Source organism: Sorex araneus, chromosome 3 (genome assembly GCF_027595985.1).
Source record: "Sorex araneus isolate mSorAra2 chromosome 3, mSorAra2.pri, whole genome shotgun sequence".
Lineage (NCBI taxonomy): Eukaryota > Metazoa > Chordata > Mammalia > Eulipotyphla > Soricidae > Sorex > Sorex araneus.
In genome coordinates this window covers 165,637,922-165,759,546 of record NC_073304.1, presented here as the reverse complement: position 1 = coordinate 165,759,546, position 121,625 = coordinate 165,637,922, and the positions used below count along the sequence as shown (strand labels likewise).

The window sequence follows — 121,625 nt, the reverse complement described above, 5'->3', positions numbered from 1 at the left end:
GGAAGGGAAGGGAAGGAAGGAAAGGAAAGGAAAGGAAAGGAAAGGAAAGGAAAGGAAAGGAAAGGAAAGGAAAGGAAAGGAAAGGAAAGGAAAGGAAAGGAAAGGAGGCATTGTTGCCCTTCATTTGTGCTCAGGGGTCAGTCCCTGCAGTACTGAGGAGACCATGTGTGCTTCTGGGATCTAACCTGAACTTCCTGTGTGCAAAGCATGTGCTTAGGCCTTCTTCCTTTATAAAGAGGATTCCTGTGTTTCCCTCCATCTTCGGTTACCCATTGTTCTGAAATTCCCTCTGATCCCACCTCCCAACTCTAAGTCAAATTCAGAAGTGTGAATTGAGTCATGGATCCTGGTTTTTGTGGCCCCTCTTAAGCAGAGTCTGACACACACTAGACACTCAGAAATAAATCCCGGGGCCCTGGCATGTGGCTCCATGGTAGAGCACCTGCGTGGCACTCATGAGACCATGAGTTTGATCCTTGACACTGCCCCATGTTGCCGAGTGAAAAACAGTCATGGTACTCCTGAGTGTGATCCCCAGTGCCACAAAAGTCTCAGCCCCCACATACACCAGATGCCACAAGAAGTGTCACCTAGTGTCACATCACAATCAAGTATGTGCAAGCACCACCAGCATTTGGGTCCAACATGATGACAGTTATAGTTATTAAACTGATTGTCACACAGGGCTGGGCGGGGGGGGGGCAGTGTTAGAAATGGTTAAAACAAGGCAACAAGCTAAGCAGAGACAGAGATGACGATGGCAGTGGTGATGTCATGATGATGTGTCTGAGGCCCAGCCAAGGAGTAATGGCATGTGTGAGCAATCAAAGGTAATGAAGGTGGGCAAGATTAGACCTCAGGGCAAGGCAGAGTGGGGGGCAGAAATGTGAACTGGCATTGCCAGTTCTAAGCAAAGCCCTAATATGATAACTGTTAACAGTACCAGGCCTGAGCTGCCCACTAGCCAACCAAAATCTAGAATGCTGGGCCTGGGCCAGCCAGTGTTCCCACGAACACTCCTGACAGCTCTCCAGCCTTCGGAGTCCTGCGCTTCCCCCTCTTGGGCACAAGTGTCCTGGTAGCTCCTAGCAGAGACGAGAGATGGAATCACAGGATTTTGAGCAGGTGCACACTAGTAGGAACCAGAGCTGCCGGCTCCCTCTGCCTCTCCAGGGAGGTCCCGTCCTTCTCCCCTGCACCCACCAAGCAGAAGGCGAACAACACAGAAGTCACGAGGCAGCAGGAGGAAAAGCAGACCTGGAAAGCCAAGGCCCAGACACCTGCAAAAGGAAGGAAACTTTCTGAGGGCAAACAAGGGGTGCACGGGAGGTCACCCAGCCATCCCCAGCCCACCTCCCCAGTCCCCTGGGCTGCAAGACAGTTCCAGAAAAGACACGGGTTCTGCACAAGGACACGGGGTCGGAAGGAAACAGAAAATACCTTCCCATGTTGACAAAACACAGAGAGAAGCAACAAAGTGTGGTGACAAGGGGTGTAAGGGGCACCCTTCTCGGCCCAGCTCCATGTCACATGAAGGAAAAGGCCAAGAGGACATCATGAGTGCAGGACCTGGCAGGATGCCAGGGCAAGACTACCACCCCTTGCCCCCCCACACACACAATGTTGCCACCCCAGTTTCTGGGGGCTCAGTCAGCCCTCCCCTTCTCCTCAGGGCATGAGGAGCACAGGGGCTCCCTCCCCGCCTTCCTCTGCTCCATGGCGTCTTTTCCTTCTCCAGCAGAGACGCTCGCACACCTGCTCCCTACCTGGCGCCTGCCATGTGCCCAGATAAGGGCCTCAGGGAAGCCAAGTTTCACAAGGAGGAGAATTGTGCCACCCTCCTCTCCCACCTCCCTGGGGCGGCTCAGCCCAGCTCCACCCCAGCGCATCTGCCCTGAACGGAAAGGCTGGAGCCCGGAGCCAAGCGGAAGCTGAAGACGATTTGGGGAAGGTGGGGGGAAGGGGGAAGCCTGACTCATGCCCCATTGCTCAGGAGGAGGAGGAGGAGGAGGAGGAGGAGGAGGAAGAGAAGCCTAGGAATCTGGGAATTCCTTCTGGAGCAGGTGTGGGTAGCTCCCAGGGAACACCCCAATCCAATGTCCCCAACAATAATAATAATAACCAGGAAAATGGGTATTTATTGAGGGCTGTCTCCATGGCCAGGCATTGTGCTTCAAGTTTATTATCCCATTAAGGGCTCCTGGAAACTAGGTGGTGTCTGGGGATCACAGCCTGGGGCCACAGCACAAGCCTCACCTGGGCAAGGCCAAGTTCAGGCCCGGGCACTACAGGACTCCAGGTGTGGACCTGATGGTCCATCTCACCAGACCAGTGTTGCTAGGAGTGGCTCCTACTGGGACCAAAAAAAAAAAATCCTCCAGGGCCGGAACGATAGTACAGCAGACAGGAGGTAGGGTGTGGGCCTTGCACACGGCTGACCCAGGTTCAATCCCTGGCAGCCCACATGGTCCCCTGAACACTGCCAGGAGTAATACCTGAGTGCAGAGCCAGGAGTAACCCCTGAGCATCACTGGGTGTGACCTAGAAAGCAATAAATAAATAAATCTTCCCACTCTGCATGAGGAGTAGAGCAGTAAAGAGGCCTGTGCTCAAACTTCAGAAATCCTATTTTTTACCTGGCTACAGGAGGGACTGTGTGACTTTTCCCCTGTGACCCCTGTTCAGGTCTGCAGGCCTCCTGCCTTGCCGCTGGTGCACCAGCTTCCTGAGGTCAGCAAAGGTTTCCAACAGTTTTTGGAAAGTGATATGGAGGCATAAAGGCCAGCTGAGCTCTAGCCACTGTGTACATATGTGGGGGGGGGGGTAAAAGGTGGGGGGGTCAGCAAATGCTCCCTGACATCTGGAACCGAATACTCTCTGTTCTGGCCATTGCAGAGGGCCCTGTACCACCCTGACCTTGACCCGCTGGATGCCAGCAACCTCCATCAGTGGTGAGGATCAAAATTCCTCCAAATGTCTCCGGAGAGGCCAAATCGCCGCCAGTTGGGAAGCATTGCTCAAGAGTAAGCAAATGAAAGTGGCACTTATTCCCTAGGTGTAAAACACCAAGACAGCTTATTTCAACCTACCATAAAACAGTGTCTTATTACTCATAGTTAATAAATGTGAGAGTTCAGGAGAATTACTTATAAAGTAAAAGCCCCAGAGCACCAATTTCAGAAGATCAAGATAATGTTCCTGCTATGCCTGAACCAAATCACTTTCATCCATGGAATCCTTCATACTGGGATGGCAGAGGCAGGCCGGCCGGAACGCAGAGGCTAAAAGGAGAAACCCGGGCTCAAACTCCAGCTTATAGCCCTAATGCATTAAAGCATTACAAGGAGACAGACTGGGTATGAACCTTGTAAATATCAGTACCTTTACTTACTAGCTTTTTGTAAAACAAACTAATATCCTGGGTCGAATGATAGCACAGCAGGTAGAGCATTTGCCTTGCATGCAGCCAACCTGGGTTCATTCTTCCATCCCTCTTGGAGAGCCTGGCAAGCTACTGAGAGTATCCCACCCGCACAGCAGAGCCTGGCAAGCTCCCTGTGGCATATTCTATATGCCAAAAACAGTAACAACAAGTCTCACAATGGAGACATTACTGGTGCCCACTCAAGCAAATCATTGAGCAACGGGATGACAGTGACAGTGACCTAACATCACTGGGTCTCTCAAAAACTGATAGGAGTTTCTAGCTCATGGGTCATGGTGAGAATTAAATATAATAGCTACAAATCAATCATCTCCTAAGTTTTGGCTCAAGAGAGCTTAAAAACAGTTATTTCCTCCTCTGTCCCTACTAATCTCCAGTCCCTAAGGAAGATCCTATCTGTCTGATATGTGCTTTTTATTTTTCCTCCTATATCAACTTGAAGAATAGCTTTCAACCTGGCTGCACCGTCAGACTTTCCAAAATTCCAATAACTAGTCTCCATCCTCACTCCCACCATCATGCAGATAGACTCCATCAGAACCTCTGCTCTTGGGGTACATTCTCAGGATTGGAACTTCTGGGTTCAGGGGAAGCTCACTTTCTATGGTTTTTAGGAGTGTCCCTCTTGTTTTCCAAAAACATTGGACCCATCAACATTCCCACCAGCATGGGTGAGGGTCTCTTTCTCCCCACATCCATGCCAACACTGGTCTAATTTAATTTCTTAAGTCAGAGGTTTTCAATTTTGAGGAAGCAGTGCTGCAAATAATTCTTGAGTTAACATCCTACAAACGATGATGGACACAACTGCATCTGGACAAACGCCTGTAAGCAGAGCCTCTTTGTTCCCAGGAGGGAGCTTTTTAGGAAAGATGAGACGCTATGGTGTACAGTAAGGAAATTTAAATGTGACTATATAGTACCAGACAGTAGTTTACAGCTAGTGACAGGCAGCAGTGGAATCTTAAAAAAAAATTACATGAAGTTCGCAGCTGGTGAGATGTCTGGAAAGACTTGAATGCATGGCTGGTGCACACAGAGATCTAAGTGTACCAGGACCATTGGGAAGTGCCCACACACACAAAAAAATAAATCAAGAAGAAAAAGAAATTCAGTGAAGGGCCAGGGACATGGTTCAGTGCTGGGTCTTGCAAACTTGAGGCCACAAGTTTGATCTCTGGCATCAGCCTACATGCCTGGTGTAGATTCTGGTGGCACTTAACCCCGACTTCTCTTCTGGTTTAATTTCACCTCCTCACCCACCACCTACTGTCTGAACAGATCCTAAATGCCCTAGTGCTTTTATTTTTCACCTAAAATTAGGATGTTTATTTTCAATTTTGAAGAGATTGTGAAACTCTAACGCTGGAACAAGACGCTTAAAAGAGTCGACCTCCCACTTAGAAAGAAACGGTTCCCTGGAAGCTCTTCCTGAGACAGCATTTTCGACTCCTCCTGAAAAGTTACTCATCCCTGCCTCTTGCCAGAGTAACATAAGGTATTACTGGAAGGTTCCAGACTTTGGGTTTCAGGAACCTAGTCAGAAAACAGATCCTTCATTATTTTATTCAGAATATTTTTTTTAAATTAAAGAGAGAAGTATCCATTGTCCAAAATCTACAATGACTATAATTTCACAGATATGATATTTTAACCATAAAGCATCAATAGACCCTAATGTCAGAATAAAAGGCAAATATTCCAAATGATTTTTGTTCCTTTATTTTTTTTAATAGTTTCATTTTCCTCTTATTTCTCTCACTCAACAAAGACAGGCAAACTATTGATCAGATTGTCACCAGCCTGGAGTTTAATGACAATCTGGGAAGTCAGACTGTCCCCAAAGGCTCCTGGCCTTTAGCACCGCACTCAACGCCCCCAACCCATATCCATTGGCCACTGCAAGCTCCTGAGGTGACGCAGGTAAGAGCCCAACCCAGCTGGGCTCTGGTCATGCAGTTTAAGAATAAATAAAGTCACAGATGTGATCAATACAGTCTTCGACAGTTGGTAGCATGCTCAAGGTCCTTAGTTCACCCTCTGGCACTGACTGGCCCCCTCCAGCACGAGCAGGTGTAACCCCGAGTGCCATCAGGCCTGAGCTGCACTGCATTGCCAGGTCCACGCATAAAACCATCAGGCTGACAGTGCTGGGCCAAGGACTGCAGAGAGTGATCCCATATCTCCTGAGCAGTACCAAGGAGGAGCAGATATGTACACATACACATACACATACAGATGTACACATAAACCCACATACACCAAGTATTGAGCAGAGAGAGAACCATTGACCACTATAATAGTAAATGTCTCTGCAGGCTCTGTAAAGTGTGTGGAGACTTGCAATATTGATACTGAAAGGTTATCAAGAATATCCATTTTGGCCTTTCCACTGCTGCACGAGCATGATCCCAGAGGCCACCTGAACTACTTTGGACACCAGCAGCTCACAGAAATGCCTCCAGACTGTGAACTGAGCCACTGCCCCATGCGGTGCCAGCGGGGAAGGGTTTCTCTCTCTCAGATTTTCCATCTTATGAGCTCCACAAAATGGAAGTAAAAGCTTGCAATGATGCAATTTCAGGCAGAATTTTCCCTGGACTTTATACAGAAATCCAAAACTGTGCGGCGCCGCACAACCTCATATCTCTTAATTGTCAGCAATGTGAAACGGTTCCTTTTTAGCAGGTCTGACTTTGGGGGAAAACTCCAAACAATAATACTGAGTTTTTTGTTGAAATATTGAAGGTAATCAAAGTAAAGTGAAAACTATCAGCTACACAGGTGGGGAGTGGGGGATGGGGGGAGGTATACAGGGGTTCCTGGTGGTGGAAAATGTGCACTGGTGATGGGATGGGTGTTGAGCATTGTATAATGGAGACTTATGTAACTTTCCACATGGTGATTCAATTAAAAAAAATAAAGAATATCCATTTTAACTTTTAACCCTCAATCTTGTCCAGTGTGATCATGCCCAGATATTATTGTCAGAGCTGTCTCTTCTCTGTCTTACCTACCCTCAGCCCCACACACACTTGTGATTAGTTCCAATCATTGACCACTCCTCCTAACCCTTGTTTTCCCTGGCTATGGATATTAGTCTTCTAATATATATATATATATATATATATATATATACACACACACATATATATATACCACAATGAATTCAGTCATTCTATATCTGTCCCTTTCCTTCTGACTCATTTCACTCAGCTTGATACTCTCCATGTCCATCCATTTATAGGAAAATTTTGTGACTTCATTTTTCCTGACAGCTGCATAGTATTCCATTGTGTTGATGTGTCATAGCTTCTTTATCTATTTGTCTGTTCTTGGGCACTCAGGTTGTTTCCAGATTCTGGCTATGGTGAATAGTGCTGCAATGAACATAAAAGTGCAGAAAGAGAGAGAGAGAGAGAGAGAGAGAGAGAGAGAAGAAAAGCACCTGCCATAGAGGCAGGCAGGGGGTGGGGGTGTGATGGGAGAGAACCTGGGGACACTGGTCTTGGGAAATGTACACTGGAGGAGGGATAGGTATTGGAATAATGTATGAAAAAAAATCCAATCATGAACAGCTTTGTAATGGTCTATCTCAGAGTGATTCAATAAAAAAGTTTTTAAAAACTATTGTTAGTCTATTGAGACTAACAATAGTATGACACCTCTCTATGGAAGTGTGACGCCTCAGGGAAGGAGAAGTATGTTCTACCTCTTCTGAAAAGCTGAGCACTCGATTGGCCCCTGAAGCAAATGGATCTATAGTAAGGGATCCTCAAAAGTAAAGCCAAAGATACAACCCCTGAGTCGAATCTTACTGAAGAAACACTGGCTGCAGCCTGAGGGGGGAGGGCAAGGCACACAGCTGCTCCCGAGCCTTCACGGGCAGTGAGGAAACGCCACTTTCTGGCCAGGAACAACGACGGGCAGGTGACTGACTTCTCTCTTTTCAACTCCGATCACATTCCAGTTTGGAATGAATGAGGAAACTCATTCAGCTCAGATAAGCCACAGGCAGTCGGGAGGGAACATGAGAGGCAGGATTGGGACTGAGGCTCTCTGAGCCCCAAGCCTGTGCGTGGCTCCCGGTTCTCACGGTTGCCAGGGCAGCCCCTGACACCTCTGACACACACATACAGGAGATCTGATCAGAAGCTCCAGGGAGGGGCACGAGTAACTTTTTGTCCATCCAGTCAGGCTCTTAACCTGCATGTGGTAGACCAGTGTTTGATCCCGTCATTCCATAAGGTCCCCCGAGCACCATCAGGAGTGATACCTGGGCACAGAGTCAGGAATCACCCCTGAGAATTGCTGGGTGTGTCCCCCAAATGCAAACAAACAAATCAGCAAAAAAACATTCCAGGGAACTGCAGAGGAGGAACTTTCCCTGCACTCCCCGGCAGGCGCTGCCTTCCCAGCTTGGGCACCACGGTGGCTACAAGTGGCATTGCTCCAGAGGCTAGTGCTCCAGCAAAAGGCCTGCAAGACAGGCTCTCTCTACCCTCCGTGCCAGGATGGGACCCAGGATCTCACACGCGCAAGGCAAGTGCCCCTGCGCTGAGCTACATCCCTGGCGTCCAGTGGTCCCTTCTGAAGCATTTCAGAGACTTTCTTTAGACTTGGAGCTTGAGAAGAGCAACTGCTCTCTCCTCCCTGACAGCTGGCCTTGCCAGGGAAACCAATGACATCATGAAGTGTCACCAGCCCGCCACAGCACAGACAGCCTTCACACATCCGCTCTAGCAGCCTGGCAAGTTTGGGCTGACCAGTCGTCAAGGAAACCAGCATTTCCGGTCCCGATCATTCGTCAGATAATCCCTCTGAGCAGTATTTAGTCATATCGGCTGCTTCATCCCTCACACGCTTAAGGCGTGGCCCCCAGATTAGGCACCGATTGAGTGGGAGCCGACACCCACCAGGACACTTGGGTCTCACATACTTCGGACCCACGGAATCGCAGACTGTGCCAGCAAGATGCTTCAGCTGACCTGAACCACATTCTGTCTCAAAAGCTCTATCCTAAAATCCTTTCTGGAGTTTTCTACATGAGTTTTAGGGAATCAGAACTCAAACTTCTAGAGAAGGGAATGGAAGAATAAAGGGAAATGCTGATGTGCACACTTTAACAAAAGCTCCTTTTCTGGGGCCAGAGAGATGGAGCAATGAGAATACAGCAGCAAGGTGCTTACCTTGCTCACAGCAGACCCAGGTTCGATCCCAGGCACCACATATTGCGCCACCCCCCCACCCCCGCCCCGAGCACCACCAGGAGTGTTCCCTGAGCAGAGAACCAGGAGCTGGCCCTGAGTGTGTGTGGCCCAAAAAAGCAAAACCAAACCAAACCAAAACAAAAAAACATGACCTCATTTTCTTGTGGTTTTCTGTCTCCAAGAAAGATCAAGTCTTTTCTCCCTCATCAAAGTACAACTTTATTTTGTCAACAACTCTCCTTGTAGCCAAGAGTCAGCTCTCTCCTCCCTAGCAGCAGTGTGGAGCATTTCACAGAAGCCTCTGGAGGCAGAGCTCAAGATCAATTCTGCTTCAATCAGAGTATTCCCCTCCAGGCTGCTCCCCATCTCCCCAGTCTTCTCTGCCCTCAATCCACTGAGAGATGTAGATTACTGTCTCCATACCAACAGCAAGACCCTATGTTTTATTTTCTCCTGATCTGCCTTAAATGTGGTATAAATTTAGAAAACGAAAGCGAACGAACAGAACAAAGGAAGGAAGCTCACAAATATTATATACTTACTATGTGTCATGATCCAGATTATGTGTGGATATTTTGCTCATAATTGTACAGAACAGGTGAGGGTGAATTTGGAATTAAATCAGTTGGGCTGCAGCCATAGCACAGCGGGTAGGGCATTTGCCTTGCACGCAGCCAACCCGGGTTCGATTCCTCCGTCCCTCTCAGAGAGACGGGCAAGCTACCTATAGGAGTATACCGAACGCATGGCAGAGCCTGGCAAACTACCTGTGGTGTATTCAATATGCAAAAACAGTAACAGCACGGCTCACAATGAAGACATTACTGGTGCCCGCTCGAGCAAATCGATGAACAATGGGACAACAGGGCTACTTATCCATTCATAAGTTAATGGGGGGATTAACTCTGGAAACGCTTCCTGGCTGATATCAATAATTTTGTTATAAATATTCATGTACACATTTTGTATGGACATGTCTTGAATTCTCTTAAATATATACTTCTGGGTGGAGCTGCTGGGTCCTGGAATAGTAATTTAAATTATCTGAAGATATCCTAAACCACTTTCCAAAAGCAGTTGCATCATTTTACATTCTGAACATTTACATTCTGAACAGCGAGGCATAAAGATTCCAACTTCTCTATATCCTTGCCAATACTTGTTGCCATGTGAATTTGATTATAGCTATGCTGGTGGCTGTGAGAAGGTATCTCTTTATAGTTTTGATTTACATTTTTGTAACAACTAATGATTTTGAGCATCTCTTCCCATACTTATTGGTGATTTATATATCTTTATTGGAGAAAGTTTCCCAATTCTTTGACATTTGAAAACTAGAATCTCTTTTCACTATTGAGTTGTAAATATTCTTGTGCATTCTGGACATAAGGACCTTGAAGAGATATTATATATGAATATTATTTCTCCAATTATTTGGGTAATTCTTTCAGTTTCCTGATAGCATCCTTTGAAAAAAGAGAAGCTTTTAGCTTTTATAAAGTTCAACATTTTTTTTTTTTGCTTTTTGGGTCACACCCAGCAATGCTCAGGGGTTACTCCTGGCTCTGCACTCAGGAATTACTCCTGGCAGTGCTTGGGGGACCATATGGGATGCCGGGGATCGAACCCGGGTCGGCCGCATGCAAGGCAAACGCCCTACCCGCTGTGCTATCGCTCCGGCCCCTCAACATTTTTTTTAAGCATTACATCTACTAAATTTAATTTGAGATAATAAGGGATTTATATTTTTTTCTATGTTTTATAGCTCTCTCAAGTTTAGGTGCTGGATTCGACTCACCTTAATATTTTTGTTGTTGTTAATTGTGGGGTTCGCACCCACCAGTGCTCTATGCCATGTAGTGCCAGAGATCAAATCCAGGACCTCACACATGCAAGGCATGTACTTTATCATCTTCCCTTACCTAATTCTTACACAGAGTGAGGTAAGAATCCAATTTCATTTTTTCCAGATGGATAGTCAGTTTTCTCAGCTCCATTTTTTTTTAAAAAAAAAAAGGTTGATCTTGGGGACTGATCAGTGGTAAGGTGTTTGCCTTACACACAGTAAGGGTTCAACCCCCAGAACTTGATATAGTCCCCTGAGCACCACCAGGAATGATTTCTGAGTGCCGAGCCAGGGGTAAGGCCTGAGCACTGCCAGGTGTGGACCCCAAAATAATAAAAAGAGAACAAAAAATTTGATCTTTTCCCCCATCAAACTGTCTTGGCATCCTTGTTAGAAATTCACTGTCACTGTCATTCTGTTGCTCATCAGTTTTGTTCGAGCAGGCACCAATAACATCTCCATTGTTGTTACTTGTTATTGTTTCTGGCATATAGAATATGCCACAGGTGCCATGCGGGCGAGATACTCTCGGTAGCTTGCCAGGCTCTCCAAGAGGGGTGGAGGAATCGAACCCGGGTTGGCTGCATGCAAGGCAAATGCCCTACCCTCTGTGCTATGGCTCCAGCCCCAATAGGCTATAAATTTTAGTTCTAGCTCAAATATTGATAATGCTTGAAAAAGTAAAACAAAACACACACAAAACAATTAAAACAGACACCAGTCATAATTTATATAATGAAGTGATGAAACTTCCAAATTTCTGGCATAAGGATCCAGCTAGATAAGAGTCTAAGCCCATATCAATAGATTATTCCATGAAAACAAAATAAAAATAAACTCCTTCCAAGAGTTCTGAAGAAAAGAATGAAACTAGAAATTAAAATTTGCTAACTGCAGTTAAGAAATAAAAGGTAACATCACTGTATCACTGTATCACTGTCATCCCATTTGCTCGAGAAGGCACCAGTAATGTCTCCCTTGTGAGACCTATTGTTACTGTTTTTGGCATATCCAATACTCCACAGGTAGCTTGCCAGGCTCTGCTATGCGGGTGGGATACTCTCGGTACCTTGCCAGGCTCTCCAAGAGGGACAGAGGAATCGAACCCAGGTCAGCCGCACACAAGGCAAACGCCCTACCCACTTTGCAATCGCTACCGCTATCACTCCAGCCCCAAAAGGTAACATAGCAAACCTAATCATAAATTATTCTTTGGCTCTTCGACATGTAGATTTTTTTTGAAAAGGTAAACATTTCATATGAAGTTTATCCAGTATGCTGATTCTTATGAATCATTTTTAATTATTTTATAGTCATGTTAGAAATTAGTTGACCATAAGTGCATGGATTTATTTCTGGACTCTTAATTCTATTCCACTAATCTACTATTTCTACCAATGTCGAACTGTCTTCATTACTGTAGTAATTTTTCAGTAGTTTTGAAACTGGTACATATGGGGCCCTCTGAACTGTTCTGCCCTGTTGTTTTAAGGTCACTTAGGATATTTGGAGTCCCTTAGAGTTTTCAGTGTATAAATCTGTATCACTATCACTATCATCCCATTGTTCATTGATTTGCTCCAGCGGGCACCAGTAACATCTCCATTGTGAGACTTGTTGTTACTGTTTTTGGCATATCAAATACTCCACGAGTAGCTTGCCAGGCTCTGCCGTGCAGGAAGGATACTATCGGTAGCTTACTGGACTCTCTGAGAGGGATGGAGGAATTGAATTCAGGTCGGCCTCCTGCAAGGCAAACATCCTACCCACTGTGCGACTGCTCCAGTCCTTTTATTTAATCACAATCACAATCACAATATCCCATTAATCACCGATTTCTCGGGTGGGCTCAGTAACATCTCATTTCGTCCTTTCCCTGAGATCTTAGGAGTCTATTTTGACTTGGCCCTCCTAACGGTGTTGCACTGGGGGCTCTTCAGGGTCAGGGGAATGAGATCCAGCTTGTTACTGGATTTTGCATATGAATACACCATGGGGAGCTTGCAAGCCTGTCCCATGGGGGCAGGAAACTCTCAGAGGATTGCCAGTTTCTTCTAGAGGGAGAAGTAGGCCAAAAATATTGTGTGGCCGCTTGTGGCCGCGAGCTTCTGAGAGCTTGCTTTTAAGTCTCTGGATGTTGACTGTTGATGGGATTACACACACCTGGGCTCCTCTGCCGGTACCTTCATGCGTGAGGCCTGTCCGAACGTGTAGAGAGGAGCCTCAGGCATGGCTGCAGCTAGGTTCTGGTGGTCTTCGGCCGCCGGGAGCTCTGCTTGGGGTGGGGAGGGAAGCTGGAGCCCATCCCCTCTGAGGGTTCCTTTTATTTAATATCTCCAAAAAAATTTTTTTTTCAGTGCCAGGGATTAAACCCTATGCAGTTATTTTAAGTGTACTGACACTTTCTTCTACCAGTTAATATCTGTTGTTGAGGGGCTGGAGTGATAATGCAGCAGGTAAGGCACCTGCCATGTGTGCAGTCAACCTGGGCTCTATCCCTGACATCCCATGTAGTTCCCTAAGCATTGCCAGGAGTGATTCCTGAGCGCGGGGCCAGGAGTAATCCCTGAATATCTCCAGGTGTGGCACAAAAACAACAAGAACAACAAAACTTGTTGACTGCGTGAATTTTTTATTTTTAATCACTATACTTTCAACAGCAGAACTTTTATTTGGTTCTTTTTATCACTTCTTTTTGTTAATATTGTTTGTTTAATAAGATTATTATCTAGAAAAATTTTAAGTGCTTCTAACATTTTTTGTTCGCTTTTGGGCCACACAAGAGAGGCACAGGGTTACTCCTGGCTCTGGGAACCATATTAAATGCCAGGGATCGAACCCGGGTCAGTTGTGTGCAAGGCAAATTCCTTACCCACTGTACTATCACTCTGTCCCCTCTTCTAGCATATTTATAATGCTTGAGTTAATAGCTTTGTCTAGCAAGTTCAACATCTGGCCCTCTTTGACTTTTCATTGACTAAGTGCTTTCTTCTATACTTAGATCATACTTTTGTTTCATTGCATATCTTATAAATTTTCTGAAAACTGAACATTTGAAATATGTGTGTATCAGGGCTGGAGCGATAGCACAGTGGGTAGAGCATTTGCCTTGCACGCGGCCAAACCAGGTTCGATTCCTAGCATCCCATATGGTCCCCTGAGCACCTCCACGGGTAATTTCTGAGTGCATGAGCCAGGAGTAACCCTGGTGCATCGCCAGGCATGACCCAAAGAGGAAAAAAATGAAATATGTATGTATGTGTTTAATATTGCCATTCTAGACAATAGATTCTCTTCCTTCCCAGACTTCGTTGAAATTTCTATTACTACAGTTTGTTGTTGTTGCTGTTTGTTTTGTGGGTTTTAAAAATTAATTTTGTAAAGTTATAATCTCTATCAGGAGTGGCCATTGAATTTTCAGCTAGCATACTGGTCAGCAAATGAGTTGACAGAAATTCCCTTAAATGCTTTGGACCAGTCAGCAAATCTCCCAACCTTTTCCAAGTTCCTCAGCATGTAGGTTTTTTTTCTTTTAATTTTAATAAGTCACCGTGAGATACAGTTACAGAGTTATAAACTTACATGATTACATTTTGGTCAGACAATGTTCGAGTACCCATCCCTCCCCCCCCCCGTGCCCATTCTCCATCACCAATGTTTCCAGTATCCCTCCCGCCAGCCCCACCCCTTCCCCTCTACCCCACTTCTGTGGCAGGTATATTCCCTCGTACTCTCTCCTTCTGGGAGTTATGATTTGCAATACAGGTACTAAGCGTCCATAATATTTGGTCCATCGTCTACTTTCAACATGCATCTACCATCCTGAGGAAGCACTCCAACCATCATTTCCTCAGGATGTGGCTTGGGGGCACGTTTTGACTGGTCAGGAAGAAAGCTTGCGATTCTACCGTAACCCTCATTCCCTGCTTGTACAATACCTCAAGATCTGCCAGATACTAGAGATCAGGACTTTCTCAGCCTTTGCCATAATGTGCATGATACCCTCCTCCATGCACACGGCCCTTGGGTTTCTCCAGAAATGGTTTCTCCTTCCCTTCTTCCTCTGCTGCTATTGCAATGACCAGGGACCAGGGGATCACGATACAGTGTGACTGGAGCTGAGCATCACACATTTTAGTCGAGGTGCTGGGGCACACTGGGTTGCTGCTGCCAGAATCACACACTTTGTTGTGCTGTGGCTTGCACCTGGCATGAGGGGTGGTGCCAGCGATGGGACTTGTGGCCTCATGCCTGCAAGGCAGGTGCTCTTCTGCAGAGCTTTCCCAGAGCCCCAATTTTCCTGGGAACTTGTCAAAATCCCCAATCACTCATTCCCCCATTTTGTCTTTATCATTCCCATCTTGTGAGTCTCAACTGCAGTCACCACCTTAGACAGCATCAATATTAAACCACTTCTCCTGGTGTTTTCAACAAACATCCTAGCAATAATGCTGTTTGCACAGAGAGGTTTATGAGGTAGGTCAAATAAAGCAACTCCAAGAATGCAGCATTACCGGCAATTTCCAGACAGGTCACATAGTGGCAATTCTTTGGTGATGGGGTTCTTTGGGGAGGCTTTCTTTCACTCTGGGTTGTGAGTTTGCTGATTTTTCACAGGGATATTCCCTGGTTTTTGAAACAATCACAGCACAGGTGTGGGGTGGCTGTGGGGTATAGAGCTAGCTAAAATGTTACCATGTTCACTGACATTTGATCATCTTTCTTGAGCAAATGTTCCTCTGATTACTGAAAGTTAATTTCTAGAGTTCTAAAACAGTTCATTTTGACCTGTTCATTTCCTTAGTGTTCTACTTTGATGGAGTGGATTTTTCCAGGTACTTGCTCTACCGTTTTCTAAGGACTTCTCTTGAAGAGGCATTTATTAATATGACCTGATTTAAGTCTATAATTTATTGTAGAATTGCTATCTGTTGAGTCACATGAAATAGTTATTCTTTTATTCTTCAGTGAATTCATTATAAATTCAGAGAACATGAAAAAAAAGTTTGGGGGTCACAGTACTACAGGGTTACTCCAGTTTTGTGTTCAGGGATCACTCCTAGCAGTGCTCTGGGGACCACATGTGATGGCGAAGACAGAATTGGGATGACCACATGCAAAGCAAGCACCTTAATATCTTAGGCGCCCCATCTCTCCAGCCCAAGAAAAAGGAAAAAGAAAAAAAATTTAAGGTTATGGGGGCCGGAGCGATAGCACAATGGGTAGGGCGTTTGCCTTGCATGCGGCCAACCCGGGTTCGATCCCCGGCATCCCATATGGTCCCCCAAGCACTGCCAGGAGCAATTCCTGAGTGCAAAGCCAGGAGTAACCCCTGAGCATTGCTGGGTGTGACCCAAAAAGCAAAAAAAAAAAATAAAATAAGGTTAGTATTCTCTTTTTTTCACTGAGAAGTCTCTGTAACAAGGAACAAGGTGGGCAAAACTGTTTGTTGATTGAGTGGTTCTCAAAGAAATAGACATAAATCCAGAAGCACAGTCTATTTCCTTGCCAGCACAAAATAAACTGAGACAAGATACATGTTTGATTAAGGTGAGATAAATAAATGTATATATTTAATTAATTAAATTTTTTCTGAACTGTGTGCTTCTTGTACAAGTGCAAATTCTTTGTGGACTGGGAATCTGATTTCTCAACTCTCCATTTCACTTAGCTTATTTGAACCTTCTCTCAATAGCTTTCTTCACTAGCTGGTACTAAGCTGAAATGAGAACAAAACCAAAATGGGGATCAGTATATTCCCCTTCTTGAGCAAAACTGGAATTGATAATCACAGTGACAGGTACAAGGGACGTTTGTTCCTGCTTATATCTTCAGTCAAACTGCAGAAACCAGTTCATTTGGGGAGGGGTGAGATTTGCATAAATGACCTCACCCAGAAGCGCCAGCCCCCACAGCATATAAACAGGCCATCTGCCAGTCTCACCCAGTTCCAGCCCCAGCTCTTTGCTGACATTGCCCAGACATGGCAGCCCTCTCTTCTACACTGCTACCACCGGGGCTGGTCCTCTGCCTGGGGCTGCTGTTCTCCACCTGCATGGCGGACTACAGTGACAACTGCTCCGTCTTCAAAGAGATCCTCTCCTCGCCTGGCCCAACTTTCCAGGTCGATCACAATATCTATGAGAGCAACGAAACCTACAAAGGTAAGCAGAAGCCACTTCCCCTTTTGCCTTCCATCATCTAAGGGGAAGCAACCAGAATTTCCAGCACATCCTCCATCCCTGCTCTCAATTCCAGGATAGGTGTGTGTCAAGCAAGTGGGAAGTGGAGGGCAGAAAGAGGAAGACTAAGGATGTGGGGGAGTTGGGTAGAACTTTCTGCCTGTTCCCTGTGCAAGCCCAAGCCACACAAATCGCCTTGTCCCAGCATCCAGGCAAACCGAGCTCCTGCCAGAGCTTGCCCACAACAGGTTCTGGAACTCACACAAAATGGGCAGGTTTTTCACTTCAAGGGATCATTACAGTGCTGCCGTTTGTTGTCCTTTTTGCATCCAATCGATAAAACAAAATGCCACTGTGGGTGGTAGAATCCCGAGGCACCGTCTGCATTGAGTCTATAAGACGAAATCTGGGGAGCCAGATGGAGGAAGGACCGTGACCCTCCTGTGTGCTGTTGGGAGCCGGGGGAAGTTCAATGGCTCACTCGGTTTCACGGGCACTGCCTGGGAGAATGGACACTTGGGTCTTGGTCTCTTTATACTTGATACAAAACATTCTCTCAGAGGTGCCTTGTGATGTTTTCTAAAGTTCCCTCTGGGGATCTGCCAATCCAGCAAGTCAAGGCAAGGGCTTTTTAATTATTTTCCTAACAACAACACCTCAAGTGGTGATTCACGCAGATGAATGCTTTCAACCCTCCTAGAGTCTCGCAGGTAGGTACCACTGTCATTCCGCTTTGTAGATAACAGCCAGAGTGATGGGAGGGTCACAGGGTTGACTTGCTCATGTCCCAGAGTCACCTAAGGGGTGACTCCGAATCTTCAAGCCACTAAGACTCCACCCTTCACCACTCTTACTACAAGAGTTGAGAGACGGGCAGACAGACAGACGGATATGAGCTGCACGTATTGCTGACTCCTGTGCTAAAGGTGAATGCACTTACTGTTTCCATTTTACTGTCGAGAAACGAGGCATGGGGAAGTTCAAGTTTAATCCAAGACCACTAGGGAGGTGACATGGCTAAGAGCTGAACAGAGTAACAGCCCGCATTGATCTAGTTTTGCGCTGCCAGGCTGGGAGACGTGCTACCCGGCTCGGTCAGAAGTCCAGCCACACTTTGCAGAGACTCTAAGATGATGCCATTGTAGGACAGGACAGCAGGATAGGCTGCCCTCACGCAGTCCTCTCGGCTTGTCTTACTTGACCCTCTCCTCTCATTGCACCGTGGTGGGAACAGCCATTAAATCAATGCCTCCCATCTGACAGGGTTCCAAGTGGTGAGGAGGGCATATGTGTGACCTTGTATAGGCTGGCAGGAGGTGGGGAGAAGGGTGATCTTCTGGAGTGATCACAGACCTCTGACTCCCTGTAACGACTCGGGAGGGGCAGGATTTGGCTGTTGCAGTGGAAGAGAGGTGAAGCTGTATTGGGGTGCTGGGGTGTGAGTTGGGAACCTTCGAACAACAGAATGACAGGGAGCATCTGAACTCGGTCCCTAAGATGACTAGATGGGGAGCATGCTGCTCGACAGGGGATCATGGCCATGGCCGAGGGGTTAGGAGGAGCGGACAGAGGAGAGGAAGAAGGGCCTCAGGTGCCCACACAGCTCCTGATTGCCTCTCAGGACAGAAATGTGCAGAGGCTCTGTGACGAGCTGGCAGGAATGAGGCTGCTGACAGCAAAGATCCTTCGCCCACTGGCGGGTGTCAGGTGCTGAACGTGGGTTGCACAAGACTGGACTCCCTGGCTGGCGTCACCCAAGGACTCTTAGAACTAACTTGGGACTTTGGGACAGACAGTAAATGGCCACACAAACCAGTAGCTTCTTGCCTTTGACATTTTTTTTTAAAAAGTTTGAGGGCTTGTGTGAACATTGGGCAAATTTATGTAAATGACTTGACAGATTCCAAGATGCAACTGTTGTTTGGGCCTAACTCCTCCGACTCTCCGTGTCTGTCTTGGTCTCAGTGAGAAGAAACCATAACATAGTCGCCTGATATCCAGGCTATGCTCAATGAGCTTCTGCCTTCATGATTTTTGGGGGGAGGGAAGGAGTGTTGGGGGTACTCTGGGGCTATTCTTGGCTCTGTGCACACGAGTAAGCCCTGGCCAGTGCTTGGAGGACCATATGCGGTGCTGGGGGTTCGCACCAGGATCCCTATACCATCTCTCTGCTCCTCTGCTTCCATTTTTTTTTAACTTCTGTGGGCAAGAAGATGTAGCCAGTTTGCTTTTTTTTTTTCCCGAAATAGTGGCACATTACAACATTGGAAGTACCATTTTTTAATCAGTGAGTAGTTACTTCATGCCTGTCAGGGGTCCAGCACTGAAGCACTGAGCTGGTCAAAAACTGAAAGAGATAAAAACCACACAGTAGAGTACAAGCTGGAAAATAACTGAATACACACACACACACACACACACACACACACACAGGTGAGGCTCCAGAACCCAGGGGAAACGCAACTCCCCTTGAGAGGAAAGGCATGTAGCAGAGGGAGGCCAGATTCTCAGGTCACCCAATCCGTGCTCTGCGTGCATTCAGTGAGAGAACACAGGCTGAGACACACAGACATAAATGCCTCAGGGCTCTAGAAAGGCCACTGTGGAGGTTGGACAGTGGCGTGTGTCAGCAATAGTATTGCATGTGGAATTCTGACCTAGGACAGCCTGGAGGGAGGGGAAGATGGGGAAAGCAGAAGAAAGGACAGAGGCAGGAGCTTGCACACAGGGGAGCAGACAGTCCTGATGACACCACCTCTCATCACCCACCACTATCCACAGAATCGACACGCCTGTAACTAGGACAAACGCCAGGTTCTTGCTGAGCAGGTCAGGGTACGTGGGCTCTGGCTGAGCCCACCATAATTATCAGAAATAAACAAGACAGAAATATTTTGTGTTAGGAATAATAACAACCAGTCATCTGCTCAACACCCACCATGTCTAAGTGTTTACATTCTTCTCCCTCCTCTCCTCCCAAAGATCTCCCAAGGTACCCTGATCTCCATGCACTGGGGTAATGTTGTGCTCCCAGGTTCTAGAACCAGCGCCTGGTACACAGTGGGAGTTTCATCAGTATTTGCAGAGTAAACGGTGAGCTATAAGGAAGCTTAGTTTCAGGGGAAACATGGCTAGAACTCAGATCCTATTACTTGATCTAATTTTGATACTGTCTGATATTACTGTACTGAGGTTAGTTTTTATTTTTTTTACTTTGTGGACGGACCATCTGTGAAGGAATTTTGGGTGGCTGAGCAGGTCCTGGGTGATGACATCTTAGCACTGAGTAAGGAATAAATCATTCCAAAGGCACTTTTGAGGAGCTTAGCCACTTTTGAGGCTAAGCTGGAATATTTTTCTGAAACTCTCCCCAATATACTCAGAAGACTGAAACCCACATGTATGGGGGGGGGAGTGGGGGAGTGTACTGAGGCTAAGTCAGAGGGGAAATTTTTTTATCCAAAAAACAGAAAACTTTAAGGGATGATTTCAACACCTGGATTAAGGTCCGTGAACTTGGAGGCTCCCTTACCTCTTCCTCAGTGGCAGAGACCAAAGGCATCAGTTTTTCCACGACTAGGGAAATCGCTTGCTTTGCTTTGACAATAAAATTCCCTTACTTCATAAAACACTTCCCAGGGGTTCACTTGACCCTCTCACATGGGTCAGACCTTTTCCCCATACATCCCTCCACCCTGAGATTTGCCTATCCCCCTCATCGAACAGACAGGAACCAGGCTCTAGAGGTTAAGAGCCAGCAGATTCTCATCTCTGATCGGGTCTAGCTTTTACTGTAGGATGTTGGAAACATATGCATACCTCTTTCTGACCCGCTTGACTGAGTATGATGCACTCCAGATCCATCCATGTAGCAGAAAATTGCAAGATTGTTGTGTTTTCTTAGAGCTAAGTAGTATTCCATTGTGTGCGTGCACCATAGTTTCTTTCTCTAGTCATCTGTTCTTGGACGCTTGATTTGTTTCCAGACTTGACTATTGTGAATAGTGTGGCAATGAATATAGGGGTACAGATATCTTTCCACCTAAAAAAAGGTTTTAAACTCTTAAAAGTATTAAATCCGATAGTTTAACCTGGAAAGAAAAGAACATTTAAAACAAAAAATAAATCAAGAAAATAAAAGTTGAAGATACAATTGCAGTGAATTATTCGTACCTGGGGTCACGAATGACCTACTTCAACTGAGAGAGACTCATCATGAGTCTCCCCAGGCACTGCATGGTCTTCCTGAGCCCATACAGTTCCTAAACTACCCAAAACTTAAAATCCAAAGAGAAAATTTTAAAAAATTAACCATAGCCTATAGTTTGATGTTTTCCGCTCCAGACTTAACTTCTCTTACAAAAACAGGTCCAAAATGATATGTACATACTATTTGTATCTTTTTACTTATTTATTTATTTTTGCACATTTAATCTTTATTTAATGACCCTCGTCCCTCGGTCTTACTGTGAAGATGGCTGATTATTTCCTTATTCCTTCCTCCTAGTAACTCTTCCTGTGAATAAAAATACCAGCTTTGTAGTCCTAAAAGCACTGGACAAGAATAACCACCCAGTGGGCAGCTGGCAAAATGCAGACAAGCTTTGCAGAGACAGTGCTCTGTATGAAGTAAACACCACAAACGAGGTATCCTTCTGGGCCTACTGGATTTCGCCTATGTACCGGAACGTAACTACCGTCAAGCTACAGTAAGAACCTATCTATGATTTGCTTTGGGCTTTCACATTTTTGTATTTGGTTTTCATTGTTCTTTACTTGGGAGGCCTCAAAATACAATCCAGACATGGTGTACAGAATTCTGTTGCTATATTAAGGAATATAGCTTTATGTCTCACCATTCTTTGTCCTGGGGTACAAGGACAAGGATATCAGTATCCTTTTACTGATAGAATTGCATATAAAGACACACACACATAGTATGCACAATATAAGAAACTGGTTTCAAGAAAACCAGAGTGGGGTAAGAGAGAGAGTAAAGGGGTTAAGGCACTTGCTTTACATGTGGCTGAGACCATTTTGATCCCAGACACCCCCTGGCCCCCTGAGCATTGCCAGATGCAACCCTGGAGACCTCAGAGCACCACCAGGTTAGGCCAAGTGATCCAAGTCCTATAAACAATACAAGCAAGTGGGAACTTACAGTCAGAGCGGGACGGAGGGTATCAATGTGTGAGTGGATAGAAAATAACTAAACAAAAATATCATGGGGATGGGGAGATGACTAAGCTGACAAATATATTGTAGAGGATGGTGGGGAATGAGGAACTCAGAATAAGGGCCATCAGATAGCAACAGTGGACATTTCTCACTAAACTTACTAAGCAGGATTCTTGCTAAAACTGGATTTTACAAGGAAGTATAAAGGTCTGGCCACTAGGACACACACTATGAACAACGACCAAGTCTCTGGGGACAGGGTGGCATGAGGCTGGCCGGCATCCTGTCCTCTCCTGCTATGCCCGGGACCGAAGCAGATCTAGCTGGCACTGGAGGAGACAGTATCAGAGCCGAATCCAAAGAAAGGAGCTACGGTCTAGCCTCACAATGACAGCGGACTCTCAGGAGCCAGCCAGAGCAAATCAGGGCAACCATGGTGCCTCATCTTACCTCATTAAAGCTTCCCCACGCCAGCCATAATAGACAAGAACAGTGACAATCTGCCAGAGAAAACACTCGTCCCAGCTGACAGTGTACTGTGTGATCTTAGACCTCCACCTAATTCACATCCTACTGTGGTGCTCTGGCTGTTGTGCTCATTTGTACATATACACAAAGTCTCGCAGTGGAGTGGTGAGGGGGAAGGGTAACACACCACATAGAGGACAGAGAAAGCAGCAACTAAGAGAGATCCCTTCCAGGGGACTCGGTGCTGAGGCTGGGAGGCAATGCTTTCCCAGAAATCACTCAGCTTCAGCATTGCTGACTTCTGAAAGAGCCCCCTAATGGGCAAATTAAGTCAGAAGGAGAGGGACAGATCTAGAATGATGGCTCTCCTATGTGGGATACAGAGAAACATCATTAGAGAACAACAAATGGTCAAAGGAAAAAGGACCTAGAACTGGTCTACAGAACCGACCTTAGATGGGGTGGGAAGGTTCACATTGTGGAAAGTGTTGGAGCACTGTATGCATGAAATCTTGTCATTGACAGTATTGTAAATCACAGTGCATAAAATATTTTTTTTGGTTTTTTGGGTCACACCCAGCTCTGCTCTCAGGAATTACTTCTGGCAGTGCTCAGGGAACCATATGGGATGCCGGGAGTCAAACCTGGGTCTGCTGCTTGCAAGACAAATGCCCTCCCCACTATACTATCACTCTGACCCCAACAGTGCCTAAAATTTAAAGTCAAAATGAAAAAAAGCACCCCCTAAACTCCCAGGTGCAGTTAGAGCTCCAGTATCCACCCTCAGGACCTCTACTTCATCAGAGCTGGTCTCACACCTGTGCTCTATTGCTCAGCTGGTCAGTCGCTTCTTCCTTTAACACCTGTCCCTCCTTCAGATGAAGCACAGCCCTAATGACACTGCACAATTTCTGACCAAAGGTAAATAGAACCATAGCTGCCTCTCTGAGGAGAGTGTGAATGCAACAAGGATCAGGACTGCACTGTTGCTCACCAGGGTCCTCCTGCCCCATGCCAAGAGTGACCAGCAAGTCATGCCCTCTCGTTAACTGCTTAATGTCTAAATGAGAGTCTGACCCAATGGATCCAAGGACAGAAGAATATGTCAAGCTATAAAGGTCACTGAATGCCAGTTTTCGGGTGTGTTGACATCAGCTCCTGACATCAGCTAAAGGAGCCAACTGGGTAGGAGGGAAAGAGGTTCCTAGCAAGGCAATGCAACAGAGTGGAAGGTTCTCCACCTGAGTACATGACCAAAGGGAGAAACAAGTTCATCGAGATTCCTGCTGCATCTTTGGGTCGCTGTGACCCACACAGGACTTGGAAAAGGCTGGAAGCACAGACCATTCCTATGGAGTTAGTGACAGCAATTGGATGGGGGTGGGGACAGACATGATATAGTCCTCACCAAAACTGTAATATTTCAGTCGAGAGAGATAGCACAGGGGTTAAGATGTTTGCCTTGCACGCAGCTGTCTATAGTTCAGTCTCCAGCACCCTACCTGGTCTGTAGGCACAACCAGGAGGAATCCTTGAGCATCTGAGCATGGAGCCAGGGGAAAGCCCTGAACATTGCTGGGTGTGGCCCAAAAGGGGGGAAATAAAAGAGTAGACCAGCATTGAATAATGTGCTAATTGTAAGAGAGTGAGAAGGAAGGAATTGAAGTTGGAAGCTTTGGGAAGGCAGAAACATGTGCTGAGCTGATGTCCTCCCCATTCACTACACTTTTTTTCTTCTTCTTCTTTTTGGGTCACACCCAGCAATGCTCAGGGGTTACTCGTGGCTCTGCACTCAGGAATTACTCCTAGAGGTGCATAGGGGGCCATATGGGATGCCGGGGATTGAACCCAGGTCAGCTGTGTGCAAGGCAAATGCCCTACCCGCTGTCCTATCACACCAGCCTACCATTCACTTCTCTTGCCTTGATTTGCCCTCTACAGAGTCTTCGTCGTCAACTTAAACAGGGCAGCTACCGTTTCTTCCCTGGAACTAAAAGAAGGTAAGTTTCTCTGCTAACTATGTGTGTATCTGCCAGTGAGCTCAACCAGCCTGGGAAATTTTACTGTGGGCGCCCTAGAAAACATGTGGTCTTCAAAGCCTATCTGATTATATCACGTGTCTCCCGAGACACCGGGCAATTTTCGGGACCAGAAGTTCTCATGTCACCTGCTTCGAAGGGAGCAATATCTACTCAACACCATGTACATACCCGAGAGAGGGGAGTGACTCCTTCCTCATTTGCACTAAGAATTCCCACTCACACAAGGCCTAGGAGGGTGGAGCAGAGTTAGAGCAAAGGTTTGGGGGCGGGAAAAGATTTCCACAAGGGGCCGAGAGCACAGATGTGTGGACACTTGCCTCTTCCTCCGTGTGGCCTTTGTCCACCATCATGACCAGAAGCAATGTCTACTGACCCCTTACCGGGTCTCATCACCCACCCCACCCTGGGATTCCTCTTTCGCCCCTCTCTTTTCTGTAGCTTCCCTTCTTGGGTGCTAAGACAAAGTCAAGAAACTGAGGTTCAGAAGGAACAGGAAACGGGTCTAAACCCTTGGCGGCATTTCTAGAGCCCTTCTTTCCACTTTTTTTTGTTTTGTTTTTGTGTCACACCCGGCCATGCACAGGGTTACTCCTGGCTCTGCACTCAGGAGTTACTCCTGGCGATGCTCAGGGAACCATATGGGATGCTGGGATTTGAACCCAGGTTGGCCGCATGCAAGGCAAATGCCCTACCCACTGTGCTATCACTCCATCCCCCTCTTTCCACTTTTCTTAAGCAGCTATAAAGATACAATTTTTAATGACTTTTTAAAAAATACAACTAATCGAGAATAAGAAATATTAATCCTTCTCAGTGCGCAGAGAACCAGTCCTCTTGGGGAGCCCCAAACATGGGTGGTATGTGCTATACACTGCAGATGTGACCTGACCCGAGGGGTAAAGTCATTCTGCCTGACCAGTCTGTACATGACAGCGCTGCTTGTGTCATGGCTCCCCCGACAGGAAAAAAAGAGGCTATTTACTTCCTTGAGACACTTTTGTGATGAACAATCATAGAAAGTCTAAGAAAGAAAATAAAATATTCATAGTCAGGGCTCCTTAGCTTCATGCTAATAAAATTTGGTTAAAAAAGAAAAAGAAAGTAGGGCTGGAGAAACAGGACAGAGAGAAGGGTTCTTGTCTTGCAAGCGACTGACCCAGGTTCAATCCCTGGGTGTGGCCCCCCCAAAAAAGGAAGGAAGGAAGGAAGGAAGGAAGGAAGGAAGGAAGGAAGGAAGGAAGGAAGGAAGGAAGGAAGGAAGGAAGGAAGGAGGGAAGGAGGGAGGGACGGAGGGAGGGAGGGAGGGAGGGAGAGAGGAAGGAAGGGAGGGAGGGAGGGAGGGAGGAAGGAAGGAAGGAAGGAAGGAAGGAAGGAAGGAAGGAAGGAAGGAAGGAAGGAAGGAAGGAAGGAAGGAAGGAAGGAAGGAAGGAGGAAGGGAGAGAGGGAGGAAGGAAGGAGTGGGCCAGGGATATGGCTTAATAAGGAGAGTATTTACCATGCACGTGTGAGGCTCTGGGTTCAATCCCCATACCTCAAAACAAACAAAAAAGATAAAGTTGTTGTGTTCCGACTTTCTGATGAATGAGATGCAGGGCAAGTTACCCTGGAGAAGTGCTAACCGGTAAGACAATATCACAGAACTGGAAGGCACCCAAGGCAGGCTGAAGAATGCAGGGGCCCAAGTCATTGGGCATTTCCCTACTAACTTTCCCTTATTACCTCCTTTGTGATCCATGCAGACCCATAAAGGTTTCACTGCCAAGGTCTAGTTTTAGCAGAAGAACAGAAAGAGGAGGGGAGGGGAGATGGGAAAGAGAGAGAAAGAGAATGGAACGGGAGAAAAGACGACACGCAACCACCCAAACAAAATACGGCCCATCTGGACCATACTCGCCCTGCTTGATCTAACACAATATTAATAACATGAGGGCAGCTACCCAACTAATAACAAACTCTATTTGTATAGAAAAAAAATCAGTACAAATTCCTTCCCCCATAGGACTTTGTAGACCTTAAGAGCAGAGTGGAGGGGAAGGAGTGATAGGACAGCAGGGAGGGCATCTGCCTGGCAAGCAGCTGACCCAGGTCCGATCACCGGCATCCTATTTTGTCCCCTGAGCACCGCCAGGAGTGATTCCTGAGTGCAGAGCCAGGAGTAGCCCCTGAGCATGGCCAGGTGTGACCCAAAAAGCAAAAGAGAGAGAGAGAGAGAGAGAGAGTGGGCTGGAGTGATAGCACAACAGGTAGGGTGTTTGCCTTGCATGCGGCCGACCCGGGTTCGATTCCCAGCATCTTATATGGTCCCCTGAGCTATTGCCAGGAGTAATTCCTGAGCACAGAGCCAGGAGTAACCCCTGTGCATCACCGGGTGTGACCCAAAAAGAAAGAGAGAGAGAGAGAGAGAGAGAAAGTAGAGGGTATTTCTTCATGTTTGTTCCTTTACACTGTGTTACCTTCCAACCATCCCCCACTCCCCAGGTTTCCTCATGTATAACACCCAGCCCTTGGGAAATACCGACTGAGTTCTGCTCATTAACCTCAGCTCCCTACCAGACGAGGCCCCTGTCTTGATTGCCCACCCACAACCCACCAGAGGTTCTGATGTCACTGTTTTTTTCCCCAGAAACCAATTCAACAGTCTCGCCCTCCACGACCTCTACAACCAGGCCACCCAACACCCAGGCATCAAGCAGGTCACCCAACACCCCGGCCCCCACATCCGCCACAGTCCGAGTCCTATCCACAACCCTGTCCACCACCACCACCAGCTCGGCCAGCAGAGCCTTCCTCGGACCCATCACTGATGCCATGCAGATCCTCCTCCTCTTCCTGACCAGCAAACTCCTCTTCTAGAAGGAAGCTCGGGGAACAACGGCTCCTGGCCCCCAGGGTCCTCCCACACTCAGTTTCAAGCCAGCGCTCTGCACTGTGTGAAAATGACTTTGTATTCCAATGTACAATCCTTCAGCCACTGCTTCCAAATGCCTGGACACCCCAGGGTCACTCTAAGAAGGACAACAGCCAATCACTAGTGGACTTGGGGCACATGTTGGTTCAACTGGATCTCTCTAAGGACACAAATTAGGCCTTTTGTAATTATTAAACCTGGTCTGGGCGTAACCTGGAACTCTGACTCGGTTTAACAGGTTGATGGCTGATTCCCAGCCAATCTAAACTTTTGTTGATTGCCAAATGATTCCTTTGGCGCCCCTGAGTCTCTGTGGGAAGAAGCTTTCCTCACCACCCCCTCCCCCTCAGATGATCTCAGACCTCTGACCAAACCCACTCAGGCACAGAGCTTCTCTGAATCTGGTGACTCAAAAAGGAAGGCGAAAGAAGTCACCGCGCTGAGCCTGCCGGCCACGCCAGTAGCAAGAACCCAGGCCTGCGCCATACCTGAGCGGCAATAAAGGAAAAGGTTATGGCATAAAGGCACCATTCTCGATTTGAGTGATTGCTTTAACTTATCATGCTTATAATGGTATCTATTTTATTCACTCCCATCATTTTATTCATATTAAAAATTAATAGAATGATAAGAGTGTGTTTCCGTTTTCAAGGGCAGAGCTAAGGGGAACATTTTCTCCCAACTTAATTTTCCTCAAGTGCAGGCTGGTTGTGCTTCCACTGGTGCTACCTTCCAGCATGAGAAACGGGCAAAGCAAGGGGCCAAGGAAACCCCACAGAGGTCAGCGGGCTGAGGAGGTATCACAGGGGTCAAGGACACATGATCTGCATGCACAGGAGCCTGGTTTAAGGTTGGGACCTCAGAGTTTCCCAGTCTTTCTGGGTATAGTGGAGACCCCCCCAAGCTGGCCCCAGGATTGGGGAGCTGCAGCAAACTTGCATCCTTGGGTTCAAGCATTACCCTATCTGCACTCTTGGGTGGCCCCCACTCACTCTGAGTACAGATTAGGAGGCCCCTCACTGCAGCCTCAATACGACATAAAAGCAGAAGAAAGTGGGGTTTCCAGCAATAAGGCTAGATCACTGTCACTGTCATCCCGTTGCTCATCGATTTGCTTGAACAGGCACCAGTAACATCTCCATCGTGAGACTTGTTACTGTTTTTGGCATATGAAATGCGCCACGGGTAGCTTGCCAGGCTCTGCCATGCGGGCGAGATACTCTCAGTAGCTTGCAGGGCTCTCTAAGAGGGGCAAAGGAATCGAACCCAGGTCAGCTATGTGCAAGGCAAAAGCCCTACCTGCTGTGCTATCACTCCAGTTCATTTATATTATGTATTATATATTATGTGTATATGTATATATAAGCACACAAGGCTCAACCTCTAACAACATAAGGTTATATAAGCAGAGTATTTGACCAATTAAGGCAACATTTTGTGTCTGTCTGGTCTTCCTCAGGGATGATTTTCTGTTAATTTCTATTTTCCTCGCGAATAGACCACACTTCCCTTTATTTTCTTATCCTTTTTGTGTTGAGACTAATTCTGAATGTGAAAATGTGGATAATCCTGCAAATCAGATCTCCATTCTCCACGGGTCTGCTGCTGTTGCTTGCTGAAGGCTGTAGTCACCCATTAATGTAGTGACTTTTCCCAACTATGTTCACAAAGCATCACTGTTGTGAATGGGCACTAGTCACCTGTCTCCAAGCATAGCGGTCAGTCAGTAACCTGACAGATTTTTTTGTTTAGAGGCCCCACCCATCGATGCTCAGGGTTTACTCCTAGCTAGCACCGCACTCAGGGATCTCTCCTGGCGGTGCCCAGGGAACCATATGGGATACCAGGGATTGAATCCAGGTCAGCTGTGTGCAAGGCAAGTGCCCTGCCCACTGTACTATCTCTCTAGCCCCCGGATTTTTTGAATACCAGTCTTTTGGTATATTTGAATATTTTCTACAGTCTTTTTTCCCAAATTAAGTATTCCCCTAATAATCTAAGAACTTAGATTATTCCCCTAATAATCTAAGAACTTTATTAGATTCTAGACTTCTAGCAAAGCAGACTCTTGGCCAGTCTGTTCAGCTATATGGTTTCTTCATTGGAGGAGCCATTCTAGAGACTTCATCATTCTAGCACTATAGCACTGTCATCCCGTTGCTCATCGATTTGCACAAGCAGGCACCAGTAATGTCTTCATTGTGAGACTGGTTGTTACTGTTTTTGGCATATCGAATACACCACGGGTAGTTTGCCAGGCTCTGGAATCTGCCAAATGATGTCACCCCACTGCCTCTGTTAGTATCTCCCAGGAGCTGTGTTGAGCCCTCTACCAGCCTTTTCTCATTTAATCCTCACAGGAGGACATTCAGGCAAAGGAGAATTTTCCCAGTCACTCAGAATTAGAGACAATGAGTTCTGAATCGAGATTTGTAACACCTCAGCATTTGCCTCTTAACAGGGTCACCCTGAGAGTTCCATAAGTGATCACTGCAACACGTGGGGCTCATCTGACCTGGGAAGGGCCCCTGAGTCCCCTGTTGCTCAGCCAGTGAGTGTGGTTCCAGGAGCCTCCCCTCGTCCCTGCCTTTCTGCAGTGGGCCCAGGGCTACAGTCCAGGAATGAGTTTTGCATTTATTTTTCACAGCCTAACCTGGTCCCCATTTCAGCTTCCATGTGGATGATGGTGTGAGCAGAGTCCTGGCAAAGACAGGCTCCGAAACTGGAAAAAACATTTAAGCTCAAACCTGGGCATCTGAACTCTGGCCAGAAATCCACTCTGAAGGAGAAATGAACGTGTTGTTTTTCTTTACCTTCTTCTGCCTCCGTGTTTTGGAGGGTTGGGGGTTGGTCCACTCCTAGGCCTCAGGTTTGAGTTCTCTGCCACACCCAGGGCTCCTTCTGCCGTATCTGACAGCTGCTGCCAAGGGTCTGGGCTAATACTGCTGAACAGTACGAAGCACAACCCAGGTGCAGGAACTGTCACATGCTCAACCTGGGGCAGTGTCCGTGGGCTCCGGAAGAAGGAATGGAAGCAGTACTGGTGCCAGGTACCGGCCTTCTTGGATCATTCCTTCTGTGGCTCCAGTAGGTGGCCAGCAGGGTGGGGAGTAGAACTGAAGCCAAGGGCCAATGAAGCAAGTTCGTTCAGTGTCACCACACTGGCTAATGTGGCTGGGGAGAAAGCTCAGTGGTACAGTACCTGGTAAGAGTGAGGTTCTGAGTTTGATTCCCAGCATCCTACACGCGCCCCCCAAAAAAATACATACACACACATCATGCATACGTAAGGATGACTAATCCTGGACTGTATAATTGATCTCCACTGAGAATGTTATATGCCAGAAGTTAAAAACAAATACAGACAAATGTGAGGAAGCCTGAGGGCGCACCTTAGGCCAGAGAGGCCCAAGGAAGAGGTGGGCTGATGGCCACTGCCACACTCAATCCCTCAGCCTTGGGAAACAAAAGCACTTTTTGTGTTTTCTGTTTGGCAGCTGTGCATATTGTGAACTTGGTGCTTTCTGACTCTTTGCTGGAATAACTGTCGACCACTATGTTACTTTTTTAAGTAAATATAGCACTGTAGCACTGTCGTCCTATTGTTCATTGATTTGCTCAAGCGGGCACCATCGTGAGACTTGTTGTTACTGTTTCTGGCATATCCAATACACCACGGGGAGCTTGCCAGGCTCTGCAGTGCGGGCAAGATACTCTCGGTAGCTTGCAGGGCTCTCCGAGAGAGCGGAGGAATCGAACCCGGGTCAGCCGTGTGCAAGGTAAATGCCCTACCCGCTGTGCTATCGCTCCGGCCCTAAGTAAACATAAAAACAGTAATAATTAAGAAAATTACTGCTCATTAATCAGAGGTTAATGGTTTGGGTTACTGGTTTCAAATATCAATTCGTGCTCTGCATGTAGGAGGCCTGGGTTCAGTCCCTGGCACCACATGGTTCCCTGAGAACCACCAGGATCATCACCCTTCTCCCCTGCCACAGAGTCAGGAACAGCCCCTGAAAATCACCAGGATGGCCAAAAAACAAAACAGTCATGTATATCAATTCTGAAGTCAAGCTGCTTGGGTTCAAGCCCCTTGTTAGCGGTGGGATGTTTCCTGATTTCTATGTGCCTATTGTGAACTTGGTGCTTCAGTTTCTTCCTCTATAAAACAGAACCAAAAATAACACCTACCTGTCCAACAATCTAATTTTCAGTTGTCTCTCTTGAAGATGGCTGACAGAGAACCAGTCCACAACCAAGAGTGGTACCTGGAAAATCCCCTAGTCTCTCCTATCAGTACCTTCTATCTCAGCCACCATGCTGCACTGTAGCATCCCTTTGCTCGAGCGGGCACCAGTAACATCTCCATTGTCAAACTTGTTGTTACTGTTTTTGGCATATCCAATACACCACAAGTAGCTTGCCAGGCTCTATCATGCGGGCAGGATACTCTCGGTAGCTTGCCGGGCTCTCAGAGAGATGGAGGAATTGAACCCGGGTTGGCCGCGTGCAAGGCAAACACCCTACCCGCTGTGCTATTGCCCCTGCCACCATACTACGCAACCCAAAATGTTACTGTGTCTTTTCCTCACCCTCTTTCCCAATGCAACTCTTCATTGTGTAAATAACTTAAACCCTTTGCCCATTATAATGAATAGGGCTCCTTTAATGTGACTCGGCCATGAAACTGGGACATACAGGAATACTCCTCCTGGCTTTTATGTACATTAATCCCATGTAAATAGGATGTAGTGAAATATAGATACCTGATATGAGAAAGTAATTTTACATATGCAAAAAAACTACTTATTTATATGTAATATATGCATATACACATCATCTATACATAAATTTAGATGCAGAGGCTTAAGTCCAACAAACTCAAAACCTTTTTTGGTTAAAATAGTAAAAAATGTCAAAGAGCTTGAAAATTTTTTTGCAATAGTTACTTGGTATTTGTCATTGTTTTGAAATCAAACAGAACTAGGTTCAAATCCCAGTTCTTCCACTTAGGAGTGACTTTAAACAAAATCTGACTCTCCTTAAACTCTGTCTTCTTAAAGTATGGAGCTAGTTCCTATCTCTGAAAGTGCCAGTGGCTGACTAGAGTTAAGGGATAAATTGTGACTGGCATTGTGTTAACTCATAACAAGCAAAAGGAAGCTGAAAATATGCAATTTGCTAATTAAAGACACTGATACAATTTCAGACAATGGTGGGTGACTATCTTATCTCTTTTTTCAATATATACACTGTTTTCTCCTTCGGGAATGGAGCCCTGACTTTTCCCCAAATACCTTAATGATTACTGAAGGTTATTATGACAACAAATCAGGGCCTTGTTTGCTGAAAAACACAGACTGTCTCAGTGTTGCCACGGGAATATTCAGTCCACAAGAAACCATGTTCTCAGGGGCCAAGCAGATGGAATGATAAAGAAAAGCATTCTCTGCACCGTTAGGGGCGGCTCTTGCTTCCAGGCGCAAACCTTTCCTCCAGGTACTGGTACAATAACTACCCACTGACTTTAACAGTGTATCCTAGGCCTCAGTGAGTCCAGGTAAGTTAGTCTTAGTAAGGCTGCTAACGAAAAATCGCATGTGTGACCCTAAGGACAGCAATCTACTGCGACTTTTGACTAGCTCATCTTAAAGCAATAAGGGCAAATAAAAACGATTCTACCCCTGAATGGACACGGAAAGTTAATGGAAGGTTAAGTCAAACAGATAAATGAGGTAGGGGAATACTTAGGGGATTTTATTGCATATCAGTGGTGGGGGATGGGCCATGCATGAAATAGGCCATGCTCCAGTCTTCATGCAACTGACATGCATGTGGTAGGGGAAGACAATCCCCTGGGAAAAAGGAATAAATCAATAAAGACAAACTGTGAATAGAAAACAAAGGGTGGCCAAGGAAAACATCAGCAAGAGAATTTAGGTTAGATCTAAAGAAGGATAAGATTTTATAAAAGGGACCAGGGCAGGGCGGCAGGGCAGCATTGCAGGCAGACCAGGAGAAAGTGCTAAAAGGCAGGAATGTAACTGGTGTGCTCTGGAACTGGAGAAAAGGCCAGTGCAGAGAGCGGAGTGAAAAGCTTGAGGGCAGGTAAGCAGGCAGTGGCCAGATCTTACAGGGTTGACAGGCCAGTATTGTGTTTCTGAAGCTAGAGGAGGCCGTCAAGGATAACATGGGAGGCGGGGGCGCTGGCGTACGGAAGGAAGAAGAGTGACAGGAGTATACAAGAAAAAAACCAGAGAGGACAAGGAAACCCGTTAAGAGGCTGTATCAGTTACCTACTGGTGACACTTTGGACTGGGCAGCAGCATGAGAAATGTAGATACCAAAAATCAGTATGTATTTTAAAGGTAGAACCAACAAAACTTCGAGAGACTAGAAGTGGTAGAGAAAAAAGGAGGCTAGGAATCAAGGACAACTCCCAGATTCCTAGCTTGGAAAAAAAAAACACACAAACAAATAGGTTTTATAAAGAGGGCAAGGGCAGGAAGCAGGGTGATGGCATTTTCAGGGAAGACTGGTGAAAGTATACATGATGAAGGAGAAATCAGAAACTCAGTCTTGGATATGTTAAGTTTGAGATACCCATGATACACCCGCTCACCCACCCATGGTTTTATGGGCAAACAAAACTTACACAGATGTCAAACTAACCCTTCGACTTCTTTAGAATGTCTCCAGGCACAATGCTCATATTTATTAAGCTATTTGGGTAAAACAGAAAAAAAAATAACTTTTAAAAGCTTTGTTTACTAGTTCTTATCATATTAAAATGAGTATTGGGGAAGGGGGCACGGAAATAATACAGGAGGTAAGGCACGCGCCCTGCATGCAGCTCCACTGGCCACAAACCTGGTTCGGTTCCCTGGCACCACCTCCTGAGCACAGAGCCAGGAAGAGCTCCTGAATATCACTGGGCATGGCCATGAGACCCTCCAATAAAACAAAATAGAATGAGTACTTGTGATAAGCAATAAACAGGTTGGGTAAGGGTGACTTAAGGTTCAAGTGCTGCAGACTTGTTTCATGGGCATCTTTAAGAACACAAGCTGTTATCCAATGCCAGGAAAACAGTCTAAGAGGACCAGTCAATGGTGGGTCAATGGTGTGGGAGATGGAGGGTGGTTTAGAGGAGGGTCCATTATGACAATACTAGTTGGAAATGATCACTCTGGACAAGAACTGAGTATGGAAAGCAGGTAAAGGGATATAGATGATAACATTTCAGCATCTGTTATCACAAGCCATAATGCCTAAATATGATTTGGAGGGAGGGAAGGAGGGAGGAAGGGAGAAAGAGAGAGAGAGAGATGCCTGCCATAGAGGCAAGCTGGGGTGAGGGGTGGTTTGAAGGAGTGGAACTGGGGACACTGGTGCTGGAAAATTACACTGGTGAAGAGATGGGTATTGGAACGCTGTATGACTGAAATGCAATCATGAACAATTTTGTAATGCTCTATCTCACAGTGATTTAAAAAAATTTAAAGTTAAAAAGTTTAAAAATAAAAAATACAAACCTTGGGTCAGAGAGATATACATGGGTTTTAGACACTTGCCTTGCATGCAGCCAACTCTGATTCGATTCCCAGCACCCCATAAGGTCCCCAGAATGCCAGGAGTGATTCCTGAGCATGGAGTCAGTCCCTGAGCACCACCAGTTGTTTCTCTGACAACAGGGAACAAAAGAAGTGTTCTAGTGATTAATATTTCTCTATTTTTTTTTGGGGGGGGGAGTCACATCTGCAATGCTCAGGAGTTACTCCTGGCTCTGCACTCAGGAATCACTCCTGGTGGTGCTCAGGAACCATATGGAATGCCAGGGATTAAGCCTGAAGGGCCACGTGCAAGGCAAATGCCCTACCCGTTGGACTACACTCCGGCTCCTGATCAGTATTTCTCTTGAGGGTGACAGACACCAGTGGGAGAGGATGGATGAGTTCTGAAGAACCAAGTCAGCCCAGCGGCTCCAGGAAAGCGTAATGGCTGCTTCGGAAATCCTCCAGCAAAAAAACTACCTCCGGCTCCTTTTCTTTGGTGGGGCTAGCAGATCCTCTCTGCAGCTATGTGGAGACACTCCTTACCTGGGCCACTTTCCAAAAATGTCTTGCCACTGAATCTTGCTATAATGTTCAACTGTGTGAAACGTACAAGGATTTTTCTATGTGAGCGAGGCCAGGGATATCTCAAATATAACAGAAGCAAAATGAGCACAATTTATAAGACAACTCCGTGGGTGGAAAGGGCACATAAAAGATGGTTACAAAAATAAATCAGACACTTAGTCACAGATGTAGTCTATTGGTGGCCATATGTACACAATATTACTCTGGCCATCTTTATGGTCAGTTGGCATAAAATTTGAAGCGTCAATTTTATACTCACAATGATTGAGGCAACACAAATGATAGCTGAGGCTCTGAACACAGGTCACGGAGATACGTTCAATATAATTTCCCTTACCTTCTCACCTTACAATTGGTTTAAATATCAAGGATCATATTTCAAGGGCCTTTATATTTACCCAAAAATACTGTGTCCACTCGAAACCACCATTACTACTCTGACATTTCATGCTTGCAAAATTAAATGTACTTTACTCTCACGGGGTCAAAAGGGGCAGCAAAGACACTCCCTGTCTCCCTTCCCGGCTTCATCCCCTGCTATTCCCTCTCCATGACATGCTTACACAACACAATAAATGTGGAAGGTCTCTCCCCTCAAGGGTGGGATGGATCTAGTGCCTTGCTTTTAAGGAAGAAAGTACAGCAAAGGGACCAGCGGCAGGGCTGTGACTCCGCCTGCTGGTACGTGGGACCCCTCCCCATCTCTCCCACTCGTTTTTTCTTTCTGGCTCTCTCCCTCGCCCTCTTGCTTGCTTGCTCTGATCAAACAGGCTGCCATGTTGTGAGATGCCCTCTAAAGAGAACCACAGGGCACGAAAGGAGGGTGGAACTGAGGGACTGATACCTGCCACAGCCTGTGTGAGCAGGAAGCTGAGTCCACGTCCTCCAGCCCAGAGATGACCGCTGAGGCGACACGGGTGACTGCATCAGAGTGCCCAGCTCCCCCTCACCTGACTCCCAGCATATATAAATTGTCCAATAATAAATGTACCTGGTTTTATGCCACTATGGTTTGGGATAATTTGTCCTATGGCAATAGAACTAACACCACACTCACCCTTCATGGTGGTGAGAAGGATAAAAGGATGCAATGTGAAAATACTTAACAAAATGCCTGGCACCACAGCGTGTCGATTCCATGCCCTCACATTCTATGGTCCACTACTGAGCACCAAGGGTTCAGTACCACACGTCGAGAACTCTACAAGAATTTTGCAAATTGGTTTCCTGGCTTCCCTATATACCCACGAGTTAAAGACAGGGGCTGGAGACACTACAGTAGATAAAGCACTTGCCTCACACCTGGCTGTCCTGGGTTCAATCTCAGTATTCCATATGGTCTCCTGAGTCCCGTGAGAAGCGATCCCTGAGCACAAAGCCATGAGTAAGCCCTGACCACTGGACAAGTGTGGCCCAAACCCACTCAACGCCCAACAATAGATAGACAAATGAAACACCAATGACGTCCTACAAAGTCCTAAACGGTACAACTTGAGACTAATATTCGAGGCCCTCTACTCTGGCCTCATTCTGCATTTCCAACCCACCTTCCCATTGCATTCTTACACCTCATCACCTCTTGATTAAGCTCAGTCTATTTATTCACCATCCCAAGTAGACTCTGTTCATTCCCACCTCAGTACCGTCACTAATGGAATGTTTCCTGCTTAGTAGTTATTCCCTCTTTTCTCCTAATTCCAAACCAGTAACCTCCCCCTCCCCGTCACCATAAATGCCAATAAGGCAGGACCGGCTTCTTCCATGAAAGTTTTCCAAAACCCCACCCCTCCCCGCCCCCATATTAATCTTTTTCCTTCTCTGAATGATTGCTTATTAAAACTTGGTATTTAAAATAATTGAGATTTCAAGCAAAAGCAACTTCGAAAAGGAGGAGTCCCAGTACTAAGGGTGAAGGCACTGGTGTCTGAGAGGAAAGAGACACAACTGAAGAGGAACCTCAGTATGAGTCGAATTCAAATGTGGAAACTCACATATCATTTAACTCTAGAAAGTCTTCCCAAATATCCATTATGTACAAAGCACCATAAATATTTGATTTTCTATCAAAACGCCACTCATTGAACTATTAAAGAAATTAACGTGGGCCATAAAGAAAGATAGCTCAAAGAGCTGAGCTCGTGCTTTGCAGGCAGGCTGTCTTGCTCCAGCCCCCAGCACCAATTACTGAAAATTAGACAACCAAATCATCTGAGGTAATTCATTATAAACTGACATACAAAGGCAAATAGAAATATTACTTTACGGACGGGAGAGATAGTACAGCAAGTTAAGGTGCTTGACTTGTACACAGCCAACAGGTTGACAGTTTTAACAGGGTTTAACATCTATGGTTATTCTTCAGTCTTCTAAGTCAAAATTGTTCGGGTAGCCGTAAGATCTTAAAACATAGGCAAACACATATGAGTTCACTGATACTCCATGACTGTTCAACATATTGTTCCTCAAGGGCAATTCTCATGGCTCAAATGCAACTTGCAAAATTGCAATCAACAGTGCATATTCAAGTAACATCTCTTTTTTGGGGAATGATGGGTGTTTGAAGCCACACCCAGTGATGCTCAGGGGTTACTCCTGGCTCTGTACTGGCAGTTCTTGGGGTACCATATAGGGTGCTGGGGAATTGAACCTAGGTTGGCTGTGTACAAGTCAAGCACCTTAACTTGCTGTAGTATCTCTCCCATCCGTAAAGTATTATTTCTATTTGCCTTTGTATGTCAGTTTATAATGCATTACCTCAAATGATTTGGTTGTCTAATTTTCAGTAATTTTCATAAATTTGTACCTTTAGCATTCCTGAGAATTAAGGGAGCTCAATAATTAAAAGATAAATGTGTATTTTTCCAGATTTTGTAGTCACCTGCATTTTATTTTTCATAAGATTCACCTACCGTAAAGTCCTAGAGACATTTTTGCCATTTATATCACTCCAAGGGAAAAAAAAAATGAACACTGAAAATAGTAATGGGAAAACCAACAACAACAAAAAAACAGACTTCTTTTACTTCCAAATAATTCCATACCAAATCATTCCGATGAAAATAAAGTGATTTTAATCAATAGACAAAAGGTTCTCTAAATGTTACTCAGGATACATTGCAAATGAGGTTTTAAAAAGACTGGTCTTACATTGATTTCAATAAATTGGGCTCTCCAGAACTCAGTGTGGAGGTGCAGCAGTTAAGGAATTACTTCTTAATAGTTCAAGGGAATAAAAATCTCTCTTAAATTTTGAAAAGAAATTAAGTCTTTTTACGATTATCAACTCCAAGAAGCTACTCTCCTTTATAGACAACAACGTTATTGTCAGTTTCATAGACTTTTACTTTATAAAGAACTCCCACAGGAAGAAATTTCTGGAGGCTTTCCCAGATATATACAGCTACATTTTCTGTCGTGCTGCAAAAAGAAAGGAAAGAAGATAAAAAGGTAAATAACCAACAAAATTTCATGTATAATATTTACAGATACAGAAATTCAAATTTGAAAAGATCTCAAATTGAAACTTTAGAAACCATATGAGTAATCAGAGAAAACATTCAAATCAATCTTCCTTCTTACTATCTATATAAGCAAAAGAACCCCTCACCTTACGATATTCGCAAAGTATGGCACATCTAGATCCAGATTCTTATGATCCAGGGGCTTCATAATTGCCTCCTATAAAAAAAAAAGAAGAAACGAAACAGCAATTCCAGCTTCAAGTCACATTCTGAAGTGTTCCACCTTTATCTCTAAACATGGTCTTACCATTTCCTTTTTGTTTAGCAACTAACCCAGTATTTGGTGTTATATTTGTATCTTACAAAGCAATCTCAGGAAGTTTTAAATATAAGGCCCCAATCTCTACAATGACTGGTTATCCACATCACTGGATGCAAAACAAAGAATTCACACTAGAGCTTTCTTACAACAAGCCGCAGTAATTCAGACTTCAGTTTAAAGCTTAATTCTACCTCCAAAGTTACTAGAAATCTTTCTTCCTAACAATTTTGCCTTCAGCAAATGCCACAGTATCATTAGGACAAAGATTCGGTAAGTACTACATTTTAGAAAACAGATAAAACTAAAATTGTGAAGCAGTTATAAATTTCCACTGGGGAGAAATTTGCAAATAAATATAAATATATAGAAATTGTTTCTTCTTTTTTGTGAGAGAAGGGCTCTCCAGCATTACTGAGGAGCATGGGGACCATTCCCAGTAATACATAGCCCAGCTGAAAGGTTCTGGTACTCTGGCCTCACAGTGGCACTAGGGCCACACCTGAAGGTGTTAGGTGGGGGGCATCTGATGCCAGGGAGTGAATGCAGGGTCCTGGACAGGCAGAGCATGTACTCCTGCCCTCTGAGCTATCTCTTAAGCCATTATGACTTCTTCATGCTTTTCACATTAACTTAATGCATTTCCTTGTCATTGGTAAAACTGTACTTTCCTTATTTGACTTTTATCTAAGCATTTGTGAAAAATCTAATCTTTCATAGAGTATGAAGATTACTCTATGAAAGAAGAGAACGCTAAGAAAAAAAAAAAGAAGAGAACGCTAACAAAAAAAAAAAACAACAGCAAAACCTTTAACAAAACTGGAATCTACAAAAGTCCTAAATTTCCTTTAAAATAGATCATACAGGACCAGAGAGAGAGTACAGCATGCAGGGTGCTTGCCTTGTACACAGCCGACTGGGGTTCAATTCCTGGAACCCCGTATGGTCTCCCAAGCCCACAAGAGGGATCCCTGAGCTAGGAAGAAGCCCTGATCACTGATAGGTATGGAAAAATAATTAGAAGTGACATATAAAATAGATCATATAAGGGTTTGTTTCACATGAAAATTAAAAAAAAAAAAAACACCTTGTTTTATATTCAATCTACTTTAAGTTCTAACCAGGAGAGCCTGGCAAGCTCCCCATGGTGTATTCATATGCCAAATACAGTAACAATGATGGGTCTCATTCTCCTGACCCTGAGAGAGCCTCTAATGCGGCACTGTTGGGAAGGATGACTAAAGAGAGGCGGCTAAAATCTCAGGGTTAGGATGAATGGAGACGTTACTGGGCCTGCTTGAGCAAATCGACAATCAACAGGATGATAGTGATAGGTCCTAACATTTCCAGCGAGGACTCTGATGGAAATCCTTCTGCCCTGCCACAATTACCTTCACGAACCACCTTTATTGATAGGAGTGTGTGGCATCCTTCGGGTACTGTTGTGGAAAGATGCAGAGAATGCCAGCTTGAGACGTCTCAGGATTTTTTCAAATAATTTTAGATTTTACATCGTGTGGATCCATGTACAAAAACTAATTATAAAAAACCATCTTTGAACTTTCCCTTTATACTCTGAAGCACAATATTACTTGTTCAATCATTCATTCTCTAATTTATTTGCTCTGCTGAGATTTACAGAGTACTTCTTCCTAGAAAAAAGTAGCATGGCTATGTTTTTTTTACTCCGCTCTATATTCCTGGTCCTTAGCTCAAAGGCTGACCCAAGGGAAAACAACTTCTTGGGTATAGATAGATAAGCAACTGAAGTCATGACTATTATCAATAACAGCACTTTCATAAAACAAATTCAGATTTTAGATTTTTAAAGAAAGCATGGAGTAAAGCTAAAGAACTGAATCAATGTAAAATAATGGCATAATAAAAACTAAACTGGGTGGAAGGAAATCTACGAACAACTTTGTAAAGGACTAATGAGATGACCTTGGCACTCAGGCTTAACTGTTCATATCACTCAATCTATGAAATAAAGAAGTTGCTATACCCACTTACTCTCTAATTTTTTTTACAATATAAGAATTATATGATACAATCAGTAAATTAAATACATTATTTTGTTATTCCTAGAATTAAATGCCTCTGTAAGTTTATAATAAGGATGGAGTGGATAATACTGGTCTGCAAGGAAAATTCAAAGGTAAAGAAAGCCATCAAGAAGAAAGTTGTTTTTAATCATTTGAGGAGGGGAGAGGCAGGGATCAAACAAAGGGTCTTATACATTCAAGGCAAGCTCTCTTACACTGAGATACCTCTGTAGGCTCTGAATCCTGTGTTTTAAACAGAGAGTAGAAGGGCCAGGGAGATTGTACAGGAGTTAAAGCACATGCCATTTGGCTTTTTGGGTCACACCTGGCAATGCTCAGGGGTTACTCCTGGCTCTGCACTCAAAGATTATTCCTGGTGGTGCTTGGGGTACCAGATGGGATGCCGAGGATCGATCAGCTGCATGCAAGGCAAACGCCCTACCCACTTTACTATGGCTCTGGTCCCAAAAGCAAATTTCTTAGCTTAGGTTAGGACCTGAGTTTCATCCCCAGCACAGCATGACCAAACACTACCAGAGTGGCCCATGTAATCTGCAGCGATCCCTGGCACTACAGGGGCCAACCAGCACCACTGAGAGGAACCCTGGGCCTCTAATGTACTTCTTGGATGTAATCATCCCCATCCACCATAACCTCCACCCATCCTGGCCCCCTCCCCACCAAAAAAGAAAGAGTAGAATGCGTTAAAAGGAAGAAATCAGGATATGCCAGATCCAAGACGTAAATGCTACATTTATACATTTACCACCATCACTGTAACACAACTGTAACTAATTATCCCTGTAAGGTTTTGTAAGTCATCCAAACCTTTAAAAAAAAAGCTCAACTGGGGGCCGGAGCGATAGCACAGGGGGTAGGGCGTTTGCCTTGCACGCGGCCGACCCGGGTTCGATCCCCGGCATCCCATATGGTCCCCCAAGCACTGCCAGGAGTAATTCCTGAGTGCAGAGCCAGGAGTAACCCCTGAGCATCGCTGGGTGTGACCCAAAAAGCAAAAAAAAATAAAATAAAAATAAAAATAAAAAAAAAATAAAAACATCTGTGTAAAAAAAAAAAAAAAAAAAAGCTCAACTGATAGTACCTCCAACTATTCTCAAACTCCCACATCCAATTCCACTCAGGAGGTCACAGAACCCCTAGAGACTTGATTGTGGAAGTAAAAATTGGGCCATCAATTATTACACAGAGGATAGCACAGCACATAATAAGCATCCACATGCCATTACCTCCATATACTCTTTGAGAGAAGTCAAATTTATAACCATTCCTGTAACAGGATCAATCTAAAGAATAAAAAAAAAAAGAAAATTACTATCATATGCTCTTTATACTTAGCCTCAGGCAAATTATTACAGGTTACAAAGCGTGCATAAATCCTAATATTTATCTTCATTCCCCGAAACAATCATCAGTCTCTGATGGAAGCACCAAGTGAACCAGGCATTCTTTTCAGCGCACCGCTCTCCCACCTGGCCACAAATAGGAGATTAAAGATGACACTTTGGATGAGAAAAGGACTAGATTGGCAGCAGCTCACCAGACACAAATGCCAAAGGTGAAGCAATACAGATTTGGATGGGATTTTTCAACACAGAATTTATCACATTGGCTAAAGCAATCGGCACAAATCTCACAGATATTTTCTGGACGTACCTCTCCGTATACTGTTACCATAACTACAGAAAAGAAAACAAAAACACCGAAAAACAGCATGACTTTCAACAAATTAACATTCACATACAAGTTAGCAACACAGATCATTAAATCTCTGCTCCACAAAGCTAAGCTGATATTTCCCCCCGCCCCAAATATCAGTTATTTTGGGCAAGCTCTTATTTATCAACCAAAGCAAGACTCAACTGGGGCAGAGGAGGTTAGTGGGAGGTGCTTAGCCAAGACCAAAATAGGTATAAATTCTGATTATGATGTTGATGTACTGCATAGGAATCTGCCCTGGGTAGCAATGAGGTGCTGCTTTATTTTTGCTTGTGAAAGTAGAAAATATAATGGAGGGATCCAACTACACACAATCCGCTGCTCCTGAGCACTATGTTTCTTTGTTTTGGTGGGATTTCTTGTTTGGTTGGTTTTTAGGCCATACCCAGTAGTGCTCAGGGCTCACTCCTGGCCCTGTAATCAGAGATCACTCCTGGTGGGCGTGGAGGACTATAGGAGATGCCAGGGATTGAACTCAGGTCAGCTGCGTGCAAGGCAAATGCCCTATCTGCTGTATATCACCCTGACACCAAGAATAGAATTTTCCTTTTATGCAAGACTGCTAAAAGGACTTAGAACTCTTCTCTCTTTACTTACATATACGTAATCAGTAATGCCTTTGAAGTTATTAATTGCTTACATTTGAAAAATCTTAACATAGTATTTTATAAATAATCTTTTTCAGCTCTATATATCATTAGATACAACGTGGTAAATGAATAAACTGAGGAAAGATATCATATATGAAGAGGCAGTAACTAAACTAGAAATTCTGATATTCTGATACTTTATCTGGTCATTTTACTGCACCACACCAAATGCTATATTACTCTATGGCTTATGTAGCTTTTTTTGAGGCATCGACTATAGCTCTTATCCTTGCATACATTACTAACTTGGAACACTGCTAGACAAATTTTAGATTCAACCTATTTTCCTGCCGTACAACATATTCCAAGTCAATATTTCTTATAATTTTAACACTGACACCAGTGATATCTAATCAAAAAGAAATATTGTGTAAAATAACGACTGGATATGTTAAAGCCAAGGAAAAATTATTTACTTCATTGTTTTGGACTATCCATAACACAGCAACGAAGGCAATAGATCTTTTCATTTTAGATTTATAATTAACCTCTTATCCAAGACTCAATGCATACACACCACTCCCTAAGTTTTCTTACTAAGACTATCCATTTTCATCAACTCTTCTCTCACCTTTGTAATTGTGACCATGGCCATTTGGATTGTTGCATTTCCCAAACAGTTTCAGATTTTCTTCATTACTTAGATATTTGCTAACAGGGGGAGAAAAAAAGAGGCAACATGTTATTACATTGAGTCATCTTCTCTACTCCATACATTTGTTATTTGTTCTGATCTTTGAAAAAGCGCCATTTTTTAGTTTTGTTAACCAAATGGCAATCCATAAATTAATGAGATGTTATTAGTTTTATGCAGAAAGAGTATGCTGCTTAACTATACACCACTGTACCACACAAATAAACATTATAAACATTAAGTTCAACACTCCCAGGGCACAGCAAGTTTGCAACCCAATGATCTGCTCCCAGTCCATTCCCAGACTCATTTTCTGAATACCTACTACACATTAGGCCCAAGCTGAGTGAAACAAGGAAATATATTAACAACAAAGAAATGTTTTCTGGGGCCTGAGAGATAGTACAGCGGGTAGGGCACTTGCCTTGAACAAGACCAAGCCAGGTTCAATCCCCAGCACCCCATATGGTCAACCCTGAGTTTCCCTGGGTATGGCATAAACAAAAAGCAAAAAAGAAAAAAATGTTTTCTTCAAGTGCCTAAATTCTGATTCCTTCTGAAAAATTACAAGACCTCATAAGTCTCCCCTTTTGCTTTATTCTTTTAATTTGTTGTTTTTGTTGTACATCCTTGGACATCTCAGACAGACTCAAGGGACCCTGGGGCCAGAAGCCAGGACCTTGGACATGCGGGGTCTGTGGCTTAAGCTGTATTCAACAATTCTGCTTTATTAGGCCTCCACTACTACCTACGATATGTCACCAATCTACTAAAGAATATTCAAAATAAATTTTCAATTATAATACTAAGCTGTTGCTCCAGAGAGAACAATTTCCTGAATGGATTTTTATACTGACACTTGATTGGCTTTGCTTTTTCAATGAGGCAATACCAACCTTCCCTTATTTGAGCTTCCAATTATACAATCTCCTCCTGAGAACTTTGTTTTCCCCATTTTTTCTTGCTCACACATGTCTTACATTTGGAGTACTGCACTTCAAGTTTTTGCGAAAAATTATCCGTACATTTTCTCCACAAAATAGAAAACTGGGCCAGAACAATAGCTTACAGCTGGTAGGGTGTTTGCCTTGCACACAGCTGACCTGGGTTAAATCTCTATTATCCTTTACGGTTCCTGGAGCCCTCGAGGTATGATTCCTGAGCACCATCAGGTGTGGGGGAAAGATTTTTTGAGATTATGTAAACTCCAGATAGACAGTTGAGGGAATATGTTGATTACAGCCTTCCTGTTAACTAGCACTGACACCTGATAAGCACTCCACCAGTCCAGCAGCGGATGGACGCATGGATCTTGTTAGGTGGGAAGTATTATTCTCATTTTACAATCAAGGAGGGAGGTGATCAGTGGAAATATGATTAATGAATAACAGAATTTTAAATATCAATGTTTCCGAGTGTTGGAATATGGTATGATTGAAATTCAGTCACGAACAACTTTGTAACTGTGTATCTCAAGGAGATTCAATTTTTACAAAATAAAGTGTTGGGCTGGAGCGATTGTTGGGCTGACAGCGGGTAGGGCATTTGCCTTGCACGCTGCCGGATCGGGTTTGATTCCCAGCATCCCATATGGTCCCCCGAGCACTGGCATTACTGAGTGCAAAGCCAGGAGTAAACCCTTGTGCATCGCCGGCAAAAGCAAAATAAATAAATGTTTCAAGTTAACTAAGCAATCTAAGTGCTGGATTCAAATCCCAATTGTGTTATTTCCTCTCAGAGCTGCTTTGATAGAGGTAGCGTCTGGGTTGATGTTATCCACAGTACAGTAGGGAGAAATCTTGCCTTTGGGATAGCTGTACTAGTTTTGAGAAAGGGATGCAACTGGTGTTAAGTACAATGTACAAATAACCTAAGTCACAGGTTAGAAAGCTTTTGTGTACGGGCTGTCTTTTACGCAGAAGTCGCCACGCCTTTGTAATCACACCTATTCTGTGTATAAACAAAACCATCATTATATTTTTGTCAAAAACGCTAACGCTTGTTTTACAAATGTTAAACATCTCAAAGGGCAAGAACAACTATCAGGGAAATGCAGTGTACTCGTTGGGAGCCCAAACAACCCAAGATAGGGGACCAATGGACGACTCCCAGCTTCATCATAAGCTCACTGAGCCACTTTACAACGGGCAGAAACCACACCCACGCGCTGAGTTTACACCAGGTCAACCCCGCCCGCTAAGACCGAGGTCCGAATCTGGGCCGGTACCGCCCCCGGAAACCCAGGAAAACCCGGCCCTCATCAATTCAGCTACCCCACACCTGCTGGAGTGGCAGCCCGGAGGAACCCTTTCCCGCTGTCTCTGGTGGGCGCTGCGCGGGTCCAGCGAGGCCAGCGTGCAGCAGGCTGGTCACTGCGCCAATCCCGGGAGCCTCACACGACCCTGCGGGAGGGGCTAGACCTGGAGACCCCAGGGCCCAGAGCTAGACAGATTCCAGGGCTGACAGCGGAGCTGGGGGCACCAGGGGGCTGGGCAGGGCGGGACACTTCGGTGGCGGGCATGGCGTGGGGACGCTGACGTTGAAGAGGTGGGAGCCTGGATCCCTAAAACGTACAGTCCTGGCAACCCGCGTTCTTTCAGTAAGGGGTGGGGGTTGTGGGGAATAAGTGGCTTCAGGCTATGGAGCCCCCGAGGGGCGCCTCTTGGGCCACTCCCGGGCCTCTTCTGGTCTCCACCTCCGTGCCCGAGCCCTAGCGCCCTCCCCCGCCCCGCGGCCACTCCTCCCGCTCCTCTGCCGCGGGGACTACCCCCACCTGTGGAGCCGGTGAGTCGCGCTGAAGGAGACGAGGCGGGACACTCGTGCCCAGCGGCGACTACCCGTGCCGACCACGCTCATGCTCGCGCCTTGCAGACCCCGGGCCTCGCTCCTTCCAGGGCCCGCTTTAGGGCACGTGGGCGGGGCCTTCCCGCGGCTGCGCAGTCCGTATCTCTCGGCGGCCGCACGCCCTCTCTCGGCCCGGAGGCGCCACGGCCGGCCCAAGCTCCCGGGCGAAAGGTCAGATACGGTGGTGGCATCTTAGTGGTCTTTGTTCTGTGGGCTGGGCAGGGCCCCTACAGGCCAATAGGGACAGTGTGGGCACATTCTGGGGGTCCGGGAGCGACCTCTAGGAGCTTCCCCTCCCACTTCTTTAGAAAGTCCTGGATTAGTTACAACCACAACCTCCAGTGCCACGTTGGGCTGAGATGAACCTCACAGTCACATTTTTTTTAATTATCTTTTTTTCATCTTTTAAAATTAATTTATTTTTTAATGAATGTTCCAATTTCTCTCCTGCCCAGCCCATCTTCCTATGGCAGGCACTCTTCATCCCCTTCTTCTCCCTCCCCGTTTCTCCTCCCCTCCCAGGCATTAGGAAAAATGAAGTCATAATTGCTTATAAATGGATGAATATGGAGAGTATCATGCTGAATGAAACGAATCAGGAGAAATATAAACATAGTGTGACTGCATTCGTTTGTGAAATATTAAAATAAAGTATGAGACTAATTCCAAGTCCAGGGAAAACGGGCCAGAAGGACAGGTCAATGGTTAAAAGCATGCCACAAGTGTGTGGGGGGCAAAGGGCAGTTAGGAAAGAGAAGGGGCCAGTATGACAATAACAGTTGGAAATTATCACTTTGAACAGGAACTGACTGTGATAAACATGTTAACCGTTCAGTGTCTGTACTGCAAATCATAATGCCCCAAAGGAAAGAGATAAAAAAAAAAAAAAAAACAGAAGAAAAGTCACAGTCACATTTCTACTTCGAGCATGAAAGCAGCCAAGTATTGGAGGTCCTGTGTGGTATTCAGAGAGGTACTGCTTGGAAAGATTTGTACTAAGGGAAATTCTCAAGTCGTGCTTTTCGCCCAAATACATGCTTAGCCCCATTGATCATTCTGCTATGTGAACATGTGCACCCAATAACACAAACATGAGCAGTCTGTGTTTGGAGGTACAATGCAGGCACTTCCAGAAGGAGCTTTTACTTCCTCATATCTAGCCATAAGGAGTTCAAACTACTTACAGTTCCCAGTACCATGTCACCCCATGACTCCATTATTTTCTAAAATATTAGTATTACTAAAGTAACATGGCTTACAATTGTGCTAATATTTATGCTTTAGGCATACAATGTCACTGAACCACATCTATACCCTCTATCACTGTCACTAGGTTCCTGCCAGCCCAATGACCTCCCCTTGATAACCTTAGTTCTATCAAAGTCTAAAGGTTTATGTTCATTGTGTATTCCCTTGCTCTCCTGTCCCCGCACCAAGCTGTCTTCACCAGGGCCCCTTGGAGGGGGGTGGGTTGAGTTTCCCTCTCCACCCCAAGCAGAACCCTGGCAGCCAAAAACCTCCAAAACCCAGCCACAGTCGTGCTCAAGGTCACTCTCCACACACTCAAATGAGCCTCACGCATGCAGGAACCAGCAGAGGAACCCAGGTATGTGGGACCCGTGGCTGAGATCTCCAAGCCTGCTCATATCGGGACTGGGCCTCTCCCACCCAGGTCCCCAGTTTTCCAGTAGCGTGGCAGTTACACCCACAAACTGCCCCCCCACCATGCCATGTAATCTCATCAACGGCCAAGATCCAGAGATTATAAAATAAAGCTCCTGGAAGAGAGTGATGCAGTATTTGGTTGACAACATGCCAGTCAACGAAAAACTTGCATTCGGTAGACTGGGAGCACCTGTAAGGGCAATTAGAGGCTGCCTCAAAAGACTCCATCCCTCTTGGAGAGTCGGGCAAGCTACCAAGGGTATCGCACCCGCACAGCAGAGCCTGGCAAGCTACCCATGGCATATTCTATATGCCAAAAACAGTAACAATAATGATCCTTGTTCCCCTTACCCTGAAAGAACCACCAACATGGCAGGGTTGAGAAGGATGAGTAAGGAGAGGCTGATAAAAGCACATGACACAACAGGGACAAATGGAGATGTTCCTGGCGCCCACTCAAGCAAATCGATGATCAACGGGGCGACAGGTGATACAGGTGATTCCCTTATTCTGTTTGTCGTCATCCTAATTTCTTTTACTTAACACAATACCCTCTAGTTCTATTCATTTTATAGCAAAATACAAGATCTCACTATTTCTTATAAGTGAGTAGTATTACATTATGTGTATATTATACAACAATTTCCTATCCACTCACCTGTTGTTGGGTTGTTTCCAGATGTTGACTATAAATACTGCTGTAATAAACATAGGTGCGCATATATCTTCAAAATAATGTTTTAGTGTTCTTGGGATTAGATATCAAGAAATGGGAAAACTGGATCATATGGAAGCTCTATTTGTAATTCTTTGAAATATCTCCATATGAATTTTTAGAGGCCAAACCAGTTTACAATCCCAGCAGTGAATGAGGTCCTTTTTCACCTAAATTTCCACCTGCGCTGGTGTTTTCCAGCCTTACTATTAAAGGCCATTATCTGGTGTGAGGTGCTATCTCATTGTCATTTTGATTATATACTTCCCTGGTAAACAGTGATGGAGTACTTTTTCATATGCTCATTGGCCATCAATATTTCTTCTCTAAAGAAAAAAGTGTCTGTTCAGTTCTCTCCATTTTTTTGACAGAGTTGTTTGTTTCTTTTTGATGTTGAGGGGTGGGTGGGGTTGTCTGTTTTTTCTCCCCTTACACCTTATATAAAGACTGTGGTTTACTAAAGTTGTTCATGTAATTCATTACATTCAATATACCAACACAAATCCCACCACCATTGCACCTTCCCACCACCATTATCTCCAATTTTTCCAGCCACCCCTTAGGCCTGCCTCCATAGAAGGCCATCAATAATTTTATATTGCCTGTTATAATTTGCTAAAACAATGATCAAAAAAGGTTTCCTTAGAAGAAAGTTAGTAAAGATTGTATATCTCACCATGAAGTCCTTGTATAGGAGATTACTAATATGTTACATATTAAGCCTTCTATATTGATATTTTGTTAATTGAGATTGGATGCCTTCTACATTAAATCCCATCAAATCTCGTGTGCTACTCCTGGTTTATCAGTGTTGTAGAGTATGAGATGTTGACGCAGGAAATCCAAAATTTTTCATGAGGTGATATAGTTGGAGTTAAATTTTTCACTGGGTGGCATTTTGGGGTGTGAGTTTTACTTCCTGGGCTTCCAGGAGTACATGGGAAATAGGGAGAGGTAGCCCATCCCCAACTCTGAAAGCCTGGAGATTTCAACCACAAAATCCGCATACCTGAGTTTTTCAATTGATTAATTTCTGAACAGACTCATCCCGAGCAGTGGAGTCTGGCTGGGAGCATGGCAGCAACTGTGGACTGTGGAGGTTTTTGGCTGCCGGGGCTCTGTTTGGGTCAGTGCTGGATTCACCTGCTCCACTCCAGAGTACTGTGGACCACTCAGCTTTGCTCAGGGCCTAGAAGAATCTCTGCATCGTGTTGATCTCTCTCGAGGTTTATTCATGAGTCTCTGGATCATGGCCAGTGAAAAAGCTTACATGGCACCAAAGGTGGGTTCATGGATGTGACCCATGTTGATTTTGTGAGTGCATTATATAGCTTAAATATTAGCCTTTTGTAAATGTATGGTGTGCAATATTTTCTCCCATTCAGTAGAGGGTCTTTTTATTTTTGCTATGGTTTATTTTGTAATGCAAAAACTTATTAAATCCTTTATTTTATTAAATATATGCTATATGACTGGAACTGTCCAAAGCACTAGGAAGGACAGATAAATCCAGAGAGATGGTACATCAGGTAAAGAACCTGCCTTGTACACAGCTGACCTGGGTTCATTCCCCTGCACGCTACCCATATGATTTGCCAAGCCCTGTTAGAAGTGATCCCTGAGCATAAAATGAGGAGTAAGTCCTGAGCACAGCCAGATGTATCTGCTACAACCCCATAAAAGAAGCAATACAAACAAAATTTAAAGGATTTAGAGCCTACAGGTGTGGCTCAGTTGTAGAAAAACTGTCTTTCAGTATGAGCCTCCAGTTAGATTCCCTGCATCTGTCAGGTGCAATCCTGGTGACACTACCAGTGTGATCCCCAATATCACAACAAAGGATGTCATCATTATCACACTACAGTCAAGTATGTGGCTTCCAAGGAGCACAGAAGCCAAAGTGAGCACCCCCGAACCAAGTCTACAAGCACCTCAGTCTAACTTGTAACATCTGGTTACTGCAAGACAACATTAGAGGGAAGGGCAGGTAGGGAAAACAGTTATAAACATTATAAGAATTATAAACATTAGAGACTTTGGAGTTAAAGCCTATCTCCTAGTCCCTCCTACTTGAACAATAAGGACACACCTGCTTAAAAATAAATAAAATCACTATCTCACATCATGCACAAAAGCTAAATAAAATGAATTAAAGACTTAGAGGTTAAACCCAAATATTATAATACACTGAAGAAAACAAATAGGCAAAGCAACTTATAGAACTGTTCAGTAATATCAACTACTCTTTACCTTTGAAATCTAGGTAAGACTAGATTAAACTCATCTCTTTTCTGAAGAAGTACAATGCCTTTTCAAGAACTTCTGTGAATTATCAGGGATTTGTGTTCTCATGGTTACCTGAGCCCCTATTCTCCCACATCTGCTTTATTAGTTCTATCTAGGTACTGTCAAGTCCTTACCTGCAACTGATGTCCTAAGCCTTTTACTGCCAGTGTACTTAACAATGTAAATCCTTCCATGCGGTATTGATATGAACACTTGTCTACAGAGGCTAACACTTGTGCTGTTCATAATAACTCAAAGAAAAACAGAAGAAATTAACTGTGAGTTGAATATTGTGATGTGAGTGTAATCATAAGCACAGTTGCCTCAGACTACAAATCTGGGGAGGACTTTCAGCACCACCATTCAGCATGCAGACGGAACCTGAACGGTCTCGGAGCTCAGTTCATGTCAGGTGTCTAACTAAAGGGAAAGAGAACAGGGAATTTTGAAGGTATTAGCAAACCAGGCTGATCTGGGCTTCTTGTAAAATTGGTGGTTTAGAAATATGATTATATGGGGCTGGAGAAATAGCACAGCAGGTAGGGCGTTTGCCTTGCACACAGCCAACCTGGGTTTGATTCCCAGCATCCCATATGGTCCCCCGAGCACTGTCAGGGGTGATTCCTAAGTGCCTGAACCAGAAGTAACCCCTCTGCATTGCCGGGTGTGACCCAAAAAAGCAAAAAACAAGGAAGAAAGAAAGAAATGTGATTATATGGTCTCTAGTGCCACCTGTTGCCAAACTAGGTGAAGAACTACCAATTTTTCATCCATCCCTAGAGTGCTCTACCCCTAGAGATTAGAAGAAAGGCCAGGGCAGTAAGATGAGGGATGGAAGATGGGGGATTGGGGCATGGGGAGTAGACACTGAGACAACGGTGGAGAGAAACAGACACTGTGGTGAGGGTGGGGAGAAGGTGGTGATTGGAATGCTGTCAGCATTAAACCAATCATGGACAGCATCGTAAATCACAGTGACTAAAGTGAAATCTAACTAAATAAATAATGTAAAACTCTCTCCAAGGTTATTATCAGGGACTGAAACAACATGCTTTGCATTCAGAAGCGAGACCTGGATTCTATCCCTACCACTGCATGGTTCCCCAAGCTTTGCTAGAAAGAACCCCCAAGCACCACTGGGAACAAACCCTAAGCATTGTGTCAGTAGCAGTCTTGAGCATCACAGTATGTAGCCCCAAGACAAAAAAAAAATTGTAACAAGACTTGCATGAGATGTCTTAAAGAGTTAGGAAGATACAGAACCATAATTAGCTCATGCATTATATTTTTAGAAGAAATTCTAAGATCAGATATCAGTAGTTTACAAGGTAAAATGCCTCTTTTTCACAGAGCATGTTCATCTTATACCTACTTCCCAGACTCAGTGGTTGACCATCAGCTAGTTACAAAGGTGCCATGGAATCCATAAGGCATTTGCACTGGTACCTCTGCTCGACCCAACTCTTCAAAGTTCTTCACATCCAAGACTAGGAGAAAATTTCTTTCATTCTAGAATAAGAAATAATACTGAAAAACTATTTTTTTTTCATTGAAATCTGCAGTCTCTTCCTGGGCTGTGAAATTCCTAATGGTAAGACCATGTTTTAGTCATATTTGTTTTTCTTCCCAACACTTTGCAAAGCACCCTCCATATTCACTCACTAAACACTGAGTTGCTGAATGACTGAAAAGGAAATCATGGCTGACAAAGCTGAAACCTAGAGCCAAAAAATTAAGTGGTTTATATCAATCACCTTCATAAGCTCTTTTTGAGATTACAGATTGTTTTACTTGTCCCTTTTCAATCTTCTGATATACATATATTCTTTATTCCAAATTAGAAATGTCTCCATCTCATGATACTTCTGAAGTTGTTCAAAAGGTAGCATTGCAAGTCAGATTGATATTAGCCCTTATAGGATTGCCAATGAGGGCCAAGTCCAAGTAAGCCTATAACTAACTGAGTAGGGCACTTTTCTCATAGAACCTTAAGAGTTTATCAAGCCAGTAATTTATCAGTGTAGGCAATTGAGGTAATCAGATGTGTCACAAGATGCCCCTAAGTGAGAAATAAGATAGCAACGTTCTTGAGATAATTAGTCCAGAGCAACTTCTTTAAATTCTAAATTATATAAAATGGTAGGCCACAATTGTTTTGATGACTGAATACATGTATCATATATGTTTGCAAATTTGGGGCTGGAAAGACAGTACAACAGATAGGGCACTTGCCTTACATGTTGCCAACCCAGGTTTGGTCCCTGGCACCTCACATGGCCCTCTGAGCCCACTAGAAGTAAGCTCTGTACACTGCCGGATGTGGCCCCCAAACAAAGTTTGTAAATAAATTCCTATGCAAACATAAATTATTGTTATGATCCTATAAAAATAACTTTAAAACCATAATAAAGTGGCTTGTTTAAAAGTAAAATATGGGTTACATAAAAGGGCATATAAATAATGAGGAGAAGAAGAGAAAAAAAAAGTACCATTCTGGGATCAAAATAAACTATCTACATCAACACTAAATATAACCTTAATATTCTTTCTGGCTAATGATGATAATATACTTACATGGTTGGGGGTGATAACCACAGAAAGAATAACACCACCATCTTCCTCACTGGCTCCAGGTATTGGAACAAAAACAGGTTCGGAGGGATAAAAGCCATCTTTTCTCCAAACCTGTTAAGCCCAAAAGAGAATTTGATAAAATTCTACTTATGAACTCTAAGTTTTCCACAGCTTTTGTTACTCCAGTCGTGAATGTGGCTGTCCAGCAGTAAAAGAACCAGGCTTGCCAGAGAACAGAGAAGAGGGAGCGCTTGCCATTCCAGATTCCATTATCATCAAACACAATTTTTGGAATTCTAATTTCCTATTAACCTGAAATGAAAGCACCTTAACTACCTTAACTCAAGACTTCTCTCAATATAGCATCAAGCATAGAATTATTTTTCTGATATGTGGTTCATTTTGGCTTCCCCGAAGGAAACAGATATAATCTGGATGATTCCACCCATGTTCTGAAACTTAATGTAGGTGACTGCTTGAATAATAAAGAATCTCAAAGCCATCTTAAACAAAACAAAATTAAATGCAAAAGCAGAAAAGGCTTAAGAGTTCAGGAAAAGACAGATTTTTTTAATCACCTTCAGTGTCTTGTGCACAACATCAACTTTTATCAGAGAATCTCCCACCAAATGCTGAAAGCCACAGCCATAGAAGAAATTATACTTTTTGCCATTGAAATGACCATAATTGATCTGGGGGAATTCAATGCCTCCTTCTGCCTCTAGGTCCTCAGGATGTAGATTTTCATAAGAACACCATACCTAAAAGACATCACAACAATTTTTATAATGATTGCTCAATTCTCATTTATTTTCTTCAGTGTAGGTCAGGGGCTGGAGCGATAGCACAGCAGTTGAGCATTCGCCTTTCACACGGCCGACCGGTGTTCGATTCCTCCGCCCCTCTTGGAGAGCCCGGCAAGCTACCCGTGTGTATTGGATATGCCAAAAACAGTAACAATAAGTCTCTCAATGAGAGACGTTACTGGTGCCCGCTCGAACAAATCGATGAGCAATGGGATGATGATGACGGTGACAGTGACAGTGTAGGTCAGAGTTGGAGGGTGAAGGAAAAGGTATGATTATGTAAGAATCTGGATAGGGTTTAGAAATTGAAGTTCTTTCTTTTTTAATTGATCCTCTATCATGTATATTGATGCATTAAATACTTTTTAGGTTTTTCTAATTAAATTCTCAAATAGCATAGGAAGGAGGACTTTTTAATTCTTCTAAAGCTTAAAGATCATTCCAAATGATACATATGTGATAAGGCAAATTAGCCAAATGATTGGGATGGTCAATATAATATCAAATGCTTAGACATTTCACAACCATAAGAAAATTGTGCCTATCAGTTTCAAAATACACACACACACACACACACACACACACACACCAAGTAAATACAGTGCTTACACCCACTCAGAATTCTGTGGTCCTGGTACAAACAGTGTTCTAAAACTTTACGCTGTTTGGTTTCTGGCTGAAGTTACAAAATTTATCGAGTGCCAAACACTGTGGAGAACAGTCAGTGAATAAAAACACACCACTGAGGTTCAAACTCTTGGTTCATTGAATACTCATCACTTACCTTTCCATCAGCCTGCTTCACAGCACTGGCTGAGGAATAAGACAGTGAGCTGAGGTTCTCTCCCTGAGGGGCATTCGGACTGATGTTTAAGGGCAACACAAATCTTCGAGGAAAAGATCTGGCTAATGAATTATAGACCTGTGCAGGAGCAAGAAATAGATGAGGTCATTGTCACTGACAAGATAACAGCATGTCATGATAATTTAGATCCAGCCAACATTATTAGCATTCCTAAATTATTGCATAAATGGTAATTTTCATTCATTGATTTATTCAACAAATCTCAGTCTATTATTTTATAAGCACTGCTTGAAAAACTGAGAATACAGCAGTGAACAAAAGGAAACTCTATTTTCAAAGAATTTATATTCTAGTGGAGAAAGAGTGGTAATAAATAAGAAATGAAATGTTACTTAATTAGTATTGAAAGAACAGTTAATTATATAGTCAAAGATTGATCATGATAAGTGCCCTTAAAAATAATAGTGCATGGGCTGGAGTGATAGAACAGCGGGTAGGGCACTTTCCTTGCATGTGGCTGACCCAGGTTCATCCCATGTGGTACTCTGAGCTTATCAGGAATAAGTCCTGAGCACAAAGTCAGGAGTAATCCCTCAGCATTGCTGAGTGTGGCCCAAAAACCTAAAAGCTATGTACTGCCGTGCTAGAGATAGTATAGAGGGTAGGAAATTTGCCTTGCATGCCACTGACTGGGGACTGATCCTTGGCCCACATATGATCCTTTGGGCATTGCCAAGAGTGATCCCTGAGCATAGAGCCAGGAATTCCCTGGGAACTGCCAAATGTGGCCCTAAATACATACATTCATACATAGATACATACATAATACTGCAAGGGTGAGACAATAGTACAAGGGCTAGGGCACATGGAGAACAGATTCAATCTCTAATCCACATGATCCCCCCAAATATCACCAGGTGTAGACCCTGGAGGCCCTGAGCAACATCACATACTCAAGTCCGAGCATCCTGCTGTCTAGATGAGAATCCCTTGGAGTGGAACCCAACTTCCTGAGCACTGGTTGGGGGAATCAGCTCAATCCACCCTCCAAAAAAACCATAAAGAAACATACTAAAGAGCAAAACGAAGAGGGGCTTCCTTCTTCAGTTTGGGTAGGGCAAGAATTATCCTGTGAAGGGAAGAATTAATTTAGCTGCCTGGGTTGCTCATACCTGCACATTATTTTCATGACTGGTCCTTCGGTAGCACTTGAAATGTTTCATCTGATTAAGAGTAATTCTGAATACCTGAGGCCTTGGCTCACATGTAAGAAGCTTGTCCATTGAGGCTATATACTGAACCACCTGCATTCCCTTGGGAGACTGGAGCCCCAGTAATCAATGCAATTAACGAAATGGTTCTATACCACCTGATCCCCAATAAAGCCTCAAGACAATCAGTTGGGTGGCCTTCCCCAGAAAACATTCTATACACATTGTCATAGGAGTTGCTGGAAGAAATTAGGCCTATCTGGGAAGCATGAACTTGGCTTCCTCCTGACTTCAGCTCAGATTGTGCACACCCATTTCACAATAATAATGCCTCATTACAGTACAGTATCACAGCTGGGAAATTTACTTTGGTATTATTCACTATCTTTATTTGGATGTCACTCTTTTAATATGAATTCTTAGTGTTTGTGCTTAGTTCTGAGCAATTCTATCACTTGTAACTTCATGGGGCCACCACACTCACAATATTGAACAGTTTTATCAACATAGGGATTCTCCATAGTACTCCTTCATAAGAACACAGTTGGACCAAGACTCCAACACCTTACCCTAATCAGAAGATATTCTGATAGCTTTGTGAGGCTAAAGGGACAAAAGTTGGAATTCAGAAATTGCTGAATATTAGAATTCAGAAACTGCTAGTTCTTTGAGTCAGGACCCTTTGGGTCTACACCCTTGAAATAGTTCAGCTATTGTAGGAACTATATCCTGCTGATATATTAAAAAAACCACCATAGCCTGATTAAGAATACCTGTAACTGATAATGCTAAAAACTGTTTATACTACAAAATTCAAAGAGGTAATTTACCTTTGATTCAGTACAAGGAAAAAAAATCCATCAACTTGGTGAGCTGATATACTTCCTTTTATCAGAAAATTAAGATTACAGTCCCTTCTATTTTATCTTCCAATAAAAGTAATTTATGTTTAGTGCTCTAGGGCAATAAGGAACAAATCACAAGTGCTTCAATACACATCATTTGCATTTCTTTACCATGTTTTTCTTTTTTTTATAAGGGTCACACCCTAACAGGCACTCCAGGAGCCTTTCCCAGGGATGCTTATCTTGAACACTATGTTGGGGCTCTGCCATGGGGGCTAAGGGACCAGCAGGGGTATTCGGTGGGAGGGGGAAAGCTCGGAGGAGAATATGGTGACAGTGACAAAACTCAAGACTTCACACATAGTAACCATGTTCCCTTAGCACTTGATCTAACTTCCTGCCCCTATTATATTTTTAATTTACAGGTATTAAGTAAACACTTAAAGGAGTGTCTTTAATGCTTTTAAAAATCATTCTCCTTTATCTGCCAAAGGGGAGAGAGAAACAACTAATGCCAAGGCCATTAAGTTGGTGGATTCAAATATTTTTTCATAACTCCTGACAAATTCTGATATATTTACCTGATCAAGCCCTTCCCCAGCTTTCCTAAGATTCTGTAACTGATAAACATCTATGCTTTTTCCATCATCTTGACAGCACAAATCAAGTACAATACAGTCTTGGTCTTCAAAGGCATTGATTTGATGAAAAGTAACAAAAGGCTTGCCATAGTACATCACTGGAAGAAGCTGCAGAGAAAAATGCAATGGTAAAGAGATCTTTTCTTTTATTTTTGCTTTTATTTCCTTTTATTAAATTAAGATTTTCCTCCTTTTAACTGACAGTCCTGGCAAGTGTAAAAAGTAGGACTTGGAATGTAAATGTAAATATTCGCTGATTTAAACATTACTTACTCAAGTCATGTCATCCCAGTTAATCTACTAATTAGAGCTATTTGATACAGACTGTTACAACATAAAAACCTTATGAAATCTAGTCCAATGCTTTAAAAGATAAATAAACCTTGGCTCTTAACTACATGGTAAAATAGAAAATAATGCAACTAAGCAGATTATTATAAGTGACCAATTCACTGAAAAATGTACTCATTATTAAAATGAAACTTAAATGAAATTAGGATATAGTAAATATACTGCCTCTTTAGAGAAAATAAAAAGTATATAAATATAGTAATATATATTAGGAGTACAAAAGATTTAAGCAACATGGACTTTGGTAAAATTATATTAACATATCAAGTAATCACAGAAACATAAAATTAAAATATTATTGCAGGGCCAGAGTGATAGTACAGAGTGTTTACTACCAGTGATAGTAGGTTGTTTGCCTTGCACACAGCCAACCTGAGTTTGATCCTGTATGGTCCCCAGAGCACTGCCAAGAGTAATTTCTGAGTGCAGAACCAGGAATAACCCTTGGGTCACCATGTATGACCCAAAGAAGACAAAAAAAAATTATTGCAGGGGCTAGAGAGGTAATACAGTGAGTAAGGCAGTTGCCTGGCAAGTGGCCAACCTGGGTTCAATCCCTGACATCCTTATGGTCCTCTGAGTTCCATGAGGAGCGATCCCTGGGCAGAGAGCTAGAAACAAGCCTTGAGCACTGGCAGATGTGCCCCCACCAAAAGAAAACAACAAAACAAAAAACAAATGATTGCAAAAGTTACTAAACCCTCTCCAAGATAATATCCTCTTCAGCCAATATTAACATATGGGAAAAGCCACAGTAAAAAAGTTTCCTACTGTCATTTAAGTTAGATCATGCAAAGGATAGTTTCCCACAATTTTTCTGATATGTATCTCCACATCTCCATTAATTAAAAAAAGTATTAATTCATTTTCAGCTAGTTTTATTTCTAGAAAAAGGGAATATCCTTTACTACGAATGTTTTATGCAAACAACACATTCACAGTGGTGGTAAAAACTAAACATATGAAATGTCTATCTAAACATTTCACAATAAAGCCCTAAAATTACTTTACCTGTCCAGTGTGTTTATCCACCACATGAAACCGTGTATTATACTGGGGTTCCCACCTTATTCCATCTGAAAAGGCCTTCCCCCGAATTTTAGAAGTGATGATTTTCCCCAGATGCATCTTCAGAGGTTGTTCAATGAAGATTATGTAGTTTCTTGTCATTCCTAAAGGTGTTCCACAGAAAATAAGAGTTACTTGGAAAACTAGCATTGCCTGAAAACTAAAGCTGTCATAGGAATTCATGGTGACTTCCTAGAAGATTGAGAATTGGCTGCTAACCTAAACAAATGCTAGCCAAAAATAATCTGTCTCTGCTTCTAAAATTGGGGCAGAGAAATAGTATGGTAGATAAAGACTTTCGCCTGGCACATAGCTAGTTGTTCTGGGTTCAGCTGGCCATATGATCCACCAAGCCTGCCAATAGTAAGTGCAGATCCCTGAGCATCAATGGGTGTGCTCCCCACCCTACCCCCAACCCCGAGAAAAAGCAATCTTGGTCTCATCACATTATTCAAATAAATATGATTACATTATATTTGCTAAAATCAGTCCATCTGCTACAGAGACCTTAAGATAAGTCCCACTGCCATTTGCCTTATCACAGGGCTCACCAAAACTATGGTAGTAGGAAGGCTTCATCCTCTCTTCAGAAGCAAAAGAACATATCACCTGAGCTCCACAAAGTTGCTCACCAAGGTCCACCTTCTCTGGAGGAATCCGAATAACATTATAACAAGACCCTGGAAAAAGGTTTGTATTTTTACATACAATCTCAAAATCACTTTTTGATACACAAGATACCCATACTTCATGGGGTGAACTTCCAAAACTTGGATATAAAAAGAACATACTAACTTTATAATTGGCATTAGCTAAACTTTGGAACAACAGAGAAATCAATCAATAGTTTGTTGTATTTCAGTGCTCTCAAGTGGTCCCTGAAGGCACACTGAATCCTTACTTTAGGAAAAAATAAAATACCAATCAGGAATATCCTCAAATTCTATTTGTTCCTCTCCCACCATCCCAACAACTATCATCTCCAATTGAACCCAAGTCCTTCCCTCTGAATCTCTAGACTCATGGGGTCATGTTGGGTCCCATCTCATTCTGTCTCATCAACACTCACTCATGTCTCATCATACAATCATTCATCTGACTGTTACTTGTTATTTATTTATTTTGTTTTTCAACAAGTAACTTAGGTGTCCATTTCTCAAGCAGCCTTTCCTAACTCTTCCCTATCCCAGAGGTATTTGGTGCCCCTTATCTTTGCCCTGATTATACACTATACTAACATATAGTACTAATCATAATGTACTATAATTTCCTCTTGTTTATCTATTTCCTAAGAGATGGGTGAGCTCTTCAAAGGTAGGAATTATTTCTGATTCATCTTTGCATCTTCAGCAGAAAAATACTTAGTATTTAGCAAATTGCTAAATGCTATAAATTGCTAATGATGAATCAAGAAATATATGTTTACTAATCATTCATGGACTGAAAAAATACTGAAGCCACATTGAATTGTATTCCAGGTATTAGAAATAGAACATTCTATTCTGAAGAATTTGCGTCACTGTAGGATTTTGCAATCACTAAGTTTCTTTTGAAACAAAATAACCACATAGTTTTCTGTGTTTGGGGGCAAGAAGGAGGTGTATTGTTTTGTTTCATTTTAAAGATTCGAACCAGGGTTTGCTGCATGCCAGGCAAACATCTTACCTCCTGTATAATCTATCTGGCCCTATACACTTTTTTAGTCACTTATTCAGCAACTATATTCAAGACTTATATAAGGGCAATATAAACACTGTAATACATCCAGATATTGCATATAGTTCTGTATAAAATAGACAAGGGCTCTACACTTTCATATAGTTTAGCACTGTAGCACTGTAGCACTGTCCTCCCGTTGTTCATGGATTTGCTCGAGTGGACACCAGTAACATCTCCATTGTGAGACTTATTGTTACTGTTTTTGGCATATCGAATACGCCACGGGTAGCTTGCCAAGTTCTGCCATGCGGGTGGGATACTCTCGGTAGCTTGCTGGGCTCTCTGAGAAGGATGCAAGAATCGAACCCAGGGCTGGCCACGTGCAAGGCAAACATCCTACCCACTGTGCTATTGCTTCAGCCTTAAATTATAATAAATTTCATAAATATATAAAGCATTAGATTATATATGTACTATAATGGGGAGTAACAAGAGAATATAGATTGAAAGTGAGTATGTAAAGAAGAGTGCTATGCTTGAAAATTTAAATATGGTGGCCTAGGAAAGCTATAACAGTAAAGTGACATCTGAGAAAACGATGGGTGTGAGGAAGAGAACTGTGACAGAGAGAAGAGCAGATGCAAGGATTCTTTGCCGAGGGTAAGTCTTAAGTGTTCTATAATAGTAAGGAGGCCAGAGTGATGCTGTCATAGGAGAAGAGTCTAGGAGATAAGGTTAATGAGTTAAAAAGATAAACCAGCTGATATGCTGAGAATAAACTGAAATGTATAGAGAAAAGAAAAAGGAGAAGCTACTGAAATTACTCAAATGAGAGAGGATGGAGGCTCAAAGTATAATGGTAGCAGTAGATGTGACACAAATATATTATTACCTAATTGATTATAGATTTTTAAAATTAGTACTAAATAGATGGATATTTCGTTTTAAATACATTTTTAAGTGAATTTCATTTTATTTTATTAGGGGAAAGGGGTTGGGATCACACCCAGCAATGCTCAGGGATTTCTTCTGGCTCTGTACTCAGGGATTACTCCTGGCAGTGCTGAGGGGACCATATGGGGTTTCAGGGATCTAATCTGGGCCAGTTGTGTGCAAGGCAAGTGCTTTACCTGCTGTACTATCTCTCCAGCCTTAAGTATGTCTTTTAAAAGTCTTTTTTAAATACCTGAAGAAGTTTAAACAATGAAAAGGTTTTTATTCGTTAAGGGTAAATTCTTAGGAAGAACTTTATTACCATGAGAATCACTAAATTTCTCAAGACTCATCCTCCATTATCAAGTCCCCTGCAGTCACATGTACCTTTGAGGTCTAGTTCAAAAGTCCTTACTGAACCACATATTCAAATGGAGAAAAATAAATAGAAGCAGTTGTAGTTGAAATTAGAAAAAAAGGATTTTTCTATCAGCAATTGGATCAGGTGACAATAATTCATTTAACTAATCACTCACTGAATTTAATCACTTTTAGTTAATGAAGTATTATTCTAAGTATAAGTCTTAAAGCCATGGATGGACCAGGCAAAGAGACAACTAGGAAACACCCAACAAAAGAATGCCCAGGGAAATTACATGCTCAAACTGTGAGTCTAACTTTTGAAAGCTCTTCAGAAATATAAGCAGCAAACTGAGGCAAAGTAACAAAAAAACCTTTGATGCCTGCTGCCAAGGTTTTTCAAAGATAGATCCAGAGGCCACTGGCACCGATATCTACTGGGGACCCTCTTAAAATGTACCAAACAAGAAATAGGAGGCAGCCAAAATTCAGAATGATTGGTTCTTATCAGGTCTAAGCCAAAAACTGACATTTAAGAAATCTACAATGCTAAACAGCATTTTATATGATCCCCAAACACAACTAATGGGTAACAATCACTAACCTGGGGCTAAGCAATATACTACAATGAATAAAGGCATTTTCTTGCCTTGTATGCAGTCAACCCAAGTTCGATCTCTAGCATCCCAAACGGTTCCCTGAGCTCTGCCAGAAGCAGTCCCTAAGCAGAGTCAGGAGTAAGTCCTGAGAACTGCTGCGTGTGGCACAAAAGAAAATAAATAAAAATAAACAAAAAGAATAGCTTATCTAATAACAACATATTTTAGAATGCTTATGTGTATATGTGAATGTATTTGCAGGGCACATCCAGCAATGTTCAGGGCTTACTCCTGGCTCTGGCATTCAGGAATCAATTCTGGGGCTCAGGGGATTGAATGTGGCTCTGGAGCTCAAACCTGAGTTGGGCTTCTGTAAGGCAAGCACTCTACTCACTGTATTATCACTCCAGTCCAATAATCCAAGAATTTTACACAGTATTTCTTACTAGAGACTACTTAAAAATATTCTGCTTCATTAATAGTTTATTAATAGATTTTTTTGTGGATGGGTAGATGACTCTCAAAGGGCTTATGGGCAGGATCCCAGTTGAACCCTCCGTACCAGGGTCCACCAAGCACTTCTGGATATGAAAAAATAAAGAAATAGACTTTTCTAATGATTAAAAAGATGGCTGGGGAATGGGGAATGTGATTAGGTGGCAGTCTCCCAGGGCCCTCCCCGGCCACCACCACCAAAAACAGATGGACATTATATGAGCAAACAGCTGAATTTATCCATTTGATGAAACATTCTTTTTAAAAAAGATGTTTTGCTGTTTCCTAGACAGCTATGAAAAACAGATCTGTAACTGATATCAGGTAATAAAGGGAGATGCCTGGGTGCTGATTTTCCCAGGGCATGTTCTTTTTACTTGAGTCAGTAATAATACTACAATATTATTTTTCCTATTCACTCACAAGTGCAAATATGGAAATATGTAAATAAATTCAAAATGCCAATTACTTTCTATAGGGGTACATAAACCCATATAAAAGTTCCTTTGGTTATTAATGATATGATTATTGACAGCTAATATACTCAAAAATGTCACAAACATATTTTTTTCAAACAAAAAGACATGTATATTCCAGTACAGGAACATGAATTTGCAAGCCTCAAGGGAGTCTTTTCTTATCCGTGATGAAAAACCATAAGAAGGTCTAATGGAATGACTAATAAGCCTTTGGGCATGATTCAGGCTTGAGATTAAGTTTGATCTTAATCTTAATCTTAGCTTGCCCAAGCAAATATCTTAAAACTTTTCAAGATTTGCTTCTCAGTAAAACTGGAGCAATAGTTGGGCCTTTCTCTGATTTGTTATAAGGGTTAAATGAGAAAATACTTAAGAAAATGCAACCGTGGCACAAAGTAGGAATTCAAGAAATTTTAACTATTAGAACTTCCTGGAGCAGATCAGTAAGCAGTTAGGAAAATACATGGAAGGATAACCAGGAAAAACAATTTATGTAATAAGAGATTGTAAATGCAACCACATCACAACTTTAGCTTACTTTATAGTGTATTAGTCCCATGATGAGAAATAATTTCACATGATATTCCATATAGCAAACAATGTACTTTCTCTGTCTCTCTTTGCTGTAGCATCCTAAATTTCTCGTATATTTACAATAAGGTACTTGAAAAGCACAATGAAACATAAAAATGTAAGTCAAGCTGAAAAGATCAGGGCCAGAGTGATAGTACAGCAGGTTGGGCACTTGCCTTGAATGCAACTGAGCCAGGTTCAATCCCCAACATCCCATATGGTCCCCAAGCACTGTCAGGAGTGATCCCTGAGCATAGACCCAGAAATAATCCCTGGGCACTACCAAATGTGACCCCAAAATAAGCAAAACAACAACAACAAAACAACAACAACAAAAAGCTGAAAAGGCCAAATAGAAAATCAGCTGCCAAGGGGCTTGGATAGTACAATGGGTAGAGTACTTGCCTTGCACACAGATGAACCAGTTTGATCCCTGGCATCCCATGTGGTCCCCAGAGCCCACCAGGGGGGAATCCCGGAACACAGGGCCAGGAGTAAATCCTGAGCAACTCCGGAAAAACCAAAGTAAAAATAATGGGGGGAGGAGGGGAAGGTAAATCAGTTGCCAAGTACAAATGCAGAAAGACCATTGAATGCATTCTTAATATGCTAAATAGTTTTAAGTTCAGTAATCTCCACTTTGGAGATTTCTTTTTGAGCATTTCAGATTAAATTTCATATGTTTACATCATGGCAATCATGAAAACCTGGGAAGAGAGTTAACTCCCAATGACTTTTTTTTAAGTTCTCCATCCCAACTTTACCATGTGGGCCATAGGAGTTTCCCATGTTGTATGCTGTCCCATCTGGGTCATAATGAGGATGTGCAGTTGCTCCATTCACAGCAATAAATTTACTCCACTCCACCTGATAATTTAAGACCATCAAAAACTTTTAAACATTACCTGGGTAGATCTCTATTTGGATACATAATCAATGAGTCTATGTCAAATATTTTTGTAAGAGAATGAAAACTACTGTTCAAGTCTTCTAAGAAAGAAAAAATCATTTTTCCTGCCAAAGAGAAAAAAAAACCTAGGGAGAGGCTGGTGGTAAAGTAACTGCCCTGCAAGCATGAGACATTGCGTTTGATCCCTAATGCTGTCCACATGTGCCCAGTGCAGTCCTGCAATTCTGCTGCCTAGGTCCCCCAGCATCCAAGAATGTGTCATCAGCATAACACTGCAAACAGGTGTGTGCATACACTGCAAATAAAGGTGTAAGTGTCCTCCCACCCCCAGCAAGCACTGTAGCTGAAGACGTATAAGCATTGCAGCCAGAAGTGCAAATCCTGGCAAGCACTACAATAGAATGTCTATGAGCACCACAACAAAAGAAATGTATCCCTGGTGAGCACATGTGCAAGCACAACAAAGCACAACACACCAAGCAAGCACTGTAATTAGTGGGTAAGCACCACGACCCAAATATACAAACACCAAAATCAGGTTTGTGAGTGTCATGCTCCCCTGACCACTACCCCAATCAGTCACTGCCACAACAGCAGAACAAAGGGCAGGAAGGGGGGAAAGGAGGCCGAGACCTAGATCAGGGGTTAAGACTCACGTTCCTTGCATGTGTGGCTGACCTTTATTCTATCTCCAGCAGTACATGGTCCCCAGAGCATCACTGGGTTCAGCCCTAGAAGTTCCCAAGCATCATTGAAAGTGGCCCCCTGAGAACTGCCAGGGTAATCCTTGGTACCACAGCACCCAAATATCCCTTATAGACTCTGCTCCTTGAATGGAACCATCAATTCAGTTGGTCAAGAATTGCCAGGAGTAGTATCTGGTCTCCTGAACTTGGGAGATACTCCCTCCCATAAATAAAATTTAAAATAATAATAATAATAATAATCATGGGGGCAAAGAAATAGTACAGAGGGTAAGGCTTCCACATGGCCTATCTGCATTTGATCCCTGACACCCCATATGTTTCCCCAAATACTTCCAAGAGTGATCCCTGGGTAGAATGACAAGAGTAAGTCCTGAGCACTGCCAAATGTGGCCCAAAAACAAAACAAAAAAGAAAGTAAAGAAGAAACAATCAAATGACTTATACCAGACAACAATGAAAGAAATAAAAACCTTAAATGATTTGTTTAAGTCATAGGAAAGTTCAAAAAAATGTAAATGAATCATCACCATATTTGGTCCTCCAAACACCATCAGGAGTGACCCCTTAGCACAGGGCCAGGGACAGTCCCTAAGCCCTCCCAGGTGTGGCCCCAAAACTCAAAATAACAACAATAATTGATAACTAAAATTAAAGATGAGAGAGATAGTTCAAAAAATGGAGCATATTATTTGTATCCGGGAATCCTAGGTTTGATCCTGGACACATGATTTCCCAAGTACCATCATGAATGGCCCCAAATATATGCAATAAATTAAAAATATACAATAGACTCTGACCTGAAATTCTATATTTTTTGTTTGGTTTAGGGGCCACATCCTCTAATGCTCAGGGATTACTCCTGGTTCTGCAACAGCAGTCACTCTTGACATAGTCAGGTCAGCCACATGCAAGGCAAGCACCTTACACACTTTTCTATCACTTTAGCCCCTGAAATTTTATTTCTTTTAAAAAATAATGTGCTGGGGCTGGAGCGATAGCACAGCAGGTAGTGCATTTGCCTTGTACGCGGCCGACCCGGGTTCAAATCCCAGCATCCCCTATGGTCCCCTGAGCATCACCAGGAGTAATTTCTGAGTGCATGAGCCAGGAGTTACCCCTGAGCATCGCCAGGTGTGACCCAAAAAGCAAAAATAAATAAATAAATAAATAAATAAATAAATAAATAAATAATGTGCTAAATATAAAGAGCACAGGGCTAGAGAATTTCCAGTCCATTTCTGCAGTTAAGAGAACATGAAGTGGTCAAAATAAATCTTCTTTAACATAGCCTTCAGATATCAGGACTAAGGAAGAAATCTAGAATTATATTTAAGAAAACCAACCACACTGGCCTTTCTAAGCAGGGTGGACATACAAGCTGACTCAGTAACTTTGTTCTTGTTTAGCTAAGCCTCCAACTTCTTCAGATATTACTCTCCTCAAAGGCATTTAAAATAGAACAGGATTTTAGGGTCTATTTTATTCATTTTTTTAACGATATTTTACCTTTTCAGTTCTTTCCAGGGTTTCGATGTCTACTTTATTCATAAAGTTGGTCTCAGTACTAACATAGTAATCACCTTTGTAATGCACATAGTTAACACTGGTGTTGTCAGTTATTGCTGAAACAAAAAACTAGAGTTATTAAAACATTACAACTTAGTGTAGCAGGCCTGAAGCACTCAGAGAAAGAAATATATTTAAACATTCTCTTGTACAATAAAAGTAAAACAAAACTCTATTTCAGGAGTTTTATATAAATAATTATCACTGCCACTACAAATTTGGGGCACATTAAAATTGCTTACCAGGCATCTCAAACTTTGACACAAAACGTTCAAAAATATTCTTGCATGGATCAGGGACAGCAAGTGTGCCAAATTCTGAGATCACAATTCGATTGTGTGCACTGTTGGCTTTAAATGTATCGCTCTGGAGGAATTTACTTCTATATGTCACTGTGCCCTTCCCCAGCCTAAACTGATGAAGCAGAGCCATTCCATCAAACCAGTGATTATACCTTTGAATGGAATAAAAAAGAAAACAACAAATATTAATAAGAAAAACCATGGGATCAAAATAAAAGACATCAGATATAGTTACCTCATCCTGTGTTTATCTTTATTATGCTTGGCAGATGTATTTCTCACAAATTGAGGATATGTGGTAAGCCTACTTTTGAGCAAGTCTACTAGCACCATTTTTTTCCTAAAAGCTCACTTCAAGTTTCTGCATCAAATTTTTATAATCCTCACTATATTTAATTTTTTCTATTATATATATATATGTTATGGTGATCTGCAATAAATGTCACTATTGTAACTGCTTTGTGATACTATGTACTGAACCCATATAAGATGGTGAATTTAACTGATAAAAAGGTGTGTTCTGAATGTGCCGTCATTTCTCTATCTTTCCTTGGGCCTCCCTAACCCCTATAAAACCATAATACTGAAATTAGGCCAATTTATAACATTATAATTTTAAAGTGTTCATTGAAAGGAATGGTAGTATATCTAACATTAAAGATCTAGAAATGATTACATTTAGTGAGGAAGGCAGTACAAAAGTTAATTAAGCCTCTTGGGTCAACAGTGAGCCAGGTTATGATAGCAAACATAAAGTTCTTGAAAAACAGAAGCTCCTCCTGAGAAGATAACAATAAGAAAGTGAAACAGCCTTACTGCTGGTGCATAGAAAGTTTTAGTGGCCTGGATAGAAGATCAAACCAGACACAATATTGCCTTAAGCCAAACTAATATTCAGAGCAAGGCCCTACCTCTCTGCAGTTCTATGAAGTCAAAAGAAGGAAGAAAGTTTTAAGCTAATAGAAGTCTCAGGAAAGAAACTGTCTCCTTAATGTCAAAGAAAAGGTGAAGAAGAAAATAAAGGGGAAAAAAAGAATAGGTAAAATAGCAAGTCTGATGGAGAAGCTGCAGCAAGTTATCCTAAAGATGTAGCTGAGATTTTTTAAAGTATACACTAAACAAGAGGGTTTCTTGAACACAGAAATTCCACTGTTGAGATTTTCTACTTAGAAAAAAAAGACTTTACTGTTGATTGACCTGGTCATTCAAGAGCGCTAGTGGAGATGTGTAAGATATAATACCACTTCTGTACCTAATACAATATCCATTCTGCAGTCAACAGATCCAGAGTAATTTTGGCCTTCAAGTCTCAATTTAAGAAATGAATTTCTGGCACCTTCTCCACCTTGGAGATTCACCAGCAACTCAATTTAAAATGTGTAATTCTATATAATCTCCCAGGGCAGCTGGGGGAGGCCCTGACAGCTCTCCCCCTTGCCGTCCGGGGTTCTAGTGGTCTCAGGCCGCTGACCTAGCCAGAGCAGCAAACGGAAGAGGAAATGAGGGCCAAGCCAGTTGGTTGATCAGTTGCCGTTTATTCCATTCTCCCCATGCACCTGTTCCAGTCACTCTGAGCCCCCTATTCTAGTCTCACACTGCCCCTCATTCCCATCTCCTCCTGTCTCTCCTACTCGTCTCTTTGCTCTATATTTTGCTCCGTGGTCTGTCTCCCAACAACTCCAACTCTCTTCTCGTCTCTCCCCAACTGGTCTCTCTCCCCTAGCACTCTGGGCCAGTAGCAAAATCAACATAAGAAAGCCCTTCCTGACTGCCCATCAGGCTCAAGGGCAGAAACACATCCAGGGGTGTTCTTCTCCTTAGTCCAATTAACTTGATTAACATCTTAATTAACATCTTAATATTAGTTATTTTTGTATGGACACAATAAAAGATACATTGAGGCTTGCAGGGCAGCTCTCCTGGGAGTATCTTGCCACAGACTCAGACTACAGTGCTCAGGCCAGATTAATCATTCCTAACCCTAACAGGGTCCAAATCTAGTTATTACTTTTTGGATCATGACAGAATTTTCCCATGACCATGCTCTTAACTTATAGTTAAGCATTATGGCACTTTGATCAGGCCCATCTTGATGCCAGGGTAGCACATAGCTCACCGTTTGCCCTGGGTCCATCCAGTCCTTTGTTGGGACCTTGCTTTTGGGGGTACTAGAAAGTTAGGGCAACTGAGGCTTAAGTCAAGAGAACAGATGCCCCGGAGGTACATAACATTGAGTCTATTAACTCCCAAGTTACAAAAGCATAGCATTAACTGTCTTCTTGTGCCCATACAAAAAGAACACTGTTCTGAATTAACTATGCGAAGGACTTAAGAAGAAGAGAAAAACAATTACAAGTCAAAAGAACACAAGGAAAGAAGTTACAAATAAATACAGAGGAATGGGAGCATTCCTGTGATGGGAGTGATGGGAGTAACCCAATAAACCTAAGCTTTCTGCAACAAGGCAGAAAAGACAAACCAAAGTTATCCTACACAATTCATTTCTTTTAATTTATGGTGCATTTTCTATCTTGGAAATTCAGCTACAAAACATAATGGTCATTAAGATTTCACAGAAATATAGGCTAAATGGCTTTTAATTTATTTTTGGTTTAGGGGCCATATTTGGTAGTGTTCAGGGCTTACTTCTGACTCTGTGCTCAGGGATTACTCCTGGTGGGGAACAGGAGACTATACAATGTGCAGGGATTGAAATAGGGTTGTTGTTTGCAAGACAAATGCCTTACCCATGGTACTTTCTCACTAGCCCCTTAAAAAGACCTTTGGTAGTGTGAACTTTTTTCAATCTGGGGCAATGGGTCAGGGATGTAGCTCAAATTATACAGCACATGCTGTGCACTGACAAGACCCTGGTTTTGACCCCTTGGATGACCCTACAAGAATGAAATAAAATAAAACCAAGAGAAAAATTATATACATATCACTGTAATTATTTAAGATAGATCTAAAGAAATGGTGGGAGATTAGCCGTAAAGACTTCAAGGTGCCAAGAGAAGCTGAGGTACATGAACGTCCCTTTAACCTCTTCTGCATTTCAAAAAGATTTTTGTTTTGGTTCTGGTTTTTGATCCACACCTGGCAATATGTAGGAATTACTCCTGGCTCTGCACTTAGGAATCACTAGTGGCAGGCTCAGGGGACCATATGTGATGGCAGGGATCAAACCTGGGTGCAAGCAAGCACCCTATCTGCTGTACTATTTCTCCAGTCCCTCAAAAAAAGCTTTATACAGGTTAAAAACTTCAAAATAAAAAATAATATTCTAATATTTAAAATTTTTAAACCAAAGCAGAGCTCATCCTTATCATAATGGTTCTTCATGTCTTTAGCAGACACACAAGAGAAACAATACACTGATTAGTTTTTTTCATTTACTTATAAGTATGTATTGATTGCTATTTAAGTGCAAGGCACTTTCTTAGCTATTGGACATATGAAGTGAGCAACAGAGTCTCTGCCTTCATAATCTCCCATTCTAATGGAGGATAATAGCTACTTACACAAATAACCATACAAACAAAATAACTACGTGCTGATGGTGCTGTGCAGAGAACTGAAATAACATTTTCTTTGTGAGACCAGGGAAAATTAAAAAGTACAGCCTTTGAGCTAATATTTGAATGATAAGAATCCAACTTAGAAAATGATGAAAGCTATGGCAAAACTCCTGAGACAAAATACATGTGCTGAATGGAGGACCTGAAAGAGTCACTGTGTCTGGAGAGTACTGAGCAGGGAGTGGCATGAGGTGAAGACATTGCTCCTTCCTTCAGGAACTTGTGGTGAAACAAAATTCAGTAGTCACAGATCTAGTTCTTGACACTTCTCTCTTGCCAAAAACCTCCAGAGAACTTTGAATTCTTAATAAAATGCAAAAGAGCAAAAGTTAGGACTTTTGAAAATGAATTATACCACCTTTTTTTCCATTTACAATTTCCTTTGTAATAGTGATTGAATTGGCAATGCTTGCCTCAGAGAGCAAGTATTAATGCATATTCTGTAGACTAACCAATGTCAAGAAATTGAAGCTATTCTAAAAAATCAAGGTTGAGGGGGCCGGAGCGATAGCACAGCGGGTAGGGCGTTTGCACGCGGCCGACCCGGGTTCGATCCCCGGCATCCCATATGGTCCCCCAAGCACTGCCAGGAGTAATTCCTAGTAATTCCTGAGTGGAAAGCCAGGAGTAACCCCTGAGCATCGCTGGGTGTGACTCAAAAAGCAAAATAAATAAATAGATAGATAAAAAGAAAAAATCAAAGTTGAGATCATTCAACAGACTGGAGTGCATGTTCTACAACAGGCCCAGGTTCAACCCCTGGCAACATGATCCTCCAAGCACAGAGCTGAGAGAAACCTCTAAATACCACTGAGTCTGACCAAACTCTCCCTCAAAAACAAAACAAAAAACCCAAGGCTTACTTATCCTTCCCAAACTCAAATTTTCCAGGTCCAACTCGAAGTAAAGAGCCATTGAGCCACTGAGGAAAATGTCCTTGTACTTGAGCCATGATAAACTGTGGAGTCTCCTCCACTGTAGTGAACAGTGGTGCGATACACGGAAGGTTCCTCTGCTTACTGACGATGATTCCTTTCTGAGGGGTATTTTCCAGGAATTTCCATAAAACTGTGAAAAGGAAACCAAAAGCATATAGATTCTAAATTAAATTATGTTGTGACAACAGGCCTGAAGTTAAAGTTCAAAAGTCCCAAGAAGTAAAATTATGATGTATTAAGAAGCTGAAAACTTAACTTACCTCATATTTATTTTGTGCTCACGAGGCAGTAATTTTAACACAAATAAGAGGTGGTTAGATATATAATTGATTAACTACTATACAATACTATAATTAGCAATTTGCACCTAGTTTTGAGAGTCTATGTGATATGGAAAATATACTGTGCAAATTTATTGTTCTGAGTTATAAGTGAAAAGTATATTAGTAGATGCTTTTGTTTCTCAGACTTTTCAGACTATTCGTTGTAGAAACTATAAGTGATAGCAAATCAGAAGTTAAAAACACCCATCTTCATCTTATTTAAGACAATTATCAGGATCTGTTTGTATATTCTTTATACATAACTAGTATTTAAGTATGTGTTTATACAAGCTACATACAACCTACTTTGTGAATTGTCTTTTAAATTTTACTACAGAAATATTTTTATATAATGTTTTTAGTACAGACACTGATATTTGAAAATTAATATTTTAATACTGTTCCTTTTAGCATGGAGTTTCAGGAAAAATGACATTACATGTAAATATATATATGTGTATATATATTTATACATACACATGGGAGAGCCTGGCAAACTCCCTGTGGCATATTCATATGCCAGAACCAGTAACAATGACGGGTCTCATTCCCCTGACCCTGAAAGAGCCTCCAATACAGCACCTTTGGGAAGGACGAGTAAAGAGAGGCTTCTGAAATCTCAGGGCTAGGACGAATGGAGACGTTACTGAGACCACTCGAAAAAATCGATGATCAATGGGATGATGATGATGATGAACTACTATACATAAAATAGTTGTTTCATAAAACTTTAATAGTATTATAGAAGTCTAAACAAGAAAATCTAACAAAGAGGAAAAAAAGAAAAATTAACAAAGATGTTATTCTCTAAAGGAACATTTTATTCTTTCAACAAAATATTTTATACTATGCTATTTAAAATGTTTCAAAAAATTAGTTTAGATAGTCCAGAAGAACAGCCAAATGGCCTAGAATGCCAGTCTTGTAAGCATGCGGTCACAAGTTCAATTCCTGGTATCACCACATGTGTAAGATACAATACTGGCATCTTTGCTGTTTGAGCCTAGTAGCTCTACAATGATCCCTAATTTCTTCCTCAAATTATTCTAACCACACTATAGCCAGATGTGTGTGAGCACCACAACTAAAGGGGTATAACCATGGCAACAACAACAGAATGCAAGCACCATGAATAGAATAACTCACCCTGATGAACACACATGAGCACTACATTAACTTATCCCTGAAATAACTACAACTGTAATGTGTATGAGCACAACTAAAGAGTGTGATCCCAGTGAGCACATTTGAAAGCACCCTAACTAAAGGACTTCAATGCTAGTTGAGTACCACAGTAAAGTGTATGAGCATAACTGAAAGTTCAAGCATTACATAAGTGATGTATATGTGTGACTCAAGGGCACTGCAAAAACAGCAACAATGATGGGAGGGGGCATGCTCTTAAAAAAATCAGTCTAAAGCATAAGAAAATATATGGAATAACTCAAACTCAACTGTTCTGATTTTTCAGGTAAAACTCTCCTTCACCCCGAATGTCCTTCACACTAATTAAAAACGAAGAAAATTCTACCTATTGTTCAAAATCTATCTGAAACAATATTCTTCCATCAATAGGAAGCATAATATAATATCAAGAGTATATGCCAAGACTCTATCTCCAGAATGCTTCTGATGTGTCTGTTCAAATTTACAACAGTATAAAAAAGAGGATACTTTGAAAACTTAAGAAATAACCTGTTTATCTTACTCTATACTTTTATTAATATTATACATATTAGACCAGAGAGATAGTTCACTCTGGTGATGGGATTGGTGTTGGAACACTGAATGCCCATAACAACTATATTATGAACCACTATATATATGTAAACCAGTGTTTAAAAATTAAAATAAAAATTAAAACTACCCTAAAGTTACACGTATTTATTATTTTATGACATTAAATATATTTATCTTACTCTCATCTACTCAAATTCCCTGGGAGTTGCTGTAGAGTACACACCTCAACTGCTATGTGAAAGATGCTGCTTTCATCGTTGGCATAAATAATAAATAATAAATTGGGGACTCACCTGTATAGATTCATGAATTAAAACCTTATGTTTTAGGAAATATTTACATCTATTTAATTAATATTATATAAAACTAGCACCAACTTTAAATAAAATATACATGGACAGGAAATGTGGCTCAAAGTAAAGTGCATGCCTTGCAAATAAGAGACCTGGATTCCACCACTAGCATCATAAATATAGAGAAATGTGGTTCAGGGATGTAGATCAGCAGTAAAGCCCCTGCCTTGCATGCATGAAGCCCTGGATTTGATCCCCAGCATAAAATAAATACTTGCACTGTAAAACCAAATAATATACATACAGAAATGCTGTTTTCCTGACAAGTAAACAAATACTGTCTTCAGCCTCAGCTCTGCAGTGTTGCTATCTGGCTCTGCTCAAGAGGGAACAGTTTAGAATCCCTCAATATTTATTCTCAGGCAAAGTGGCACAGAATTCTAAGTTATTAGTGATAAGAAGAGAAATGTAAGGGAAACAAATGGGCAAATCCCCTACCTGTGATCCGGTGTACTATCACAGAAAGGAAACCCAGAGCAATAGTAGGAATATTGCTGGCAAAATAAAGAAAAACTTGAAAAAACATTTTTCATTTTAAATTCCAGAGGAGCAAAGTCTATACTCAAAGTCTTCACACTTGCTGGGATCTGTATCAACCGCTATTTGGTAAACACTAACGGAACTTCCTGGGCAGGCTCAGTGACAGAATAAACGGTGATTGGAGGTGAGAGGTGAAAGGGGAGGAACTTCAAAATACCTCCAATCTCTCAGTCTCCTTTTTCATGACAAATATTCTAATAGCCTACGTGCAAAACAAAACTATTGGAATACTAGAACTGGACTACCAGTAGTTGTCTCCCTTCCCATATGTTTCGCTGAATGTCCTCACTTTCCAGTTGATCCACTGCATCAATTTCATTAAGCCATTCCACTCCTCTGATTCAGCTCTTACAAAATCCAAATTTAATCTGCCAACAAGAAATTCTGCAATCTGACCGCATCCTTTCATCCACTGCTCATGTTTTATACTCATTTCATTTACAAAGCACTTTCTTAGCAAGCCGAGTACGACTCTGAAAGCGTGAACTTAAAAAAAAAAATTGTAATCGGAGACATTTCATTTTGGAATTGCTTGCATTCCCACTGAGTGTGTGCTAATTCCTTTCTTTCACTTCATGTGGCTCTTTCCTCTCCAGAGAAGCCCACATTCTCTCTTGAATATATTACCAGTTTTTCTTTCTTCCCTTTTAACTATTATTCATCATTTCTAAAAGAGATGTAATCATAACCATCTCATTATTAAACATTTTGAACACCAACATCATCAAATACTGTGCTACAAATTAAGGGTATCAAAACAAGATTCAGTTTTGCTCTCCATTTTTTTTAATTAAGGAATAATTGACATATACTAGTTTAAGGAAGTCTCTAGCAATTTAGATGGTATGCTACTTCCATACTTTGTGAATTCTCAACCAATAAAATGACAAATGTGTTTCTGTTCTTCTGTGCCTTTGAAAAAAACTTCCATCTGAAATATCCTTCCTCTTTCAAAAACATACATTTCAAAATAGAAATGACTATTTCCCACTCCTGACTTCTAGTAACTTCCACATGGAGTTACCAGTATTATCAAGAGATCTTTGGATCTTTAAATAGAATGTCTTTTTAGCAAAGACATGCGAGTTTCTTTCAAGGAAAGAGTGGTTAAAATCATCAGAAAGGATAATAAAGTGTATTAAAAAGTTTGCTTTTCCCACAGTACCTACTCCACTCCAGTATTATATACAAAAAATGTTCAATATATTTTTTTACTTTCAGTGAAAAAAAATTACAAGCTTGTGAAATTTTTTTAGAAGAAAATATATCAGACATGTAAATTAAAAGACACTGGAATTCTTGTAATAGTGTAACTCCAGTTGTGAGTTATTTTCTATGGATAGTACCAAAAACCGTAAAAAGAATTTTAAAATGTCTTGATTAGGCTTTCAAAAACTTTCATATTAGGAGTTCTAGCTGTTCTGACCAGTAAATACGTTGTGACTCAAATCAGCTGTTTACAATAAAATAAAATGACTATATCGATTCTCTGACCTAACTCAAGGAACTGTATGCTAGAACATGGTGACGCCATCAAAACATACTATTATACAATCCAGCATGAAATAATCTGTTAATCTTATCTTTTACACTTATGTTAAAGAAATGTTTCTTTTATAAAATTCAGAAATGCTTGTATTTTATAAAAAAGAAGAGTATTTTTGAATGGTGATAGAATCAATAGTTACATTTATAACAGCTCTGTATTAAATATAATTTTGTAGAGTAACAGAATGAAACAAAGTCAAGGTGGGATATCACATCAACTGAAACAGTCTTCTAGCTTCATTTAGTGTTATAAATTCTATTTCTAATAGTTACTTCCTGGGTCCCTATCCTGGGTCTTACTTCCTCTACAAATAAAATTTTTTACACTAAATAACAGATTAAGTAAATATTTTAATATTATGCTTTCATGTGTATGAGTGTTTTTTATGTGGTTTATAGCCTTTAAAAGAGTAATTTGGAGAAAATAAAATAGTAATTTGGGATTAGAGAGATAGTAGAGCAGGTAAGGTGCTACCTTGTACACAATCAACCTTAGTTCTATTCCCAGTACAATATATGGTCCCCTATATGATCCAAGTGTAGAGCCAGGCGGAAACCCTGAGGACAGCCAGGTGTGACCCCAAGAGAAAAATAATGAAAAATTTAGGGGGCAGAGCAATAGCACAGCAGGCAAGGCATTTGTCTTGCACACACTCAGTCCGGGTTCAATTGCTGGCACCCCATCTAGTCCCCAAAACCCAGCCAGGAGTAAACCCTGAGCACTGAGCACTGTTCTGGCCCCCAGAACAAAAAGAGATAAAAATTTTTAAATAGCAATTTGATGAAATGAGATCTAAAATTTACAAGGCAACAAAGTAAACACACTATTCATCTATGAACACCCATGTGCTATTTACAAACATGCCCAATATGTGGTTACAAAAACATACATGATAAAAAATTTATATACTAAGTGATGTGATTTTAATCTAATTATTTTTATATTAAACATTGGAAGTTTTTCAAATAATAGTACTTACATCACAAGAAGTTTCTCAGTTAGATGAACATTAGACATCCCAAAGCCCAAGTTCAAATTGTGATTTATAATAGGATTGTAACGATTCACCAACTCTGCCTACTCTTAACCCAATTTCTTTACGTTTAGGCCATTAAACTTTGTCCTATAGCAAACTACTGTTAAGGCTTCCAAATATAACTAATTGCACTATTTATATGAATGATGTATGAAAAAGCCAGCTCATGTAAGGTTGTGATTAGTAATTTCCGGGTTTTATTTTATCGCCTTTACCACAAGAAATTGCAGGATCAGGGGAGTGATTAGGGTGCACGCTTGTCATGTACCTACCCTAAGTTCAACCCCTGGAATACTGTCCAATGAACATCACCAGGTACAGTCCTGCAAGATCCTACACAACACCTAAGTAACCTCTGGCACTGCAGGGCCTTGAGCAGTATCCCATCCTCGAGCACTTGTATTGAACTACTGGCCTGGTTGGCCAGTGGTAACCCCCAAACCTTCTGAGACCTGTGTGGGAGGCTAGCCCCCGCAAAAGTAACGGTATACCAAGATTTTTTTATTGTTCATGTATAACAATTAATAGTGAATATGGTAATAGTATTTTATGGCAATATCAAGTGGCAATATTAAATATCATCATGCACTTGTAGCACTGTCACACTGTCGTCATTGCATTGTTGTTCGATTTTCTTGAGCGGGCACCAATAACGTCTCCATTGTGAGATTTGTTCTTGCTGTTTTTGGCATATCGAATATGCCATGAGTAGCTTGCCAGGCTCTGCCGTGTGGGCAGGATACTCTTGGTAGCTTGCCAGGCTCTCTAAGAGGGACGCAGGAATTGAACCCTGGTAGGCCACATACAAGGCAAACGCCCTACTCCCTGTGCTATAGCTCCATAGTACACAGTAATATTACATAATGAGAAAAGAACAAGTTACCTTTAAGGTTTTGACTTTTTTATACAGCACTAAGCCAGAAAAAACATTTTAAAACAATCTCCAAAACTATCTGCAATTTAAACAATATTCTATAAGAAAAAGTGTGACATTGTTCAATATTATCACATTAACCCGTTAGGTCCCCTTTTAGAGATTGAAGACTATCAGGCTTAAGGAAAAGAATCTATATATAATTTAAGTAATTCATGCCTTTACAAAATGTGCTAAGTATTTAAACCTCAAAAGAAAAGCTACATATTTCATATTAATATCCTAAAGTCTCTTTAAAATATAGAAAATAAACTCAAGAATTTCCCTTTCTGTGTTTAAGATATACATCTTAATAACTAGAGAGCTTTCAATCATAAATGACATACTTTAATTACAATAATGGGCTTAAATTCTCAGTTCAAGTACAGTTTGATCTTTGCAGTGTATTTGCAATTACTGTAAACTTCTGTTTCAGGAACTCTCTTTTTTGTATTAGAAAGTTTTCAAGAACATTGGCTTCTTTGAAGAGTCCATCTATCTCGTCAATATAAGCTGCATCTACTGCTGCTCTCTCACTGATGGAGGAAAAAAAAAGTTTAACATAGTTATAACCTCTAAAACATCTTAATAATGGTGCTCTCCCGGGGGCACCTCAGAGGAGGACAGGTTGAGTTTCCCTCCCTACCCCAAGCAGAAGCCCAGCAGCCAAAAACCTCTAGACCCAAACCGCCTCCATACTCAAGGTCACTCTCCACACGCTCAGACGAGCCTCACCCAAGAGGGAACCGGAAGAAAAATCAAAGTATGCAGGAACCCATGACTGAGATCTCCAATTCAGCTTGGATCGGGACTGGGCCTCCTCCCCCAGCTCCCCAGTTCTCCAGGTAGCTTGGCAGTCACACCTACAAACTGCCCCCGGCACCACGCAATCTCATCAATAGCCAAGACCCAGAGACCTCTTATACTCTAGCCCACTTACATACCAAAAGTAACACAAATTTGTTTGGTTTTAACATACTTGCTTGTATTCTATTATATATGGGCTTAAATAGCTCAGAATGAAATATAACAACCTTCACACACTTCCCTCCTATTGTGGTGGGAAGGTGCTTGGTGGTGGGACCAGTGTTTGAATATTATCTGTAATGAACTATTGTGAACTACTTTTATGAAAATAAAATATATAAAAATTGCAAAAAATAATAGTGCTCTTTATTATGCTTATGAGGTAAATATTTCATTTAAATGACTGTGCATAAGAAAGCTTTATTAATTTATACCATTCAGTACAAATTAAATTTGCTTCACAAATATTTTAAATATGCAGTCTCCTCATACAACAGAAAGTGTATCTTGAATTAATTTTAACTTTAAACTATATATGTTACATTTTATGTATATATGTATACATTTTATACATGTATATATACATATGTATATATACAAATGTATATATACAAATGTATATTTGTATATATACATACATAAGCATATGTATATGTACACATGTATATATGTACATTTTATGTATATATATCTGTATATATACAGATATATATATAAAGCCCTATCAAATAAAATCATCATTCAGTAATTTTTGGTTTTGGGGCCACACCCAGTAGTGCTCAGGGCTTACTCCTCTCTCTGTGCTCTGAGATTACTCCTGTCAGGGATCAGGGACCATATGGGGCGCCAGAGCAATAGTACCACAGGTAGGGTGCTTGCTTTGCATGTGGCTGGCCCAAGTTTTATTCCCAATATCCAATATGATCCCCAGAGCACCACCATGAGTGATTCCTGAGTACAGAGTCTGGAGTAAACCCTGAGCACCATCAAATGTGCCTGCCACCCCCACCCAACAAAAACAACAATAAGGACTATATGTGGTGCTGGGGGATCAAATCTGTGTCAACCGCATGCAAAGAAAGCACCCTACCTACTGTACTATCATTCTAGTCCCAATCCAGTAATTTTCAAATACCTTATAAAACAATAATCTCAGGTAAATAAAATATTAATTTCAGTCTTCATATTTAAACACTTATATAAACCTATTTACTAAATTTGAATTATCTAATTTCACTCTTATTAAACTCACCAAATCCATTTTCTCAAGTTTTTGCATTAAACTTTAAAAATTACATCATCTAGGGGCCGGAGCGATAGCACAGCGGGTAGGGCGTTTGCCTTGCACGCGGCCGACCCGGGTTCGATCCCCGGCATCCCATATGGTCCCCCAAGCTCTGCCAGGAGTAATTCCTGAGTGCAAAGCCAGGAGTAACCCCTGAGCATCCGCAAAGCCAGGAGTAACCCCTGAGCATCCGCAAAGCCAGGAGTAACCCCTGAGCATCGCTGGGTGTGACCCAAAAAGAAAAAAAAAATAAATAAATAAAATAAAATAAAAATTACATCATCTAAACTAGAGGATTAGAAATATTTAGTCTAATATTTTGCTCTGTAACAGCAAAACAAGGGATATTTACTTGAAAAGTTGGGGTTATCTTTTAAAATAACCAATCTATTGAAAGCAAAAAGGCAGAATTAAAATTCAGTTTTTAATTACTGGGAAGGAACCAGAGTTATGTGTTTTGCAGTCACATAACTTCTCATTACAAAGTTTCAAGAAGAAAACTAGAATCTAAGAGAGAAACTCAAGAGAAACACTATAAACACTTGCCTTAAGAGAGTTGCATATGAAGACATCATTACATTAATTTCCTTGCTCATATCTGTTTAAAAAAATCATTCAGTGGGTTATAAATCATAACAGATATTCTGTATTACAAAATCAATGTATAGAAAATGTAAGCACTTAAATCATCACCATTTAAATCTTTTTCCATGACTTCATCTTTAAAAAACAGTCCACTGATTTCAGAGAAAGAGGAATCTGATTTTCCAAAAGAGGACATCTGTGGACTATCAGGCATTTGGGGCTAGAAAGTAAAGAAAATACATTAACAGTCAACAAGATCCTTAAGATATATACTTTGTTAAGAAAAAAAAAAAGAGTATTTTTTCAGGGAACGGCAAATATGCTAAAAATTACATACATCAAATCCTCACTAAAACTGACTTTAAGGAAAGTGATGAATTAGGGAAGTAGATCCTCTAAATCATTTTGTTCAAGGAGAGCAAGTTTTGTCTCTTTTCAATATTACAACAGGACAGTGAATGAAACTGTTGTTAAGGACCAGATGAATTCCTGTCACTTGATAAATCACTTGAAATGTTATTATCAAATTTTTAGGATCCTTCCTGCACTTTAACATATTAAATTTTACTTTGGCTTTAAATTACATTTTGAACATTATACTAATCTCCTTATAAAAAGTTTCTTGCATCCTGAACAGTAGATGTTTTCATAGCAATATAGCAAGACTTTCACTTGCGCAGCCAAACACTTGCAAAATTTTGCAAGGTTAATATAATCCTTAAAGAAACAAATAATGCCTTAGGGAACAAATAATGACCCAATTACAACAGAACAACTGGTGCAGGTGATAGTGGCAAATATCAGGACACAGTCCTCTTAAGATATCTGTAATTAGGCCCAGACGTACATAGTACAGCCGATAGGATGCTTGCCTTCCACATAATCAAACCTGTTTCAATCCCTGAAGCCTATATGATCCCCCGCCCCCACCCCAGCCTGCCAGGAGTGATCCTTAAGTGAAGAGACAGGAATGACACCTGACTATCACCGGTGTGACCCCAAAACAAATTTTTAAAAAATGGGTAATACCCCAACAGTTTCCTAAGGACTAAGATTTAGGAGATCTAAACTAACATTATTTCCTGCTGGAAAAACCCCAACTGAGGATATAAAAACATAAATTCCATGTACTGATGCTCACTTAAATTGAAGAAATCTGAACAGTGCAATAAAATACAACACTTTTAAAATAAATGACAATAATGGCTACAGACTACACAGATTACCTCCAACTCTCTCATCCTCTTGCAATTTCTAATATCAGGCTTTGTCAGCTGATTTGCCATCATATACTGGACGGAAGAGCTGCCAAAGTAAGAGTAATGCCGTACTTAAGTACAAACTCAAGCTCCATAGCTTTTGCATCTGTCCCCCTTCTACACTCCTACTGACCCTGCTTAAGCTTTCTATTTTGTGCCATTCCTCTGTTCCCACAGTCCTTTCCTGAACTCACACAGCACCAACACTATTTTTCAGGGGTACGGAGCATTAAAATAGTGGGTAGAGCACTTGCCTTGCACGCCGCTGACCATCTCTGGAGCCCCATATGGTCCCCTACCCGGCCCCACCCCCAGCACTAGCAGGAGTGATCAAAGTCCTAAGAACTGCTGGGTGTGGCCCCCAAACCATAATTAAACTCTACATAATTAAATAAAAATTATGATAATAAAATTAATTAAAGATAATTAAATATAAGATAATTAATTAATTAAAGATAATTAAATAAAAACTCTACTTTTCGGTTACTTTTCCTCATTTTCTGAACCCCTTTTCCCTTGGCACTTAAAAGCTTTAACCTTCTATGCTGAAACCTAAAATGGGAGAGTCACAGGACCTAAAGAAACACGGAACCGGATCTGTACTCAAGTTCTCCATTCCCCCGTGGTAAGGAGCCTGGGTGGGATAAATTACCTAGAACCCTTTTAATATATAAAGGCAGTCAACACGGTAGCGACGGGGTCCCCAGAAGCGCCTAGAATATTCCAGCATACCCGCCCTGCCGCGCCAACTCGGGAGAAAACATTTCAAGAGAAGCTCCTCGAGGGTTGTTCTTCCTTCCCCTTCCCTTTTCCTTCCACACCTTTCCCTCCGTTCTCAGAGTAACAAAACGCACACGACGAATTAAAACGTTCACAACTGGGTTACTCCGTTTCTGTGAGGGGGAAATTTTCTGTCCTCGCGTCGGACGCCAGCTAAATCCAGGCATGGCCACGAGGTTGTTTTTTTTGTCGACCAGCCCAGTAAGGCCACCGGACCCGGCGACAAAGTCACAACCAGGCATTACCCCTTGGCCTTTGGCAACAACTTTCTAAAGTTCTCTTCCACCGCGTCGCCTCGGCCCCTCGGCCATTTCGCCTCCCGCTGGTCACGCTTCTCAGCCCCTGGAGGCCTCCTGAGAGGGCCGAGCCATCCTTTCACCGCCTCGCTTCCCACCCGACCACACTCTCACGGGCGCTCACCTCGCCAAGCCCACCCAAAGGCCTGCTGCTACTCGGCGTCGCCTCAAGCTTCCTCGTCGTCGCCGAAAACTGGACTGAGGAGCTGCGCCTCACTGCGCAAACTCCACGGGCGATTGCGCAGGCGCAAATCTACGGGCGATTGCGCAGGCGCCGTGGGTTCCCACCTACCCGGCAGCCAGCGCGCCACACACGACGCTCCAGTGGACGCCCTGAACCGGCTGGCGCTGCTGGGAGGGATTTTTTTTTTCCTTCTGCCGATTGCCCAGATCAGATGGTCTGTTGATCAGATCGGTAGATAAGATGTCTTCCAGTAATAAAAAGCCCTTTCTGAAAAAAAAAAATTTTTTTTTAAATCCCTCTCTGCTCTCCAGGGAGTGCTTGGGGAAGAGGAGCAAAATCTGTCGCTAGGCTTTCAAAAAAGGAGAGGGGTGAATTACCAGAGCAAGCCCCGGTTGTGGAGTAACCTCTTGGCATCTCTCATATGAATATAATACAAATACATAAAAACTGCCCGCTGACAGTTTTCTAGTAAAAACACGTTCCTCACTTCCCCAGGGCCTCCAAAGTTTCACCTCTTTTTTACCCCTTTGCTGCAACCAGACTCGCAGGACTTGCTAGAATATTCTTGACATAAAAGTAAGTTTAGTGAACTTAATGGGCAGCCTTCACAGAATGTTTCATGGTACATTTTTCCTGTCATGTCAGGTTTAGTCAGCTTGATTAGTGTCTTGCAAAAGAAAATTGCGTAACACTCATGCTTCACATATTTTTAACTTCACCAAATAATTTAATATGGTGACTTTGACCTGCAATTTCAAAGATAGTCGAAACTTATGCCCAATTGATGTGCCAGGGGTAAAAGAATATAACACCCCATAAAACAAAGGTCAGCAACACCCCCTTCATAAATTGCAGGTTCTCTTACCCCTCGACAAATTGTATTTAACACATACATGCATAATTATGTATGTATATGTGTGTGTTTTCCCTTTGACTTATTCAAATGTCAGAAAAGTTGTATTATTTGTACAGGTTTATTGGTTATAGAAAAGCCAGTTGTGTTTAAGTTTCTAGAAAGTGGGTACTTGGTCAAACTTGATTTGCTAATATCTCATTTAATAAACCTGACTAGATGATTATGGGCAGTTACTGGTAGTCTGTTTAAAAATCCTATTAACCTAAGAAATTATAGCAAAAATTTCCCCATTTATGGCAAAATGAGGGGAAAGTTATGTTTTCATAAATCAGTGTATTAGTGTTAAAGGATTATCTTTTATTCTGATACTGTTGTCCTTCCTAATTTATTTGGTGTTAACTTATCCCTTGATGAAATAAAAGATGGATGTTCTAAATTTTTTTTTCCTGTTTGGTACAATACAGTGTTTAGCTCTAATTATCCTGATATTATTCTTGATATTAAATTCAGTGGTCTGGGAAACTCTGATTCTTCTCACATTTCTTGAGATCTAGAGAGGTAGTTATCTAATTCTTAAGTATTTTCAAAAAACTAATGTTTCTCTAACAGATGAAGTGTTTACATGAGATTAAGAGACCACAGTGAGCATTTTATTTTATTTTTAAAAGTTTTACCTCCATTGTAAACTAAATTAGAGTAAGTGGGAGGCTATGGAGAATTAGAGTTGTGTCAGGCTTCAAAATATTCAAAATGGGTAGGGACAGGACAGATAGTATAGTGGGCAAGGCACTTGCCTTACAGGCACTCTTAACTGTGTCTATCCCCAGCACTACATGTGGTCCCCTGAGCTCCTCCAATAGTGAACCCTGAATAAGCCCTGAGCGTGGTAGAATGTGGCCCCCAAATAAATAATATTAATAATAACCAGTATATTCAAAGGGAAGCTATCTAGTCTTCATAAACAACCTTATTAAGTAGAATGGACATGGAATTAACATGTGGTTTACTCCATGTCAAGGGATAAGCGTCCATAAACTAGAAAATTGGTAAACTATATGTACTACATCTTTGAGAAGTGGTGGAGAAAAGTAAGTAACAATGTAGCAACTAAAATTAACTTATTTGATAAAAATTAAATCAAATAAACTTCCTTGGTTATTTGATTACATGTCTTCCTAATCGCCATTTGATTCCATATTTTCATGTTAATGAGCCTGCTTATGACTACAGTTAGATTAAAAAGTAGCTATTTCAATTTCCTTAATGAGTATATTCCTATTACATGCCTCTTAAATGGGCTATTTATTTTCTTCTGATATTTCCACAGTGGGACTGGAGCAATAGCACAGCAAGTACAGCATTTGCCTTCCACGAAGCCAACCCAGGTTCGATTCCTCCGCCCCTCTCAGATAACCCGGCAAGCTACTGAGAGTATCCCACCCACATGGAAGAACCTGGCAAGCTCCCCGTGGCATATTCAAGATGCCAAAAACAGTAACAACAAGCCTCACAATGGAGATGCTACTGGTGCCCACTCAAGCAAATTGATGAACAATGGGACGACAGTACTACAGTGTTATTTCCACAGTAAATAGCTCTAAACTGTCCAGCCACAAACTTCCTTTGTAATCACAGCTGTGAATATTCAGCTGTGATTACATATAATACATGATATTATAAGTATGAAATGAAAACCTTCTCTTGTTAACACAGAGAGAGAGAGAGAAAGAGAGAGAGAGAGAAACCCAGCAGTAAGCACTTCCCTCTCCTCACCCACCCATCTCTAGAATCTCCGTTCTCATAGTCCCAGTACTAGCTAAAACACTTGAACAGTGATCTTATTTAATTCCCTTTGTGCTAGCAAAGACACAGTTCCCAAAAAGTTATCAAAGAAATTTTGTTCCTGCTGTTTTTAAGACTGTGCTATTTACCCTCTGCTTTTGAAAAATTGCATTTTAGATACTACGGTTACATTACAAGAATAACACTAACAGAACTTCAGTCATGCTAGGGTAAATTTTATTCTCAATTGTGATTAAAAAGTCTCAGAAAGAGGTTGGTATGATTAAAAGATACTTCTCATCAACTGAGTCGGAGGTATAAGCTTGGGACAGACCAGAATTCCAACTTTTACAAAAGAGTTGACCATTTTATTTGAAACAGTTAACTCCTATCCTCCAACACTGGTTTTCAAATTGTATGCCCTAAAAACAGTCAACGCTGGAAGGCGGGTCCAAGGCGTGCCTGCAGCTGTCTCCTCCCCATCTCCTTGCTCAGCAAGTAGTTCTGTTTTCCCATGCGTTTCTGCTTCCACTGCCAAAAGGACCGCACCTTCAAAAGATCATTTACCGTCTCCAGAAAAAGAAGGGGACTTCACATCTCTTCTATCACTTCCTCCTGCAGGAAACCAGCTGGCAGAGGTAAGAAATATCATTCTTCTCTATATGGAAATCCAGGCACGGTGGTTAGACAGAAATAAACTGAGAAACAGATAGGAAAAATTTAAGTCCTTGACATTCCTGTGATGGGCAATTAGTAACATCAGGAACAAAGCAAAGTCAGAGTAGAAATTCCTTCTCTCTTTTTTTTGGGGGGGTGGTTGGGGGGAATGTGAAGGGCTGGGCAGGAAAACAATAAAGATCATTATCTAAAAGCAGATGTACTCAAACTTTTGTGCCCGTGATTTCTTTAATCCAGATCTCTTAAAAAGTATTGAGGTCCCTTGGGGCTGGCATGATAGTACAGTGGGTAGGGCGTTTGCCGTGCATGAGGCCAACCCGGGTTCGATTCCCAGCATCCCATATGGTTCCCCCAGTACCGCCAGAAGTAATTCCTGAATGCAGAGCCAGGAATAACCCCTGAGCATTGCCGGGTGTGACCCAAAAAAAAAATATTGAGAACCCCAAAGAATTGTGTCTGTAAGATATTTTACCAAGTTTCTGTCATTACTGTCATACTGTCATTTACAGTATTCGAAATTTAAAAACAGGGAAAAAAGATTTCCTTTTTGGTTTTGGTGCCACACCCCTGCAGTAGTCTGGGATTTCTCCCTGCTCTGTGCAACTTGAAGGTGCTCCAGAGACCATGAGGTACAGGACATCAAACCCAGGATTTCACACAAGCAAGACAAGTGCTCTGCCAACTGAGCCACATCTCTGACCCCAAACAAAAAATGTTGTACAATAAGGAAATAATTTAATATGATCTGTTGTGGAAAATGAGTAGCAAAAATAGACACCCTTGAACTCATTTATTTTTATGCCTTGATATTTCATGCCTTTATCCAGATTTTTATTTTATGCTTTATCCAGATATTTCAAACTCTACTAAATCTTCCCACAAAATATCTTTATTTAAACTTTATTTTTTCATAATATACCTTCCTGCATGAATTCTTTTTTTTATGGATGCAACATTTTGAGCTTCTTTAATCTGAGTATATTCAATACACAAGTCATAGATGTTCTACAGAATGATTTCTTTGATTATAGCTCTTAAGTCTATCATTAGAAATATAGGGGAAAAGTCTGTAAAAATCCTAGAAATTTCAAACTCTCCAGTAGTGACAGGCAACAAAAAATGTAGATAAATCCATTGCACTTGGGTACCTGCATGAATTCTTATAGTTAATTCATAGGCTATCTCTAATCCTCTTCATAAGGCACTTGACAGGTCAATAACCTGAGATGTTCTCCTCTTATTTGTGAGATTAAATTCAAACTCTTCCACATGATTTCCAAAGCACTCCAAAGTCCAACCCCACCTTATCTTATGTCCACTGGAAAATCACTGTATCACTGTCATCCCATTGTTCATCGATTTGCTTGAGTGGGCACTAGTAACGTCTCCATCGTGAGACTTGTTGTTACTGTTTTTGGCATATCAAATACGCCACAGGTAGCTTGACAGGCTCTGCTGTGTGGGTGAGATGCTCTTGGTAGCTTGCCGGGCTCTCCAAGAGGGGCAGAGGAATCGAACCTGGGTTGACCACGTGCAAGACAAATACCCTACCCGCTGTGCTATCACTCCAGCCCCCTCTGGAAAATATTAATAAAAAATTAGTTCATCCGAGCAGCTCACTGCAGAGATTCCTCCAGACTTTAAGCCAGGCTGACTTCACTGGTGTCCCTCCACCTGCCCCTTAAGAATCCCTGCAGCCGCTAACTTCCAGAACCCAATGAGAAGTGCAGGTATGCAGGTTCAGTGATGGCAAACTCCAAGCCTCAAGGGGCAGGGGTCGAGCTGGTCCTTCTCATTTCCTCGTCACCATGGGGCATTGGAGGTCATGCCCACGAAAATGCCTCTGGCTGCTATTTAAGCTCCTTAATGGCCATGATCCAGAGACACACAAAAGGACCTCCAAACCGAGCAGCTACATTCAGAAGTTTCTCCAGACCCGAATTATCTAAAATTTTAGAATTCCAAGAGCCAAAGTTCACTCTCTCGGCAATGAGACATCTTATGCTATTCTTAACAAGCAATACAAAATAAATTATCTAGCATCTGCCTTTTCGGCAGGCTTGAGTGGTGATGGGAAAATTCAAAATAATGGTGGTGGGAAAGTGTAATGGTGGTGGCACTGGTGTTGAAATACTGAATGTAATCCATTATTGTGAACAACTTTATGAACATAAATTTTTAAAAATTAGCTCATTCAGTTTACCCCCACAACATATTTTTAATCACCACATAAATTCTATAACTTCATATATTCAAATTTTAAACATTCTAAACAGCAGCTAGCAAAGCAGCACTAGACAAATAATATTAAATTCAACTCTCATTTTCACACAAGGCTATTCAAATTATGTCAGTTCTGTTTAATGTTTTGCTGGCCAGTAATTCACAATTGATTCTGTATACCTTTTGTCATTACCTAGATATCTAAGTCTTTTCCACCCCACCTCTGCCACCTACTTACTTACATACTACACACATACAAGCATGTATATATAGATGGCATAATTTTCAAGGAAAAAAGTTGTAGAACTAAACGGCTATATTTTGGGGCCAGCACAATAGCACAGTGGGTAGGGCATTTATTTGTCTTGCATGCAGCCCACCCAGGTTCAATCCCGGACATCCCATATTGTCCTCTGAGCACTGCCAGGAGTGATCCCTGAGCACAGGACAAGGAGTTACCCCTGAGCAACACCAGGTGTGGCCCAAAACCCAAAAACAAAACAAAAAAAAAGACCCTTGCTTTAAAAAAAAAAAAAGCTAGATTGAGGGCAGGGGGAGGGGGACCTGAAAGATAGATTTTGACTTATTTCTCTCAAGCTGACTAATTAATTCAAGGGAATTTGTTAGTAATGTTTCCTCATTTCATCCCCTGTATATTTCACAGAATTAAAGTTTCACAGAAAATATAAACAATCACAGCTGCTTTTCAACTTCACAGCATTTTTAGCTTTAACCTAACATTACCAGTTTCTAAACTAGTAGCTTAATGCTATCAATACTAAGTAAATATGTGTTATTTTAATTAAATAAATTTAAATATTACATTTAATATTTAATTTAATGTTTAACTTACACTTAATTAAAATTTAATTTTAAAGTATAATTAAGTTTAATTGAATATTTAAGTAATTGATTTAAAACAATATGTGTTGTTTTAGAATTATGAGGAAATGGTCAGTAGGATATTTGCCAAACATAGAAATGGTTCTCTCCTTGCAGACTTGAACAAAATCTAGAATTACAGAATATTGCAGCTGGAAAAAGACTTTCAGGGCTGATTATTCAACTTTTTCATTGTTCAAATGAGAAAACTGAGATCTCAGTTTCAGAATTGAGTGACTTGCCCCAGACAAAATGTCTGTGTCCTTATTGCCCCATTGGTTTGCTATTCACAGTCTCTGAATAAAGGCTTATTTAACTATAAATTGTTATTAAAAAATTAAAAAGTTGTCCCTGGATGTTCCTGGGAGGTTCTTTCTTGGGCATAATTCCTTAAATCTTCTTCAATAACCTAATATTCTTAGATAAAATATTCAAACCATATATTTAATGGAAACTAAATCTAATTTTCATACATTAGATTTTAGAAAGCAGAGGAGTATAGAAGACAAAGGAGGAAAAATTAGGAACAGAAGGGAAGAGGGACTCAGTGGTTGTAATCATAAATGTATTGGGATCTAACAAAAAGAGGGCAAGAAAATAAAACTTTTTTAAAATTCATTAGATAAAAAATGAAAGTACTAAGGAAAAGAGAGACTAATGAGAAATTTTCTACTGGTAAGAATGTTCTGAGTAGAGCAGGTGTGCTTCTTATTTTTTCCTACTGAAACCACGTAGCCTGCATCCTCTCCCTCTCACTCTTTCAAGGGAAGAGAAGAACCATCATCAACGGTAAAAGGCAAAAGCAACTCCTAGAACTGGCTCCTAAAGGATAGTCTTCACAGTATGGTTCTTGCCTTACACGTGGCCCAACCAGGTTCAGTTCCCCAGCAGCACCAGAAGTGAGTCCTGAGGAGCTGGATCGAGAGTACGGCGGGTAGGGCGTTTGTTTTGTATGCAATGGAGCTGGGCTGGATCCTCAGCATGCCAAATGGTTACCCACGCACCACCAGGAGTAATTCCTGAGCGCAGAGTCTGAGCATTGCTGGGTGTGACGCAAAAATTTAAAAAAGAAAAAACAACGTGAGCCCTGAGCACAGAGCCAGGTGCTGAGCACCACTGGGTGTGGCACCAAAAATTAAAAATAAAAACAAAAATCAATTTTTCAGACATCCTTTCTTTGGGGCAGCAAATGTGAATCAGCAGCAAAGCACATGCCTTGCATGCATGAAAACTAGGTTTAGGGACCTGGATCTGAGTTTCCTCTGGTCTCTTGCCAGAGGAGGGCTGAATCATGTTCCAAGAGTGTGACACCTCTTGTTAGGAAAACTAGGTTCAATTCCTGGCAACAAAAACAAATGAAAACAAACAGACATTGCTCATTTTCTTTCTTTTTGGCTCTCCGATGGGATGGAAGTTTTAATATGGAAAAAATCTCCTGCTCCCTCTATAAAGCCCATAAGTCGGATACAGGCTCATTAATCTTGCTATATTAAATTTGGCACTTATGGGTCCTGGAGAGATAGTACAGTGGGTAGGGTTCTTGCCTTCCATAAGGCTGACCCGGAGTTCAATTCCTGGCAACCCATATGGCCCCCTGAGTCCAATGAGGAGTGATCCCTGAGTCAGGTATAAGCCCTGAAAACAAAACAATTATTGAAAACAATTATTACATTATTAGCAAGACTGGTGTTATAAATAAAGGCCCTTATTACCAAAGAGGAGAGATGCAGGCTGAAAATAGACTATAGACTGAACATGATGCCTACTTAATACCTCTGTAGCAAACCACAACACCCAAAAGGAGAGAGAGAACAAAAGGGAATGCCCTGCCGCAGAGGCGAGGTGGGGTGGAGGGGACAGCTGAGGGGATGGAGAGGGGAGGAATGCTGGGACCATTGGTGGTAGAAAATGGGCACTGGTGGAGGGCTGGGTACTTGATCATTGTATGACTGAAATGTAAGTCTGTATCTTTTCTCACGGTAATTCACTAATAAGAATTTTTTAAAAGAATATGTATCTGGAGGTATATGTCAAAATTTGCAAATTATATAGTTGCAATAAACACCACCCTTTCTCTCCACTTCACTGCCATTCTTCTAAGAGTGGGCAGCATGCACTTTTTCTGTTTTCTCTACACATCTACCCTCAATCTTTGTCAGCCTGCCTTCTGCTACTTCCACTAACCTTCAAACTGTTGGCCTGTCAAAACTTCATAATTACCAACTTTTCTTTTGTTTTGTGTTTTTGTTTTTGTGCCATACCTGGTGGTGCTCAGGACTTATCCCTGACTCAGAGATCACTCCTGGTGGGGTTCAGGGGGGCTTATAGGGTGCTAGCAATTGAACCTATATCAGCCACGTGGAAGGCAAGTGCCCTACCCACTGTACTATTTCTGTAAGGCCCATTAGTGCCAAATTTAATAGCAAGATTAATGAGTCTGCATGTGGCTTATGGGCCCTGAAACTTTGATTTCAAGCAAATCCTCCCAGAAACTTCCTTGTCCCATGACTTCCATGAGGCACTGCACTCAGGAATTACTCCTGTCAGTGCTCAGAGGACCATATGGGATGCTGGGAATCGAACCAAGGCTAGCCACATGGAAGGCAAACGCCCTACCCGCTGTGCTATCTCTCCAGCCCTCAGATTGAGCTTTTTAAAACATAAATTTGATTGTGTTCTTCCCCAACTTAAAATGTCCATAGTTTTTTTTATTCAGAAAATAATTTCAAACTCTTTCAATTTACTTAATCAGGGCACTTATAAGCTTTTGTAGAGCTGAACACATTGCCAATTGCATTGTATATGAATGTAAATAGAATAAAACTAATGTAATATAAAGTACAAAATGGAAATATATGAACTCCAAATTTAGTAGTTCATCTAGAATGTCATAGTTTTGAAGTTGGAGGGTCAAATAAGTTGTGAACAGTTAGTACTATAGCCACAAGTATCTCGGATCTGGCAGAAATATATGCTTCCATATTTAAATTATATAAATGAGGTTATTTTTTATTTGTTTTTTTTGTTTTATTAGTATTTTATTTTATCTATTTTTATTTTTATTTTATTTTTTTTAATTAATAGTTTATTTTTAATTAGTGAGTCAACGTGAGGGTACAGTTACAGATTTATACATTTTTGTGCTCATGTTTCTCCCTTACAAAGTTTGATAACCCATCCCTTCACCAGTGCCCATTCTCCACCACCAGTAAACCCAACATCCCTCCCCCCCTCCCCAGTCCCGTCTCCCCCCACCCCACACTGCCATTATGGCAGGGTATTCCCTTTTGTTCTCTCTCTCTGATTAGGTGTTGTGGTTTGCAATAAAGGTGTTGAGTGGCCATTGTGTTCAGTCTCTAGTCTATATTTGGCCCGCATCATCTTTCCCCCGAGGTTATTTTTTAAATATCTTTAAAGTGCTTTGAGACATTCAGGTCGTTGTTGTGTTACTATTTTTTAACATTCACTAGTATTATAATTTTTATTTTTTATACCTTATAACATATTTTCAAATTACTAGAGTCTACATACAGCTTTTTAAAAAAAAATTATTGAATCACCATGAGATAGTTACAAGCTTTCATGTTTGGGTTACAATCACACAATGATCAAACACCCATCCCTCCACCAGTGAACATTCCCCACTACCAGTATCCCTGATATACACCCCTTTCCCACCCTCCCCCTGCCTCCATGGCAGAAAATACTCCCAATACTCTCTCTCTACTTTTGGGCATTATGGCTTGCAGCACAGACACTGAGAGGTCATCATGTTTGGTCCATTATCTACTTTCGGCATGCATCTCCCATCCCGACTGATTCCTCCAGCCATCATTTTCTTAGTGATCTCTTCTCTATTCTATCTGCCTTCTCTCCTCGCTCATGAAGCAGTCTTCCAGCCATGGGGCAATCCTTTTGAATGTGTGCCAGTCTCTCTAGTGTGAGATGATATCTCGTTGTTGTTTTGATTTGCATCTCCCTGATGACTAGCGATGTGGAGCATTTTTTCATGTGCCTTTTGGCCATTTGTATTTCTTTTTTGAGGAAACTTCTGTTCATTTCTTCTCCCATTTTTTGATAGGGTTGGAGGTTTTTTCTTATACAATTCTTCTAGTGTCTTGTATATCCTGGATATTAATCCCTTATCAGATGGGTATTGGGTAAATATTCCTTCCCATTGTGTGGGCTTTTTCTGTATTTTTGTCACTGTTTATCTTGAAGTGCAGAATCTTCTTAGTTTGGTGTAGTCCCATTTGTTTATGTTTGCTTCCACTTGCATGGTCAGTGCTGTTTCATCCTTAAAGATGCTTTTAGCTTCAAAGTCATGGAGAGTTCTGCCTACATTTTCTTCTATGTACCTTACAGATTCATGTCTGATATTGGGATCTTTAATCCACTTTGATCTGACTTTTGTGCCTGGCATTAGACAGAGGTCAGTTCATTTTTTTTGCAGGTAGCTATCCAGTTTTCCCAGCACCATTTGCTGAAAAGGCTTTCCTTGTTCCATTTCACATTTCTTGCTCCTTTGTCAAAAATTAAGTGGCCATATATTTGGGAGTCTGTGACAGGATATTCAATTCTGTTCCATTGGTCTGCAGGTGCATTTCTAGGTACAGCTTGTGTTTTAAAATGCCTCCAAATAAATAAATTGAAAAACTTTTTGATTAAAAAGATGACAATAGGGGCTGGAGTGATAGCACAGCGGATAGGGCATTTGCCTTGCATGCGGCCGACCCGGGTTCGAATCCCAGCATCCCATATGGTCCCCTGTGGGAATTTATTGGGGCTGGAGTGATAACACATCCGGTAGGGCATTTGCCTTGCACATGGCCAACCCGGGTTCAATTCCCAGCATCCCATATGGTCCCCTGAGCATGGCCAGGGGTAATTCCTGAGTGCAGAGCCAGGAGTGACCCCTGAGCATCGCTGGGTGTGACCCAAAAAGCAAAAAAAAATAATGACAATAATAATACCAAAGTATCACCATTCAGAGAAAGCACTCTGCACAAAAGTAGTAAAAATGTTGAGAAAGCTGAATAAAAGCACGCAAATGTGCATTTTGATTATTGTAGATTTACAGTCTCCAAGGATATCTTCTCACATAAATTTATATTTATTACCACGGTGTTTGCCTTAATGACAGTAAAAAATGATGGAACTCCAGGCAATCATATTCTTTCAGCCTCCCTGCTTCTTGGCTTTTGCTCAAAACTTCTCATTGTGAATGTTATTCCCCTGGCCTTGGGAACTCCTACTAAAGCAGCCTAATCATCGCTTCCTTTAAGAAAGCTCTTTGCCAGGCCTAAGAGATAGTATAATTGGTAAGGAACTTGCTTTGCACTCAGCCCGTCAGCCAGGAATAAGCCTTGAGCACCACCAGATATAACCCCGCCCTCCACCACCAAAAAAAAAGAAAAAGAAAAAAGAAATCTTTTTGCCCCCTAACAGAGGAAGAGGTTCTCTTGTAAATCCTGCTCTAAATCTTTCACAATACAGTCTTGTAATTGCTTATAGATTTGCCACTCCTATTGAATCATCAGTAATTGAAAGATAAGGAACTAAGACACATTCATTTGTTTTGTCAGTTTTCTAGCCCCTGCCTGATACTTGGTGAAAACTCAATAACTAAGAGATTATTGAATTCAAATATTGTCTAGTATGATTCTTTTTCCTCCTTTGTTTTGCTTTATTGTCATTGCAGTGACCTGGGTTCCCACACACTTGTTTTTGGTGCCAGGGATCCCTAACACTATGTCAAGGGATTGAATTCAATTCCTCATGCCTGCAAGGCAGGTGCTCTACTGCTGAGCTTTCTGCAGGCCCCCTAGTATAATTATTTGCTTAGGTAACTGTGTCCTTGAAATTTTGTTATTCACTGATTGAATACTCACTGCAGTGATTAAAAACTAATAATTTCACACAGTTCCTGCCCATACTGCTTGTTAACGTTCAGGTGGCTTACTTTCACAACTTTGTGTCCAATACATAATATTATAATATTTATAAAGAAAATCACATTAGTCTTTGCTTTATCAATATATACCTGCATAAAGATAATAACTAACCCTTTGATATGTGCAAGGGATTGAACCTAGGAAAACAATTTAAGCAGTCACCAAATAACAGGTATTTTGAGTTGTCTTAATTTTGAGTTTAAATTTTCCACTTCCTTTATCATATATATTTAGCCTCAACAGACTAAATTATGAGTCCTTCCTATGCCTCTATAAATGTAGACTTATAAATACCACCTATAGTCCAATTACGATTGTGACACAACAATTGTGACTTTCCTTGGAACCCAGCCACAACTGATCTCATAAATGTGAATCATTTTTACATCCTAAAGTAAAGCATCCTGGGAATTGGAGCCATAGTACAGTGTGAAAGGTACTTGTCTTGCCCAGGACTGACCCTGGTTCCATCCTTGGAACCCCATATGAGCCCCCTGGCCTCTCTAGGAATGATCCCCTAAGCACAGAGCCAGGAATAAGTCCTTAGCACCACTGGGTGTTAGCTCAAAAATATATATATATATACATATACATATATATATAATAGTGAAAATAAACAAAGGAAGCCCATTGTATTAAAACTTTTTAAATCTGATTAACAAATTGTATTATTGAACACCAAGTAAAGGGGGTCTGGAGGATCCGCTTGGGATAGGAGATGCGGGCTGAAAGTAGACTATAGACCAAACATGATGGCCACTCGATACCTCTATTGCAAACCACAACACCCAAAAGGAAAGAGAGAGCAAAAGGGAATGCCCTGCCACAGAAGAGGGGAGGGGGGGGCGGATGGGGTGAGGGTGGTGAGAGGGATACTGGAATCATTGGTGGTGGAGAATGGGCACTGGTGGAGGGATGGGTACTCGATCATTGTACAACTGAAATGCAGGCACAGAAGTTTGTAAGTCTACAATAAAACAACTGTACCTCATGGTGTTTCACTAATAAAAAAATTTTTTTAAATTTTGTATTGTATGTATGTGCTCCTTTTTTCTGGGATTTGGGGAGCTGGGCCACACTGGTGGTGCTCAGGGCTTACCTCTGGCTCTGTGCTAAGGAATCACTTCTGACAGAGCTCGAGGACCTTTTGGGATGCCAGTGATCAAACTTGGGCTGGTGCATGCAAGGCAAGTGCAGTAATGGCTATACTGTTGCTCCAGCCGAGTGCTTCTACATAAACTTATTAAATAAATAAATCTACTGTCCGGGAAAATAACCTTCACATATTTCATAGCAGTAATGAGTTTAAACCATGTTTCAAGATCTCTGCAACAATCATAATATATTAATAAATATGTATTTCTATTAGTGGCATTCATAGATACTGGCAATAATTCTGTGATTTGTTTACATCATCTGCTCAATTTTAGTTAGAAATTGATAGAAATAAATATGTCATTTTCCCCCTTCTAAATTTCTATACTTCCCAGATGTAGAACTCTCACTTCATATATCAAAATCTGGAATACCTCTTCTATTTTAGAGTAGAACAGGGCAAAGGAGAAGATCAAAAGGAAGAATTTTTAACATTTTTGCATTGTTAAAAAAACAGAAATTTATATTCTTGTTTTATTTTCATATAAATCATAGTCTGGTCCATACTTCAGATCAAAAATTGTTGCTGCTTAAGGTGAAATTCAGGCTATCAGATATCACTTCTCCAATTGCCTCCACTCCCAGATTGAAACACCCTTTAATCATTGCTTCACCTTTAGCACTCTGACAATGAAGTTACCAACCTTGAACCTCTCATGTACAGACAAAAAACTATTTGATGTAAAATAAAGATATAATCAGTCTCTTTCATTAAAGGACAGTATTCCATGTGTTTCTGGCATCCTATATTTACATTGATACATATTTATAGTTTTCCCAAGGAAGTAGAATAATAATTCAGTTCAATAACTTAGTCATATTTTCTGAATTCTAAATATCTATCTCAAAAAATGGGGGCCTGAGTGATAGTATAGCAGGTAAGACTTTTGCTTCGTATCTAACCGACCTAAGTTTGATTGCTGGCATTCTATACGATCCCCCCAGCACCACCAGAAGTAATTCCTGAGTGCAGAGCCAGGAGTAACGCCTGAGCATCGCTGGGTGTGACCCAAAAAGCAAAAAAATAATAATAGATTCTAAATACCTGCTTGCTTTTTAAGAGGAAGTTTGTAAATGGATTTTTGGAAGGTGAAGACTCCCGCATTTATGAAATGTCCATATTGTTTATCAATATATTGGATGACACAGTGATCTCAGGATTGAAGATACAAGACTGTTCCTCAAAGGAACAAGTATCACCTCTTAACAAATGACTCTTTACTTTTATCAGAAACAAATAAGACAATGGCTGATGTTCCAGAAGACAGCTGCATCAATCTTATCAAAATGAGATTTATTGACGGTACACTTTACTTTGAAGGTAAGCCTAAAATAATAAGCCAAATACAGGGTGTAGTAGTGTATTCAAATGTGTTCAACTGGAGAAAAAAAGTCAAGAATTATTGACTTCTTTTTGTCACAAAATTCCATTGTAATATTAATGATGCTTTTCTCTGGGGAGAAAATATATATTGGGCCTTTAGAAATGAATATGTTTGAGAGAGTATGGGGAATATTGTCTGCCATAGAGGCAGGGGGAGGGCTGGAAAGGGGGGGTATACCCGGGATATTGGTGGTGGGGAATGTGCACTGGTGGAGGGATGGGTGTTTGATCATTGTGAGATTGTATCCCAAACATGAAAGCTTGTAACTATCTCACAGTGATTCAATAAAATTGAAAAAAAGAAAGAAAGAAAGGCCACACGGTCTTTTGACATCCCATGGAATCCAGTCAGTAACAGCTCTAGTGCAGTGGTCATCTCTGAATCGCATTACATGTCTGGCCCATCTGATTTTCGACGCCTTGGCAAACAAGACTGCATCACTGATTCTTGACTGTCGACAGAGGTCGGAACTCCGGACTCCTTTTCTCACTAGAGTGAAACGTGATACTCCAAGCATAGCTCTTTCGATTCCTCTTTGGGATACCCGAATAGCATTCTCATCCTGTTTTCGTAGGACCCAGGTCTCTGAGGTTTATGTTAGAGCAGGGAAAACGGTGGAGTAGAAAAGATGTGCCCGGAATCGGAGGTTCTTCATCCCCTAACAACTTCTTCGATGCTCTTGAAGGCGTTCCACGCTGCTCTCTTCCTCCTGCACAGTTCTGGTGCCAAGTCATTCTTCATGTTGAGTTCTCAACCCAGGTACACATAGGTGCTGCATTCAGAGATGTTCGTTCCATTGAGAGCAAATGGAACATCAGGGTCTAGTTTGTTTTTCATGAATTTAGTCTTGGTGAGATTCAACTGCAGTCCAACCTTTCCACATTCGCAGTCGAAGTCAGCCAGCATTTGTGCCTCGTGACTAATGTTTGATGTTATTAGAACAATGTCATCAGCGAAGCAGAGGTGGTGTAGTTGCCGACCGTCTATCTTCACTCCCATTCCTTCCCATTCCAGTCATCGCATGACATTCTCGAAGGTAGCACTGAAGAGTTTCAATGAAATGGTATCACCCTGCCAAACCCCTCTCTTTATATTGATGATCACTTCCTTGTAGAATGGTGAGATCCTGGTGGTAAACCTGTAGTACAGCTCACAGAGGATCCTGATGTGCTGAGTTTGAACGCCCTGTTTGGCTAGGGCTTCAATGACCGCTTCAGTCTCAACAGAATCAAAGGCCTTCTTTAAATCAATGAACGTTAGACAGAGTGGCATCTTGAACTCTCACGAAGCTTCAGTGAACTTGGTCACCACGTGGATATGGTTGATCATGCTGAATCCTTTTCGGAACCCGGTTTGCTTGCATGGTTGTCTTTCATCTAGTGTTCTGCCTATTCTATTCAGGATGACTCGAGTGAACCTGTAGACGATGGACAACAGGCAGATTGGGCAATAGTTGCCAAATGTCATGAATGTCTCCCTTCTTGTACAACAGGACGGTCCTGCTGGTTTTCCATTGGGACAGAAGCTTGCATACGGACAGGTAGTGTGTGAAGAGCCGAGCCAGTGTATTGATGAGTACTGGCGGCAGATTCTTCAGGTGTTCAGGTCTGACCTTGTCCGGACCGGGTTCTGTATGCGTCTTTGCTGACAAAATGGCATGTCGGAAGGGAGAACGCTGGGAATGACATATCCATCCTGTGGAATTTGGTATGTGGGCAGGTGGGACATCACTATCAAAGAAATCTGAGTAGAAGTCATGAATAATCCTTTCCATTGCCCTTCTGGGAGATGTGATAGATCCATCAGGACATCGGAGGGCAGTCATCTTGGTCTTGTAGTTGGCAAAGGACAGGCGAGCATGCGAATACTTTTCCCGGCTTCTGCCGCATCGACCAACACTACTGCTCTTCTCTCTTTGAGGTCTTCCTTTATCACTTCTCTGCACAGCTTTGCAAGCTCAGATGTTAGCTTGTGATTGTCTGAGGCTCTCGCCAAACCACGTTGGCGAGTGAGCTCGAGATTTTCCAAAGACAGGCGTCTATATGTGGCTTTCTCTCTCTCTCGGAATTCCTCCAACAGTCATGGAGGTGCTGAACCAGTCAATTGTATTCCTCATCGATGTTGTCAACAACGGCATCTTCCCACATTTCCACAATGGTACCAAAGTCCACTTATTTAGGGTTTACATAAATTTATATAATGGTTATATAAGTCCACTTTTATAGGGTTCAGTGCACATCATGGAAACCCCGCAAGACTGAGTACTTCTGTCACTTCATTTGTATCACTTGTCATCCTGTTGATCTTTGATTTGCTCAGGTGGGTGCCAGTAACATCTCCATTTGTCCCTGTCATGTATTAGTGTAGCCCAGTGATATCTGCTCGCTCCAGGAACAGGAAGAGCCTCAAACCGTTCATTCAGGGTTTTGACAAAGAAGTCTGACCATGTCGTAGGTGGGAGGCCACACAGTCTTTTGACGTCCCGTGGAATCCAGTCAGTAACAGCTCTAGTCCAGTGGTCATCTCTGAATCGCATTACACGTCCGGCCCATCTGATTTTTGATGCCTTGGCAAATGAGACTGCATCGCTGATTCTTGATCATCGACAGAGGTCGGAACTTTGGATTCCTTCTCTCACTTGAGTGAAACGTGATACTCCAAGTATAGCTCTTTCGATTCCTCTTTGGGATACCTGAACAGCATTCTCATCCTGTTTTCATAGGGCCCAGGTCTCTGAGGCGTATGTTAGTGCAGGAAGATCAGTGGAGTCAAAATATGTGCCCAAAGCCATGGGTTTTCATCCTCTTAACAACTTCTTCGACGCTCTTGAAGGCGTTCCATGCTGCTCTCTTCCTCCTGCGCAATTCTGGCGCCAAGTCGTTCCTCATGTTGAGTTCTCAACCCAGGTACACATAGCTGCTGCATTCGGAGATGTTCGTTCCATTGAAAGCAAATGGAATGTCAGGGAATAGTTCATTTTTCATAAACATTGTTTTGCTGAGATTCAGCTGAGTCCGACCTTTCCACACTCACAGTCAAAGTTGGCCAGCATTTGTGCCGCTTGGCTAATGTTTGGCGTTATGAGAAGGATGTCATCAGTGAAGCAGAGGTGGTGTAGTTGCCAACTGTCTATCTTCACTCCCATTCCTTCCCATTCCAGTTGTCCCATGATGTTCTCAAGGGTGGCACTGAAGAGTTTCAGTGAAATGGTATCACCCTGCCGAACCCCTCTCTTTACATCAATGATCACTTCCTCATAGAATGGTGAGATCCTGGTGGTGAATCCGTAATACAGCTCATGGAGGATCTTTTTTTTTTTAATTTTATTTTATTGAATCGCCATGTGGAAAGTTACAAAGTTCTCAGGCTTATGTCTCAGTTATACAATATTCAAACACCCATCCCTTCACCAGTGCCCATATTCCACCACTAAAAACCCCAGTATACCTCCCGCCCCCGCCCCCCCATCCCCAACTGCGTAACTGATGAATTTCACTTCATTTTCTCTTTACCTTGATTACATTCCATATTTCAACACAAAACTCACTATTGTTGTTGGAGTTTTCCCCCAAGAAAGACAGCTCTACTACCAAGGAAGCATTTGATAATTAGTTTTCCATTGCTTAGAATGAAGAGATATGTAGTCCCACTGCTCCAAGTACATAATTCTTTTTTTTCTTTTCCTTTTTTTTTCTCATCCCCCTTTCCGCGCCTCATTAATACGGTGGACGCCACGCCGCATTTCTTTCCAAAAATGGGAAACAACTGGGAAAGAGGGATATTTCCTCTTCTCGGCCGGCGTGGGGCTATGGCTTAGTTCACAGTCTAGAGAAATGGCTGCTACTTTGATTACCTTCAATATTTCAACAAAGAACTCACTTTTATTGTTTGGAATTTCCCCCCAAAGTCAGACCTGCTAAAAAGGAACCGTTTCACATTGCTGACAATTATGAGATGTTAAGTTTTGGAATTCTGTATAAAGTCCAGGGAAAATTCTTCCAGAAATTGCATAGCCCAGCTCACAGTCCCATGCATTGCTGTAAGAAGCCGCTTTGGGTGCCAAAATGAGTTAGAAGACCTCTGGAATCAAAGTCTTTAGGAGCAGAGGGTCCGTTTCGAGCTCAGCAGCTCCGGATTTATCTGGACCGAGGGCGTGCCGGTAACGCCCACTTCCCATGATTGCCTATGAGCCACAAACTGCAAAAACCGTATACCTCTGGGTTAGGAGTCTTAGAAGGTGGCTCTCGCCACGTGGATATTGCTACCACCACCATTTTCTGTGCAGAAAAACAAGGTGGAGAGGAAAAATCCATCCCCGGGCAGCGCGGAGTTGTAGCCCAGCTCACACTCCCAGTTCATTGCTGTAAGAAGTCTTGATGTACTGAGTTTGAATGCCCTCTTTGGCTAGGGCTTCGATGACTGCTTCAGTCTCAATAGAATCGAAGGCCTTTTTTAAAGAGTACTTCTAAGAGAATACAATATCCCAAAGCAACCTCATAAATTATATAAGAAATACCTAAAGCCTGCAGCTCTGTCAGTAGTTATTTTAAGCAAATATATTTCAGAAATTGAAATAAGTTCTTATAATAATCTTCTGTGTGCAGTTTGGTTTCACTTGAAAGTTTCATAGAAAGCACTTAGGTGACTTTTAATCAACAAATTTAAAAGTAAATTTGTTAATTTATGAAACTCCCAGTTTTAGTTACAATATTAAATTTATAAACCTTGGATTGAGGATTCATTTCTAACTTATCTGAGAACATCTAAAGAACTGCATTTTATGAGCTCTTTTAGATGATTATGTACTTTTTCTTAATGGAGGCCATAACTGTTAAAATAGTTACATTTGGGGCAACAACCAAGAATGTGGTTCAAGTATAAAGCACATACTTTGAATGTGTGAGGCCTTAGGTTTGATCCCTAGCATCAGATAAACTGAAGCATGATCAGATGTGGCCCAAACAACAACAAAAATTTTTAAAGAGTTGGGAAAGACAGTCCAAAGGTAAAGAAGGTTAAGGTAAGAGGATGTTCTAAATTTAAATATAGAATTTAACATATTTTCTTTTTTTTTAATCCCCCTTTAGCTGAAGATGATGGTAAAGTATAAATTTATTTTTCTTTCTTTGCAAAACAATCAGTTAATTTAATAATCATCCTAAGACACATTCTTACCAACATTCTTAGCTGAGAGAAACTGGTACCATTCTATTGAAGCTGATCCACACTCACAGGCATGTGGACTCAATAGCATGCTTTGGAGTAAAGATGATCATATAGAATACTAAGAATTGCCTCTAACAAAATGCTTTTCTCTAATTCTTAGGAAATTCTTCAGGTCTTAGAATCTATAAAATAGATCTTGCCTAGTACATAGATCCTAAGACTAACAGGAAGTTATGGATTCTCTAGCATTTATAGGGAAAGGAGGTTGAAACAAGAGAATTTTCCAAAATCAAGAACACCTTCCTTTTCCAATCCCCCTTTTTCAAAAATGCTTCAGGAAGAAGTCTGAGAGAGTCTCAGGGGTGAGATAACTCTAGAAATGGAGATGAGAGAGGAGTAAGCAGAACTAAGACTTACTCTTAGAAACTGAAGTAAGTCTTCTCAATTCCTTGTCCCTCTGACACTCAAAAAAACTTATTCCCATGTTTGGCCTATGCTTCTCTAATAGACTCACAAATTACTAACGACCATTATTTCTCATATTTTCATTAAAAGTGGCATTTTTCCCATTATAAGGTAATCCCTACTAGAATAGAAATCACTGTATCATTGTCATCCCATTGTTCGTCGATTTACTCGAGCGGGCACAAGTAACGTCTCTATTACACTCAGCCCTGAGATTTTCGCAGCCTCTCCTTACTCGTATTTCCCAATGATTGAAAGCTCTTTCAGGGTCAGGGGAATGAGACCTATGGTTACTGTTTTTGGCATATCAAATACGCCATGGCAGCTTGCCAGGCTCTGCCATGCAGGCAGGATACTCTCAGTAGATTGCCGGGCTCTCCAAGAGGTATGTATATACTGTTACTGTATTTTGGATATGAATACGCCACAGGGAGCTTGCCAGGCTCTCCCAAGTGGGTAATAGGTAGCTTGTCAGGTTCTGCAAGAGGGAGAAGTAGGCTCTTAGAAACTGAAGCCCACCCGCTCTGAGGGGCCCCGGGGAAGACAGCCAGGCATGGGGGCAAGAGACTCTGCGTTGCTCTCTTCTGGGGGCTTGGTTTTATAGTCTCTGGATGTTGGCCGTTGATGGGATCACACACCACCGGGGGCAGTCTCTGGGTGTGACTGCCTAGCTACTGGAAAATGGGGGATCTGGGTGAAAGAGGCCCAGTCCTGATCTGAGCAGTCTTGGAGATCTCGGCCCCAGGTCCCGCACACCTGGCTTCCTCTGCCTGCTCCCCCATGCGTGAGGCTCGTCCAAACGTGTGGAGAGTGGCCCTGAGAATAGAAATAGCTACGTTAAGGGCTGGAGCAATAGCACAGCGGGTAGGGCGTTTGCCTTGCACGTGGCTGACCCAAGTTCGATTCCCAGCATCCCATATGGTCCCCTGAGCACCGCCAGGAGTGATTCCTCAGTGCAAAGCCAGGAGTAACCCCTGAGCATCTCCAGGTGTGGCAAAGAAAGAAAGAAAGAAAGAAAGAAAGAAAGAAAGAAAGAAAGAAAGAAAGAAAGGAAGGAAGGAAGGAAGGAAGGAAGGAAGGAAGGAAGGAAGGAAGGAAGGAAGGAAGGAAGGAAGGAAAAAGAAAAGAAAAGAAAAGAAAAGAAAAGAAAAGAAAAGAAAAGAAAAGAAAAGAAAAGAAAAGAAAAGAAAAGAAAAGAAAAGAAAAAAGAAATAGCTACTTTTAAAAGAATGCTTGGGATAGAGAGATTCCACAGGGGAAAGGCCTTGCATGTGGCTGACCCTGGGTCAACCCTGGGCCCCCTTCTCCACAAACCCTTCCCACTACTCCAGCTTGGTAACTTAATTCTGTTGTCAGAGTCTAAGAGTTTTTTCCATTGGCCATTGTTTATTCCCTTGCTTTGTTTCTTTATATATCATATAAATGAGATCATCTAGTATTTGTTTTTTATTCTTTTGATATATTTTGCTTAACATGACATCTTCTAGTCTATTCACATAGCAAAATGCAAGATTTTGATAGAAGAGTTTACAATCTCAAAATGAAAAATATTTTATTTTTCTTATTACTAAAACAATGTGTTTCTTATGAATAATTCAGGCTATGAAGATGATATAAAATTTAAACAGGTCTTGAGGCCAGAGCAACAGTGCAGTGGATAAGGCACTTGTCTTGCACACAACTGACCTGGGTTCAATCCCTGGCACCCCTTTTGGTACCCTGAGCACCACCAGAAGTGATTACTGAGTGCAGAATCAGGAGTAGCACCTGAGCATTGCCAGATGTGAACCAAAAAAACAAAGGAAAAAATTAAAACAAGTCTATGCACAAAAGTCAAATCAAAATGGATTAAAGATCTGGATATCCTACCTGAATCCATAAGTTGTATATAGAAAAATATAAACAGAACTCTACATTGAAGTGAAAGCCATCTTTAAGGATGGTCACTAATCAAGCAAGTAGAAGCAGATAAACGGATGGGACTACATTAAACTGAGAAACTTCTGCACCTCAAAGGAAACAATGAACAGAATACAAAGGTAGCCTGCAGACTGGGAGAAATTATTTTCCCACCAGTCATCTGACAAAGGATTAATATCCAAGATATATAAAGCCCGTAGAACTCTACAAGGTAAAAACATCGAGGTATCAAAAATTAGAGGAGATAAACAGGAACTTCTTCTTCAAAGAAATACAAATGGCCAAAAAGCATATGAAAAATGCTCTGTCACTAACCATCAGAGAAATACAAATCAAAACAACAATAAGATATCTCCTCACCGCATAGATATTGACACACATTAAAACAAGCAACAACCAGTGTTGGCAAACATGTGGGGGAAAAGGGCCCCTTTATTCACTATTGCTTAGAATGTCAACTGTTCCAGTCTTTTTGTTTTTGTTTTTAGGCCACATGCTCAGAGGTTACTCCTGGTTATACACAGAGGAATTAGTTCTGGTGGTGCACAAGGGACCATGTGGGATACAGGGTATTGAACCTGGGTAGGCCACATGAAAGGCAAATGCCCTACGTGCTGTACTATCTCTCTAGACCCCGGTCCAGCTTTTTAGGAGACAAAAACTAGAAATTGAACTTCCATATGAACCAGCAATTCCACTCCTGGGAATATACCCCATGGACCCAAAAGCACAATGCAGAAAAGATATCTACAGGAAATCATTTGCTTAAAGTAAAAGGAAAGGTGAGAATGTAGAGATCCAGAGAGTGAAGACAGCTTGAAATTGCAGCTTTTGACTATGGAAGAGAGTTTTGAACTGGAAAAGAAAAGAAATATAGAAAATGTATGAGTTACTTTGTAGTGGAAACAATCTATACATTTACACAATTATTTATAGGCAGCCAAGTTTATAATTCCATATTAAAAATACACATAGATGAGGCATTTAAGATACTGGCAGAGGATAGAGAAAATTATAAACCATGAGATCCAGGCTGTGTAGGAAAGAAAGGAAAAGTAAGAAAAGATTAAATGGGAAGTAAATGCAAAAGTTCAAAGGACTCAGTGTTGGTAGAGTGAAACCATAAGAAAAACTGAAAGGATGGGAGATTATGGTCAAATAGAAAATTTCAATTTAAGACTTCAACAGTAATTTTTCAGAGGTAACTTTTGAATTTCAGATTTCAGAATTCTAGTTTAGCAATAAATATGATGTGCTCTTGGGAGTGAAATAAAAACAGCCACTCTGAGGGCATGTGACTCAGTGGTAAAGACCTAGGTTCTTTCCCCAGCCCTGTAAGAAATAAATAAATAAAACACCATGCAACTTTATCACAGCTGCTTCTGTAACAAAATATTATGATTGATAGTTAGTGAACATTGAAACATAGAGTATTTGTACATTTACTTAAATTTGGTTTTAAATGAGATTTTCTATGTATTGTAGAAAACCTGGAACCTGATCACTTCGGCAGGCTTGAAGCTAAAACCTCAATCTTACGAAATGTGGATAACCAAATTCTTATGATAAGCCAGGAAAATCAACCTGTGTTTGAAGACATGACTGATCTAGACTGTCAAGGTACTATCTGTATGTATATTTATATACATAAAAATGTAGATATATTTTCAAGCACAGAAATGACGAGCTGCAGTTTCTACATTTTTCTGATAGTCCTAATCCTTAGGTAGAAGTAATAATAATTTTATTTTATAAGGAATTTTATAGGATTCCCATATTTTTCAGTTGGAGCTAGGGAAATAGCTCAAAGAATGAGCCCAGAGTTCAGTCCCTGGCACTGCATGACCACTCAAGAATCTCCCTCGTAGGACACTGCCCCCAAAGAAACTGATGCAAATAGATATTGCTGGGTTCCTGCCACTCCGAGCCTGCACAAGGGTCGCCTACCCCTAAACTGCTTTTGTATCTTTATAAAATTGGATCCTTGCTCCCTGATGGCTATAACCAAAAATTCTGAAACCGTTTCAAAATTAAAAATTAATCTACAAGCATACCAATTGATCTCTTCCACCAGAAATTTCGGGTACCTTAGAAATGAATAAGCTGGAGCTGGAGTGGTAGCACAGCGGGTAGGGCATTTGCCTTGCACGCGGCCAACCCAGGTTCAATTCCCAGCACCCCATATGGTCCCCTGAGCACCGCCAGGAGTGATTCCTGAGTGCATGAGCCAGAAGTAACCCCTGTGCATCGCCAGGTATGACCCAAAAAAGCAAAAAAAAGAAAAAGAAAAAGAAAGAAATGAATAAGCTTATTGTGCTTCCCAAGATATGAATCTCAAACATCATGAGTTCAAGAAAAAATAAAAGAATATGCCTTATTTGAAAATTACTAAATTTTTATCTTAAGATATTTTTCCCCCAGGGGGCAGAGGGTGTCAGGGAGGCAGAGAGGGGAGTGGTCTTTGGGCCACAGCCAACACCTTATTCATTGTAGTATCTCTCTGCCTTCTTTTTTTTTTCTTTTTGGGTCACACCCGGCAATGCTCAGGGGTTACTCCTGGCTCTGCACTCAGGAATCACTCCTGGCATTGCTCAGGGGACCATATGGGATGCTGGGAATCGAACCCGGGTCGGCCGCATGCAAGACAAACGCCCTACCCACTGTGCTATCGCTCCAGCCCCTCTCTCTGCCTTCTTAACAGTATTTTAATACTCTATTTAATATTTAAAAGTTAAAGGCAGTCTTTTAGAATTCATAATATCTCTAAAATACCTAAAAGTTGCTGAATTTATGTTGTAATATACATGTAAATGTGTTTTCTTCTTATTTTATTTTTTGGTTTTTGATTTTTTTTTTTTTTGGTTTTTGGGTCACACCCGGCGATGCACAGGGGTTACTCCTGGCTCTTCACTCAGGAATTACCCCTGGTGGTGCTCAGGGGACCATATGGGATGCTGGGATTAGAACCCGGGTTGGCCGGTGCAAGGCAAACGCCCTACCCGCTGTGCTATTGCTCCAGCCCCTATTTTTTGGTTTTTGAGCCACACTTAAGGTACTCAGAGCTTACTCCTGGCTCTGAGCTCAGGGATCATGACTGGCAGTGCTCAAAGGAACATATGGGTGCCTGGGATCAAACCCAGGTCACTGCATGCAGGGCCAGTGCCCTGCCCACTGTACTATCACTGCTTGATGACTAACAGAATCTCAGTGTTGGGTAGAAGTCTATTAAAAGCTACCCTTGATAATTTCTATATTATAATGGTTCTTAGTAATTCTTCTAATGGTAATAAATAAACAATTATTAATGTTTATTTCAGAAAATGCATCACAGGTCAGATTTATCATATATTACTATAAAGATAGCCTCAACAAACGTCCGGGACATCTTCCAGTAACCATCTCCGTGAGGCATAGGAGACTATCTACTCTCTCCTGCAAAGACAAAATTCTTTCCTTTCCGGTAAGACTGAATCTTAGCTGCTTGTCATATTTGTGTGAAAATCAGAAAACTAGATTATCCTGCATCCAAGCTTTTGCCAGAACAGAGTAACAAGAAACAGAGAACATGTAAAGTGGATAATACTAAAATTTATCAAACTTCTCTTATAGTAACACAGAGTTCTTCCTGAACCTCCATAGAGAGAAAGGGGCACACTTTTTCACAAAACTGGATTTTTTGAAAAATAAATCTGTAGGTAAATAGAAATACAGAATATATATATGCAAATGATCATATTTAAGAATTACATGTGGGGGCCTTGACGGTTGTTAAGTGGCATAAAGTGCCCGGGGTGAGGGTCTGGGGATGCAGCTAAGCAGTAGGACACTTGTATTAGATGTGTAAGACCTGGCACCACCAATAATATAGAATAATGATGAATTAAATAAAACAAAATGCCCAGTGTACATGTAAGGCCTGAAACTTAATCCTCACGATAGAGCATGTGCCAGGGCAACCCTTGACAGCCCACTGACAGCAAGAAGGGAAAACAGATGCATGTGACTTTGCAGAGTAAGTTCTGCTACATGAAAAGAAGCTATTTCAGATTATTCATAACAAGCAATACAAAATAAGTTATTTAGATCCTGCTTTGGGGGCATGCGTTGGAGGTCAGGGTGGAAACATTCAAAATATGGTGGTGGGAAGGTGTAATGATGGTGGGATTGGTGTTGGACTATTAAATGTAATCAATTATTGTGAACAACTTCATAAAAATATAATAAATTTTTTTTCTTTCTGGGTCACACTCGGCGATGCACAGGGGTTACTCCTGGCTTTGCACTCAGGAATTACTCCTGGTGGTGCTCAGGGGACCATATGGGATGCTGGGAATCGAACCCGGGTCGGCTGTATGCAAGGCAAATGCCCTACCCGCTGTGCTATCGCTCCAGCCCCCAAAGTAAATTTTTTTAAAAGAAGCTAATTGACCTTTGATGAGTCCTCTACTTTGTAAATTATAACATTTTAATTCCTAATTGTTTTCTTCCTGCTTCTTTGCCCAAGCATTGGCTATATCCTTCAAATTTCAGATGATGAATGCTAATGCTACTTCTTTTCTTTCTTTCTTTCTTTCTTTCTTTCTTTCTTTCTTTCTTTCTTTCTTTCTTTCTTTCTTTCTTTCTTTCTTTCTTTCTTCCTTCCTTCCTTTTTTTTTCTTTTTTCGTGGTGCTGTCAGGGCCTCACACATTCAAGGCATGTTCTCTAGTACTGAGTCACATCCACAGTTTCAAATGATGTATGTCATTTCTTTTTCTTTCTTTTTACTTTCCTTTGTTTGGGGACCATACCCAGTGGTGCTTGGGATCCACTCTAAGCTGTGGGCTCAGTGATGCTAGGATCAAAATGGAAAGATGCATTCGAGGAAAGTGCCTTAACCTCTGTACTATTTTTCTGACTTCTGTATGTCATTTTGTTTAATTTTTCTGTTTTCCTGGCTTTTTTTAGGGGGGCTACATTCAGTGGTGTTTAGGCCTTGCCCCTGCTTCTGTGCTCACGGGTCACCCTTGTGGTATTCAGAAAACCATAATGTGGTGCCAGAGATTGACCCAGGGTCAGCTATGTGCAAGGCAAGTGCATTACTTGCTGAATTCTCTCTCTAGCCAAACATTTCTAATTCTAACCTAAGTGAACAAAATTAACAAAGTGAGCTATAAAGTCAGTGGTCTAGTATATCCCAAAGACAGACATAAATCGTTTTCTGTCTCAAAAAATTATTTTGGGTCTCACAGTTTTTTTCTCTATTCTCCACAATTTTCTACATTTCCTCCCTGATTTTATTGCTGATTATTATTAGGTAAATAACCACTCATATAATTACAGATTAGCCTAGAAAATTTTCCTCCAAGTGAGTGCAGTCAGTGGGCATGTTCACAAAAATGCCCCAAGAAATTCCATTTTGTGAAGACTTTGAGTGGGGATTTGCCAATAAAGACCTGTCAACTGTCCCCACTGAAAGTTAGGGTATAACCTCTGTGGATGTGCCAGGGAGCAACTAGGAAAGAAGGAAAAGCAACTCACAAATAAAATCCAAATAAAATCAGTGTCTGTGCTTCAGACGAATCCCTTAACCAGCCCCTTCCAAGCAGAAGGCACCCCTTGCAATCTGGAGTCCTCACTCTGACCTGAAAGACAGGAAGATAAATTATCCTGAGGATCTGTGGAATATAGAATAATAGACTATAAGACTAACACCCAAGAATAGTAGAAATAAGCACCAGGAGATTGTTTCCATGGCTTGGAGGCTGGTCTCTCATTCTGGGTAACTCAGGGAAGGGACCACCAAGTAAAATGTGGTTGGAGGTCATGTGGGGGAAAGGTGAGGCGGGCGGAATACAGACTAGAGACTGAACACAATGGCCACTCAACACCTTAATTGCAAACCACAACACCTCATCAGAGAGAGAGAACAAAAGGGAATTCCCTGCCATAGTGGCAGGGTGGGGTGGGGGGAGACGGGACTGGGGAGGGGGGAAGGGATGTTGGGTTTACGGGTGGTGGAGAATGGGCACTGGTGAAGGGATGGGTTATCAAACTTTGTATGGGGGAAGCATGAGCACAAAGATGTATGGATCTGTAACTGTACCCTCACGATGACTCTCTAATTAAAAATAAACTAAAAAAAATTTTAAAAAAATTATCCTGAGGAGAACTCTTTTAAGAAGAGAATATAAAAATCCCAACTCCATAAAGTTGATCATTTTTTTACTTACATAACTTGTCAAACTAGTATATCTTAATTTTATAATATGTATTTATAAATTATAACTTATAAGTTTAAACTTATAATTTATCAAAAGCATAAATTTCATTATTTGTGGCCCTGACATATTACATAGTACATCCTGAAAAAGTAGGCGTAATGTAGTAGTGGGAAAGACAAACAACACTGACAGATGACCACCTACATTTAGAATACAGGTTTTTTTTGTTTGTTGTTGTTGTTGTTGTTGTTATTTTGTTTTGGGGGTCACACCCAGAGGTGCTCAAGAGTTACTCCTGACTCTGCACTCAGGAATTATTCCTGGCGGTGCTTGGGGGACCATATGGGATGCTGGGAATCAAACCTGGGTTGGCGCATGCAAGGCAAACGCCCTACCCGCTGTGCTATTGCTCCAGCACTAGAATACAGTTTTAGGTTATTTAACCTTTCCTCATAAAACCCTATTCTGTGACTGTAAGGTCCAGGAAACATTTGTTCTGCTAGGGCAATAATCTATAATCATCAGTCCACAGACTGCTGATGTGCAGGTATAGGAAGGTTGAAAACCAAGTGTCTCCCACAGTGGTTAGAACATACTACATGGGTAATATGCAGATACGTATCAGCCTATGGGAGTGAAAACGTTGAAGAAAGGAGCCAGAGGGATAGTATTACGGATAAGGCCTTTGCCTTGCACGCAGCCAATCCAGGTTCAATCCCCAGCATCCCACATGGTCTCTTGAGCCCCAATAGGAGTTATTCCTGAGTGCAGAGTCAGGAGTAACCCCTAAGCATTGCTGGGTATCACCCAAAAAAAGAAAAACAAAACAAAAATGTTGAAGGACAGTCAGAATACTTTCAGTACAGAATGTTAAAACAGTTATGGAGCTGAAGTACTTGGTAGGGAGACAGAATCAAGAGTTACTGACTGAAACGGGCCTATGCAAGAATCTAGGACCTAGCCTGAAAACAAACTTACATAAAGCAAATTTGGTTCTAGACTCAATAGAAGGAAGGAGCTGAGATTCCTCTCATTACCCACCTCTCCCAGGGCTGGCTCATGAACTAGAACTAGCCTGGCCCCATGGGTGGAGATCATCAATGTCTTTTAAAATGTTGGAGAAGACAGAAACTAAAATTAGCCCTAAAAGGCTGGATCTGGGGCTGGAGGAATAGCACAGTGGGTAGGGCGTTTTCCTTGCACGTGGCCAATCCAGGTTCGAATCCCAGCATCCCATATGGTCCCCTGAGCACCGCCAGGGGTGATTCCTGAGTGCAGAGCCAGGAGTAACCCCTGTGCATCGCCGGGTGTGACCTAAAAAGCAAAAAATAAATAAATAAAATTTTTAAAAATTTTTAAAAAGGCTGGATCTTTGCTGGAACTCTACTTAATCTGGAGTAGATCATCATCATCATCATCATCATCATCATCATCATCATCATCATCATCATCCCGTTGATTGTCGAATTTCTCGAGCAGTCTCAGTAGCGTCTCCAGTCGTCCTAGCCCTGAGATTTTAAAAGCCTCTCTTTACTCTTCCTTCCCAACACTGCCACATTGGAGGCTCTTTCAGGGTCAGAGGAATGAAACCCATCATTGTTACTGGTTTTGGCATATGAATACGCCACAGGGAACTTGCCAGGCTCTCCCACGCGGGCAGGAAACTCTTGGTATGCCAGGTTCTCCAAGAGGGAGAACTAGGCTATAAGATGTCATTTCCAGGAGCTTGGTTTTATAGTCTCTGGATGTTGGCTGTTGATGGGATTACATGGCGCTGGGGGCAGTTTCTGGGTGTGATTGCCTAGCTACTGGAAAATGGGGGATCTGGGCAGAAGAAGCCCAGTCCCCATCTGAGCAGGCTTAGAGATTTCAGCCCAGGGTCCCACACACCTGGGTTCCTCTGCCAGTTCCATCATGTGTGAGGCTCATCCAAACGTGTGGAGAGGGTCCTTGAGTATGGCTGTGGCTGAGTTCCAGAGACCTTCAGCTGCCAGGGCTCTGCTCAGGGCAAGGAGGGAAACTCAACCCACCCCCTCCAAGGGGCCCTGATGAAGACACCCAGGCAAGGGGCTAAGAGACTCCGGAGTATATAGGCTGTGTGTTTTTGCTGGGGAAGGACCTCATGGATTGATCAAATAGAAATGCCACCCAACTCAGGAAAAGGAAGCTATCTGAGGGAGAAAGTGCAGATGTCTACACATGAATGTGAATTCCATGGTAGGAAAAGCCAGAATGAAGAGGGAGGATAATAGGTTAAGAATTTTTAAAAGAAATTTAAAAAGAGGGATGGAGAGATAAAAACAGTGAATAGGTGCTTGCTTAGCATGCAGCTGACCCAAGTTTGATCCCTGGCACCCCATATGGTCCCGCACCCACCAGGAGTGATCCGTGAACATCCAGGAGTCAGCCCTGAGCATTGCTGGGAATGGCCAAAAACAAAAAAAGGGAATTCAGACAGAAAGGTGATCAGTATAATATTTGGAGATGTTTTCTTAACTCTTGTGAATAAAAAATTAGGATTGTATAATATACTTCAAATAAAATTAATATATTCAAATAATGTCCTTTTTCTATATAGGAAATTGAACCTCCTGCTGATATAGATGATGAAAAAAGTGACATCATATTCTTTATGAAAAGAGTTATAGGATTTAATAATAAAATGGAATTTGAGTCATCATTGTATGAAGGACACTTTCTTGCTTGTAAGAGAGAAAACGACCTTTTCAAACTCATCTTGAAAAAAAAGGATGAAAATGGCGCTCAGGGTAGACCGAAGGATACAACTGTAATTTTCAATGTTATAAATACAAAATAAAACATGTGAAAAGAAGCTCAGATGTAATTTTGTGGTGGAGTATTTGCCTGGCATGTGTGAGATCCTGGGTTCAATTTCCAACAATGCAAAATGAAATAAATAAGATAGGTGACAAGATTTATGAGCTTTGGCTTTTTTAGAAAGATCATAAGAACCTGTGCTTCTTTTGCATTATGGTCTCCAAAGTGACAAGTAAGAAAAAATAAAGAACTTTCTTTTTTTTTAATTTATTTTTTATTAATGAATCACCGTAAGGGTACAGATACAGATTTACATATTCTCGTGCTTGTGATTCAGTCGTTCACAGCTTGAGTACCCATCCCTCCACCAGTGCCGGTTCTCCACTGATGACCCCATCATCCCTCCTACCCCCCCCCATCCCATCCTCCCCCACCCCTCCTCTGTGGCATGCATTCCCTTTTGTTCTCTCTCTCCTTTTGGGTGTTGTGATTAACAATGGAGGTATTGGGTGGCTATCATGTTCAGTCTATAGTCTGCTTTAAGCACACCTCTCCCATCCCAAGCGGGTCCTCCCACCACATTTTACTTGGTGTTCCCTTCTCTATCTGAGCTGCCTTTTCCCCCAGCATGTGAGGCCGACTTCCAAGCCATGGAGCAAATCTGGTACTTATTTCTGCTACTCTTGGGTGTTAGTCTCTCATTCTGTTGTTTTATATTCCGCAGATGAGTGCAATTCTTCTATGTCTGTCTCTCTCTTTCTGGCTCATTTCACTTAGCATGATACTTTCCATGTTGATCCACTATATGCAAAGTTCATGCCTTCATCTTTTCTGATGGCTGCATAGTATTCCATTGTGTAGATGTACCAAAGTTTCTTTAACAAGTCATCTGTTCTCGGGTACTCAGGTTTTTTCCAGATTTTGGCTATTGTAAACAGTGCTGCGATGAATGTACAAGTGCAGATGTCATTTTGACTATACCTTTTTGCATCTCCGGGATATATTCCCAGGAGTGGTATTGCTGGGTCAAATGGGAGCTCAATTTCTAATTTTTTTGAGGAGCGACCATATCATTTTCCAGAAGGGTTGAACCGGTCGGCATTTCCACCTGCAGTGTAGGAGGGTCCCTTTCTCCCCACATCCATGCCAACAGCAGTTGCTTCTGTTCTTTTGGAGGTGTGCCAGTCTCTGTAGTGTGAGGTGGTATTTCATAGTTGTTTTGATCTTTATCTCCCTGATGATTAGTCATGAAGAGCATTTTTTTCATGTGCCTTTTGGCCATTTGTATTCCTTCCTTGAGAGTTCATTTCTTCACCCCATTTTCTGATGGGGCTGGATGTTTTCTTCTTGTAGAGTTCAACCATTGCCTTATATACCCTTGATATCAACCCCTTATCAGATGGGTACTGGGTGAATATCCTTTCCCATTCTGTAGATTGCCTTTGTATTCTGGTCACTGTGTCTTTTGTGGTGCAGAAGCTTCTTACTTTAATATAGTCCCGTTTGTTTATCTCTGTTTCTACTTGATTGCTTAATTGCATGTCATCTTTGAAGATATCTTTAGTTTCAATATCATGGAGGGTTTTTCCGACCTTGTCTTCAATATACCTTATGGATTATGGTCTGATGTTGAGGTCTTTAATCCATTTTGATCTGACCTTTGTGCAAGGTGTTAGGTCAAGGTCTAAGCCCATTTTTTTGCATGTGGTTGACCATTTATGCCAGCACCATTTGTTAGAGAGGCTTTCCTTGCTCCACTTCACATTTCTTGCTCCCTTATCAAAGATTAGATGTTCATACAATTGGGGTGGTGTGTAGGGATATTCCACCCTGTTCCATTGGTCTGCGGCTCTGTCTTTGTTCCAGTACCATGCTGTTTTAATTGTTACCGCTTTGTAGTAGAGTTTAAGGTTGGGAAGGGTGATGTCTCCCATCATCTTTTTCCCAAGAATTGCTTTAGCTATTCATGGGCGTTTGTTGTTCCATATGAATTTCAGGATTGCTTGATCAATTTCTTTGAAGAATTTCATGGGATACGTATCCTTATAGGGATCACATTGAATGTGTATAGTGCTTCAGGGAGTATTGCCAATAAGTCTTCCTATCCATGAGCAGGGAATATGTTTCCATTTCTTTGCGTCTTCTTTTATTTCATGGAGTAGGGTTTTGTAATTTTCTTTGTAGAGATCCTTAACCTCTTTAGTTAGGCTGATTCCGAGGTACTTGATTTTCTGGGGCACAATTGTGAATGGCATTTTTTTATGTCACTTTCCTCTGTCTCACTATTAGCGTATGGGAAGGCCATGGATTTTTGGGTATTGATTTTATAGCCTGCAACTTTACTGTACATGTCTATTGTTTCTAGGAGTTTCTTAGTAGAGGTTTTAGGATTCTCTAGATATAAAATCATATCATCTGCGAATAATGAGAGCTTGATTTCTTCCTTTCCTATCTGGATGCCCTTAATGTCTTTTTCTTGCCTAATTGCTATTGTAAGTACTTCCAGTACTATGTTGAACAGAAGTGGTGAGAGTGGGCATCCTTGTCTTGTCCCTGATCTTAGAGGAAAGGCCCTTAGTTTTTCTCCATTGAGGATAATGCTTGCCACGGATTTGTGGTAGATGGCTTTGACTATCTTGAGGAAAGTTCCTTCTAAACCCATTTTCGTGAGAGTTTTTATCATAAATTGATGTTGGATCTTGTCAAATGCTTTCTCTGCATCTATTGAAATGATCATATAATTTTTATTTTTACTTTTGTTTATGTGATGGATTATGTTGATTGATTTCCGAATGTTAAACCATCCTTGCATCCCAGGGATGAATCCGACTTGGTCGTGATGTATGATCTTTTTGATAAATTGTTGGATTCTATTTGCTAGTATTTTGTTGAGGATCTTCGCATCCGTGTTCATCAGGGATATTGGCCTGTAGTTTTCCTTGTTAGCAGTGTCTTTATTTGCTTTTGGTATTAAGCAGATATGTGCTTCATAGAAACTGTTTGGGAGAGTTCCTGTTTTTTCAATTTCCTGAAAAAGCTTGAGGATAACTGGCAAGAGGTCCTCTTTAAATGTTTGGAAGAATTCGCTAGTGGGGCTGGAGTGATAGCACAGCGGGTAGGGCGTTTGCCTTCCATGCGGCCAACCCAGGTTCGATTCTCAGCATCCCATATGGTCCCCCAGCACCGCTAGGAGTAATTCCTGAGTGCAGAGCCAGGAGTAACCCCTGTGCATCGCCGGGTGTGACCCGGAAAGCAAAAAATTAAAAATAAATAAATTTAAAAACAAAAGAATTTGCTAGTGAAACAATCTGGGCCTGGGCTTTTGTTTTGGAAAGACTTTTGATTACAGTTTCAATTTCCTTGATATTAATGGGTCTGATCAGGTATTCCAAGTCTTTTTGGTTCAGTCTTGGGAGATTGTAGGAATCCAGGAATTTATCCATTTCTTTTAAAGGGTTCTCTTTTTTTGTGGCATATAGACTTCAAAGTAGTCTCTGATGATGATTTGAATTTCATTGGTTTCTGTTGTGATGTCCCCCTTTTCATTTCTGATTCGGTTTATTAGGGTTCTCTCTCTCTTTCTTTGTGAGTATTGCTAGTGGTTTATCAATCTAATTTATTTTCTCAAAAAAACAGCTCTTTGTTTCATTGATCTTTCGAATTGTTTTTTGGGTTCCCATGTCATTAATTTCTGCTCTAAGTTTTATTATTTCTTTCCTTCGATCTGGTTTGTGTTCCTTTTGCTGGTCCTTTTCTAAGATCTTGAGCTGTGAAGTCAAGCTATCTACGTAGGCCCTTTCTTCCTTCTTGAGGAATGCTAACAGGGCTATAAATTTTCCCCTTAATACAGCTTTAACTGCACCCCATGGGTTCTGGTAGCTTGTGTCTTCATTCTCATTTGTTTCAAAGTATCTTTTGATTTCTTCCTTGATTTCCTTCGTGACCCACTCATTGTCAAACAATGAGTTGTTTAATTTCCGGGTGTTTGATTTGATTCTCCATGTCTGTGTGTGATTAACTTCTATCTTCAGCGCATCATGGTCTGAAAAGATAGTTGATACAATTTCTGTCTTCTTGATTCTATTGAGGTATGTTTTGTGACCCAGAACGTGGTCTATTTTGGAAAATGTTCCGTGTGCACTGGAAAAGAATGTGTATTCTTTCTTTTGGGGGTGTAAAGCCCTGTATAGGTTTATTAGCCCTCTCTCCTCCATTTATTCCTTCAGAGCCATTGTTTCCTTGCTGAGTGTTTTTCTTGTTGAATTACCCAAAGGTGATAAGGCAGTGTTGAAGTCTCCAACTACTACTGTGGTGCTAGTGATGTCCCTCTTAAATTCTGTTAGAAGTTGTTTTAAGTATTTAGCTGGTCGCTCATTAGATGCGTATACATTTAAGAGTGTGATTTCTTCCTGTTGTACATATCCCTTGATGAATAGAAAATGACCTTCGTTGTCCCTTCTAATCTTTTTCAGTCTGAAGTCTATGTTGTCAGATACTAGTATGGCCACCCCAGCTTTTTTGAGGGAGTTGTTGAGGCTTCTGAGATCATTTCTTCATTCTCTCCTTGTGGTGGGGATTTTCGCTGTTTCTTCATGTTGTTATGGGCCTTACTCTCAGGCGCTCTTCCTAGCTTATGTAGGGTTTCTATTGAACATTTGAGGCTATGATCTCTTTTTTTTTTTTTTTTATTGGCTAGGGTTGTCATTTCATTTTTTTTTTTATTGTGGAAAGTTACAAAGTTACAAAGTTTTCAGGTTTAAATCTCAGTTATACAATGCTCGAATACCCATCCCTTCACCAGTGCTCATATTCCACCACCAAGAATCCCAGTATAGCTCCACCCCGCCCCCTCACACCCCAAACACCCCCACGCCCCTAGCCCCCCCACCCTGAGCCCCCCCCCGCCTGTGTAACTAATAAATTTCACTTTACTTTCACTTTGATTGCATACAATATTTCAACAAAACTCACTATTATTGTTTGGAGAGTCTCTCCCCTAAAGTCAGACCTGCTGAAAAGGAAGCATAAGGTAATTTGTTTTCCATTGCTGAGGATGAAGAAGTGTGAGGTCGAGTGACCACACTTAGCGGTTGAGGCTATGATCTCTTTATACAGGGCTGTTGTGCAGCTTTCTCATGTTCCCTGGCAGTTTTTGTAAAATTAGGATAGGATAGGATAGTTGACTATTAGCATATAGTGACTAACGTGGCCAGGGTGTTCTTCAAAAGAATAGGTTATACAGATTGTGACCCAGGTCGCAATGCAGGGAAGGGGAGAAATAACTGGACCACCACTCCTGAAGGAGGCCACGCCCCTTTTCCAGACCACGCCCCCTGACATAAGGACACGCCCCC

At 41.7% G+C, this 121,625-nt stretch overlaps 5 protein-coding genes across 5 annotated transcripts; 2 read left to right on the top strand and 3 right to left on the bottom strand.

Annotated features, from left to right (window-relative positions):
- Positions 1-16,484: 16,484 nt before the first annotated feature.
- Positions 16,485-27,224, top strand: PLET1 (placenta expressed transcript 1). Its single transcript, XM_004605049.2, has 4 exons — positions 16,485-16,665; positions 21,191-21,392; positions 24,271-24,329; positions 26,995-27,224. The coding sequence occupies exons 1-4, from the start codon at positions 16,485-16,487 to the stop codon at positions 27,222-27,224; spliced, it is 672 nt and encodes a 223-aa protein (XP_004605106.2).
- Positions 27,225-38,474: 11,250 nt separating this feature from the next.
- On the bottom strand, positions 38,475-47,189 carry PTS (6-pyruvoyltetrahydropterin synthase). Its single transcript, XM_004604695.2, has 6 exons — positions 47,040-47,189; positions 44,204-44,283; positions 42,920-42,942; positions 42,493-42,549; positions 39,028-39,098; positions 38,475-38,837 (listed from the first exon to the last, which is right to left on the bottom strand). Exons 1-6 carry the CDS (start codon positions 47,120-47,122, stop codon positions 38,714-38,716), a joined length of 438 nt encoding a protein of 145 aa, XP_004604752.1. The 5' UTR covers positions 47,123-47,189; the 3' UTR covers positions 38,475-38,713.
- Positions 47,190-53,152: 5,963 nt separating this feature from the next.
- Positions 53,153-76,166, bottom strand: BCO2 (beta-carotene oxygenase 2). Its single transcript, XM_004605048.2, has 12 exons — positions 76,031-76,166; positions 73,102-73,306; positions 68,601-68,812; positions 68,299-68,414; positions 65,940-66,042; positions 60,629-60,757; positions 60,021-60,181; positions 58,599-58,766; positions 55,941-56,078; positions 54,929-55,111; positions 54,351-54,461; positions 53,153-53,285 (listed from the first exon to the last, which is right to left on the bottom strand). The coding sequence occupies exons 1-12, from the start codon at positions 76,116-76,118 to the stop codon at positions 53,172-53,174; spliced, it is 1,728 nt and encodes a 575-aa protein (XP_004605105.2). The 5' UTR covers positions 76,119-76,166; the 3' UTR covers positions 53,153-53,171.
- A 3,843-nt stretch (positions 76,167-80,009) lies between these two features.
- On the bottom strand, positions 80,010-83,596 carry TEX12 (testis expressed 12). Its single transcript, XM_004604694.2, has 4 exons — positions 83,534-83,596; positions 82,416-82,527; positions 82,269-82,320; positions 80,010-80,166 (listed from the first exon to the last, which is right to left on the bottom strand). Exons 1-4 carry the CDS (start codon positions 83,594-83,596, stop codon positions 80,010-80,012), a joined length of 384 nt encoding a protein of 127 aa, XP_004604751.1.
- A 16,005-nt stretch (positions 83,597-99,601) lies between these two features.
- On the top strand, positions 99,602-116,311 carry IL18 (interleukin 18). The gene is made up of 5 exons (XM_055132172.1): positions 99,602-99,677; positions 104,829-104,840; positions 108,778-108,912; positions 110,610-110,752; positions 116,072-116,311. The coding sequence occupies exons 1-5, from the start codon at positions 99,602-99,604 to the stop codon at positions 116,309-116,311; spliced, it is 606 nt and encodes a 201-aa protein (XP_054988147.1).
- The last annotated feature ends 5,314 nt before the right edge of the window (positions 116,312-121,625 follow it).

Bases quoted from the DNA above. Each gene is read 5' to 3' on its own strand.
- PLET1 (XM_004605049.2), top strand. From the start codon at position 16,485: ATGGCAGCCCTCTCTTCTACACTGCTACCACCGGGGCTGGTCCTCTGC. The intron at 16,666-21,190 runs GTAAGCAGAAGC...CCTTCCTCCTAG, and splicing joins GAGCAACGAAACCTACAAAG to TAACTCTTCCTGTGAATAAA. The intron at 21,393-24,270 runs GTAAGAACCTAT...TGCCCTCTACAG, and splicing joins GTAACTACCGTCAAGCTACA to AGTCTTCGTCGTCAACTTAA.
- PTS (XM_004604695.2), bottom strand. From the start codon at position 47,122: ATGAGCGTGGTCGGCACGGGTAGTCGCCGCTGGGCACGAGTGTCCCGC. The intron at 42,943-44,203 runs GTGAGAGAAGAG...TCTTTTCTGTAG, and splicing joins CCATGGTCACAATTACAAAG to TTATGGTAACAGTATACGGA. The intron at 42,550-42,919 runs GTACGTCCAGAA...TTTATTCTTTAG, and splicing joins TGGTAACAGTATACGGAGAG to ATTGATCCTGTTACAGGAAT.
- BCO2 (XM_004605048.2), bottom strand. From the start codon at position 76,118: ATGTTTTTTCAAGTTTTTCTTTATTTTGCCAGCAATATTCCTACTATT. The intron at 68,813-73,101 runs GTAAGCCTTGGG...TTCCATTCAAAG, and splicing joins TTTGAGTTTGGGAAGGATAA to GTATAATCACTGGTTTGATG. The intron at 60,182-60,628 runs GTGAGCCCTGTG...GAACACCTTTAG, and splicing joins TTCCTACTACCATAGTTTTG to GAATGACAAGAAACTACATA.
- TEX12 (XM_004604694.2), bottom strand. From the start codon at position 83,596: ATGATGGCAAATCAGCTGACAAAGCCTGATATTAGAAATTGCAAGAGG. The intron at 82,321-82,415 runs GTGATGATTTAA...TTTTTTAAACAG, and splicing joins CATGGAAAAAGATTTAAATG to ATATGAGCAAGGAAATTAAT. The intron at 80,167-82,268 runs GCAAGTGTTTAT...TTCCTCCATCAG, and splicing joins TCATATGCAACTCTCTTAAG to TGAGAGAGCAGCAGTAGATG.
- IL18 (XM_055132172.1), top strand. From the start codon at position 99,602: ATGGCTGATGTTCCAGAAGACAGCTGCATCAATCTTATCAAAATGAGA. The intron at 108,913-110,609 runs GTACTATCTGTA...TGTTTATTTCAG, and splicing joins GACTGATCTAGACTGTCAAG to AAAATGCATCACAGGTCAGA. The intron at 110,753-116,071 runs GTAAGACTGAAT...TTTTCTATATAG, and splicing joins ACAAAATTCTTTCCTTTCCG to GAAATTGAACCTCCTGCTGA.